Below are 144,179 nucleotides of genomic sequence, written 5' to 3' on the forward strand. Positions count from 1 at the left end.
ATTTTTCATGTGCCCAGTTCAGCCAAAATGTCCCCAAATTTTTGCCATTTGACTGTTGGTCGCAGCTGAATCAGCCGTAGCTTCACAATTGTGTGCAGGAGTGCAGAATTTCTTGTTTTTAACTAAATGCGGTTACTGCAGATGGCTAATTTTATAAAAAATTTTAACCAGGTTGTAGAATAAACACATTTTGATTAAATAATTTAATTCTTAGATTTTATTCATTTTTGCAACGTCACAGATTAGTTGTTCAAAGCCTGTCAGAAAGTTGAAAATCTGATGATTCTTTCTGTATTTATAGTTTCTGGCTCTGATAAATGGTGTCATTTGGGGTTTTTTTGAAGACAATAAGCCTTTCCCGGGATTTAGAGGGTCCAAAACTCACTTCAATGAAGTTATGAAAAACTGCAACAGCCATCATAGGGTTAGTGTTAACTATGGTTTTTACAGCTTGCACTCACTCTTTCAGAGTTAATAGTGGACCATTTAAACCATTTCCATGTCCATACCTCACACTGGTTGGTGAGTTTCGTGGAGGCGATGTCCAGCTGCTGAAACTCCTTTTTGAGCTTGGAAAAGTCTGCTTCCAGCCAGGTGTGCTCCAGCTTGGCCTCATTCAGCTGACTCTTAAGCTGTTTGTGATCCGCTGTCAGCACCTCATTATCATTAAGAACCTGACGGTATGTCTGGTTGAGCCTTTTGAAAGGAGAACAGTGAAATTTTGCTTTCATCTAAGCCTGCATTGATGCATGTTCTGGTTGTGTACTAAGATAAGATAAGAATTATAATATGTACAAGGATGAAAAATGAAAATGAATAAATGCAGTATTGACACACTAGACAACAGCAATATAAAGTGGCTTGAAAACAAATGTAAAAGTAATACTAGAGCATGTATCTCCTGCTTTGCTTTCTCACCAGTCCTTCTCATCACGGAGCCGGCAACATTCAGCTGCAGTTGTCCTGTGTTGTTCCTTTTCCAGAGCCATTCTCATCTGCTCTTCTGTCAGGGCTTTCTCCAGGTCTTCTAGCTTTGTTCGCTTCTGCAACAGGCTGTTATATCTAAATACACCCCAAACGCACACGAATACAAACAAAAACAGATTTTGCATCACATTAGTTGATAGTGCCTGGATATGGGGATTTGAATGGTTCTTAAAATGTCTATTAGTTCAAAGCAGACTTAAATCAGTGGATTTACAAAATGCTTCCACCATCTACAGCCTCCCTGCCTCTTCTCTCGCCCACCTGTCCTGCAGTGTGCGATGCTCCAGTTCCAGTGTGCGGTGGGCGTTCTTCAAACAGCCATGCTTGCCCATCAGGGCCTCATACTCCATGGCCTGTCGCTCATGCAGAACTGCCAGCCGCTCATGATCTCGTAGCAGCTGCTCGTGAACGCCACGCAGCTCTTCACGCTCACGCATGGCGCTGTCCCGCTCACACTCTGTCCCAGACTGCTGCTGCTGCAGCTGAGCGTTCTGGGCCACCAGGGAGGCACTCTGTGAATTCAGCGTTGACTTCTCCACCTGGTGCAAGAGCCACGAAGTTAATGTAACGCAAGTAGCCTGTGTGTGTTCTTGGCAAGAGCAGAGGTTTATTAGACAATTATGTAGAAGCTGCTATGCAAAGCGTCTTATGGGGACAAGTGTGTACTGTAATGACACCTGGAGGTTAGCGTTGTGTGTCTGCAGGGCTGTGTTGTTCTCCTGCAGAGAGGCGGCCTGCCTCTGCAGGGCGAGAATCTGAGCCTGCTGGCTGACTGACTGACTTTCCAGATGCTTTAGTTGGGCCTGCATAGCCTGGCGCTCTGCCTCTAGTGTCGCATTCTGCAGAGGAGAGATAACAAGTTGAGTTGGTAGTGCTTTAGAACAATTTGTGTTATACTATCAAGATTAAGTCGTATCAAAAGGAAATCTGCTATGTTAAGAAGCCAATAATATATGCTGGTTGTAACTGAATACTATTGTGGCTATCCTATTGCCCAGCAGAAGCCTGACATTAGGCTCAATCCAGATGAGAGATTGAATAGAGATGGCAGACTGCTTGTATAGCATTTTCAAAGGCTGCCTGTTGAAATTTTAACTATTGAGACTGTGTACAAACTCATATGTGTCAGAGACCATTTAAATAAAATGATGCCTTTCTGTAAGTTCCTGTATAAAATGTCCAATTTGTGTGTGAAATTTCAACTCCCCTTGTTCTGCCAGTTGTTGTAGTCCGCTTTCCAGGCGAGTTCACCTTGAATAAGCCTACTTACATTTCTCTCAACCTCAATGAGCCGGTCTTTGAGCTTCAGCAGCTCCTTGGTAGCCTCCTGACTTTCACGCAGCCACTCGCTCACAGCCTTGCCGCTCTCTCTTGGAGGGCTGGAGCTGGATGTCGTCCACTCCTCCTCCTGCCTCTGCTGCAAGGCCTCACAGCTCAGCTTCACCTGTGTGGTGGAAAGAGGTCAAACGCTGGGATCGGGACAAACTAGCAGTTCTTTAAAACTGAACTTTATGACGCGACTTACAGTCTTCAGCTCCTGGCGCAACTGCTGGTTAAGCGAGGAGGATTCCTGCAGACGGGCCTCCAGAGCAGCTATCTTGTCGTCTTTAATCTGCAGAGACCTTTTAAGAGACGACTCCAACTCTGACTCCAGCATTTTGAACCTGCTGGATATTGAAAAGAAGGAATTTTAAGTTACAAACTTGCCATGCGTTGTTATGTTCTCTTCAGTGGTTACAGGATGGAAAGATGTAGCTCCAAGTTGTTTGTATGCACCTGTTGTCTGGTGTCTCTTGTTCAGCCTGCTGTGGACTCTCCTGGTTCAGGACCTTCATCTCCAACTCATGGGCCAACTTTTCCAATTCATTGTCTCTCTGCTGGGTCTTCAGCTTCTCACTCACCAGCTCCTGAGGCAGAGTAAGTTTTTAAGCAAACTACCAACATCGCTCCAGGGATAGTAATACTAATTGATTGATTGTCTTTGGCCCAGCGGAAATACCTTGAAATAATTTAGCAGATACATCTGTATCCCTCACAGGGTGAAATATAATTACTTTGTTGATCCAGTAACTTTAAATACCTGCAAAAGTAATGCTATTCCTATCAGCCTCAGCTATATTTTGTGCTTAGTGCTAATCAGCACACGAACACACTAAATAAGAAGATGAATGTGGTAAACGTTAGACATGCTTAGCAGCGTTTCCATTAGTGTGCTGATGTCTGCATTCATCTCAAAGCATCACTGTGCATACGAACAGTCTCACAGAGCTGCTTAGTGACATTTTTTAGTTGCTGGATAAATGCAGTTTTGTGAAGGTTTAGGCAGAATGGCAGGAAGGAAACTGTGACTAAATTTTGACTTGGGATAAACCTGTGCCTTTAAGGTTTACACACAATTCCAAAAGCACAGGCTCAAATGCTAACTCTCCATGTAATTTAATCTACAGGCCAACCTAAGCAACTGATTTACTATAGAATCAGCAAGCCATTGTTCTAGTGACACTCTCAGGCCAACTCGAGTCAGTATTGTTTATATGGCACATTTAAAACAATAAATGCTGTCTGAACAAGGAGTAAGATTGCAAATTCACCAAGTTAACACATTAAAAAATTGAGATTAGGACCCTACAATATTGTTTATTATACAAACGTACATGAATCACTTAAAAATTAGGGTTAAGAACCTATAATATTATATACTGTTACTTGAGTAATTAAAAAAATAAGGTATAGATATTGCAAAGTTATACAGAGAAATCCTGTGCATCCAAAAATTCCTTTGAGCAAGCACTTGGTGACAATGTTCTGAAATATAACGACCTAAAACCGAATGACATTAAAAGAAGAAAATTTTCAACCATCTGGCAAATTTATTTGCGCTGATGCAAAAAGAAAAAACAAAGCCAAAACCCTTCATCAGACTATTTGTTCTGATTTCTTTTTTCTTCAAACAAATAGAGTCAGCTTGTGTTCAGTTATTTGTTTGGAATCACAGTACACATGGGACGTTTTGGCATGTGCACACATACAGAATGCAGTCAGTGCAACGCAGGATCGCTGCTGCTGTAAAAAGATATCTATAAAAGCAACGTGTTATCTGTTAAATACCAGGGTAAGGGCAGATTCTTTATTCAGTTCACCTCTCTGAGGGTTGCCAGGGTCCTCTGGTCGATAGCAGCTTGCTTGGTCAGTTCTCTGTTGTCTCTCTCCAGGCCTTTGACCCTCTCAGCAGTTTCTCTTAACCCCTCCACCTCCTTCACCAGAAAGCGCATCTCCCGTTCCAAGCTAGCCATGCAGACATTACTGCTGTCTAAGTTGGCTTCCTGGATCTCAGCCTGAAACAGAGGAAAGCAGAACAGCAGTCATTCTATTCAGTCTTCCAAACATTCGATAAGCAACTGAAACCTTTTACCCAGAAAACAAGGCTACCTACCTGCTGCCGGAGTCGTCGATTCTCTTTCTCCAGCTGCCTCTTGTCTCTCTCCAGGGCGGTAGTTTCATGCTCCAGGTTCTGTTTCTCTGTTTCTAGTTGCTCCAGGCGTCTTGCAGAGATCCGAAGTTCTTCTAAGGTGGCCTGTAGACTCTGGTTCTCTGCTTCCAGCTCCTGAACCTCTGCCTCCAGACGCTGAACTTTTCGATCTTAGGAGGTGGAGAAGGGTAAAATAATTAAACTTGTTTATAATTATTCGATTATATGACTACATATCTGTTTATCTGATCTGCGGAAGTCACCAGTGTTGTCGAGGGAAATCTGTAGGTGCTGATTAACTGTGTCCAGGGCCCTGCACTTGGCCTCCAGCCGCTGTGTGTGCTTGCTGGCGTAGGAGGAGCGTGTTGGCAGACCTGTGAAGATGCTGTCATGGCAGGGACTGCTGCTGTTCGAGCCAGGGGAGTGATCACATGATCCAACAAAACAATGGAGCCTATTGTGATTGTTTTCTAAGACTTCCAGGTCAGACATCACTTCTTTGAAGCGCTCTCCGCTGCCTCCTTCCTCTAGCTGTCCTTTCTCCTGAATATGAAAGTCTGGAGTATCTGTGAGGAAGATCTCGCTCTGGACTCCCTCCAGCTCTTCTGTATGAAGCTGCTGGTGGCAGTTTGAATCTCCATTCAGCAACTGTTGTGTCACTGTACTGAGCGGGTGAGTGTGGTTTCCTGCATTTGAGCAGGAGGTTTGCAACACCGAGGATTCATCTATTGATGAGGTACAGTTCTTTGTGCTACACATCACCTGCTGATTATGTTTGGCTTGAGTGCTGTTATTAATAGTAGCGGCTCTGAGCTCCTCAATGGTTCTCAGGAGACTTTGGTTCTCCTTCTCCAGCTTCAGCATCCGACTACGTGTCCTCTCACTGACCTCTTCGCTCAGAGTCTGTTGGCCTTTAGACAAACACAAATGTTAAGCTCTTTACACCTACTATGAACCTAATTTAGCTTTGTTAGTCTAAAAGAATTAGCAATGTCTCAGTAGCAGCTCCCCTCAAAAGTACAGAAATAGTCTCTCCTTTTGTTGAGGATAAAACCTGAGAGCCAAAACTGCATATTATACTTTTTTGCACTGACCCTAATAGGTCCATTATTTTTGGAAAAGTTGGATTCTACCAGAGTGGCTTTGAATGCACGTAAACAGTTACTATTACTTACTACTTAATATACAGAATTCTTAATTTTCTGATAATCCTGAATAAATTAATAGTTAAAATTAGTACATTTTGGCCAGCTATGTGTGGGTGAGGATTTAAAGAGTATGATTTAAGATATGCCACACAAAACAATATCACTATGTCCAAACTGCTTACAAGGACATTAAAAGGCACCTTTCTGATCTGTCTTTCAGGAAGATTAAAAATCTAATAGATAGAAGCAACCATGCATGCACCTATCTACATAATTGACAAACCCATCGCTTCATCTATCCTCACTGTAACCTCCTTTAAAACAGACTTGTTTTACTTCATCTTAACACCAGCTCTCACCCTGGGAGTTCTCTGTGGTCTTGGAGAGCTGCTCTAACTCCCAGCCCAGGTGCTGAGACTCCTCCATGCTTCTCCTCTGAGCCAAACACAAAGCCAGGTTCTCCTCCTGCAGCTCCTCGATGCGCCTCCGATCTGCCTCCTTCTCCTGATGTAAAAAAACAAAGTATCAGCAGACTTTTGAGAACAGAGTCTATCCAGGCACTGAGTGGACTAGATGAGCATTAAATCTAAAAGAGGACTGAGGGATCTAATGCAGAATTAAAGATGTTTTTAAAATTATAGTACTATCAATGCAAGACTAACACAGAAGCCTCCTCCTTTTGTGAGATGACTGACCTGCTCCATGTCGTGGACCCGGGCCTTCAGCAGCAGACTGTGCTTCTCCAGCTGGTGTATTTTATCTGAACGTGCCCTCCAGCCTTCCAACTGATCCTCCAATACCTCTTTGGTCTCCTGGAGCACCCTGTTATCCTCCTTCAGCTCCTGAGACACAAAAACAAATTTATATAGTTTATTTTATGCGATAAAAGGTATTGCATTGCCTATTTCCTTTCATTTCCATCTTTGGCTTCAGATATTTAATGAAAATATCTAAGCAGTGACCTTACATGTTCTGTCCTTACATTTTACAATCTTGTCACTCATTTATCATTTAAATATTCTGCAATATTGCAAGCGATTAGTTTCATCCTCTCCAAGCATTTGCTGTCAAAACTCAGGTCTCAAAAAACTGGCGAAACATTTATCTTTCATCAACCTCCACTTTGGCCTTGTAGAACTCCATCTTGTGCAGTTGCTCCCTGTAGCGTCCCACTTCACTCTCCAGCTTGTCCGCCTTGATGGCTCTTTCTCGCAGGGCGTCCAGTTCGTCCCGGTAGGTACGAGCTGCACGTGCATCCACAAGCAACTGGGAGTTCTGGTGATGTTTCAGACAACACAGCAGGTTAGAGCAAAACCCTGAAAGAAAATGCAGCTCTGCATTCTTTATGGTGGCCAGGATAGGGCTCATCCAGTGTCTCTCATAATACAGCATGTCAATCCAGTATATTTAAGCTGCACTAATTAGTGTTTGTATATTAGCAATAGATCAAATTACTACATGTATGTGAAAAAGATTTGCACATAGTGATAAACCCACAGAGACTCTACTGCTCCCCTCAGCTCTACTGTGCATGTTTGTGTCTTGGAGGTCATTGGTTTGGTTTTTGAAGCTGTTTTGGTTCAGTCTCAAAGCACTCGTCTTCTTTTAAGGTGCAGCAAAACATTTTACAGCAAAAAAGCCTTAGTGGGGCTAGCTAGCACCCAATGGCCAACAGACTAAGTTAGTAACAAGCTGTTGAGGCATTAAGTTGCTAAAGATATTGTTCTGAGTAGCTGCTAGAGACCAAACATTGAGCTAAAAGGAGAAAGAATACTGGCTTGCTTTTGTCAGGTAGCCAAAAAACAAAAATAATACATAAATAAATCTTAATGTTGCTTTGTTTTGGACAGTATGGCCTCTGTTGTCACATGTTTATCCTGGTAAACAATAATACACAATCAAATTTTAGGTGATAATAAAAAGTTTTGACGATAATTTTTCCGTTGCCCCCGTGTGGGAAACATTTGGTTGTTGGAAATGTATGATGCATGCAAACTAGCACGGCCATCTGAGCCACAAAGCTTAAACAGTCCGTGTTTAGAGGTTTAAATGTGCTGTTACTAAGCGCCTCCCTGCAGCAAAGTATGATGTTCATTAATCTGCATAAGCTGCAGAGAGGTCAGGAGTTTACTCTGTGTCACCATCACAAGGAGCTGCGATTTATTTTATTCTCTGTGTTCTCTGAATTCAGACCTCCTGCTGGATCCTCTTCAGTTCGGCCTCCATGTTCTCCAGCTCGTGTCTGCAGTCCAGCATCTGCTCGCTTTTCTCCTCGCTGGGGTCAGAAATGCATAAAGAGAGACAATCAGGTTAGTATGTAGTAATACGTGTCAAATTGATAAATAGTTCCTTATTACTGTTGCTGTGAAAGACTCGTAAAGAACAAACAAACACATAATTAATTATGACTTCGGGGTTCTCACATAAAGCTCATTTAACAGCATTTAATTTTTTTTCACGTGTTTATGAGAAAAAAGATGTGTGTCATTACAGAGATATTGCATATTCAAGATGGATTATATGTACAAAAGAACAGTCCAAGGCCAGGGCAAGTCAAAAGTGCAATATCAAGTCAGGCCTAATGGTTTTATGTGATATTATGTTTGCTCAGAGGCAACAGCATGTGAATCTGAGCAACTCAACAAAAGAGGACAATACAGCAGAGAAGATGGGTGGACAGTAAAGACAGAACTTGATCAGATCAGGTTTAGCATGCATGTGTGTATGTGTGTGTGTGTATATGTGTGTGCATTGTCTGCAGAAATACAGCAGAAATGTGGGTCAGTGATAGTGCACAGCCATGGAACCTGCCAAGCAGGCATTAATGTGGGACAAACTCCGCAGGGCATCTCTTATCCTGTAGTAGGTCTCTGCCTCTCATTCATTCTCTATTGGCAGCTCCAGAGAGGAAAGGCCAAATCTTTACCAATAACCACCCTGCAGAGAAACTTCACAACATCTAATCCAACAATGTTTTACTGTGAGAGTAAAGCTGCTCACATCACCAATCTGTTGCTTTACTCTATAAACCTTTCTGTAAATCACAATATATTACAGTTTTGATAAAGTGTTTATAATTTCTGGGAATTTTACTTTAGATAATCCCAAATGATACCAACATAAAGGCACATTTCAAAAAGCATTGGTCACTTGATTGAAACAGATGTTGGTACTCCTTTATATTATATATTGATTTACTATATGGTCATCTGAATGACTGGCAAAGTTCTAAAACACAGCAAATAATGTGTGTGCATGTGTTTAGCAGTGATTTTATAAAACTGTATTTTCCAGCAACTATTATATGGTAAAAGATGGTCTGTATTGCATATCAGTGCTTCATAAAGTGAAGTGCTTCTGTTCTCTTGTTAGTGTAAGATATAGCTTCACTTTTAAAGTCCTTTTTGTCAATGATCAAACAAAATGAGTCCTTTACAGGTCTGTCTACCAGGTACAGCACTTACAGTTCTTGTCTCAGTCGTCTGATCTTTGCCTTGGAGTCGGCTAACTCCACGGCCAGGTGCTGCTGGGTCCCCACCTGCTGCTGCTGCTGCATGCTGGGAGAGTAGCTGGCAGACTGTGGGCTGGAAGGGCTACTGAGCGAACTAACTACACCTTCCTTTTCCTGCATTAACTCTGCTATAGTCTGCAGAAAGGAAGGGAGGAGAATGCGGCAGGTTAAGGATTATAGTCGGAGAGAACAAATAAGACGTGCTAAGTTTCTTCTTAAAACCTGTGCCATCAGTGTAAACAGAGATTTTTCGTGTTTTTTATCAGTACATTTTCTAAACAAAGTGCAACTTTGTGTACAAAATCTGTTTGGATTCTGATTGCCATATTCACAGACAATATGCATTTAATACTGTTTGTATACATGAGCTTTAGGTACCTCCAGGTGAGTGTCCCTCTGTTCCAGCAGATGTCGGAGGTGAGTTGCCATGTTCCTCGCGACCGTCTCCATTTCATCTAGGTGAACCTCACTGGACTCCAACCAGTGCAGATCCAGCACATTCTCCTGACTGTGGGTCAACTGGTAAACATGGGAAAGGACACTCAGAGTAGTAGGAAAATATTGATGCAGCATAAACACAAACACAGCTACACATTAGCTGATTTACAATATAATTTAGAGCACATGTCATAAAAAGTCAGATACCTCCTGGATATGTGCAGCTATTGCAGCTTTTGTGTCAAAATCAAGCGTCTGGATCCTCTCGATGTACTCCTCTTTCTTCTCACACTTTAAATAGTCAAAAATGTACACAAATGTGATACCCAACAATCATCAGACGCATGTGACGCATGTGCTCATGTACTTATCTTTAACAGTCAGTTAGCATTTACCTGAACTGCACATCCCAAGAGTAACAGCAATAGTTTCTTCATTTCATCCAGACTTTGTTCTGTATGGAGGAAATAAAACCGAATGACTTTAAATTAAACCTACTGGACTGGAGTATGGAGGACTGCTGGCATGGATTTAAACTAAATCGAGTGCTGGCTAGTGAATTTGGGTCACTACTTGCCAAAGCCTTGCCATCACATAGCCAGTGTGGTTATCGGACTGATAGTGTGCAATTGAATTAAAACTGTATTGGTAAGCGCTAAAACTGTCTATCAGAGATGAAATACTAAAACTATTACAGTCTAAAGAGCCTTTTTCAAGGATACAGACTGTCATAGTTAACTATTCAGTAACAATAATCAGTGTGCAAATGCAATTAAAAAGATCAAATACTGTCTCTAACATCTTATTTTTAAACAAGCACATGACAGTATGTCTGCATTACATTAGATCTTTATGAGTAAACAAGCAGCATGTATTGAGAATCAGCAAACAGACTAATCAGAATTTCTGCCAGATAGAAACTTAGCAGCTCCCATAGAGGGAAGAGATGAGGAATAGTCATCAAGTAGTTTTAAAAGAGCATACCACAGTAAGGAGTCTTGCCAAGCAGCAACACATTTGGCAAAGGAATCATGATTAATTGTCTCAGATTATCCTGCAAAAAAGAAAAGAGAAACAGGAAGGGACAGGGGAGATGGGCAGAGAGAGAAAAACAAGATGAGGATAGAATAAAACACTTCTTGCAGCAGAGCCAAAGTGCTTGAATGGACGGAGACGTATGTATGTACAGCACATAGCAGCTGCTTAAACACATGTATAGAAACACAGCCAACTAATGGGTGAGTGGTCTGAATGGGTCGATGACAGAGCCAGTTTCCCCGGTGTTGTGGTGAAATCCTCAAAGACTGTGGTGCCGCCTTGTTTCAGGCTATAAGTGGCTTTCATACAGCATGTGCAAGTGCTGGTGTTTGCGCGCTGTGTATGAGGGATTGCTGATGGCTCGACATGAGGAACAATGAACAAAAATCAATTAACTGTGACTAACTCACGTACAAGAAAAGCTACAGCCGACTAGGACTTTTTATCCTTTGATTCAGTCTAGCTAGCAGATGCAATTTCTGGTGACTATCACTGTGACATTTGAAAGGAAAGTTCATCTGACTAGCCAAAACTGTCTTTAAATCTTATGTACGATTATGGAGTGTAGAACTAAGCGATACAATGACTGCTCAAGCTTTGTTGCATTTTATAGCTGGTCGAGTGCATTTTGAAGGACATTTTACACTTTGGAGTTTTCAGTTTTATCTGAAATTAGAGTTGTGAAACCTCCCCGAGACTGTGGTTGAAACTGCCAAACCCACCAGGAGGTGTTTTTGGTCTGGTTAGTTTCTTGTTTGAGAAAGATTGTTGAACAGTTACAGAAAATTATGAAAGTTACTATCAGAACCGGGAAAAGGAAAAATGAAGCACATGAGAGATGATGAGGCCAAGTTTTTAACTGAAATATGGATCGACAGCATTATAAAGCTGGAAAAAAATTATTAAAATGTCGACATTTGTCATGTATTTTTGAAAGTCACCTGAAGATATAGAAGCTGCCTACTGGCATTTGTGATCAAGTTAAATCACCATTTTTTAATATTTTGTTCATAGCTCATTTAAAACAAGGGCTTTCAAGTGCTTTCAAGTAAAAATAGATTATGTTGGTTTGGCAAATTAACCTAACAGAGTAAAATATTGTGGTTAAGACCCTATAGTGTTCTTTATGGTGTGATTTTACCCTACTAAAAGTATATAAAATGCTAATTTACTTGACTATAATACATAAGAAAGAGAGCCTATGAGACTCTACAGTGTTATTAAATATGAAGAATAACTAACCAGTGCAGTAATAGAGTGAAGACCTTTTGGTATTATTAAATATGGAGTCCACCACAAAATGTACAGATGCAGATTTGGGTGAAACATCTCAAACAATTGTTGGGTGGATGGCCAGAAAAACTGCTGGTCCTCAAAGGATGAATCCTGATGACCTTTTTGATTTCTAAAAAAAAAATGAAGCTCCTGCACTCAATCAAAATTTGAAAGTGGTTGGAACTTTTTGTTTCTGATCAAATACCCTCAGAAATAGTTAGGTTCCACCCTTTTAGCCTCGCTACATTTTGCTATCTAGCAGATCTATCTCCAATCTAGCACCAGCCACAACAAAATGGTCTGCACTTAGAGCACGTTATATACTTTATATAGTGCATATCTTCTTCAACATTCTTTCTCACTCACTCATTCACTCACCAAGGACAGCTAATCACGTGGTTAGTGTACAACAAAACATACCACTTGAGATACAGCTTCAGCGTGACAACATGCTAAATTAATGTGCTAATTTTGGTCAATAATACTAAACATCAGAATGTTAACCTTGCCACTGCTTATGCACTAACATTAAGTTGTAGCTCAAAGTTCCACCTGTTTTTTCAGCTAGTGCTGCAGTCAAGTTCTTCAACTTTAACCAGCTTAGTGCTGGTTCGAGAATAAAAATGAGCTCAGAGAATAAAAATAACCAAAAAAGACTGCTGCATTCCAAACTGCCCTAGCTGCATAGTACTTCATTAAGATTCATTACAATATGGCAAAATATTAAAAAATGCAGTTTGTCTTAAAGATAGGCCTGAAACAAATAAATACATCTGATTTACTTCCTATCATGTCATTGAGAGTCATTTTAGGTAAGATTATAGTAAAGTGTTACCAAAATGACAGCAGACAGTTAATTTTAAAATACAGTGTAAGCACTGACTGAATGTGCTGTTTTTATGATGTCACTTAATATATGCTAAAAAAATAATAATAGGAACCCACTACTTCTTGTCTGAACTTCATTGTCTTGTATTTTGTGAAATTACTTTCCCTAAGAGGTCTGAAAGCTTAGCTTAAATTTTCCTTAATTAATCAGCCACAGGAAGAAAATCCAAGATTTCCACATCACTGGTATCTGCCAGTGAATCTCGTGACCTTATGCGTCACTCCAAACTAAGCTGTGTCTGTCTGGCTCTCTGCTGCGCTCTAAAATTGCTGCTGTGCTGATTGTACAGATGTTGACCGTGCTGATATTTAGGCCATGTTTCTGAACAACAACTAGTTGATCTGCGGGGCCACAAGTGCTACCAAGAGACTTGGTGTATGCGTGCAAGATGCAAAGTTGAACTAGAATCCAAAATATATCTAAATCCAATGTAGCGAGAGATTGAAAGCTTAGCAGCCTGTAGCATGCATTATATAACATATAATATGGCTGAATAAACAAGGAAAAGAAACATGGAATACTCACCAAATAATAGGTCTTGATTTGCTGGACAAGACAGTTCAGATTCTGGACCCTCTGACTGGGATCTCTGCTCACTTTGCTTGCACCCTGAGGTGCCTCTGAGGGATTTCTGAAAACGAGAAACAAGATGAATTCATTTTACTTGATGTTTCTGTTATTCTCATACAAACAAACGGCTGTCAGTGGAATGGGGTGAGAGGAAGCTGCAAGCTGGTAGAAGTCTTGGCTCAGGGAACATCATGAAAACATGCATGAGGTCGCTATTCATTCCTAACTTTAGCCTGAGTGACGTCAGTCCTTTCAGCCACAGAACTGGAGTGTTTTGGAGCCAAATGGGGTGGCATTAGACTTTCCACCCCAAAGAAATGCTTTAGCTGGATTCCTCGACGGTTGGCTAGAGCCTACTGTAGTGTTATCACTCATATCACGCTTTAGTATAGGCCAGACTTCACCTTCAAGACAGGACATCTGATGTTGCTGGCTAACTGACTGAGAAAGCGATAGCCTTTTTTTGTGTGTATTTCTGTTTCATCTCAGTGTTTATTTACTCCATTCCTGCACAAAATAGGGAGACATACTAAATGGGAGAGTTATGTTAGCATGTGCATCACTATTTTAGTCCGCCTGCCTCTTTCTCTGCTCTGTTTGTCCTATTTCTGCAATATTCCTCCCTCCCATCTGTGTCCCAGTGGCACTAAACACCAGGCTGTAATCCCAGAGGGTCTCCCAATCCAGGAGATTATCCCGCCTCCTCCCCTCCCATCGGTGCAGCATTGTTTTGCATTTAGAGCTGGTTATTGTGACCCTGGGGGATAAGTGGGATGAATGGACACTGTAGACTCGGGGTGGCTAGACAGCATTATCCACAAGTGCACTGGCTCATCAGTTTTTTTCCCACTTCCTTCCTCACTTTGCAGTTTCTTCAGGTTCAATTAGGACTGTTGATGTTTAAAGTGTCATTTAATAAACAAGAAGCCTAAATGCACACCCACCACTAGTTAGTGTTTGTTAAGAATGAGGGTAATTCCTCTCAGAACATAAGGCAACCAAATCATAATCTCTTAAGTAGCATCTTGACAGTATCGATGATGTCCTTCATGTTTCGGCAGATCTGGTCCATTTCTTGCCCTTCAGGACATCTGTTTATAGCTTTTATGGTTAATTCTAACATTTTTTGAGAAACTAACCTGTAAGTAATGAGGATGTTACATTTAAAGTCTGCTGCAGACTACAAAGATCCTCTTTATTACTGCACAGTGACAAAGCCGGTACTGTTGGTGTCTGGATAAGAATGCAAGCAGATGATTCAGACTGTATCTGCTGCAGATGGCATGAAACAAGAAGTCAACTACTTGTCAAACTCACATGGATGGCTTTGATGGACAATACTGAATATTTCATGCAGACATGACCAGGTGCCATATTGAGTCTAGTACAGCTTCAAAACACAGTCTACTAATCCAAACATCCATCTGGACACTGTTTGCAATCTGGACTGGAAATATGACAAATGGCTGCAAAAAGCCAAGTGACTTACATTTGAGTCATTATGTCATTCAAGAAGACTCCATCCAGCAGTTCAGAGAAATCCAAGTGCACGCCTCCATCATTTGGCACAAATGTCTTCACCTAAGTAACACAGAGAACACGGGATTTAGGCTCACAGTTTCTAGGGCAGCAGATCTGCTCCTGCTGCATTACTTACCCAAGTGACAAGTGGGCTCAGCATGAACTGATCCAGACAGGGCAGAAAAACTCCACTCTCCATCGTTACCAAGCTGATAGATCTCAACAGAACATCCAGGCTGGTTCAATCAAGACAAGACTGACAGCGTCCGAAGACATGCATTTCCTCCTCAGAAGTGATCCAGGCATGCAGAAGTGCAGCACACATCCGTCCCAAATCAGACTCCTGACACTGCGTTGCGGATTGTCGGCGTTTTCGCTCAGAAACTCACGAGATGTGGCAGTTTTTCCACCAAAATCAAACGTATCCGCATTTTGTCCCGCAGCAGCGCATACTCACTCATCCTCCTTGGTCCTCTGCTGCAAAGGCATCTGCCGTCAGTCGCCCCAACCCTTCCTCCTCCTCCTCTTCCTCTTTCTCCTCCTCCTCCTCCCTGCTCGTCACACAGAGTTAGTTATTCTCAAACGAGTAAATAATTTAAAAAGTGGCCCTTCAGCCAAATATATAAATACGTTTCCAGATGAAACCTGATCGAGACGTATTTAGAGGAAGTGATCCCTGCTTTTGGGTTCGTATGCTGCAGCAGAAGTGCTAATAGAGCGATCTGACATATCTCTGCCTTTAATCTGTTACCATGGCGACGGCGCCCCCACCCCTCCCCATCAGCAGCAGCCTCTTTTTCACACGACAACAAAAGCATCAGTTAACACACACACACACGTTAGCCACTTAGATAAACCTCAGTGCCAGTGACTGCATTTAGTGAAGTTCTGAACGTGTTTTAAAATCTTTTTTACTAATATTTTTTGCTTTATTTGCATAGAATATGCGAACAAAGTTAAATTCCCTCAACACTATGCAGCAGTCTAATGATTTTAAACAGAAAGAAGTAAAAATATTCATTTGAGTAATAAATCATGTACTTTTTTAAAATCCAGACAAATATCCATAAATGTGATAAGGTTCTTCTCTGTGAATACAAAGTCTCCAAAATGTGCCAAACTTTGGTTACCAAAAAGTAGCTTGTCATATGGAACAGCACCACCTTGTGTTCAAAAGTGGAACCAAATCTGTCACAGATGTTACAAATACGGTATTAAAAAAAAAAAAGTAACAAAACAAACAAAAAACCATGTGACCGGCTGATTAGTCATCATGCCATACAGCTGTGGGGGAACTAATGATTGGTTTGGCCGTTGTAGCAGGGGGTCCAAATTGATTGACGGACGTAGCTCCAGTATACTCCTGAACACTCCTGGACAGGTACGCGCTGTGCAGCACGCGAAACACTGGTAAGCTTTAGATTTTGTATTAATGTTGTTTCTTCTTTGGCTGCAGTGCAGAGTCCGAGGACGGTGTCTGCTTATGGGCGGCGTCATGCGCGTGTAGGGTCGGGCAGCAGAGGTAAACAAAATGTTTGTTTATGTTTATTGTTATCGTTCTGTTGCTTGATTGTGGTTAAACATTTCTTTGTTTCATTACAGTTTTGCCACTATTGCCTTGTCTTTTTGCTTGTTTATTTTGTTGTTTCTTTCTTTTAGTTTGTAGTTGTTTTGCCTAGTTTTGTATCAGTTTGCTTGGTTCGAGTTTAGTTTAGTTTCTCCCCGTGTGTGTTTATCCTCAGGTTGTCGTGGCTGTGTTCTCTGGCTCAGTAATCAGGTTTCTCCCCTCCTTAGCTGCGTAGGGCCTGTGTGACCTCCAGTTTTAGTAACTGCGTTTATATTAACATTAGTGTGTGTTTTGTGCTGAACATATTTTTGTACCAGAATAAAAATTGTTTATATTTTTCTATACACGCCTCTGTATTCATTTGTGCACGTACCTGTGTTTAGTAGGGGAAACCCTCTGTTGAGAGGCTGGATTGTTACCATTCTTAGGGTGAAAGTCCCTAGGTGGTGTTGTCGGTTCTGTGTTAAAAGAAACCAGAAGACCCTCACCAGTCCTAACTTGGTTACAGGAGCTTGCTGCAGGGTTTGTCTACCCCTGAGTGGCCAAAATGATCCATGCAGCCTTGAGAGTTTTAACGGTTGTAACTTTTAAGTGCACAGACTGCACTTCAAATCAGAAGGAGTTCATGTTGTGACGACCCTTCCCCCCATCTTGCCTCTAGGTGTGTGTGTGTGTGTGTGTGTGTGTGTGTGTGTGTGTGTGTGTGTGTGTGTGTGTGTGTGTGTGTGTGTGTGTGTGTGTGTGTGTGTGTGTGTGTGTGTGTGTGTGTGTGTGTGTGTGTGTGTGTGTGTGTGTGTATGTGTATGTGTGTATGTATGTGTGTGTATGTATGTGTGTGTGTGGTGGGGAGGGGGGTCAGATGATGCTGACCAGTGCACATAAATTTCTCCCAGAGCCCCTTCACCAGCTCAACCTGAAGGGACTTTACTCTGTGTGTATTGTGTTTCTTTTTTCAATTATGTAAAATTTGTATGGCATTTCGGCAGGTTTACATAAAAGTGTGTGTGTGTGTGTGTGTGTGTGTGTGTGTGCGTGCGTGCGTGTGTGTGTCCGTCCCTGTAGGTGGTGGAGTAATTGTGCCTGATAATCAGCCATTGGCCACACCTGGGCCTGGTGTGTGCCAGGGCCTTTCTAAAGCCTTCCTGGTGATCATTCTCCTTCTCCTGAGATGGCCACTTGTTTTGCATTGGTATGATTTGCTTTCTTGCACCGTTCAACACTGCATACACCGTCCTTTCACACATGCACTCACCTACACTACTGAATTTACTGATGACCCACCACATTGTTAGTTTAAGTTAATCATTTGTTACTTAATAAAAGTTTGGCTACAATGGTTTTGTGTGCATCTCCCCTTTGTTTGTCATGGCCGTGCAGCCGGTTTATGACAATGTTTTGATCTATTTGTAGTGTAAGACAATTACAATCCATTTCTTGGACACATTAGAGATGTTCTGCCCTGCCAGTTGGTGAGTAGTTTTGTGATGATGTGGCAGATGTAATTTCGGACAATCACGCAGCACACACTGACCTCATTAAATATACTTGTGCACATCAGTTCCAAAAGTCTGGATCCACCAGTGATGATGCTTCTATTATGCAAGTGGTTTAATAGAATATTTAACAGAATATTTTTCATCAGAAATTATGTCGGTTCAGCATCTTTGGATAAAGATGTAAATCTTGACAGACAGCACGAATATGAGCTGTAAGGACTCCGCAGGTTTGTCCAAAAGCTGATAACCTGTGTTATACCAGCACGATCTGACAGTGTTCCACAGAGCTTTTTGTGTCGTCAGGAATGTCTTGCAGTGTCCAATATGTAGGTTTAAGGTCAGGTGACTGCACAGGAAAGTGCACGACAGTCATCAATCCTTGGTCTCCTTACAAGCGTCCTTCTGTTACTGCCACAAAATCTCAGCAGTGGCTTTATCTGTAAATAGTAAATAAATCACTTTGTTTTTGCTGGTTAGAGTCTAGTGATGTTTGTTTAGCAATTTCTGTGTCTCAGTGAACTTAGCTCAATGTGCTAATCTTCTAACAGGGTGCTGTGGTCTTGCCTTATCGTGCTTTGGACATAACTGATCCACTTTTCACGAAACATTTTAGTCCACAACACACTGTCCCCTCCCTCCATCCATCCATTCATCCATCCATCCATCCATCCATCATCTATACACCGCTTAATCCTCATTAGTGTTGGAGGGGGGCTGGAGTCTATCCCAGCTGACTTAGGGTGAACTGGTCACCAGTCTATTGCAGGGCCACACATAGAGAAACAAACAAGCACACTTACATTCACACCTACGGGCAATTTAGAATCACCAGTTAACCTCAGCATGTTTTTGGACTGTGGGAGGAAGCTGGAGTATCTGGAGAAAACCCACGCATGCAAAGGGAGAACATGCAAACTCCATGCAGAAAGATCCCAGGCCGGGACGTGAACCAGCCTGGGGATTTTCTAGCTGCAAGATGACGGTGCTAGCCACCGAGCTACTGTGCAGCCCATGCTCCCTTCAGTTTAGTTATAATTTCCTGCTGAGAAAAATCCTCTTTGTTCAGAATAACAATCTTACTTCTGGCAGTATTATTTAGTTGTGATGCCACTATCACACTGCTAAAGTAAAGTATACAAAGTAAACAAAGTTCTGCTGGAAACTTAAGTACTTCTAACATGTGGCTGCAGGTGGACTTATTTGAACAAACCTCAGATGAATGTGTGGAGTGTTACCTGAAAGCTGCTTCAATGGAAGGATACAAGGAGGGAAATCTGACATTTGGTACAAAGGAGTTTGCTGACTTACAAACAGTGCAGAATCTGAAATCTTTCTTCTATATTTTACATACTATGTGTTGTAGAATGTTTGGAAATCCTCAAGGTTTATAATTATTTCCAGGTTTACATGAAAATAGATGTGATTTCAGACTTTTAGACTTCAACATATAATTTTTGATTATCATGTGAAAACTTGCAACCCTTTATTTAAATCGTACAGTTCGAACAAATTCTGCGAGTCAAGACTTCGGTGCTTCAAATTACACTTTTTTGATTTTCTTGTCCATTCAAATAACCTTAAAACAGGCATTCTGAGCGAGTAACTCACAGCTCATTAGTGACTGAGATAAAAAGAAAATATGAATGCTGGTCGCACCTCATTGGTCAGCACTACTTGTTTCTGTAAAAGCAGAAAGCAAATTAAGGATAAAGCAAAACACAGCCATGAAAGTCTTACTATCATAGCTGTTGAGAAGCACCCGGCCTTGTTTTGTGGAATTTGTGTATTCATGTTGGCCACTCTGTTTCCCAGCATGTTGTAGTAAAAACGCAACAATAAATTAGGAAAAAGACACATTTTATAAAGACAGATGAAAAATTTCAATGAGATGGCAAACAGATGTTAAAACTACTGCAAAAGAATGTACGTTTCATGCCAGGAATGGATTTAAATAAAGTTGCAGGCAATGCATTGTACCATTAAACCTCCTAAATGCAATGAAAATAAATAAAAAAAGTTTATAAAATACAAATTAAAACTGTAAACAAAAATCATTTTTAAATACTAAATGTAAACCGTTTTAGTGAATTTGATGGGATGTTTACAGATTTCACATACAGAGCATATTGTTTTTGTAATCATCATATTACTTGTCCCAGTATATAGTTTGTATCTGAATATTGCTTTCAATATTCATGCAGCAGTTCATGCTCATATAACAGTCAACAGTTAATTAATTAGTTAAATGCTATTATTTGGCTTAAACGTGGTCTTTGTTGACTAAAACTGAATCTATTACGATAAGGTCACAAGGTCAAGTCTAATAGTGTAGGTTTACATTCATATTTGTGTACATGTTTGCACATCCAGAGTATTCAGGCTTACAAGGCTTTAGGATATAGAAGGACATTCTGTGCTTATAAAGATAAAGGGTAACTCCTCTCGTTTTTCTCCTTGGTTTCCATAGGATTTTTCAGCTGCTGCATGTGTCTGTATTTTCCCTGCTGATCTTTGCTTCCTTGTAGGTTCTTAGCGTAACGTGATCTCCAGTCTCTTTCAAAAGCAGCTTTGAGCTGCTCTAGAACCGTCACTCCTCTGTCTTTGAGACTTCCTTTCATCTTAACCACCAGGCCGACTCCTGCATTAATAGCAAAGTCGCTCCCGACCCAGTCGTGGTTCCCTGGTGGGCAGAAAGAAATTAAATCTCAGATGTTGTGCCTGTAACAGTTACTGTTTCGAGAAAATTAGGTTTGAGTTCCAGCGCTGTTGTTGTCCTCTTGATGTGAGTGTGCAAACTGATATAGAAATTGGTTCGTCTATGTCTGTGTAGGAGTGGGAAAAAGTTCTTAACAAAAACTGTGAAAATGATTATGAGCTTTCTGACTGATAGCTACATAAGAAGATCAATGCCTGTCATGTCTGTCCCTTGAATTTATTCACTCAGTCAGACTTTATTCAAACTCAGTCGCAATAAAAATAAGAAACTCGCATATCAATAATAATAAAAACAATAAAAGGCAGAAAATACAAAGCTACAGCCAAGAGATTTGTTAACTTTGCCAACCAGGTTGTGTCCATAACTAAAAACTCACTTTTAATGCATGCTGCTTGATAGATGAACTTTATGATTTAATTTAACCTTTGAAACCTAAATGTGGGAATTTGTCTTTGACTTGTAAAAAATATGCACATAACAGCAATCCAGATAAAAACACAGGACAAAAACTGCACTAAAGATTCACAGCTTTTTTAGCAAATGGGATAAATAATTATTTTCTCTTTGCACTGGGAACTTTATGCCTCCATCCAAAAGGCAAGAGCTGAATTTGGTAATTCAAGGGATGAGATTGGTAATGAGCCGCCTTTAACCTATTTGCATTGATAATAAGATACATGATGTTGTTTGTGGCCTGAAATTGCAAGTGTAACAACTCTGAAGTGTTTTGAGCAGTCTAGTGGTCGAATCAGGACACAATATTAAAAGTGTCTGTTGCTGTGAGAGACTCAACACGGAAACAAGTCACAATTTTCTGACCTTCTTCTATTTTGCTTGTTTAATCCTTGGAAAAAAAAAAATCAGTTTCCCAAAGAGTTCTATGCTGGTTGCAAATGATGAAATGATGTGCTGACTATATATCTGTGTGTTTGTGTTTAGTTTTCTGCTTCATTGTCAAGTTTGTGAAGTGAGCCAGAAAAAAGCCCTAAAAATTTTTTTGTTAATGCTGAAACATTTTTGAGAAACATAAGTCTGCAGCAGATGAGGCTGCAGCTTCAAAACTTCATTTCTAGGACCCTTGTTTTTCTCAGTAGCACCACCTATTGAACTAGGGACTGCATTTCATGACAAGATGGGCAATAATTAGAATAAACTTTTCCTTCTTCGTGGGCAAGATGAGGGGTGGTATATGTGTCCATGAGTAGTCCTTGTATCTTACCTCTCTCCTTTCAAATATCTGTTTGAGATCTATTTAGTACAAAGGCTATATATAACATATGATTCGAGCCTTATTTTACCTCATTGCGACCTGACCGTACTAATAAGACAAGTTGCCCAACATGCAACTCGTAGCAAGAAAGTTAAATTGCAGGACAGAAAGTAACAGTTGAGTGGAATAAACCTGCCAAACTATAGGATATAAGAATACAATGTAGTAATCTGGTTGGGAGAAACCTTAAATAAAACAACTCGTCGCAGATTCAAGCGATCGTCCAATTTGGTACGTTGCACTTTTGTGAAAAACAATGGCAATCCTGAAACTGCAGCCTTCTTTACATTTTGCCCACTGAAACACATTAAGTCTCCCCTGGCTGTCTAGCAATCTTATAGTGACTTCAGTATATTACTGATCCCGGTCAAGAACAGGCCATAAAATTATGATCTGCTGTTTTCCCAACACAATAAAACGGGTGCACTTAACTTTATTTAATATTTTTCCTTTTGACAAAGTCAGACTGGTTGAATCTAACTTCGTTCTTTGTGCCAAGCTACACTAAAGTGGCTGTAATTTCAAAGTTAACCAACAAGTAAATATTAACAAAGTCCTTGTAGGCAAGTCTACTCTTTTAGTAAAGCCCCTTGATAGTTATTTTTGGGCTAACAAGACCAGGCTCCTTTGTAAATTAATGGAGACAAAGCCATAATTGCAATTCCAACAGTCACCAGGACATAATGTCTAGAATCACCAGTCAAATGTGGTAAAAACTGCTTCAAAAGTTTTGTGATTTTCCCCAAAATAAGGTTTAAAAGGCATGTTTTTTCCCCTGCAGATCATACTTTCAGTATGTACATGCTGGTGCAACAACATGACCAACAACAACTTCATGTTTTCTACTTCGACTGTCTAAAATCAGACCAGTAGCTTTTTTTTTCAAGCAGGTATAGGACATGTGTCATACACCCGTCATCTCTATATATTTTTCTTTAAGTAGTGAGTATCTTCCTTTTAACTTCTCAGTTAACAATCTTCTCATGTGACACTTGGCAAGAAAATGAATAAATGTATTTCCCAAGGCTGCACTATCCTTTTAAAATAGCACCCGAGACATACTAATAAGTGCACTGAAAATAAAATTTGAAAAAAGTAGATTCTACATTGCCTACCAATGTAAACAGCATTGTCGGTCACCATATACTTGTTGTTGTTGAGTCCGTGTTGACTGTCGTCCTTTTGCTCCTTGTGACTAAAAAACCTCTGCCAAAAAGCAATACAGATATTATATAGCACCTGCAGTACAATTTGAAAAGAATGTCCATGAGTTCACTGTAGATACTAAAGTACAGCTGTCAATTATTCACTTACCACCTCCAGGGAGCAGTTGTGAAGCTGCATGCACAGCGACTTGAGGGAGGCCACAAAGTTAAAGGTGAGGGGGTGAGTCTTCTTCCAGAAGCTTATAAGCAGACGAACTCTGACTCCTCTCAGTACCACAGCCTCTCTGATCACCTCATCAATAAGCGACCAATACCTATTGACGCAACCTTTGTGATTAGATAAATGCTTTATAGGCTAAAGGCACTGTTAGCCATACAGTCCATCAATTTCGATGTAAGGCTAGTAAGACATTATCAGTTTTTCCCCCCTCGAGAAACAATGAATATGCAGTTTATCATAGATTGTGTCACCCTATGGTACAGAAACATACATGATCCTGAATTGACCTCATAAATGCTGCCACAAAATAACAGATTTGATGTCAAACGCACCTTGTGACAGAGGTTCCTCTGAATCTCCTGCTCACCAGAGGGAGGTAGTCGGTCACAGATATGAAGATAAATGTCTTCGCACTCTGGATGACTTGATAGATGGCATCTACATCTCTGGTGCGATCTTTGGCACAGAAAATTTCAGGAGAGGTCTGCGGAAATAATAGACAAATTTGCACCCAAAATCGCATAAAAATTGCAAAAAAGACTAATAAATTTGGTTTATGTATCATTTAGATGACTTTTACTGTTCAGTTTGTGTCAGTTCATTAAAGAAATGTTGACAGAATCTTGAAGCTGTAGTTTACAAAAGTGTACAACAGTGTAAAGGCCAAAGACACAACAAGGCATATTTCCAAAGCCACATATCATTACTAGAGGAAGTGATGCACAAGAGCAGGTTGGGGCTGCCTGCGGCTCTTGACAGCATGGCTCCATTAGTTCCTATAGGATGATAAATGTCCTAAACGCAACTGATAAGCGTCTTGTCGCTTTGAGGGTAACAAGATTCATTACTGTCAAATTAGTCCCAGGTACTGAGATATTGAGGCTCAAGATGCTCCACAGCGTGATATTAACATGATTAATCACCCCCTGTGTGTGTCTGTTATTAGTTTCTAATGAAACTTTTATAAAGACACTGGCCATCCGGACCAGAAGCAGGAAATTGGTGCCTCAAGAGGATTATAAAACTTTATTACAGACAGATATACTCTTGTTTGTGCATTTTGTGTAGAATTAATTTGCACTCAATCCTGTAGCATAACGAAGCTGTTCCTCACAGACACGTAAGCAGTAGCCGCGGTGGCGTTGAGCTCCAGCTCCAGGGCGTCGTGCCTCCCGTAGAGAGCTGTAACTCTCTTCGACCAGATGGAGGGGATGTAGTCCTTTTCGTGGAGCTGCCAGTAGAATGAAAAGACTCGGTGGAGGTCCAGAGCCAGACAGCTGCAGTTATACACCAACACCCCCAGTTCTTTCCTCTGTTGGGTGGAAGAAAAAAAGCACACAGGAAGAGGCGATGCAGCAGGAAAGTTCCAGGCTTGGGTGTTGTTGTATTCATTGCTTGGGTGTGCTTTGTGCAAGTTGTAGATGATTTAAGAAGGTTGAAAAGGGAGTGATTTTAGAAGGAGAATGGTTATGTTCAATGAGGATTCATGCTCTAGTATTAGTTTTGAGGCTGAATCGGGTAGAGCTTTTTGTGAGGGAAGAGCGAAGAGTCAATAAGAGTCTCAAATACATAGTTACAAGATAATAATTCAAATATATTGAATTTGATACAACTTTTAAGTTTCTAGCTTTTTCTTGATGATTTGGGTTGACATATTAATCTTAATTTTATCAAGTTAATAGTATGCGTAATTTAAACCCAATTTTATGTTTTGTTTGTAATTTGATTTAAATGTGTTTGAATACACAACTGCAGTCTGAAATAAACAAAAAAAATTCTTTTATTTCTTAAAAGCTGCAACATAAAGTCAAACACTACATCAAAATTTGAAAAATTTTGAAACAGTTTTTTTGTATGTCAACTTAAAAACGTGTGTTCACACATATGGAAACTAAATACATGACTTTTAAATAAATCCTTTTGATTAACATGGAAACACTGGTTGGAACAACTTACATTTTTCTTAGTTATCATCCTAAAAACTCATCTATGCTACACTAATCATTCCTAAGTTAAAAATATAACTGATTGAAAAGAAAACACTAATTCTGGTGACTTAATTTAGTTTGTGGGTTGAACATAATTTCATTAGAAATTGTCCTGACTTTAAAAAAAAAAAATGATGCAAACAGTTGAGCTAATTTTTCTGTCGAGCCCAGACAATATTTTTTATATTGTACAGCAATGCTAGCATGCTGATGTTTAGCAGGCGTAATGTGAACCATGTCTTTCATCCCATTTGATTACGCTAGCATGCTTCCATTAACTTTAAAAAGAGCAGCTGAGGTAGACAGGAATGATATCATTTTGATTAAAAATGCCACAGGAAAAAAAAAGTCAGGAGATCAACAAATTCAACCAGCCTTATCCTCTCGACAGCATAGGTATTTGTACCCAATTGCATATGAATTTACTCAGTAGTTATTATATATTAGTTACTAAACCAGTTAAACAATGGAGTAACTGGCCGTCTGACAGACTAACACTACCCTCCACTGAGATAGTACAGAGAATTGAAAAGAGAACAAGGGGCATCTGCTCTAAATGTGTTCTTGCCTGGTCATTAACTGCACAGTAGAAATTTGTGTTGTGTCTATTTTAGTGTGCACCCCAGAAGGAAGAAGACGGAGGTTTCAGGCCATTGTGTTATAATGAAGGGAGGATTTCAGCCTTGCCCTTCTCCTTCTTTCCTGCCTATCTATCATTCCCTCTGCACAGTATGCATATGTATGGGAACATTCATACATGTGTCCATTCCTTCCTTCCCTCTAGCTCCTTAGTTAATTATACTCAACAGTAGTTCTACCTCCAGTCGGCACTGAAGCATTAAAAGTGCCAGGTAATCACTTCAGGTTACAGTATGCTAATGCTCTCTGGGTCCTCCTTTATTGTGAATTACATACTAAATGAAAAGTGAAATGCTACTTGTCTTTCCAGGCTGCCTCCGACAGCATCTTAAATCATCCCCGATGCACATTAGGTGTTGCTGGAGTACCTGCATAAATAGGTACAGGTGGAATAAAATTACAACTGTAGGGTGTAAAGATGGTAATTTAATTAATTTTGTGGACGCTCAGCTTGTATTAGCTCAGACCTGAACCACACCTGAGCAGTGAGTCAGATTTTACTCGGTGCAGTCATGCTGCTGATGCCCGTTGGTACCTTGGAGAGTGACCTCCAGTCCATATCAGCGCTCCCGATGTAAATGTGCTTCCGATCCACTACCCAGAATGAGGAATGTAGTCCTCCTCTGGTAAGAGCTGTCATATTAACAAAATGAACCTCTGCACCTAGACAGAATGAGACATGTTAAAGTAGTGAGAGTATGAAAAGTTTGAAACAATGACATGGAGAGAATTGTGGAAATGTGCCAGTTGGCCTTGGGCTGTCTGGCGAACATGTGGGAAATATGGGCAGTCAGCCTGAAAGGCAAAGCCTTTGACAGGGAACTAGTGAGGTACATTTGCACATTCATGATTTTTGACCTTGATTTTGAAATTAGGCAGATATGAAGCCTGACACATGGTGTGGAGCTGCTGGATGGTGCTGCATACTGGAAATGCACTTGTTTTTTCCTCGGGATGCTGCATGCAATATGTACAGTGCATATATATTGTAAATAATATATATAAATCTTCCCTGCTGTTTGCTACAGTGACATAACAAACTGCTTTTGTGAAATAAAAATGTGACAGCCACTTACTGTGTGCTGCCAAGGTTTTCAGCTCAGTAGAGTTTGTCAGGCTGCTGGCAATCTTCAGCTTAACCCCGTGAGATTTCAGGCTGAGCAATCTCTGGAACAAAAGCTGACCCTGAGGAGGACAGTAATGGTCTGTATTACTGTAGCGGAGCATCTGAGCAGTGCTTCCGAATGTTTCTTACAAGAGCGACACTGACATCTCTGCAGGACTAACCTCATTAAAAGATGACGTGCAGATTTACTGGAAAATAATTGCATTTGCTCTCACAGCTCACATGGGAAATTGCAGTTGGTTTAGTGTTCTGCAGGACTGGCTGCGTGCCGTGACTTCGTACCTGTTTGGCAGTGCTTGGTTTTGGTTCCAGGTCCCAGGAGTTTAAGTCCCAGACAGGTGACACCACCTCAACTGAGTACTTCGCCTGGTCCAACAGTGTGTGAAAGCCAGCAGAGAGAGGAAGGTGAGGTCTGCCGTCCACGGGGAGAGAGAGGTCATCTGGGATGTTCTCCATGAGCACGATACTGAAAGGAACATGTTTGTTGACTTTCTGGAGCTTTGCAGGAGAACTATTTAAGACATGAAAAACTAATTTTACAAGTGTTGGTGGAACTATCGTCTTTAACATTGTACAATAAGGTACTTGAAAGACATCAAGAATTACCTGAATGAATCACTTAATCAAGAATCGAGTCTGAATTGAGGACTATGTAGCGGATAATGGCAAGTTTTGGAGAGCATACTTGGAGATGTTATATTCATGCGTCATTATTATAAACACACTGACACATGGGTGCAAACTTAAACTTTGCTGCCTTTTAATGATGTCTATGTCACATTTGCAGAGCATCTTACTGGCAGTTCCTGCTGCAGTTTTCCTCCGTGATTCCATCCTCATCGTCTCCCCAAATGTCCACTGAAGAGAAGATCAGTGCCATGAGCACAGCAAAGCAGCACAGAAGTGCAAAGATGGCGATGCACTTCTGCTGGGTCTGGAAGATGAGTTAAGAGACACACTAACAATGTCAGACATAAGATTTCAATATTGGAGATTTTAGAAGATCAAAACTCTTCTTGGATGGTGCATAAAAGGGAAATTATCTGCCTTTAAATGCTAATGTCCTCCATCAATAACATTGATTAGGGGTTAGGATTCTTGATCAATACAACAACTACTGTACATCTTCATTCGACAGAAGAAACCTTCAGTTTGACAACCATTCTGCAGTAGAATACAATGCTCTGGAGCAAAAATACCCCAGCTTCAACATTCCTTTTCCTAAAGAGAATCGAACAAGTAAAGTGAGTGCTCTCCGGCAGAAGGCAAATTGATACAACTATGGGAAACATTGGAAAGCTCTGGTTTATGCTTCTCGGTATGCTTTGTTGTTCCAGCAATTCCCAGCCGAAAGGGCTTTTATGAGCTCTGTGCCAGGATGGATGTTGCATTCATGGTAAGCAATATTAAAGGCTATATATGGCTGCGCAGTATGTGGTATAAAGCATGCAGTATAGGTGACAGCCAGCGTGGTCAGAGGTTATAATGCTGCAGCCCTGATCCAGCCCGAGGTGTCTTGATTCTCACAGTTCTGAAAGTGCAGTCAGGCACTTCTGTTTTGCTTACGACTGCACATTTTCACCATCTCATTCGCTGCCCTGTTTGGCGTTGTCGGTTTGTGAGCTGTCAACATCACATTACATATTCTCCTTTGTTGTGTTCGCTCAGTCAAGTGAATTGCATCCTGCTGACGAGTTTGTTAGCGGCAGTTTTTTTCCTTAGGTGACTCCCAGCCCCAACTTTTAATAATCTGAATGTTAAATAACGATTCAGCACTAAGTCACGGAGAAATGTGGGCTGGAGGATTGTTTGTTGAACCCCCCACCACCACCCTTCTCTTCACGCTGTCTGTCTCAGGCAATGAGGCTGAAATCCTGCCAGCCAGATGCACCTAACACTCCTCTGCCGTCCGCTGAGACCACTGAGTTCTTCATTACATTTAGCAGAGTCAAGGAGCGTGCTTGACTTGTCGATATGTACATGGTTGCAAGGAAATAAAGCTCCATGGCACAGAACAAGACTTGCAGTGTGTCACAGGTCACTTGCTTTTAGTACATGGGCTGATGCAGTAAGATGCAACATTTCCTTCACGTCAAAAGTACAATAACATATTCAGCCCCTGAGCTAATTAAGCAGACAACTTGGCCTTCGAATAAATTCATTTAGGGACAATTAGTCAGCAGCAAAATTGCTATTTTTCGATCAATGTAATTGTTGTTTATCAGGCAAAACATTTCATTAATTGGATCTGGCTTCTGTTTCCGATCTGGAAAGTTGTTAGTGTAACCTTTTTATTAATAATAATAATAATAAATTTTATTTATAAAGCGCTTTTCCAAAAGCTCAAAGACGCTGTACATAAAATACAATAAGATAGAACAAAACAGATAATTAAAATCAGTAGATAGTAAACAAGTTCAAGATAAAATACAGAATCACTTAAGGAAAGCAGATCTAAAAAGGTGAGTCTTTAAAAGGGATTTAAATGTGGTGAGGTTGGTGCAGTCACGGAGGGCATGGGGGAGTGAGTTCCAGAGTGTGGGGGCGGCAATGGCGAAGGCTCTGTCCCCCCAATGTCGCCGGCTGGTCCTGTGCGGGATGGAAAGGAGGTTTGTGTGGGAGGAACGGAGATTCCTGGGGGGGGTGTAGGGGAGGAGCAAATCGGTAAGGTAAGAGGGGGCTAGATTATGGATGGACTTGAAGGTGAGGAGAAGCAGTTTGTACTGGATGCGGTGTGAAATGGGGAGCCAATGGAGGTTCCGCAGGACGGGTGTGATATGGTCGTGAGAACAGGTTCGGGTGAGGAGTCGGGCAGCAGAGTTTTGAATGAGTTGAAGTTTATTGAGAACTTTGGAGGTGGAGCCGAGGAGAACGCTATTGCAGTAGTCAAGGCGGGAAGTGACGAAGGCATGAATGAGGGTTTCAGCGGCTGAGAAGGAGAGGAAGGGGCGGAGACGGGCGACGTTGCGGAGATGGAAATAGGCAGTTTTGGTGATCTGATTAATGTGGGGTTCAAAAGTGAGGTTGCTGTCAAATATCACACCGAGGTTGCGGATGTGAGCAGAAGGAGATAGGGTGGTGTTATCAATGGTAATGGGGGGGTGGGGAAATGGTGTGAGTGATTTAGGTCCGATAAGGATGAGATCAGTCTTGTCACAGTTTAGCAGGAGAAAATTTTTCCTCATCCAGGATTTAATGTCGGCCAGGCAGCTGGAGAGAGAGGGGAGGGTGGTGGTGGCGGTGGTGTTGGTGGAGATGTAGAGTTGGATATCGTCGGCGTAGCAATGGAAGTGTAGGTTGTGGCGGCGGATGATGTTGCCGAGGGGGAGGAGGTACAGGATAAAGAGGAGGGGGCCAAGTACTGATCCTTGAGGGACACCATGGGACAGGGGGGCGGTGGGTGATGTGCAGTTGTTGACCTTGATGAATTGTTGTCGATTAGTGAGATATGATGTGAACCAGGTGAGGGCGGTGCCGGTGATGTTAATGGAGGATTGAAGGCGGGACAGGAGGATGGAGTGATTGATTGTGTCAAATGCTGCAGAGAGGTCGAGAAGAATGAGGATGGTGACTTGTCCAGAGTCTGAGGAGAGGAGGAGATCATTGGTGACCTTGAGGAGAGCAGTTTCAGTGCTGTGATGAGAGCGGAATCCGGATTGAAAGGTTTCATACAGGTTGTTGGAGGTGAGGTGAGTTTTCAACTGGGCAGCGACGACACGTTCTAATGTTTTGGATATGAAGGGGAGATTGGAGATGGGCCGGAAGTTGTGAGGGGAGGTTGGATCCAAACCAGGTTTTTTGAGGATGGGGGAGACAGAGGCGAGCTTGAGGGGTGAGGGGACACAGCCAGTACTGAGGGAAGTGTTGATGATGTTAGAGATGAGGGGGGCGATAACAGGGAGGCAGTTTTTGAGGAGGGCAGTGGGGATGGGGTCCAGGCAGGATGTGGAGTTTTTAGTTCCAGTGATGAATTTGGGCAGGTCCAGGGGGGAAACGGGCGAGAAGTGGGCCAGGGGGGGAAAGTTCAGAGGGTTTGGTGGAGGAGAGGGGGGATCAAGTGAAGTGGGAGAGGTGACAAGGCTGCTGTGGATGGAGATGATTTTGTTATGAAAAAAAGAGAGGAATAGGTTGCATTTGTCAGTGGTGAACGAGTTTGAGACTGTGTCCGGGGGGGCAAGGAGTTTATTGACAGTTGAGAAGAGGGATTTGGGGTTGTTGGAGCTGGTATTGATCAGGTCAGAGTAGAAAGTGGACCGTGCAGATTTCAGGGCGTCTTTGTATTGTTGGAGGAAGTCGGAGTAGGCTTGGCGGTGAACTGTCAGGTTTGTTTTCTTGACAAGACGTTCTAGCTGTCGTTTATGGGCTTTCATGAGGTGGAGTTCAGGGGTGTACCATGGAGCAGAGTGGGAGAAAGTAACTAATTTGGATTTGAGGGGAGCAAGCTGATCAAGACAGGAAGAGAGAGTATGATTGTAGTGGTTGATGAGGTCAGTGGGGTTATTGATTGACGGGGGAGGGGAGACGGACAATGCAGTGGTCAGTGAGGCGGAGAATACAGAGGGGGAGAGTGATCTGGTGTTTCTAAAAAAGATTGTCCGTTTTTCCTTGGGCAGGGGGGGTGGGGAGGCTGATGTCCATAGTTATTGCTAGGTGGTCAGAGATGGAGAGATGACAGCTGGAGATATTTAGGACTGTAAGACCAGAGGAGCAAACCAGATCGAGGATGTGTCCATGGTTGTGGGTGGGGAAATTGACATGCTGGGTGAGGTTGAGTGATTGTAGGAGATCTAGGAAGTCAGAGGCAGATTTACTGTGAAGGTTGTCCATGTGAAAGTTGAAGTCACCAAGGATGAGGACTGACGGAGATGTAGCTAATAGCTGGGTGGCAAAGTGGGAAAAGTCAGGGAGAAATGAGGGGTTTGGTTTAGGTGGGCGGTAAATGATAGCAGTGACCATTGGGGTGGGACCGGGTGATTTAAAAACAAGGTGTTCAAAGGAGGGGGAGGCAGGGATGGAAAGTGGGATGGTTGTGAAGACCTGTTTGTGGATGACTGCGATGCCGCCTCCTCGACCTTCTGGGCGGGGTGAGTTGAGGTACGTGTATCCGGAGGGGGTGGCTTGGTTGAGTGGGTAGAAGTCCAGTGGTTTGTGCCATGTTTCGGTTAGACAGAGGAAGTCCAGTTTATTGTCCAGGATGAATAATTGTAGAATGGGGCCTTTGCTGGTGACGGAGCGGGTGTTGAAGAGGGCAAAGTTCAGGTGAAGTGTGGATGTGTGATTAGGGGAGGGCTTCTGGGGACAAGGCTGTGAGGTCCGTGGAAGTGGGCGAAGGTTAGCAAAATGGCAGTTTCTGAGGGAGGGCTGCCGAGGTTGTCTGAAGCTGATGATGGTGGGGATTTGGCAGCTTGTTGAATTCTGGTACTGCGGGGGTGACGGGCAAGGGGAGCCAGAGGGGGGAGGCAGTGGGTGTGCTGGAGGGGAAAATGGGGGGGAGTTCCAGGTGGGGACAGAGGGGGGGCGCTGTAGCTGGGAGGCGGTTCAGTGGAGCGTGAAGAAGAGATGGATGTAAACACTGGCACTAGTCAGTCTGAAGTGTGGACGGTGTATTGGATATTTGAGATTAAAAGTGATCTGCCGGACCTGTTTGGATGGATGCCATCACTGTTAAAATATTCTGGCCTGTTCCAGAAACAGTTAAAATTGTCAATAAAGTTAATTCTGCTGGCACGGCAGAACGAGCTAATCCAGGTGTTCAGGCTGAGCAGTCTGCTGAAGCGCTCAGAGTTGTTGTTTACCGTTGGTAGGGGCCCGCTAATAAAAATAGACTTTCCGCAGTCTTTCAGTAAGTCCGTCAGATTTAGAAAATCACGTTTTGTCTGCTCAGACTGGGGGCGCGCTGTGTCGTTGCAGCCGACGTGAAGGATAATGCGGTGTACAGAGGAGGGGAGTGAGCGGAGAACGGAAGGAATTTTAACAGCGATGTCTGCAGCTGTAGCACCGGGGAATGACAGTGTGATAGCGTTAAAGAACCTGATGCCTCTCATGATACTGTCGCCAATGATGAGCGTAGAGGGGGCGAAGAGTGGGGCAAGTGGTGGACGGGAGGTTGTGAACTTACGGGAGAGGTGGCGTGGAGGGCTTCCGGCTGAGGTTGCGTCGGGGCTGGTGTGCAGAGGAGCCGCCGCGGGTGCTAGCTGTCCCTGTGGCTCGGTGTCGGTAAGGGTGGAGGTGATGGTGGAGCGATGGAAACGCGGCGATGAGGAGTCTACAAACTCGGGTTGTAGACAGCTGCCATGATGGTCCAAGTCTTTGCCGACGGACCCGGCGGAGTGGCGGCGAACCGCGTCCCGCAGCAGACGTCGTCGGGAGGTTGCGGAGGATATCCGGGTTTGGGACCGCTGGATTTGTTGCTCTCCGGAGGAGGACCGAGTGCTGCCGGTCGCCCGCGGAGGGGAGACCCTGCCGGTGGAGCCAGGCTGAGCCCGGGGGCCACCGCACGTTTGCGCGGAGGTGGTCTTTGCGCCGGCGTCCAGCGGCGACCGGGAAGTAGCCGCCCCCGATGAGGAGGCCGGCCGATCCGCAGCGTTGGACGTCGGGGGGTCCAGAGCCTTTGGCGGTCCGTCGTCTGTTCGGATGGGAGCCGCAGAGGCTCCGGCAGCTGGCAGGTTGGAGGAAGAGGAGGCGTCGCCGCCGATCAGCGTCGCCGCCGGGTTGGCGGGCCGGGGCTTGGCCGGTAGGGACAGAGCCGCAAAGCTGATGAGATTTGGTCGGGCCGGGGAGACGGTGTGGTCGTTGCGGCTGCTTTTGCCACGAATGACGACCTCGGACCAGGATGGATGTCGGTTCGGGGTTGAACAGGACGAGGGCCGGGGGCTGACGGGGACCCACGGGAGGGTGTCATGGAGGGAGGACTGGACTGAAGCGAGGTAGCGGGATTGCTTGCAGGCGACGTTCATGTAAGAGGTGAGTATATCTGATTTGATTTTTAGCTCCTCAGTTAGACGACGGATGTCAGCCTTCAGGCGGATGATGGTTGTGTTGGCTGCATCTAGTTCAGAGGTGTGGGGGGGGGCAGACAAGGAAGTGGTGTCCGGTGAAGAGTCCCTGGCTGTGTCCGCCATGTCCCTGGCTTCCGAAAACTAAACAGTGAACTAGGATTGTTACTGTGGTGCTATAAAGCCCTTATCTGCTGCTGTTTGCATCCAAACACTGTAACACTGTAACACACCGACGTGTTGAGCCACCGCAGCTAGTTAGCCGCTGCTGATAGCACTGTCCGTTAGCAGTTAGCTGCGGTTAGCCTCTGACCGGCGAAGTCTGAAAGTTCTTTACAAGGTGGTTTACGCTCAAAGTCTTTTCATCAGAAGGTGTAGCTTTGTATAAAAATAAAAATCTGTCAAAAGTCTGTCACGGCAGGACAAGGAGTTTGTCTCGCTGCGACTAATAATAATGTGGGAGCGGGAGCCCGACAAAACACGTCCTTCAGTCAGCCGTCATCACGTGACATTGACGATGTCCTTATTATGTTTTCCATTTTCAAGACTAAAGGATGAATTGAAACTCTACATTAACCATTTTAACTATGAATACACTTTTCTAAAGCATGTATGAATCAGAAACCCCTTTTCATTATATTCCAGTATTTTCTAGAATAAGATATGAAGTAAAATTTTACATTAATGACTACTTTAATCATAAATAGACTTCTTTGAGGCATTATGAATAAAAAACACATTAAATGATTCAAAAATCTTGAATAGGATTTTTTATTTTTTTTTAATCATCATTGCAAATTGGATATCTTTAAGTTCTGTGCTGCTTCTTAGACAAAACAGGCAATTTAGAAACACCAGCTTGGATAAATTATGGCATTTTGTCACTGTTTTTTGATATTTTATAGCCGAAAAGATTGACTGAACATTTAAAAAAATATTGGATAAATTCTTAGATATTGAAAATAATGGATAATATTCTTATCCACACCCGTGTTTTTAGTTTAAACACAGTTTGGATACATTTGTGGAGGGAATTTAATGATTTGGTTAAATTGATCTGCCGGTGAAATATTAGTAAGAGAAGCCAGCAAGACAAACATGCAGTGAAATCCACTTACAGGCAGAATGAGAATAATATTGCATATTAAATAGATGCAGAGTGAAGAAAGTGCTGAGGACCGTCACCTTCAAAGGCTCCGCTGGGGTCGGTCCTGCCATGAGAGCAGCACTCCTTTAAACTTCTCTGACAGGTTGGAAACAGCAGATCAGTCGCTCATCGTTGTTGCTCTGTCTTAATTATCCAGCCCTCAGCCTGCTCTGATGTCTGATGTCTTCACACTTTGTTTCGGTCTGCATCTTGCTGGTTCCTTTAAGGTTTGTCAGTGCGCCTCAGCTCCTGATGTGGTTTCTTCCAGCCTCGGACTGGTGTGTGTTTGTGTGTTAACTGTGCTCACTCTCTGCTTGTGAGGGTGAGAGAGACGGACCAGCCCCTCTCGTTCAGACGGCCAATACAGAGCTGTAGCCCCAGCAGCTCTCCCTCCTCCCTCCTCTTCTTTTTCTGTCTGCATCTCCCTTGTTTTATCTGCCTTGTGAACAAAACTCATCTGGCAGAAAGCAGCCGGTGTCGGCTTTGAGGAGAGGGATGTTGGATTGTGGCGTTAGTGTGTGACAGCTGCAAACCTCCCAAACTGCACTGGACTCAGTAGGTCGGACATGTCTGGCTTCTGTAGGTGCACACTTCTGCCCTACAGCTCCCATTAATAACTCCCACTGATGACATATGTATAGGTCAGCAGTATTGTCTGCTTTAATCCCCACTGTGTCCTAATCACTGAAACAAATGTGCTTTTCAGTAATGCACAATACACCAATTCAGGTTTCACTTCTACTGTATATAGCTTCAGTCTTCTGCTCTGTTTCGTCTTATTACGTAGAGGTGCGTTAAAGGGGTTCAGTGGGGAAAAATGAAATATGGAACCACTTTTTTTCCACCTTTTTATTTGTCCCAATCCTTCCCTCACTGATCGCATCGCCTTGCGGCAGAAAACAACATATGCTGCTGACTGCAGGCAAGCTGCTGCTGTGTTTATGAGTCCAGTAATGTACACGGAGTAAAGAAAAGACCTGTGATGGTGAAAAGGAAATAGGGAACCCATTTATCTGTCTAGAGCTTCTAAAATAGTAACAGTCATAGTTTATCTTATTTATATCTTTATATACAGTAAATAGCAAGATTCAGCAGACTAAGTTGGTGGGCAGCAGTCTGGATTGTTGTGCAGAAAGTAAAGTTTAAAGTCATAATTTTTGGCCAAGCTGTCAGTATCGATACTGTGTGGATTTAAGATAATGTCTCAGCAATAACTAGAAACATTAGGATTAAATTTGGTACACAGATTCATGTTTCCTTTAAGAAGAATTGTAAAATTTTTGGACAAAGAGCTGTTACCTGGGGAGATTTTTAATTTCTGCTAGATCAGTTTGCAAAACTATTGACATTCAAATCACCATCAGCTGTAACGCACCTGTGTGAACTAACAGATATTAGCAAGCAAACACACCAAAAGCGTTAGCAGGCTAAAAAGCAATATAAATGTAGAACATCAGCCTGTTAGTCACTGTGACCATGTTGTCACAATATCCTTAGTATTTAATTAAAATACAACTTATCCTAATACAGAGTCTTCTTCAGTACATCAATAAACTGCAACAAAAAAAAATTCCAGGCATGAGGCCATATTTTAATGTACTGAAATGAAATACTCATGAACAACCCTAAAAAATGATCAACTTATGATTGGCTATGCCAATTCTCAAAGAACATGCAGAAAGAGTGGTAAATACTGACTGAGTTGTTTGTGAGTGTCCATGTTGTTGCATTGGAACAAAGTTAGAGCAGAATCCTGCTGTGTCTGTCTGGGACAGGTGCCCTCTGCACGTCACACACTGTCTGCTACTGAAAAAAAAACCCAAAAAACAAGAGAGCCACAGCTGACAAGTGTTTTAGTCACTTCCCAGGAGACGTCTATGTTCCTAAAGCTGCACATATGGGATCAGACAAGCACACTTTCAAACAGAGGGAGAAACAAAGTGACACATGGAACTGGATTTTCACTGTTTCTCTGACCATCATGAGCAGAGACTCTCAGCATAGATAGAAGCACAGAACATTTTGTTTAGCTGAGCAACGACACGAACGAGATCCTCAGCTCCACGGTCAGTGACGGTCACGCCAGAAAAGTGTTGACATAAACAATCTACCAGCTGCACAGTCACTGCAATGATGCAACTTTGAATACTAATGTAAGAAATGCCGATCAGTCGGTTTTCTTTTCCTGTTTCCTTTTTAAGTAATGATGCCTGCAGGAGGGTTCAGAGGTCAAAACAGACTTTACAGTTCATTCTCAACTCCCTCCGGACTGTCAGTACAGGACATCATTATCTGAGAACGTACAGAACGCTTCTCCAACACATAGGGTCAATTAACAGTCCTCATCTTTTAAGAACCACACTGCAAAGTACATTTAGACTTTAAATACAAGTAAGCAAATCAAAATGCAGCAGGTCTACACTGAAATGGTTTTTATGCACAAAGTACGTGTGTGCATATGACTAATTATGATAATGTAAGATCCTGGGAAGTTCTGCAAAGTTTTACTAATGTTTTTAGCAGAACATTTTCTTTTAGTTAATAGGATGTTCTTCCAAAATATAGGATAACAAATTGCTCCAGTAATAATACAGTGCAAAAGGCAGAGAATACTGTTCTTAGAGCAAAAATAATGTACATATACATTGGTATATTGTACAGGTGTGGAGGATTAGCTCAGCTGTTTATTAAGGTGATGGCAGTGGGGGAGAAGCTGTTCTTGAGTCTAGTGGTTTTAGTGTACATGGTTCTGTAGCACCTGGTGGAGGTGAGGGGGGAGAACAGTTTATGTCCAGGGTGAGTGGGGTCTCTGATGATGTTCCCTGCCCTCTTCCTGGTTCTAGTGGAGAACAGTCGGAGGGCAGGGGGGGCTCCAATGATTTTTTCTGCAGCCTGCAGTGTGCGCTGTGGTCTAGTCTGAGAATGTTCCTTCTTTGTTACCATCAAGCACTACGGAACATTGTGAGAAGGTTTTTTGGATTCTTCAATGTGTTCCCTCAACAACACCCCTAAAACATTGTCAGAATATTACAGTGTTCCACCTTTGTTAATATATGACATTATAGGAACATCTTAGAAAGGATATTCTGTCATCTTGGGTCTCAATAACGTCTTTAAAATGTTTTCCTAAATGTTGTATTGAGAACATCTGGCCTTTATTATTGTTGAAACGTTTTATAGAAGAATGTTCTCCCTCAGCAAAAAGGCAGAAATTTCCTCCTTTAATATATAAGACTACAGGAATGCTTTAAAACGTTCTGTAGAAAAAACATTCTGTCATCTGAGGCCTTGATAACATTTAGAAAACGGTTTCTGAATGTTGGTCTCAGAGCGTTCTTCCTTTGCTATCAAGGGACATTTTGAGAATGATTCGTAGAAGAAGGTTCTATGACATGTTTCCTTACCAAAAGGCAAAATATTCTACATTTAATATATCACTTTACAGGAACGTTAGAAAATGTTCTCTATAAAAAAACACCCTGCATGTAGAAAAAATATTTTCCAGATGTTGCATTGAGAACAACCTTCCTTTGTTATTGTTGTGGAAGCATTTTGTAGAAGGAAGTTCTCCACTGTGTTCCCTCAGCAAAAAAAAATGTTCCAAAATACAGGAACATCACGAAACATTCTGTATAAAAATGTTCTGTGATCTGATGCCCTAATAACATCTGGAAAGCATTTTTTGAGTGTTGACTTGAGAACGTTCTTCTTTTGCCATGATGTAATCCTGACAACATCCTCTGAATGTTGATGTTAAAAAAATGACAGTAACTTTGCAGGAACGTTATTGGAAGTGAAAATATTTCTAAATGGTTCATTACACTTTTAATTAAAACACTGTCTTCATACTATTATTAGAACTTGGAGTTAATGTTGGGGGAACGTTCCCTGCTGGCTGGGATGCTTCATGACACAGGGGGTCAACTAAACTGTCCGTATATTTATAATTACTCAACATTTAGTTCCGCTTGAGTTACACCGACTTCCCCTCCCATCCAGAATCACCCCTGCGAGTGCCCATGAAGAACGCTCCAATGTGGGCGTTTTAACCTTCACGCCAAAAGCTCAACAGCAGGTTTCCATGCGTGTGCAGGACGTGGTGTTTTTAAAACGTCATAGTCGGTGCGATATGTGCTGAGTGAAAGCTGACTGGGCTCAGAGCCACGGGAGGCAGCTAGGCCAACGTGCAGATAGAGATCCAGCAGTGAAAAATGATCTTGTTAGGTCATCTGGTTCCATCAGTTAAGTGTCAGTCCAGAGCAGAACACAGGGTCTGCTGGTTCTCTACAGTCACATGGCTTAAAGAGACAAGGGTGAATAAACCATATTTAACACACATATATATATATTGTTTCAAAACTGAGCATTTCCTGGATATTCAATAAAAATAAATTTAAAAAAATAAAGAAAAATGATCCAAAAGAACACTCAGTAGGGGAAGTCATTGACAATATTTCTCCTTGTATTCTTGCAGAAGAGGACAGTGAATGTATAACCTAAGTCTCTCAGCAGTCATCAAGCTGTCAAATTTGTTGAAGTAATTATCATTTTAAGATAAATAACTTCAGATTGTACACACCTTATTGCACATATTCAATTACAGGAAAACAATATGACATATCATACCAAAATCAATTTTAAAAAAATGTTAGGCTCGTTGATTTATTTTATATGGCCAATTAGTGGATTTTCACAGTTTCCCTGACCATCATGAGCACAAATATTCCACTTATACAGTCCCATTGGCAATTTTTAGTGAAGCAACAAAATGATCCAGATCCCCAAACTCACAATCAGTGGCATTTGTGCCAGGGAACTGTTAACATAAACGATATACCAGTTGCAGTCACCGCAATGATCCACCTTAGAATACTAATGGACAGCCAATTTACTTCTTTGAGGGAAGCTTCTTGAGCTGTACCCTTTTCAAGAAATGGCGTCTGCAGGAAGGTTCAGAGGTCAGAGCAGCTTTTACAGTTCATCTCCACTCCCTCCTGAGTTTCTGTGCAGGGCATCATTATCTGATACAGCACAGTTCTCCTGCACCACAGACCAATTAATAGTCCTCCTATTTAGGAGTCATGCTGCAAGAAGCATGCAGAGTTTACCCACAAATGAGCACATCATGATAAAATGGGCCTGTACTGGTAAATACACAGATTCTAGATATGTGTCTGTGGTGAAATGTGATGGTATAAGAACCTTGTGGTTTATGCTCCAACTAGTTCTATTCAGTTATATTAGGAACTGAATTCCTGCATTTTCCTCCATAATGTTGTTGCTATTCCTGTACGGTTTGATTAGGTTGTTTTTACAGCATTTCAGTCACAGTATCATGATATGTAGCTAGATTCTGTCTCATGCCTAAATGCAAATATGTGATGTTATAGCATCACATCTACATAACTTTAACTTTTCAACACAGTTTAATGTGTTTTATGACTTGCAGATCACCTAAACTGTCCTTACAGGCTTAGAGGTATAATTACTCAACATGACATATTATGGAAATTGAGAATTGGATCGCTTGGTTTTTCTACATTTTGTCTTTTGTCCATTTCTGTTTAATTTGGTTGTTCGAATGTCATTTCAGTGACAGTTTCCTAGTATGTACTTAGGTCATGCTTCATGCTGAAACATAGTTCCTGAAATGCCATTTACATAACAGTTGTAATAGTCTGCTGTGGACATTATTGCAACAGAAAAAGAGAAATAAGAGGAAATGGATACCCCAGGCTGCTGCCTATTTAGTGTGATAGAGAACAGCATGTGTGCTTGTTTGAATGGTTAAAAAATATGTCTTCACCAGTACAACAAAGTTTTCTAAATGACTGCATAAGATCTAATTAGAGAAAACCTAAATCCTGCCCGTGAAGATTGGATTTTGATTAAAAATTCTGTATATCAGACTTTGTACGACGGTGAATAGTGAAAAGCTTAAAAAAGAGATGATTCATTAATTGGTTCTTCCTTTGTCTGCTGCCTAACGTTAGACAACATTCTACTCTAATTTGTTGACTAGTTTTGAAAGATATGTGCTAACCGGCAAAACAACCAGAGATACACACTGGACTGAAAAAGTTCTGGTAGACGGAGAAGTCAAAGTCTTGTTTCAAGTGGATCCACTTCACACAATTGGAGTTCCTTGCCATTATTTATTTATTTGCTTCTTAAAAATAATCAGCCTATTGATTCAAGTGCAGGTAATCAGCCCAGTGGCATTGCTTACATTTGCGTTTTTGGTCAAACCCTACTTTGCACCTCATCCATCGTCATCATACACACACAACTGCACTAAGCATAAATCAAGCTTCAGCCTCACTTGTGGCAGGTAATGCTAGGGCCACTGATTCACTGATAACAAAACTAAGTGTATACATATGTAAATATATGTACGGGAAAGTGTCTGAACTCAAAGAACCACAGAAGGACCTAAATATACTGTAAATCTCTGATTTAGGGCTGCAACTATTGAAAATGAATTGTATTTACAGTTTATTTTTGTCTGGCCGGAGGTCCAAAGCCCAACAATGTTAAGCTTATAATCACTTACCACGAAGGAAAGCAGCAAATGCTTGATCATGCAAATGTGCCAACTGTGATTAAGTCATTCTATTTTTCAAGCAAAAAAATCATTACTTACACTTGACTATCAAGACTGTTGCTGATTAATCTTTGGATGATTGACTAATCGATTAGATGGTTCATCGTTCTGACCCTGTGACGCTTTAGCCTCTGTATGTGGAGACTTCAATCCTGATACATTTCAAGCAAAAATTATATCCTGTAGCTAATGCAAATTATTGATCTTTACTGAAGATACTTAGGCACGTACAACACTTCTGCTAAAATCACTGTGTTTCTACAGAAATTCTCTAAGTGCACAAAACCTAAAACACACTCCAACTCTGAAATTTGTGCGTGTTTGCCGTGTGTGTGGCAGCAGTGAAGAAAAAGTGGTAATCAATTCTCATTGGAGACGACAGAACTGAGCTGCATACTTCTCCAGCAGCAATTCTCCAGTGTTGAGTCTGATGCACCACAGGTCCACAGAGGCAATGGATTTCCAATGGATGAAACTAATGCCTCCTCAGGAATCACAGCATGCCATGCTGCACACTGAGCTGGTGGCTGATGCTTCATTTCTTTTGGCTGGTTTTACACACGTCCAACACTACTGCATGTACTTTTAGATAATTAAAATATTGAACTCTGAATCCTGATCATGATTTACTGTCCCTTTTTTGTTTCTGAAATTAAGGTTTAGATCAGTCACTGAGGTTTAACTTCATTCTTTCACTTTCCAGAAAGTGCATAAACATCTATGGTGATGTTTGAGTGGTACCTGGCAGTTGGCTCACCCGTTCCAGCTTGTCTTCGCGTCGTAGGAAGATGGATGCAGAGTAGCCCTGCTGCTGGACAGCGCTGTGGCTGCTGTTTCTCGGTCGGGGCACACAAGGCAGCGGTGTTGAGGGAGCCTCGTCCTGCCCCCTCGACCTTGGATCATCTGACAGCTCCATTAATGACCTGTGGGCTGCTGAAGAGTCACACACAGTCAGTCACACACGGAGATGCTGTCATTCTTCCCTCTTTCCTTTTCAATCGTTTTTCCACAAGCTGAATCAGCCACGGTTGGTCTCGGTATGTATCCTGACTGTTTGCGGCCAAAGCACCAGCACCTCCTCACACCTCTAACACAAACTCGCTGGGGATTGAGTGTGTGTGTGTGTGTGTGTGTGTGTGTGTGTGTCTGTGTGTGTGTGTGTGTGTCTCCCAGGCCAGACGGGAGGGGCAGGCAACTGGCTTCTGTCGGCTTCAGGTCGGGGTGGAGGTGCAACAGGACCCACTGCATGGATCTACTGGACAAGACAGAGAGCAGCGCACACTGAAGGGGAGTAATCTGATTGAGAACAGTGTGAGGAGACTATCAGATGTGAAGACATGTACACACACTAACACACACAATTGTGGGAAATCTAATTTCTCCCGTTTGCACCTCACATACAGAATACTGATACTGGCAGAGACAGAATGTCCTGGAGTACTGCAGCTTCACCTTAAGGAACCTTTTGTGCAGGTTGTTAAAGGCACCATATGCCAACTCTGAAACAGTAACACACACACAAACAAGATGAGTGAATATTTTTATAGCCTGCGCAGTGTACATTGAGGATATAAAAAAAAAGCTGGTGTAAGAAAAACGGACTTTGCACAGATGTACTTGAAAGGACAAATTGTTTTATGACCACAGTGTCAATAGCTTCGATCAGAGTAGTTTTTTCAATTAATTAATTTTGTCCTCTTGGGTTATTTTAAGACTGTGGCAGTTGCTGTCATTTTTTAAGTAATAGCAGTTTTAGAAATGTCTTGATTTGCTTTCTAACCAAGAGTTAGGCTTAGTGCAAAGGTAATTAATTCCACCTGGAACCTCAAGGTGATGACGAAACTTTAAAAAGTTACTGCTCTTGATTCGGACACTCCAGTCTTAACTCCCTTAAACAATTTGTTTTTCCACTTTGTTTTTGGTTCAGATGGCACATTAAAGATATGATGTGTTAATCAGTAAGTGTTATATTTGCTGATAAGTGGAGTTTTCTTTCCCTTCGACAGAGGCAAACGAGTCGTTTCCACTTATTTAGTCTTAACTTTTCCCTTTTTAGGTTTAGTCCTAATGTTCTGTTTTTAGGCTATAATACAGACCTAGAAATGACATAAATCTTCTGGTCTGTGGGCAAGAAAGCAAACAAGTACATTAATCAACTCACTTAGCTAATATATTTTTTTCCAAATATTGAGGTGATTATCATGTTTCATGTAAAAATATGCTGCCAGACACTCCTTTTAAAAGACTGTATCTACCCACAACTGTCTTTGAACACTATTTCTGCTATCTGCAACGCCCGCAAGTGGATTTGAGCACTCAAATTGCTGACACAGCTTTTTCTTTTCCTGTTGTTCTCCTCTCCAGTGCCCATAAGAAATGATAGTCCATCAATGAGGAGGTGCAGAATATGCAAATACCCTCACTATCCGGCAAACATGCAGTGTAGCATCGTACATCTTATTCACTCCAAGGCCGCAGGGGTGCTAAATCATCAATGGCAGCTCGAATTACACTGAATACTGCAAAAGACACATGCTGTGCCTCACCTGACAAAACTTTACATTCCTTTTAATTTTTAATATGTCTACATGAGCCAAAAAATATGATTTCTATATTTTGCAGGGATGCATGGACACCTCAGAGCCAAAAAAAAAAGCTGCAGTGACATGAATATTTTATTTATATGCAATAAATGCAAGCAGTGTGAGTGTGGTAACTAAGTCCACAGGGAGCCTGAACTTAATAAAACTAAGTGGGAACAATTCAGTCAAACCGTTCCCACTTAGGTGAACACCTACATAAGCGCTGATGTGCACCAGCAGCCACGGTGAAAGTTGTTCGCAAGGGAGAAAAACCCTGACACAGCTTTAAAGGATTAAGGAAGTGGAGCAGAATATCTGGAGACACACAATTAGCGGTGCAGTAACTCTGGCAGCGTGGCCTCTAAAACCTAATTTGTCGTGTGGACTTGCCTCTGCAAAGAGCGAGAGAAGAAGCCAGATGAGGAGGGGGGCAGATTGAGCTGCTGGTGGAAGGGTGGCAGCCCAGAGGAGGATCTGGGGTGATGAAGGGGAAGAAATGGGAAGTCAGATGGAGTAATTAGCTTTTCAGTGGAGCTAGACAAATAAGTTTTGACCTCATTTCTCATCTAATAATATTAATTATTATACAGTGCCTATAAAAAAGTATTTACTCCCCTTGGAAGTTAAATTTCCGTCATTTTAATATGGCTTTCACATACAATTTATTTGAAAGTGAAAACAGATTTCTACAAAATAATGTCAATTCATTAAAAAGAAAAAGCATAACATAAATGATTATAATACACAAGCAGTGAAATGGAGATCATCTTAGGGCAGTCAATGTGTTTCAAGTGACTGCAGTAAATGTATGTGGAAGATCCAGTCACTGGTGACCCACTACTCCATAAAGACAAAAGAACAGTGCAAGCAACACTGTCATTATTAAAAATCAGAAGTTAAATAAATACATGACTATATCTAGCCTCTGAATACTCCTTGGAGTACAGTTAAATCCATCATTAAGAAATGGAAGGGATATGGCACATGTGTAAATCTGCCTAGAGCAGGCTGTCCTCAAGAACCAAGACTATTGAGTGGGGAAATCAAGACAACCATGACTCCTTTGAAGGAGTTACAAGCTTCAGTGACTGAGGTGGGAGAAACTGTGTATAAAGCAACTGTTTCCTGTTCTTCACCAGTCAAAGCTTTTTGGGAGAGTGGCAAAGAGAAAGCTACTGTTGAAAACAGTTCAGAATAAATCTTGACTAGAGTATACCAGAAGGAAAGTGGGAGAATCTGACGACAACTGGAAGAAGGTTCTTTTTTTTTTTGATGAGATGAAATTTTATTATTTTTGGCATACACCAAACACTTTTTAGGCACTGCATTATGAGACGTCAGTGATGGAATTTAAAAACTTTTTATTTATGTATACTACAATACCGAAATGTAAAAATACTCAATTCAAGCAACTCCTCAACTACAGAAGAAGATAGTAGAACGATGTAAGGACAGCACTGACTGGTTATCAACTTTTAAGCTGATATCCTATGGTGAAGTAAACGCAAGGCAATTTTTTTTTTCACAGATTTGTGGATAGCTATTGACTTGTGATTCTTTTCATTCAGAGTCAATAAACTCTCAGTCTGGGTGGCTGTGGAGGGCGGAGGTTCACGCCTTTACTTTGTACTTAGGTCCTTTACTGTTCGGTCTCCCGGTGTGGTTGGATTGTGGAGGCAGGTGGAGATGTGGCGACCACAGACTGCATATAAAGATATCTTTGGTGGCGACGTGGTGACGTCACGGGTCACGACACTGGAGGTGGACGACTCAGGTGAGGATACCGGAAACGCGGGAGGCTTGAAGTTTGTCCTGGCCGGAGTGGATGCCGAATACAGCTGGAACAACGGTCTTTTGTTGTCGGAGCGGCTGAAGGGAATATGTTTCATTCTCTGCGCATTCTGCAGTCTCTTTTTGGGCTTTCGGGACTCGGAGAGGACTGATACTGCGGAGACGTGCGGCAGGTGCGCCGTGGAGAGCTGCCTGAAGTTGGAAGTGACGGAGGAGCCACCTGTTGCAGTGTTAAACGGTGATCGTCTGCCAAAAACTGATTGTGCACGTTGTTTCCACAAATTTCACAACATAATAGTGGCCAAAAAAACTTGCAGTTTGCACCTCAATCAAACATGACATTTAGGATGATTCAAGAGTTTATGTGTTTGGCATGTCAAATAACTATGTTTCGACAGTTATTAATGTAATTTTTGGATGGGTTCAACCCTTAAAATAAATCAGTCACAATGTAGTTGTTGCAGTCCCTTTTGGCAGGTAAAAAAGTGCATTATATAAATTGAATGGTCCTTGAACAACAGGACTGGTTAGAGTCTAGGTTACAGGGCAGGTAAAATAATGCAGAAACAAGGATATTGCTCCCATAAAAAGCAATTTATGGCAGACGATCACTTTTTAGCACAACACCTGTTTAGAGTTGGAGAAATCTCATTTGGAGGTCGGGAAATCTGCACCACAGAGCTCAGGCAGCTTTGGAGAGAGGCTTGGCTGTATTCAGACTGCTGGGGGAATATTATGGATGGAGGAGAATTGGTGACTAGACCATCACCTGAGCCTGGTCGATTGATCAGTAGTTGGGGATCTATGGTGAGTAGGCTCTTACTTCCTACATTAATATTTATCTGTTGTAGAATTCATGCTTTCGTTCAGCAGTTCAGGATGGATTAGCCAAGTAAAAGTAGATCTGCCAGGTAATTAGAGGTGTGGTTGAGTCGTCGTTCTGCTCCCAAACCTAATCTTAACAAGTTTCCTTCATTAGTTAGACATCCGTCCTCACAGAGGATGCAGGGGGTATACGTTTGATGGAAGGAGCAAAGTGAATATATGAGCTTGTTTGAAGATTTTTCTGATGGGAAATTAAGTTTTTAGACTTTGACTTGAAAATGAAGATGTGATTCTAAATGTGCTGCAGATATGTTGTCCTACTGTGGTCTTGTTTTGGCTTCAGTATCAGAAGAGTTGGTGACTGGACTTTTCAGATACAGGTGTCTTTTTATTACAGTCATTTGAGACGCGTTCAGTGCACTCAGATGATCTCCATTTCACTAATTGTGTGATTTTCTAGTACCAATTTTCTACTACTGTGTCGAATTTGGTAAATCACTTTAAAGGGGGTTAATACTTATACTTTTTTACATTTTATTTTTACTTCACTTTCTACATTACTTTGTAGAAAACTGTTTCCATCTTGATATCAGTTCCACCCCCCTAAATTCTGGTCAAAAAAGCCTAATTAAATTGACCATGATTCAATGTTGAAAAGCAATGAAAGAAGAGATCTTCCAAGGGGAATGAATACTTTCTATATGCACTGTAACTACCAAAAATAGACTATAATTCTTCACTCACAAATGTTGTGTAATAGAAGTTTAAATGATCTAAAATGGAAAAAGTACAGTAATTGTGTAAGTGAAATTTAAACGTAATTTATACCCATTAAAAAAAACAACAAACCTGTGTACTACATTTGCATTTATCTTAAAAAAAACAAAGTATTTGCTCATGATTACCATGCATTTTATTGGAAATGAGACAAACAGTACATAGATATTGCAAGGTCAACATTTAACCTAACATCAATACAAAGAAGAGGAAAAAAAACTTCATACAAAACATCCAAACAAAAAAACTCCAAATGCTCAAACAGAATTAAAGACAAAGTATGAGCACAAAATGCAATTATTTATTAAAGTCGTTTTGGCTAAAGTTTTATCCAACAGTTCTGATCAGGTTACATTCATGTGTAAACATTGGTATGAGGCGAGACACTGGAAAACCTACAGTCATTACACAGTCGACCGTTCTGTTGCACTGACAATGATAAAATGCAGCTGCAGGACTCAGAGGTAGTCCCCGACTATGCTGGTTCAAACACAACATCTTGTTTGCGATCAGAAAGCCGTTTAAGAAACCATTCATCTCCAGACAGCTGGCTTTAAACCCTGCTTTTTGTCAAAGACATGAACATAATAAAAGATTGGGCCCCGTCATGTCCTGGTCCCTCAGAGATTAATAATAGCATGTGTTAGTGTTGAAATGTGCAAAGAAACTCGCTTCTTCTCCTACATAATGTACTGTCTGTTATCTCCAGCTGTAATGATTGTTTGATCCAGGGCACTTGTGACAAAATACATTTGGAAGAGGAAAAACCTTTTCTGGGAGCTACATTTGATTTCTATCAACACACAGGGTCAATCTTCGATACAATGGTTTCAAATGACATCGGCACGAGAAAATAGGCATGGATGGAAGTTTTAGATTTGACTATAATAAACATTTACACCGGTACATACTGTACACACCCAGTTCTTTTCCCAGCAAATAAGCACCACTGCTGCTTCTGGTGGAAAATCATTACTGAGACAGGCTTGGACTTTGCAGCTGCAAATCAGCCCAAAAAATAGATTTATTTTGATAAATAGTTCTATGGCAGGATAGAAGAACATTTCACACTTACACCCCCCTCGCAACTTTTTTGGGACAACACTGCACCTTTCTAGTTTGGGTTTCATTGGCATTAAGACAAGCTTTTGCATCCATCACAAAGATTTTAAGGTTAAAGGTCAGTTCTGTCTGTTCTGGGACAAAAACAGGAACATGATTAAAAAGAGGACTTAGCTTAACATTACATATGTCCTTTTGTGAAATGCTTTTGAGGATAAAGGATAGTAAGAATGAGCTGCAACACAAAAACACAGATGGAGTAAGTTTATATGATGTCAAAGCTTCTTTAAAAGCCCAGCAATTAATACTGTAATGTTTTCATATAGTATGTCTGCCATCCCAAGAGCTTCCTCTTGACAGTGTCAGACTTTCACAGTCCCATCATGATTCAGCTTCACTGACAGAGAAGCCATGATTTCCTGTTAGAAAAGGCATCACTCACCTTCTTTCATCTCAAACCACATACTAAAAAAATCTCCTAAGCTCGCACCAAGGTCTGCTTCGAGGGCTTCAGGATATGTCCGATGTAAAGGATGAACTCTGAATTATTCCCTTGGTTTGTCAGTTGTAGGATCTCTGCTGGGGGCCTGGGTCTCGCTCTGCCGTTTGGTCTGAGGCTCCACAGGGTTCAGTGGAAAGTCCTTCAGGCCTGGTGGCTGAAAGGGCAGCTTCAGCTCCGGGATGCAACACTGATGCCTCCTGCTGGGTCCCAGGACTGAGCTTTGGGTCAGTCAGAGGACTGGTCAGGCCCAGGTGGGACAGAGCATCCAGGGTTCCATCTGGGTCCACCATCATGTCGATTACTGTCAGTTTGGAGCAGAACAAACATGTGAGATGAGTCCCACTAAATTCAACACAAAATTGCATTCTAGAATAACACCACAAAATACAGGAAGTTGTGCTTTCATATGCTCTATTGCACATATTTTTGTTCTAAAAACTAAAGACAAGCATCAGACACATACCTGTCAGTTGTCTTTCCACTCTCTTCAAGTCTTGAATGATGGTTGAAATCTCCTGTTATGAAATACAAATAACAAATGAGGGCTTCTTGAGTATGTGATTAAGTAATTTAAAGTTCTCACACTGAATAAATCAAGTCGATTAGTCTGTTCGCTTCTGCAGTCCTTTACGCTCGTTGATGCTTTATGAGCCCTGTGACTGGTGCGGTAGTCAGACATATCGCTTCAGGAGTTCACATGAGGCCAGGCTGGGTTAACAGCAGAATTTATGACCGTGCCTCTGAGGGAGGCAGAAGGTTTTGGAGGTAAGCTTGAAAGTGCTTTTTCTCCATTAAAACAACCATATTTGGTATGCTTTCCTCTCAAAGATACGCTTTTGGACCGTAATCTAAAGGGCATGCGAAAGACTGAAGTATCTTTGATTTGAGCCCCCAAACAGCTGTAACACTGTCACCAATCACTGTGGTCGCTTGCACCGAGGAATCAGATAGTGTGTGGTTTGTAGGAAAGTACTGGATTTGATACAGGATTGCATTATTCCCATCCAGTGGAAGGCTAAATGATTACAGACATAAATAAATTCTTAGGCAAAATATTTCATTCCTGTAGACAGATCGCACTGCCTTTCAGTCTGTCATTTGTATTAACCTATGCCAAAATGATGCTAAAAAGAAAACATTACGTTGATTAGACTTCCCTCAGATTCCAGTATCTGTATCCAGCAATGAAACACTTTGCAATTAACAACCACACTGCATTTCTTTGTGCTTACAGCTATAAAATATGTCTCAAGGCTGAGCAGTCAACACTTTGCATCTTCCAGCTGCTTTAGAAATTTATAGTCTGATATGTGGTTTATGTACACTAAAGACGGAATCAGGTCACACATTTGTAAGCATGTGCATCCATAGGTAACGATGCATCTTATACTACTGAAATCATGATTATTTCTCACAATTATTCATTCATTTTAGGGACAAAATATTTGTATTGCTCTCTGACGTAAACAGATCACTGCTGCCCTGTCCATGTTGTGCTACATTCCTGCTACTTCCTATATAAATATTAGTTTCAAAATAGGACTGGTCAAGATACACAGCAAATATACCCCTAAGAAGCAATATGTAAGTAAAATTTCAAAATTTTTACCCACACACAGTATAGTGTTGCTGTTCTGAGTTAACAAGGAAAAGGATTCTGTGAGGTAATGTTAGTGACGTTATTGTTCTTGGCCTTACAATCATCCTGTGACATTTTTCAGGTGGCTGACCAAGTTAGTTATGTTGCTTTGTGGCACAGACACAAACCTCATGCACTCTTTGTGTATAATTTGTCCCTACTTAACATCACTTGCCCTTAATCGAAAATACCTATAAACAACGGATCCATTTTGAAGGACAAGGTCTTTACCTTTTCCTCCAGACATCTGATTTTCATTCTGCCTCTCTACTCTCTGATGTACAGTTTATTACTCTCATTTCTACTCTGGACTGCAGCTGCAACATCCAGATTTTTTTTTTCTCAAGGCTGCTGCTGCAGGGGTGCATGCATGTTGTCATGACAGCTTCACAAAAGTGAAACATGTCAGTTGTTCTCTGGTGGCTGTGGCGATCCGATATGCAATTTTCAGTGAGCAGAGGGCTTATTTTTAACTTCAGTATAGCAGTCAATTATGTTCATTTAATTACAAGAAGCTAAAATTGTTAGAAGTTGTGCAGCCCTACATACATACACTGTATTGACAAAAGCATTGGGACACCTCTCCAAATGACTGAATTCAGGTGTTCCAATCACTTCCATGGCCACAGGTGTATAAAATCAAGCACCTAGACATGCAGACTGCTTTTACAAACATTTATGGAAGAGTGGGTCGCTCCCAGGACCTCTGTGAATTCAAGTGTGGCACCATGATAGGTTGCCACCTGTGCAATAAGTCCATTCGTGAATTTTCTTTGATAATAAATATTCCACGGTCAACTGTTAGCGGTATTATAACAAAGTGGAAGCAATTGGGAACCACAACAATTCAGCCACAAAGTGGAAGGCCACGTAAAATCACAGAGCTGGGTCAGCGGAGGCACACAGTGCACAGAAATGACTAACTTTCTGCAGACCTCCAAACTTTGTGTGACTTTCAGATTAGCTCATGAACAGTGCGTAGAGAGCTTCATGGAATGGGTTTCCATGGCCGAGCAGCTGCATCCAAGGTGTACATCACTAAGTGCAATGCAAAGCGTGGGATGCAGTGGTGTAAAGCAGTCGCCACTGGACTCTAGAGCAATGGAGACGCCTTCTCTGGAGTGATGAATCACGCTTCTCTGTCTGGCAATCCGATGGATGAGTCTGGGTTTGGCGGTTGCCAGGAAAACAGTACTTGCCTGGCTGCATTGTGCCAAGTGCAAAGTTTGATGGAGGGGGGATTATAGTGTGGGCTTGCTTTTCAGGGGTTGGGCTTGGCCCCTTAGTTCCAGTGGAAGGAACTCTGAATGCTTCAGCATATCAAGACATTTTGGACAATTTCATGCACAGTTTGGGGATGACCCCTTCCTATTCCAACATGACTGCACACCAGTGCACAAAGGTCAGTAAAGAATGGATGAGCGAATTTGGTGTGGATGAACTTGACTGGATTACACAGACTCCTGACCTCACCTTGATAGAACACCTTTAGGATGAATTAGTAGAGACTGAGAGCTAGATATTCTTGTGCAACATCAGTGTGTGACCTCACAAATGCGCTTCTGGAAGAATGGTCAAAACTTCCCATAAACACACTCCTAAACCTTGTGGAAAGCCTTCCCAGAAGTCATTAAATGTCATTAAAGTTCATGTGCATGTAAAGATAGATGTCCCAATACCTTGGCAATATAGTGTACATACACAGGTACAGATTTTCCTTTTTGCATCCATTTGAAATATTTTAGTCTGGATCAGAGATGGACTGATTGATCAACCAAATTACATACTAACTTTAAAATAACAAAAAATATGACGAGTGAATAGGTACATCACCTTGTTGGAGCTCTTGAGTAGTAAGGAGTCATGCTCTGCTTGCAGTTTGGCCTCAATCTCTTCCCATTTCCGCTCCTTATCCTTGAAGAGGATCCTGGAGGCCAGGTTGTTATGAAAATAGATAAAAGTTAAATACATAAAAGCATGCTTAATATAGCTCTTGATAGAAGTATTAGCTGCCTCCTAGAGTGATTTCATTCAATACTTGTATGCAAATTGTAAGAGTGAAAAAAGCTCTTTGAGTTGTCATGTTAATGGGAAAAATATGTACCTGGTTGGCAGAGTATGCCGTTGTAATGTGCTATTCAAATTGCGCTAGTTGGCCTAGTTTCAATATAAAATTCAGGCGGAAACATTAACACACCTTATAATATGTTCCAATTTTGACAGTTCTGCCCTGCATTTGTTCTTTTCTGAGTACATAATGTATTAGATAAACACAAAAGTACAATAACAGCACAAGACCTACTTTGGTGTACAGATGTCGTACGATGCTCACCTGATTTTGCAAGTTGTTTTGTCAACAGACTGGCGTATCCTGGTTGAGAGTTGAGTCACAGAAGCTAATAGCAAACTGTCTAGGACCGCCTATAAGATGACAATAAAAAAGCACATCAATGTAACATTAATTTAAATCTCTGAACCGCAAAACTTAATGGCTAGTTGGAAAGGAATTGTTAAATTACACCATTAATCAAAACCAGAAACTGTAAAAATGAGAAAGAATCATCAGAGTTCCAACTTTTTAACGATCATTGAACTAGTCGTGTGAAATGCTGTTCCGTTTCAATAGCAACCAAATCTAAGCTTAAAATCATATTTCATCATAACCACTTTATTCTACAGGTCACTTTTAAAAAATTGCCAGAAGTACCTGTTTGCAATAAGGAAATTCAGTGCAAAACAAAACAAGAAAAATCTGCCCAACTTGGTTAAACTAAGAAGTAAGGAGTGGCTCAGACAGCTGCAACCGACAGTCCCATGACAAACATTGAGGCATTACTCGGCTGAAAAGAAAGCTGTGTTCACACAGTGCAGACAGGAGAGAGTTATGGAAACAAATTAAAATTTAATAAAAATGTAAGTAGTTAAATACCTCTGGTTTATTGAGTCACCCTTTTTTTTTACAGTACTAGTAACAAATGTGGACACTTGTAAATATGCTGTACATGTTGATTACAGCTCCCCCCCCCCAATTTGTGTAAAATATTGAAGTGCTGAAGAAATGCAACTTTTTAAATGATTTATGCAATCATACCTGTGTTATACAGCACAAAATTCATTGCTAAGTTTTCTGTATATTTTGCCATTGTTGTGCTGTTTCCATACAGGTGCAGGACTTTATGTTGCAGTGAAAAATGAGCCACAGTGAATAAAACTGTGACAGGAGCAAAAGAACGCCCTAAAACTGCATGGAGTGCAGAGGGTTAAGAGTGGCAAACAATAATAGGCTAATTTTATAGACATGACAAATGATGAAAATATTCTTCCTTATTAGCTCATCCCCTCACTATAGAGACAACCTCCCTGCACTGGACCCCCTTGCTCGTCCTGCTTGTGATCCCACCCCTTTGAGACATTGCATATGCCATACATCATGGACATGCACCTGCACCAGCACCTTAAATTATTTATTTGTTGATCCAGTTGCTCTATGTTTCTTACATTTCCCCAAGGGGACGAAAAACATTTTTTAATTGAATTGAATTGAATCAGAAGCCTGGTTTGTCAACTGAAGGGTGACTACTGGCTACCGTTGGCATGTGTGGAGCCCCCTCTAGTGGCACAGGCTGACATGCTCCTCTTTTGTGATACAGCAACCTACAGTGGGCTGTGTTCCAACTCTAAACTACTGCCACAGTTAACCACAGTGAGGATACAAAATTTGCACATAAGACATTGTTTTTGCTAAAATTGTGTATCTCATTTTTGGAGGTTTTGCCTAAACCAGAAATAAAAAGAGGAAAACCTCAAATTCAAACTCTGGAGTAGGGTGCCTATGTATTTTGAGGATAATGGATTGTTTAATATTGTAGCACAGACTCACATCATCTCTGTTCCACGTCTGCCGGCGGATGGAGCGGGAGCTCTGTCCGTTAGAGCCACGAGGTCGAAGCTCCACAGACCGCCCATTGGTTCCCAGCTCTGTGGAGGCACCGCCCAGGTCCAGGTTGTCATCAAATACATGCTCCTCCAACTAAAACAGAGTTAAAATGTAATTAAAATAAATATTTCTTCAGAAGATCCCATTTGTTGTCAGGTCTACATAGTTTATTTAGAATCTGTATTTTGTTAAGAATGGGGTCGATAATGGGTAGCAGCAAATAAATAAAATTCTTATATTCTGTAGTTATAGCTGTCAAATAGAAACACCTAAATTATGCAGTGGTTATTTTATAGTGTGATGAACGTACCAGAGCTCCAGGGTCAGTGGCAGCAGGGCTGACTGAGTCGATCTCTCCTGCTACATCATGAATCTCTCTGGCGAGCATGGCTAGGTCTTTGGCTAGATCTTGGCTAATCCTGAAGAACAAACACAAGAATAATATTACCATCTGAAACATGTAAAATCCATTTTTGATCTTGTTTTATTCAGTGATACTGTATTTACAGACTTCACATGTGCTCATAATCATCAAATTAAAATCAATGCATAACTCAAAACCAAAAGGAAAAAACAGCAGAAGTATGTTTAAATAATGCTCTCATATTCCACTAGAGTACCTGCCACCTACGTACCTGGCTATTTCCTCACTGTGTGCTGTCCAGTCTCTCATATAATCATCCTGTTCCCTGGAGTGCTGTTTCAGTGCAGCCAGGCCTGCAGGATTAGGGGTTGCTGGGGCAGAACCTCCTAGTTGAGCTACTCGAGTAGAAGGGAACGGCCGAGTGTGACCCTGCTTGGAGATGTGGCGATTTGAGCCATACTCATCCTCCGATGTGGAGGCGTACTCCACGGGAACACGACGCCACCGCGTGCCGGCTGAGGAAAGATCAGTAGCAGAGTTTAGATGGTGCTTAAAATACAGGATGATGTTTTCTACTGAAATTAATGTTCCCCTTCAAGGATAAGTTGGTTCTACAAGCAGATAACTACAGCGAAAGCATCAGTTTGAATGTACAAAGATTTCCATGCAAGACACCAAGAAAATCTTACATGCAGGTGTGACATGCCCATATGAGGAGGTCCCTTTGCTCTTGTCAGGCAGCTTGGAGGCGCTGTTAGCTCTGGCTCTGGGTCCAGACACTGAGTTCACATTGGACCCTCTCAGTCCTTGTCTGATGCCATATTCACCTGCAGCACTACGAGCCCCCAGACCTCTATTTCTAGTCACAGTGGCCTCTGAGTCACTCTGTGCCGATGGGGAGCCTACCCTTGGCCTCCTCGGCTGTGCCAGAGCTTCTATCCTGGACATTCCTCGTTTTGCCATCCCTGTCCTGGAGGTGGAACTAGTGGTTGAGGCCTCAGAGGCCACTGACATCCGGTCAAGATCAGCAGGTTCGGTGTCTGATGAATCTCCCAGCCGTGCTCGCCTCAACAAGGATGCCCTGGTGGGCCGGGGCTTGGGGACATTGGTGGCTTTACTGGGTGCAGAGGAGGCTGGGGCTTGTGTGATCTTAGCCCGACTAGATTTGGTGCTGGCCCCCACTGTTGTGCTTCCAGTCGGGGCTCTGGCATGTGAGCTTCTGGATTCCTGCGTGGAAGTGGGCTGTGAGTCTGAAAGGAGTGAGTTGGAGTTGACGTCATCGTCCGTGAGATCCAGAGAAGTCCAGGGGCGACTGGGCTGTGAAGGACCAGATGTTCTGTTCTTGACCCTCCTGTCCTGGGTCTCTCTGCCCACAGCGGGACCCTTGCTTGATGAGCAGACTATTGTCCTCTCCTTCTGCTGTCCTGCAAGAGTCCGGCGTTTCTGTATGACTTTCCTCGCCCCGTCTGCCTGGCTTACTGTGCTTGTTGTGTCCACATCAGACTCTGGCGACATGGAGCCCTCTATTGACTGACTTGGAGGATCACCTTGGTCTGACACAGTGGTCTCTAGAAAGGCTGCGACAGCCTCTGAGTCCTTCTGCAGCGTGGCGCTATCGATGCCTGCCTCCCTGCACTGAGTTCTGGTGCCACTGAGCCCATCAATGCGTGGTATGAGCTCAATGGGCACGTTGGCGCTCGGTTTCTCCACAGTAAAACTCTCCTGCCTCAACAATGGTTTCCCACTACTTTCCCTCACTTTCTCGTCTTCCTTTTTCCTCCTCCTTGCCTCCTCCATTCTCTTCTCCCCACTGGTCATTGGACGAGGCGGTAGTTTGGTCAGCACGCCTGACTGACCTGATCTCCCACCACCGCTGTCCTGTGATTTGGCTGGTGAGGTGCGACTGGGGCTGCCACTGTGACTCCCAACACCTCCGGTGCAGTGACTGGGCCGATTCTTCCCCCTGGACACCTTCTCCTCCTGGTTCTCTTTCTCTTGTAGCTCTGTGTCCTGTTTCTCCCCCATATCTGTACGCAGACCTGCGCCTGGAGTCCTCCTCCCCAGACTGAGCTCCTCACCAGGCAGCTGGGGAAGGGTCCTCCTTTTACGCTCTATGTAGCCAGAGGTGGGAAAGGAGGCTGAATGGCTGGATTCACTTATTTCAGCTGAAAGGAGAGAATATGGATTTATATTACATGTCAGTGGTAGCAGTGATCTGGACTGTGGTTTTGATTCTGCAATGCTCTTCCTACTTTAATGAAATGTCAAGGAGTGTGCCATTTTTTCATAGTAATGATCCTTTACAGAAAGACCCTATGTGGATGTGGTCAATTATTCTTGAAGCTTGAGGCAGCAGAAACTTAATAGATGTACCTCAGGTAATCTGAGTGAGGGGAAAAAGAGCAAAGATAACATAACTTCATTAAAAGCAAATAAATATAATTTTGTTTTAATAAATTATTAAAAGCAGGTGTCTAGTATGTATATTGTTTGGTTATCTAACTCGGAGTTGCCTCAAGTGTAGAAACATATTTGCATGTTCCACACATAAAATGTTACCCTATTCTGCTGCAAAATCTATCATTACAGTGTAACTTTTGCTGAACAGCAGCCTTTGTGGTCACAAGCCATAAAATCAGCACAGAGACAGTCGTGATCATGCCACACTATGTAACTTTAGAGAGAAATAACAGAACCCTCACACTTACAATGAAATACTGAATTCATAATCTCTATCATAGTTCAGTACTCTTGGAGGTTTTGCTGTGGCACTCTAGTTGGTCTAGTATGAATAGTAGGTTAGTAACTAAGACAGTTGTTGTGTGAATGACTAGAGTCCGGTTGTGACTCCAATCTACTTTTGCTTTGATTACACTGTGCTATATTATTTATGCTTCTCATGCATTTGTTTCTTGTTACCACAGTAGCTTCTAAAAAGTTACTTATTAAAGTTTTATATGAACAAAATCCTGTAAACTCTGCAAGGATTACCTGAATTCTCAGAAATGGATTCTTTTATAGTATGGCACTGCACTGGGATCATATCAGCCAGGCTCATCATCAGATCCAATAATTATAATTTTCTAAATTGTCAGTATTATTTTTGAACAGTTTCTCTATGAAAAATACATTTATTTACAAATGTGCTCTGATTTAGCTGCCTCTCTTTACCAGTAGTCACAAATCTGCCATCTTGATTGATTTCTGATTGGTTACACATCATGAGTAAATTCCTAAATGTTGAAAATATAGATATTCAATGCCAGGTTTTTAACATTTATTGCAAATGTACGTCAGTTCCATATATTGGTGATCAGTCTCCATGATAACTCCTAATTGGCATCAGTCGACCCGTATGGTGTACCACATGATTCCAATACTTAGGAGTCTCATGAGTTTCGAGAAACGTGAAGTACCTAAATTACCTCTGTCCTCGGTGACCATGGTGTGGCTGTCACCTCCTGACCCCTCAGGGTCTGTCCTGATGTGGCTGGCGGCTAGAGTAGCCCATTGCGACACCCAGCGAGGACCACCCACCACAAGTTCCTCAGACAACACCTGAACCAAGAAAACACAACACAGTTTAACAAAGTAATCTCACAAAGGTCACTTATACTAATATACTAATGCCCTGCTAAAAACACGTTTAAGGTCAAGGTAAACTTAATTTTCCCAAAGGAGCAATTTTACACAAAGACACATCAAACTACATCTTGTTATTTCAAGGTCAAAAGCATCAGGGTTAAACAGTTAATGAATTCAGCCAGTCGTCAGACAGTTTATATACTTGAAAGTAGAAGAATGCTTGAGCACCTCTGTCTCCATACGTCCAGGCTTTCCTCTGTCTCCAGGACCGGACCTCTGGGAGGTTAGTCTCTCTCTTTGGTCAGCGCTTCCCAACCTGGACACACAACCAGACTGCTCATCCACACCGAACACCTGGAACACACACACAGGTAAACATACAGACATGAATTAAAATTACGGTTTTATAACTGTTATCAGAAGGTGATAGCATAAAAGAGGTACATTGTGACCTTTGTCTTCCTGACCTTGTCGATCAGCTTCCTTGCCTCTTCTTCTTCATGATCTCCATTCTCCAGCTCAATAGTGTAAGTCCCTCTGTCACTGTAATCATCTCCGTGATGATAGCACTCTTCACGTCCACTTTGCTGATGTGGTGCCGAGCCACGCCGCCTCTCCGGAAATCCACCCGCCACTTTGGATGTAGAAGACTTGCGACGCCGAGCAGGACTGTCCTCCTCTGCAAAGAGACCTTCCGGTACATTGGCACGGCCTTCTCTGATCTTCATCTCTGCACCTCCCCAAAGCCCCCACGAACGTTCCTCCAGTGCTGCAGCCCGACGCTGTTCTCCCAGTGCGTTTTCTGAATCGCTCTGAGTGCCGTCCTCATGTTTACTGCCTGGCATGTGTGGGACAGAGAGGAAGGTAATCGAGACTCAGAGACTAATGGAAAATCAAACTGTTAATCATATACACACCTTTAAGACTCCTCAGTTGTACAGGCACATCGCTCTTCACACTTTCACCATCATCCTCTGCAGCCGTCTCTTTTAGAGCCAATGGCAGCTCATTCTGGGCCAGCCAGTCAGCAACTTTGACCTCGGCTGCCACCATGGCTGTCTGAAGAGGACTCAGCTCCTCCCCAGCAGGCCTTCTGGGACGTGGTTTGGTCTCTGGTCCTACCTTTGCTACACGATCTTTGACGGTCACTTTACCTGACGCCCCAGGGTCAAACTCAATGGTGAAGGAGGCGTGGCCATGGATAGGCTCTGTAGTAGCTGGAGCACCGGCCTCTTGCTCTCGTGAAGGAGGCTCACCTCCGCCTTTACCTGCTGAGGAAGTATCCTTGGTTGGGATCTCAAAGTAGCTAGGCTCCTGATTGGAGGTTGCTTGCTGTGCAGACTTTGGGATCTCTGCACTTTTCTTGGTGTCTGTCAGAATTAATACAAAGATGTCTATTTGGAAACACAACGTCTACTAAATTTAGGTAACATATATATATATATATATATATATATATATATATATATATATATATATATATATATATATATATATATATATATATATATATAAATATAAAAAGAGGGAACCTATTCAAAATGCTAATTGGCAATTACCAGCTTAATTACTGCATCAACGACATCATAAGGTCACATACAGTTGCATCTTTCTTGCAGTTTTTACACAGCACTGTTAATACCTGTTTCAGCTTTTTCTCGCTTGCGGTCTGAGATCTTTTCCTCAGGCCTCAGTGGCTGCTGGTCATCAGCGTCTCCATCTCCCCACCAGGCAGGTTGACCATAAAGAGGGGTACCTCTGTGCAACACTGCTACGTCCCCTGGAAAAAATAATGCGTTAGTTAGCCTTACCAGACAGGAATATACGCCTGCATTTACCTCAGCCAGAAGGTTTAAACAGCTCAGTGGACCCTGGTGGCCTATAGGAGTTGAGGTGCAGATCATGAAACTCAGTGTCCCCAGTATTGTTGTGTGCTGTGTTGTTCTTGCATGTTATTTCTCATTTTTATCTCATCTCATTTTCTTTATTGCTCTATTGTCCGCAGAGTGATAAAGTCATAAAATGACAGCAGAAGCAATAAATATAGTTTAACCCTCTGAACCCCGAGTCCCACTGGTGGGCTTGAAAGGCATGCTATCTTTTGAAAAAAATCACCAAAAGACACCAAAGTCAGAGCGACAAACTCTAAAAACAGAAAGAATCATTGGACTTTAGCCTTCAGATGGTCCTTGAACTACTCAGTGATGTGCTGTTTTATAGGGAAAAGGATCAAAATATTGCATCAAAGCCACATTCTTTATTGTACTATTTTAAATTGTTGCCAAAAAAAAACCATATACTCTAGATTCTGACAAAAATTCAAGGCCCCTTCGGCTAAACTGGGTTGAACTGCAGGCTTTGTTAACACAGAGCAAGTAGGAGATACGTATGGAAACAAATTGGTAGTAGTGAAATATCTATAGTATGTGAAGTCAACATTTTTTCTTACTGTTGGCGATACCTGTGGGCACTTGGAAAAATGTTGCATGAGTTGACTCCCCCCCCCCCCCCCCAACACACACACACACACACACAGACACAGACACACACACACAACTTTTAATCATTGTAAAAAAAAAAAAAAAAAAAATACACTGTATCAAAGAAAACTTTCATTTTCACTTGTTTTATGATTTATGGCATTGTAACTGTGTCATACAGGACAGAGGACATTTTTAAGTTTTCTCCATTTCTAGCCATTATTGAGGAGTTTCCATAGAGATGATGATGTCTTTATATTGCAATGAAAAATGAGTCCACAGTAAATAAAAATGTGACAGGTGCCGAAAACGCCTAGAAACATGCATGCATAATGTTCAGAATACTACCATTAGATAGTGTTGGTCAACTCGGGTATAGTGGTTATGGTTGATAACTTTACTACCTACTTCAAGACTGCAACTAGCAATTTTGTTAGTATTTTTTTCCATTATTATTTGATTACTCAATCATTTTTAATTCTTTCTTGCAAATTAAGATGAGTTCTTAATCAACCAATATGTAATTCAAAGATACCAGCAACATTATGAAGGTGAGAGCCAAAAATTTACATCTAAAGCACATGTTGTTGTGGCTGGCACATGGTATGAAAATGCATTTATATAACCTGTACACTATATCTCTTAATCTTGCAAGTCACCTGTTGGCTTCTCCTCCGTCCTGCTGGCCTCGGAGGGCTTGGTGGTGGCCCCGTCACACACTGGTGCCGCTGCTGCCTCAGACGGTTTCACTTCAGGTTTGGATGATTCTGCTGCTGGAGGTTTCTTCTGGTTCAGCTGAAGTTGGCTGCTGAACTTCTCATGCTGTTAAATGTAAGCAACAGCAAGAGAAATGAGATTATAGAATGACAATACTGTTAGAAAAATTATTATATAGAAGCTAATAAAGATTTTTTTCATTTACAGAGATTTAAATATGCACTTTTTAGTTTCTTTTTTTTATCTCAGTGATGGCATATAATTGAAGAGACACTGAATATTAATGCAGACTTCATCTAGCTGATTAAGATGAAATCTTGTCTCTTCTGCAGCTACCTGGTCAGGTCTGCTCTGATGAAACAGCAGATTCATTAATCTGGAAAAGTATTTTTTGCCCAGTTCAGCAGAAATCTTTCATCTCTTCGACTGAACTCCATCTCTCTAAGGTATTTCTACACACTGCTGAAAAAACCCCCACAACAGCTCTCAGGCTGTCCTGTTTTGAGCAGCCGTGTTTACCCCGTCTGCAAACATATGAACTTTAGCTATTAGTTTTCACCACACAGCATGCTATCTAACCTTGAGGGCCTCCTCGGGAATATGCAGCTCTCCTCGAACCACAGTGAACAGGTTGGTATGTGAGGCAGGTTAAGGTAAAAGACGACGAGCTCTTTGCAGGGGTGAGAAACATGCACAGATAGCCTCATCTATAATGCAGCAGGCAGAGTACAATGAGCATTCACAGCTATTCAAGAATGGATTAAGTTACGCTGTGGTCCATGTTCACTGACCTTGTGCTGTGTGTCACTGGGTGTGACAGAAAAAACAAGAATATATTCAAAGGATATCGTATCCAAACCTCAATTTGTCATCAGTTTTCAGCGTGACATAGATTTGCTCTTGTATTCTGACATCGTTGACAAATGTCTGTGAACAAATGCAAAGGGGTGTAGTTAAGAACAACATATCAGGCATTTGGTTCAAGAATGAAATGATCTATTTTAAAGAAATTCTCCTTCAACCTTAATACTGTTTGTGCATAAATATTGCTGCAAGCCAAGTGCCAAAAATAATATGAAATGCTTAGTCAGGAACAGAATAAATAATGCCCAATTTAAAATCAAAAATGACTTATTTCATGCTGTGTTTATGCAAAACCTTTACAGATTTTTTTTTAAAATGTAAGGAAATTTAACATTTGTACAACCACAAATGTATTTATATGAAGTGTTTAAAAAATATTTCTGCATCAGAACCCATAGACTGGATTAGCACTTCTTTATTAAGGCTCATTGAGATCCTGGCCAGGACAGGGAGCAGCAAAAGATAGCAGGTTGAAAATGCACATACAGAGAGAACAGTGGAAATTGGGTTTTCATAGAGATTGACAGAATTACAGTATTCTAAAATTACAAAAGTATATCACAAGTCAGCAATGCCAATAATCATACAGGGCCAGTGTGAGTCAAGCATAACATATACATCCAAATATTACTGCCTTCAAGTCACTTAAAGTTGCTCTAAATTGAGATCAGCTCTTTATTCCCCAAGTCAGCACAATCCCCAGCAACAGATAAAAGTACAGAAAATGATACTAGTTGTCTTCATTTAGTTCTTGAAAAACGATTTAGTCATGCAGACTGCTTTGCAAGCAATAAACTGGTAAAAACAATGAAAGAGCACTTCAGCAATTTACCTTTTAATCTAGTGCACTTTCACAAAGTTCGTAGGATTGAGAGAAACAAATACAAATAGTTTTGTCTTGGCTCGTACTTCCTCGACTGAGCCACAACCACAAAGCTCTATAGCCTACATTTCCCATGATGCAACTTCATGGTGTCATATTACACTGTTTTTGCCTGATAAATGACCCCATGTTTAAAACTCCACACAATTTGTAACACGAGGTATTTGTTGCATATAACCCTGATGACCTCGTAAGGGTTTTATTCACAAACACGACAAAGCTTCTCCACAAGCACAGAAGACAATACATAACTGTCTGGCACAATAGGCTTGTTGGTAGAGGATCACTTTAAGAAAAAAACTAGAGAACAGTCTGACTCACCGGATGTAGACTGAGACTAGTAAATAAACACCATACTCACCCCATTTAAGCTGCCCAGGTCTTTAACTTTATGTTCGTCTGTATTTGGCTCATAATTGATGACGGCATGCTGTTTGTCAACACTGCGGGACTAAATCACACAAAATCCAGTCAATGACGGTAATCCATGCTAAGCGCTTCAGATAATAATCCGACAGCTGAGAGATCATGTCCGATGGAGATACAGTTACCGTACCTGTAGCATTAGCTCACAATCATCCCTGCCCACAAAGATCATCTCTCGGGGGAGACGATGGCGAGTCCCCCCACAGCTCACCAGGAACCAGGATGTCAGACTCATCTCTGCCTCTCGAGCTCACCTTTGGCCCTTAATGCATCCTGCTGAAAACAAGGGCCGTGTTGATGTATTCACACTTTGATCAGTGAAAAGATGAGTTCCTACAGTGCTAAGAGGTGCGAATGATGCTTCATACAGTTACAGCAGGCAAATTACGTCAACATCTGTGCGTGGGCTGGTGTGTCATATGCACAGTAGCTATTTCAGTTATCACCCGAGGACACTGACATGCTTATTGCTCCGTGTAATGCAGCTACCAACATGAAAGGAAAAGTTTAAGTGTGAAAATCAAGTAACAGCTTACAGCTTTCCAGGCATCCTTTTAAAGTCCCAAAGTGAATTTCTTGCCCTGTCACCAAATCCTCGAGCCACACCACTGAAAACAGAAGAGGAGTTAGATATAGAAACAGATATACAAAAGCACAGTAACAATGATGGGTGCATTAAGATGCTTAATTCAATCGGATGCAGTGCAGAAAGTCAGGCAGAGCCACAGTAAATGGCACACACAGGCCAGAAAGAGGCAGGAAGTCAGAGAAGATACAGAGAACAGTAATATATTTACTCGTAAACCACATCTCTCATATGATTCCCAGGCAGCTGTCAGGATTCCCATGCAGTCCAAACAGCACAAGAGCTCTTTTCAGTGGAACAAACACTCCCTCCCTCTGCAGCAGGAGCATCAGCAGCAGCACACAGGCCTTGCTGACTCACGCTCTGGGGGAGCTATAGGTGAATTCGTGGGATTTAATTACGCACACTTTGTCATATTTTAGGCATAGCTCCTGTTTGTGCATCAACTCAATCCCAACTGGGCCTGACATCTCCCCTCCTCACTGCCCTGTGGAGGACCGGCTCAGTCCGTCACTGCCCTGGCTCCTAGTGGCCCACATTTGCTCTTTAGACGCTTGACCACACACGGATTCATGCACTCCGCAGATATGAATCTCCTTTTTACAAATGACAACACATCAACTGTGCTCGGAAGCGGCCGCAGCTGATGATCTGTAATCGGCCAATGACAGAGCCAGAAAATTCGCCCAGTTAGGCCATGTCTCAGTCCAGTCATGGAGCCATTTAATCCCGCTACCAGAACCTGGCGAGGAACACAGCCAGATTAATCTAATGTAATATAAACTCATGCACACTGTGGTTATAAAACAGACTACATGTACAGCTACAGGGAGTCTGCCGTTAATTACCGACTTGTCATCTGAAGCGTACATTGATCCTTCACGTCCCCTTTACGCACGCCCTTAGAAGAAGAAAAAGCCAAATACAGGCTAATTTAGACAGATTTACGATAACAGCATCACGTGTTTTAACCAAATCAATGCTATGGAGGCTGTAAAGGATCACGATCGCTATGGACGACGTATGGGGCTGCCGCACAAACAGCGATGCTCATTTCACCGTCTCCATCCTTAGAGCTGAGGAAGCGGCCAAAAAAGAAAAAAAAGCACTATAGCGGACCTGCAGTAGAAATAAACTGAGGAACAGAAAGGTGTCTCACCCGCTGCTCTAAGGAGAATCAGCATCCGATATGTGGAGGATTATGAACAGAGCTGCTGCCGCTGCTGCTCCTGTAAACCCGCTGCCCAGCCCTGCTCCTCCAACAGTACTGTATCTTGGCCTCACGGTGGCGCCGTGAGCGCAATTGGGAGGAGAACTGAAGGGTTATGTAATACTGTACTGACAGCAAACCGTGAGTGGCCCAAATTCGATGGATGATTTTGGATTTTGGACAGTGACTCCATATAAAACCAATATACGCACGATTACGCATGGAAACGCCGCGTATGACAGTAAAAGAATTGAAAATGATTTTAAAACAAAAACTTAATTGTGCAAAAATGTTGTTGGTTTTGATTAAATTTGTTTCTGCGCCTTTAAAAAAATGATGTAACAGTATTTGAGTATTACCATTTTATAAATAAACTGCGGTTTTCGCACAAGGACAAAAAAATCTGCGCAATTCTGAAGCTTTTTGAGAAAATTCACCTCAGTTATCTGCATATAGTTATATTTCAGTACATGTTTGGATTATGATTTTGTATCCAAAGCCAAGTCTCGAATCGAAACACTAGATGGCGTCAAAGTACTGGGCTTGGAAGAAGGTGTTGGCTTCAGTAGAGTAGTTGATGAGCCTGATTAATGATCCGGCACCAGGAAAATGATGAAACTCACACTAACTGAAATTATAGTAAGTCTGTTCCGAATTGAAGCACTCGGGCAAAGCATTAGCTATATATGTGTAACCATTATGAGTGAGTTCAGTGTTATTTATGGCCCCTCATCTGTGTTAAGTTACAGAGGCGACTTTTATAGCTTATATGTGACTAACCTGGCTCAGACTCAATCTGTTCTAACTTTATTTATTATGATCGTGACAGAGCCAGATATTAAATAGAAAACAGGCCCACGGTTTAGTGTATTTTCAACATTTATGCAATAATATGGGACTACGAGGCTCAGGTGAGACATACCTGTACGTTAGGACACCTTCAAGCAGTAATTGTCATTCATTGTTTTTGATGGATTCGCTTTTGGAGGTTCCATTACGCACGAAATAATCAGCCTAAGGCCACGTTTTATGATGCGTTAATCCTCTGGTGTGATGGAGAAACTTGGCTATCATTTAATTTAATGCTGTCACATAACATAATTTGTAGATTCGACAGTGAAATCTAACAGTGAAGAAGTAATACAACTGTATCAGAACTGTTCAAATGATGTTTAATTTCAAGTCTTTCTTTCTTTCTTTCTTTCTTTCTTTCCCGGTTGTAAGACAGTATAAAATCCCAATAAAATAAACAAAAAATCCACATATAAATCATGATGCCATATATGTGGAAAATATTCCAATAAATCATCATTTAGACACTGAAAATTACACTGTAGACCAAGCAAGGTTTTCAGTTTTGTTTTTATTAACGCCACATATGAATTCGAGCGAAAATTTTACCATTTTCTGTTAATATGTGTTACTACTCCTATAGAGACCTGTCTGTTCTTGTGTAACATAGATTTGACCAAATCACCATTTCCTTTCCTATTTTTTGAATACAGATTCAGGTGCATTGCTCACATTGATCATGCAATTGATTTAACACCTTTAACATGTTCAGTAACATAAAATCAAACAAATTTGTAGATTACATTTCTTTCCTCGATTCTAAATTAAGGTTTTGCTTATTTTTCTTTGCCATAACTTCACTCTTTTTCCTATTTTCCTATCTATATATTACAACAATGATATCTATATTGTCATTCCTGTTCAGTTTCTTGTATTATGTCCAGGTGAGTTAACATGGTGATACCCAATATATATATATATAATATATATATATATATATATATATATATATATATATATATATATATATAATATATATATATATAATAAATTAATTATATATAAACAACACAAATAAAATATTTTTAAAAAGGGGGTAGGTCCGTATCTCGCGTGTCCTGTCATACTAGTACAGTTACGTTAAATTTAAGTGGTGATAAAATAAATAAAATATAAACACTGAATTGCATTTTTATGTATTCTAATAATGGGATCTTCAGTCTGTGCGGTAAATTTGCATAAGAACATCAGAATATTCATATGAATCTGAATATAAACTCTGGGTTTTCTCTTCACTACATCCTCACTACATTTGGTTCATGAGCTTTTGCCTGCCAGTTGGACAACTCCTCTCTCTCTCTCTCTCTCTCTCTCTCTTTCTCTCTCTCTCTCTCTCTCTCTCTCTCTCTCTCTTTCTCTCTCTCTCTCTCTCTCTCTCTCTCTCTCTCTTTCTCTCTCTCTCTCTCTCTCTCTCTCTCTCTCTCTCTCTCTCTCTCTGTCAGTGTCTCTCCCTCTCTTAGCCCAGCCCCCTTGATCCCCTTCGTCCATTGGTGTCTTCGGGGTCTCTCTCTCTCTCTCTCTCTCTCTCTCTCTCTCTCTCTCTCTCTCTCTCTCTCTCTCTCTCTCTCTCTCTCTCTCTCTCTCTCTCTCTCTCTCTCTCTCTTTCTCTCTCTCTCTCTCTCTTTCTCTCTCTCTCTCTCTCTCTCTCTCTCTCTCTCTCTCTCTTCTGTCAGTGGTCTCTCCCTCTCTTAGCCCAGCCCCCTTGATCCCCTTCGTCCATTGGTGTCTTCGGGGTCTCTCTCTCTCTCTCTCTCTCTCTCTTTCTCTCTCTCTCTCTCTCTCTCTCTCTCTCTCTCTTTCTCTCTCTTTCTCTCTCTCTCTCTCTCTCTCTCTTTCTCTCTCTTTCTCTCTCTTTCTCTCTCTTTCTCTCTCTCTCTCTCTCTCTCTCTCTCTCTCTCTCTCTCTCTCTGTCAGTGTCTCTCCCTCTCTTAGCCCAGCCCCCTTGATCCCCTTCGTCCATTGGTGTCTTCGGGGTCTCTCTCTCTCTCTCTTTCTCTCTCTCTTCCATAGGTAGTCCATAATGAGTGTCCATTGGTTTTTATTATGGCTTGTCCCCCTCCCACTGGCCGGCTTCGCCCTGCCCATGTTTTGTATGTCTCAGTCCGTCCACCGCCTGACGTTCAAGTTCGCAGGAACGTCACGTCCGCGCTTGAACTTGCAGCTCCGGGGGGCTCCTCTGTACCCCCATCACTCTCTCTTTGCGAAAAAGTCATGAAGAGCTCCGCGCAGCCCGTAGCGCGCAACGCCTCACTCAGTGTATGATCCGCAGCTCCTCTTTTTTAATTATTTTTTTATTACCATTACTGTTTTTCCTTTCCCATTTGGATGTCAGACGCATCAATGAAGATATTTCATTTGGAGTCTACCTTGTAGGAACGGATTTCCCAATGTGAACTCAGCTGAAAAGCCACCACTGTACCAACATGTCTCGCCGCAAGCAAGGCAAACCCCAGCACTTGAGCAAACGGGAGTTTTCGCGTAAGTGGAGATAAATGTTCACTTAATTTTGCTCTCTTTACTCTCAGCGACCCACCTCTTGTTTTGTTTTTTTAAAGCAACTTCCTTGCGGGAATGTTTAATAGGTAGGATACGGCCACGTAAGGAGCCACCGCTGTCCTGAGTGAAATTTACTAAACGTATCCAAGACTGCAGGATAGCTTTTAAAGAATTGTTTCTGGGATCGCCAGGTGGAAGTTTGGAAAGAGTGTTAACAACAGAAGGGGGTTTCAACTTGTGTTGGTTAACGCGTTGTATAACGCAGCCTTCAAGGTTTCTTTCGCCATTAAAGGGCATGCATGAGCTTAATGGCCAGAGACCTTTGCCTATATGAAGGCAGCGCAGGCTCACAACTGCTGCCATTCAAGTTTTCCAGCGTGTGAAGCCGTATCACTTCAATACTCCAGCTTCTCCTTCCTTTTTTCTTTTATTGTAAGAACGTATTTACAGAGGCTTTGGCTGGTTTGGACACAGGGAAGTGGTGTTTACATACCCACTTGGCCACAGCGCAGAGACCTCGTGTGCGTTACCTAGAAGGAATGCAGTTTCTTTGCAACAAATTCCTCACGACCTGGTGTTTAAACACAATATGTGGTGCGTTATCGTGAGCAGATAATCCGTATGTTGCATAAATAAGCAGGAATCTCCGTGCGCGATGCTGTTTAATAGACAAAAGCAGGAAAGTCATTTTTAGAAGCGTGTGGTCAAAACGCAGGGGTTTGATTTGCAGATGTGCAGCTTTCTTATCGAGATACATTAACATGTGCAGAATTATTCCCCACCTTTGGTTACATGACAGCGAGAACTGCTTTATCAGTGCACTCTTATGCGCGTCAGTGAATATGGAAACGTCTCCAAATGCGCAGATTCTACAGTCTAAGTTTCAGATGGATGCTGAGAGATCATGCATTTATCTTTGCCCTTTTCTTATTCTTGCTGTAAAAACGTGTCTCTGCATGCTGTTTCCATTTCGCTCGAAACCAATTATGCTCTCGCAACATGTATTTCTTCATTTGTGAGGATAATTATCTGCAGGGTTGCCAGTGGGGGGCGCAATGTGATTATGCTCCTATAGGACACTTCTGAACTTGAACTTGATCCACTTCATCCCTGTGCTGCTTGACCAAGCGCACGGACAGGATCGTTTTAGCAGAAATAAGTGATTGTATATTTAATGTTCCCTGTCAGGCTCATGTATTTTTATAAAGAGGATGAAAGTAAAATATTCAACGTGACTCAGAAAGGATTCAGGAATCATATTTTGTAAAGATACGCAGTAATAGATTTTATTGAATGGGGGGAGAAATACGAAAACTGCACATTTTCAACAAGATCTTTCACTTAGCCCATTTAAATCCTATTTTTAGCTGTGACCTACATCAGCTTCCTTTACTTTTACATATTTCTTCTGTTTTTATACATTCATATCATCATTTGGAAGAACAAACCACTTGAAACTGCAAAACAACACTTTGCATAATTTTGTTTTTGTGCTGTCATGTAGCAAATGACCACTAGTACCTATTTATATGGACAGCGAGAATGCTTGATACAATGATGTATTTTTTTTTTCTAATTCATTTGAAAATTTTTTTAAAAAATGAAAAAACATGTCCCCTTGGCCATTTTCAGGGAGTGAGTGGAATGAAATTATTGATCCGCTGTTATTACAGTGAGTCATAATGGTCTAAAATGGCAAACGAAGAGGCCCTTAATGATTTTCCTGATAGTGAAACAGAAGCTTTTTGCTGGAAGCCCCAGCGGGAAACACTGGTCTAAACTACTTTAAATTCTGGTGCAGCGAGATGTCTGAAAAAAGGATTATATTTTAGTTTTCAAAGTTATTCACATCACTCTTGCTTGGCATCAAAATGAGATTATTTGGTTTGAAGGAAATCTTTCCACCTAACCCAACCTCACACACCTCGCCTGTGTCCATGGCATAAGCGGGTTAAGATAAGCTTCAGTAAAATAGGGGCGAATTCCCTCATCTTTAATGCAGTCAAACATACAGGTAACACGGCCTATCTTGCACAGTCCCTCACAGCCTTCTCATCTGACCCGATATAGAATTAAAGGTTGAACCGGCGGCAAAAATTCATCACATCTTATCTCAACATCCCAGTCGGGGCACCCAGTGTCGTTTACCATGTGGTTAGATTACTTCTTTTAAAATGCTCTCTCTCTCTCTCTCTCGGTACTTCAGGGACCTACTCCACATCCAACCCCTCAATGTCTAACCTTGGTTCACGAGATCCCAGCACTTTTAACGAAATGGGGTCCAATCATCTTGAACTCAAATTAGAATCTATTTTTTGATTCTCAGAGGTGTTAGGTTCATTAAAAAAGCGAGATTGGCAGCACAATAAAGAGGGTCAAGCAACTTAATCGTTTGACTGCTGCCTGCAAGCTGAACATGTCAGTCCTTATCGAAGCAGTGTGTGCTCTTTCTTTCTCCTTTCTTTTCCTAAAAATGTTACATATACATTTTACAGCCTGACCTTATTCTTTAAGATGTCTTGAAGAATCCATTATATCAGTGTGAGATTCAGTAATGTGCTTTTCCGACACGTTTGTTTACAACCTTCCCACCGCTGCTATGTCTCACAGTCCTTTTCCTTGTCTTCTCATCCAGCTGAGCCGCTCGCAGGTGTTTTACCAGAAGAAGACTCTCAGGACTCCCCCAGACTGGGAGTGGCTCAGGGCGAGCCCCTAAAAGGGGACCAGGACCTGCTGACCTGCGGCCAGTGCCACTCCCGCTTCCCCCTCGCCGACATCCTGCTGTTCATTGAACACAAACGGAGGCAGTGCCACGGCAGCCTCTGTGCGGACAAACCCCTGGACAGGCCACCGTCCTCCCCGCTCGCCTCGCCCCTCTCCACGTCCTCCTCACACTCGCGAACCCAACATCAGCACCCGCGGAGGGTGCGTCAACCTGTGGAGGTGGCTGTTCAGGTGTCGCCGCAGGATGAGGATTGTTTATCTGCACCCTTGCAAGGAATAATCCCCAAGCAGGAGAATATCACAGGTAAACACACGGGCAGCTTAAGATGGCTGCCATACACAAGTAAACAGATGAGCGAGGGGAAGAGAGAAAAAAAATGTGTGAGTCTTTCAGGTCTAAAGCTGTGTGGAGTGGGTCACACGTTCTCAGGTTCATAGAGAGTTTGTTTGAGAGGAGAACAAATGGTCTCTCAGATTTCTTTGGTTTTGCTCCTGGTGGAGGGGATGTATCCAATCTGCATAACCAGGGTGTGAAATATCTGCCGCCACATTTAGGAGCTGTGAATTTCCCTCAGCTGAGTCATGAACCCACATGAAGACCAGCCATCCTGAAAACGATTGTGAGAAAAGGAAACATTTGCAGACAATGAAAAAAGACGCACACAGAGACGGACAAAGAAACAGATTATAAGAGAGAGAGAGAAAGACGAGATGAGTTTCTTTTAGGATTTTTTCTCTCCTGCATTACAGATGTGCTCAGATCCTGTGAACTCCAAATACTCTCTCATGTGGTGATGAGAGATGTATCTCTATCCCTCCCCTGGCTTATTATACTGCCGTATCTCTTGTACCCTCAAATATGCGCCTGCAAAGGCTCGCTCTGATGCTAAAATTAAAAAGAGATTGAAAAGAACATAATTATGCTGATCTGTCAAGGAAGAAGTGTTTATTTGAGGAATGCTACAGCCACTAATTGTCAGTGTTTCTCTTGATTTGAGTAATTAAGGACTTCTTAAGGCATCCAGTTGGTTTGTTGCTTGTCCATGGGGGCTAAATGAGACTGTAGTGAAAACATGGGTTGCTGTGCGACAGACAAGTGCGAGTCTCTTATGACTGGTTTTATATAGTGGGGGGTTGATATTTGACCGGCCTGTTTGAATGTTTATTCATTTCCTTTAACCGATCAAATAGAGTGTGCCAGATTGTGCTGATTGTTCAGGCAGTTGTGATTTAATTTGAAGCCAATTCAGGCTAAATGCGTAGAGAGCAGCAGTCAATAATGTGCACTACTGTACCGAATTAGTCAGCGCTACGGCTTTGCAGATGGCATTGTAAAAGAGCTACTGTTATTTGTTGTCAGTTAGTTAGCCCCCGTCACACAGAATGACCACTGTTCATTAGTGTGCAGTTTGTTAAACATCTGTGCACACATGAACATGTACACTCACATCCTCACACGCACACATCTGACATGCCTCTTGGCCTTGTCAGCTGTTTGAACACGCTTTTCTTTGCTCATTTAGATTATCATGCAGTGGAGTTCACATGATATCATAAGGTCACTGGCATTGTGAGCAGAGTTTTATTTATAGGAGTTATGGTTCTGGACATTGTGTAACAGTCAAGATTTGCTCGGGTTAACAGTGAATAGATCCACTCGGCAGTTTGTGCAGTAAGATTGTGTCACGTTGACACACCTCATCAGATTTTGTTATATCAATCGAGATCAAATTTGCAGGTACGGAAAACCTATGAGTGTTTTGGGTCAAACAGAAGATGCAGCTTCTGTGCAGGAGAGACTAAACATCAGTCACGTATGCATATAAGCCAGCCTCCCCCCTCGATCCCCCCACCTCTGTTTTCTCCATCCAAGATTGATGGATCCAGACTGGCAGTGCCAGTGCGCCACCCCATACTCCATATGCTAGCTGCCACGTTCTCTCACCCAGCTCAGTTCGAGCTGACACTGAGCTGAGGCATCTCAATACATACTGTCCCCATGTCCAGTTCATTCCAGACGAGTGTGTTATATGTTACACCCTTACAGATTTACACTCAACCCTCAAATGAAAGTGACCCCCACCCTCCCCCTATGGACTATCATTTGACACAGATGGATTTCCGTATGGACAGCAGTTTATAAAGGCTATAGAGGCTCGGACGAAGTTAAGGGAAGGAGCTGCTGGACTAGAGGGAGCCGACACCCAGGATGGTTGAACTTGAAGGTTGGGGGAGATGGCCAAGGGGTGAGGAGGGGGGGTTGTCTGTAATAGAACCGGAGCTTGGAGATGAAGCTGTGCCTCTCGGTCTTCTGTCTGTGGGACAGCTGAGGCCGTCTGGGAGTCTCATGACTGCAGCTGGGGTTGGGGTCTGCAGTCTGGACTCCATGGGCCGTTAGAAGAGGGCAGAGCAGCCTGCGTGCCGTCATTTGCATGATAAACAATTTAAGATATGCACAGGGACGTCGAAGCTTGTCTACAGATTATGGATGGCCCAGAAACAGAGCAGATGATGGTTTCTCAAACACAGCGGCGTAGTGTAAAACTGCATCTATTTCACTGAATGTAATTACTGTTAAAGAGGCATAGTGGTTATTTACATTCATTATTTCATGCACTAAATGTGATTTTAATCAGTGCAATAAATGCTTGTTGGGTTTTCCTACTCTGTGGAGTTGGAACAGGATGCTTTTCAATATGATTTAGGATCCACACACTTTATGTCCTATATACCATAATTAGTATTTTTACAAATCTTTTGTCTTCGCTAGATTATGGTACCACATTTTTTACTGCTACATTATTCTGCCCCTGTATTTATCCATGCCAGCATTAGCACCTCTTGCATTCTCACCAGTGTAGCCATGTGTGTTAATGAGGCTATTGTAGCCGTGCAAATCGACCACCATCTCACAATTCTGCTTCTTTCCAGCGCACTGCCTTCATTGTAACCTGGACTCTGAATCAATACTGAGTCAATTATGGCAGCCACCTTTCCCCCCTTTTTCTCCATGAGGAGGAAAACATTCTAACGGTGGAGCAGTATTTCTTGTAACACCTCTCTGTGGCTGCAGTATGTCTTCCTGTAGCAGCTTGCCTGTCCTGTTTCTCTGTGTGTTGTGGAGACAAAGGTATTTAGCAGGCTCTGTATTGGCAACGTGCCACCTTTCTCCAAACCCCCCCAACACACACACACACACATACATATACACATTTGGTATCTGTCAGGCAGAACTGGGGGGCTGGGCAGTGCATGGCGAGTGGTGGGGGGATGAGAGGCTCCTTGGTAGTGATATCTCTTCCTGTGTCCAGTGTGCATGTGCAGGCATATGGGTCACTGTGCGAGTTTACATGTGGCGCCTTTGTTTTCGGTGATCACTTTAATTGATACTGAAAAGGCACAGATGCATGCTGCTGCAATTATTGGACGCCAGCTAATATTTTAACATGAGCACTCCATTGTCTGTGAAAATGGACACTAATTTGATCCTACATTCGCTTTGGGCTCTGATAAAAATCGGTCCTATTTTTGGCAGCAGGCTCCACTAAGTTTTAATGAAGGTGAACAGGAATGGCTTTAAAGATGAATTTTTCATAGAGGACATTTTTGTATTCTGAAGCCAAGCTCTAAACACCCACAAAATGTTGTCGGTGGAGATTCGTCAGCCTTTGTTGTTCACGTCAGTGGCTCCGGCTGCACTCAAGTGCAGCTCACATTTTGAGCGTGGATGTTATACTAACGTATGCGTGCATATGTCTACATTTAAGTGTGTATGAGTGCGGTTTTGACCACTTAAACTGTTTATAGCTCTCTGGGTGTGTGTGTGAGACAAAGAGTGTGTGTGTCTCGCTGTTTGTTAAAGCTTTACTACCCTTGGTGTGCAGGCTGAACATGAAAGAGTCTTTGACTTGGCAAGCCTCGCCTGAGGACACCCCTCTGTGGACCATGCCAGGCCAGACTTGGCACACAGCGGTGGGCCTGAGGGACGGGCCGGGCCTAAATGTGTGTGTGTGTTAGTGGAGGTGTATCTGTTTTGTTGGTTCAGGCGGCAAAACGTATGGTGAGGTGGCAGCTATGTGTGTAACTGACAGCGGGAGAGGGTGTGTGTGTACTTAAGGGTAGGTATGCAGTAGAGTAAGTGTGTGTGTGTGTGTGTGTGTGTGTGTGTGTTTGTATGTGTGTGTTGCTGTCCTCAGGGGCTCCTGGCTTGGGCTTCCTGTGTCTCTGTTTGTCTTCTAACAACCCCAGCACCACAGCCTCGGGCCATTCAGGTGGAGGCTAGTTGAAGTATGCACACACACAGAGAGACTCATGCACATGAACGCACAAAAAGCGGCTCGCACAAATGCGTGCACCCACCCACAAATGGACGCACACCTGTTTTATGAACACAACGATGCACCCCCCTGCGATGCACACGCACATACAGCATAAACCCCCTCTTGCGAACCTGTGTTTTGTCTGTAATAAATGTGTTGTGGCAGAGGCCCCATGATGTGTTGCGAGTTGATGAGATCTGTCAGAAACATATGATCCTTATTTTAGCCCCCTCCCCTCCGTCCCGCTCTCTCGCCCCTCTGCTCTTCCCTCCCTCTCTCGCTCATGCTCTCTCTCCACGCATCGCTACAGTAGTTTGTCTCGAGGGACTGGAAACTGAAAGTTTTGGCTACATTAGCGTGTCTGCACCTCTTAAAGGCTTCCAACATCCACTCTAGAGCTCATTCTCACTCTCACAGATTTGGCTGCAGAGCGAGCCAGACACACACACACACACACAGACACTCACACACACGCGCACACACACACACACACATAGTACAGACACAGACACACACTGCCTCTTTTTATCCCCTTTACCTACTGTCAAACGAAGCTATACAACAGAAACAACCTTGTTTGTCCACATCCACGTCACGCTGGATGAAAAAGTATCCTCAGAAATAAGCATGTCCTGCCGCTGTCCTGTCAATAGCGTGGCAGGCAGTCACATCACAGGGTTAGGGGTCATCTGACAGCGTCAGGGCCTGTCATGCCAGCCGCCGGCTTCACCACCTGCAGGTTAATGACTTTATTTTTAGACAGAACAGAAACAGAGAAGAAAAAGTGTCTTTGATACAGCTGTAGCTCAGGAAGTGGTGGATCAGAGCAGAAAGGACAGAAGTAGTATTTTAGGAAGCAGGTGGGTGAGTTTGGGGTGAGAATGGGAACAGAATTTGATGAGATATTTTTTGCTTTGACATTTTCTTATAAAATCCCATTTTTTTTTTTGTCATAATCCTGTAACTCTTCATTTAGGTCATGTGAACTGATTTGATTATTTTGTGCCTCATAATGACATCCTGTATCACCATCCAGAATGTCATCTCAACCTCTGCCATTCCTATTGTGACTGTAGCGTTTAAAGCTGTGGTGTTGCCGGACTGTTGCTTTGTCTTTCTTATACTCTGGGTGATAATGTTGAGGTCATGGGAGAGCCACAGTGACAAGGGCAACATGTTAGTCTGCACCCACTCATCCTGGTCACTATCTGTCTCTCCAATGTTTCTTCCTCTACTCTCTGGCCCAGTGGTGGCTAATCAGAATGGTGTCTCTTTTTGTGCGTGAGTCTTTTCAATGTGGGTGGGTGGTCGTCTGCAGCTGTGTCTCACTCGCCTTATCTCAGCCAGAGCGATACAGGACAGACAGGGCCCCTGTGTCTGGTTACACTTGTGAAAACTCATAGCACTTCTGTTTGTGCATGTGTTTAAGTCTAACAGTGCGTTACCATGAGCATGCAAAGCATGTCTGCTGCTGCAGTTTTTTCATAAATTTACTAATAGGTTGCTTTATTCCTCAGAGGGGAGTTGTGTTTAAAAGCTCATTGCCTCTTAATAGCTCAACTTAACTATACATTTGATCTCGGATTCAAATCCCACATCTTTTAAACGATGATCAGAAGATGGCGACTTCATTCATTTTTGAGAGTGTTAATTTATTTAGTTATTAGAATCACTTTAGGCTATAAGATGGTGTTGGATGCTTTGCACAAAAGCATGCAGGCACAGGTTGGCACACAAATGAAACTGACACACACAGTGATCACTTATGCACAGATGCATGCATGAACACACATACTTACACCTCCTCTCCATCCCCCCACACCAAACTGACCCCCAGCCCTCATTCCACACAGTCACACACATGCGTGCACACACACACACACACACACACACACACACACACACACACACACACAAATGCACACTCCTGTCCCAGGCACCCTTTACTTTTGCAGGCTGAATCTCACTGATAACATGCTGGCGCCCTCATTTAAATTTGAAGCGCTTCTTTAATCTTCAAAGGCCTGATTGCTTTATGAATATGCATGGACTGAGCTGACTCTCAGTTCATTACCTTGTTGTAAATTCTAATGACCATTAGGGCCCCGCGCGGTAATTGCCAATTGTTTTGCATTTTTGATTAGCCCATTACCGGAGCGCATTCTGAACATGTCTGCCCTGCCTGCCTGCCAGGCCACGGCAAGAAGCAGAGGATGGGAGAGAGAGATGAGGAAATAAAAAGGAGAGTGTTCAAGGGGAAGCTAGTGTGAGGAGTAGTGAGATGCAGCTTAGGCAGCGTAAATTTGAGGCTTGGCTCAGAATGTTGTTTGGGGAGGAAAGCGGGGTGAGCTGGAAGTGGGGTAAAAGACACAACGCGTGAAATGTAGAACTGGATGTTCCCTAAACAAGCTCTGTCCGTCTTGTTTCTGCAGAGTTTAAGTGCAAGAACATGTACCTGGCTGCGTTTATGTCAGCATGTGTATTTGTTGATTGTGCGTGTGCATGTCCGCCTGACTGTGAGCACATATTCCACAGTTTGCGTGCAGTTTGGTGAGTTGGATGCTGTACGCTGGGAGTGGGGAGAATCTGGTAGAGCATCCCAGTACATGCTGTGTCTGGGACTTATGAAAGATTGATGGTTCCTAGCAGAATGGCATCGCCCTGCTAAAACTTGATAACATCTAATGGATAATTTAGCGCTCTAAAACCTGCAGGCCGGTCCCCCTCTCTCTGGCAGCCTGGAGAGGACTGCAGCTGCTGGGCTTTTGGGGCCACACTGCTGTGGCTGTTTGCTGGAGAGATACATGAGGACAAGCAGAAAAAAACAGGAGGAAAAGAGGAAGTGGAAGACACACAGAGAATGCATAAGTGTTTATGTGACCATGACGTGAGTGCCTGGAGTGAGCTTGCGATGTCAAGAGTTGATTAACTAGCTCTTGTCACAGTAGTTAGCCAGGAAAAAGTCTCTCTTGATTTGGCTCCTTAACTGCTTGTAAAAAGTCCTGTGATGGTTCTCTTCAGCTTTATGTGGAACTATGAGATGAAGTTGGTTTTTCATGTAAAATATCCTGGAAATTTTGCTTCTTAGAAGCTTGTTTCTAGAAAGCGTCAAGCATAGGAGCATACAATTAAATTTCGCCGGCTGTCTCAACATGGCTGCCACAAATGATAAGCAAAAATAGTACATGTAATATAAGATAATTCTGCAGAATAGTTCTCTGTAACAGGCTTGTGCATGACTGCCAATAAACAGATAACTGCACCCATAAATGTTACAGTGTGAACAGGGATTCTCTCTTTCTGCTCTCTCTCTCTCTCGTGTACCATTCATAATCTCCACAGTGTTTACACACAGCTTGGAGCCCTACTGTCATTCTCTTATTCCCAGACTATTAAGCTGTTGACAGTTTGGTTAATCGTCCCACAGTTTGACTTGAGGGGAATCAGAGAGGGGTCAGTGGACTCCGTCTCCAAGGTGTGGAGAGAAAGTGGTTCACATGTGCATGCTGCCGTTCACTCTGTGGCATGCCGAGAGTTTGTCTCCATTTAAGAAGGAGGGGGTTTCAATCTAACCTCGTTGCGGTCTTGGAGCGGCCGGAGACACAATGGGGAAATTGTCAAGCAGTCTGGGATCAACTAATGCGAGTGGCTAGTTGGAGTTAGGAGGCTTGCTGCCTGGTGTATGTCCAGCATGTGGGTGTTCACACAGCTACATACTGGCTGAGAGAAAGACGCAGCAGCAGCAACAGCATCACAGCCCGCTATGGCCAAAGGAGTCTCAGGCAGACAGCATGATAGATGGCTTTGTTAAAGGGTCCCAGGGTGTCCCCTGAACTTGAAGCACTCTGTTTATCTTGAATAGGAGCAGCACAGAGTGTTGGGGGGCAGTCAGGAGGAGGAGGAGAGGGAGAAAGGGAATGATATAGCTTTCAGGGGAAGGGAGAGAAAAGGGAGGAAGAAGGGCCTGTATCTGAGCGGGCCTGGATGGGGGTTGGGGGAGGTTAAGGGGGGGTCGCGAGCAGCCACGGCTGCTGGAGAGACAGCGTGGAGGGAAACAGGGGGGATGGGGCAGCTCTCCTAGTAGCTGTCCATTAACAGATGAACTTGGCAGTGATCCAGGCCTCAAAGGTCTTGGGAGACCAGCTCTGGCACACACACACATCTATACATGCACATACAGTCACACACACACACACACACACACACATGGATGCACACTTTTCCTGGTACCTGCTGACCGTGGATGGAATGCCACCACGGTTTCTTTTTTGTCCAGAGGCGAAAGAGGACACGTCTCTGATTCACCTATGTCAGAACCAGTTCAGGCCGGTTAGCCAGCAAGGCCGAAGGAAGGCAGACGGACAGGCCTCGCTGCCCGGCCCTCCTCTCTCTGCTCTCTCTGCTCTCTCTGCTCTCTCCAGCCTGCCTCCTCTCCTCCTCTGTTCTCCAGGCTTTAGTGGAAAGAAACAGAGAGAACCTCTAACCTGAGGGCACAGGACAATGCAGAGGAGGAAGAAAAGAAGCGAGGGAGCGTGGGAACAAAGTGAGAGACGAATGGATCCGGTCGTAAACAGGGTGGGAAGAGGAGGGAAAAGTGTTTGGTTGTTGTTGGTGCTCTCTTCTTGATGGGGCAACATGAGCTTAACACGGCCGCTGCTATTGTGTACTGAAAACATTACAGCAAACATGAGAGTGGTGAAAACTGGGGAGAAGAATTTGATATGGAAGATGCACATAATGGACTGTTGTGCCGTGTGGGCGAGAAACCTTCTATTTGTGTCGACAGTACATGAAACCGTATCTCATGTACTGTATGTACATATGTGGACTATTTGTGTCTATGAACACTGCAAAATACGGACGCCGCTTCTCTCCTAATTACGACTCGGATGTGTCCCTTGAGTTTTGAGAGCAGGCTGTTCGCTATTCCACTTCAAATGTTTGCAGCTCACATACAAACCCTGCCTCGAGATGGCAGATCAGAAAGCTGTGTCACATCACCAGCATCTAAGGAACTCATGGAACCAACAGTTTATCGCTGTAGGATTGTACAATTTCTTAGTTGAAATCCTTTGTTAGACGACAGCGTTCATTTTTTGTCAAACGTAATTAGATAGTTTTTGTGATTAACTTGATGTTTACAGTTTTGGACATGCACTTAGTTCAAATACTAAGTGAAAAATATAAGATTCAGTAATTTGAGGACAAAAATGCAGTCGTGACTAAAACAGAAGTGAGCTCCTGAGCTAAGAAAAGTCATTTCTGAAAAAGTGTGAAACTTGTGTGAAAGGTTGTGTGTGAAGCGATGAGGAGGTTTATATAAGAATATTAGAGGAATAGGTGTCACCTTTCCTGCCTGCCTTGCAGGTGTCTGTCTCTGTCTTTCTGTCAGAGCCTTGTGGTCTCTCATTATAAAAAAAAATGGACAACAGACAAAAGGCTTAAAGTACAACACAACTCGATTCATCTTGTATCATATATCTTAATTTCATTTGGAGTTTGGTGTCAGTTTAGAAATATAAATGCATGCTGAAGGTAAAAATTTGTGCACTGGGACTGGGGCGAAGGTGTCAATAGGGTGTCTGATATAAAAAGTTGTGTAATATTTCATCTGAGAGCAGCAGACAGACGTGATGACATCTTGTGTCAATTACTGGAGCAAGTCTTTATGTTTAGATTCATACCAGGCATGCTGCACGGGATAATGTATGTTCGGTGCGTGCATGTGCTTATGCGTGTCTCCATGTAAATGCATGCAATCCCATTTGCATGTATTTCACACTTGCTCACATTAGTTTGTTATTTATAAAAAGAAAGCTCTTCTTTTTATCTTCTGCCCTCCCCTTTTTTTTCATGCAGCCTTCCAGCTCTTGCTCTATTTCTCAGGAACATGTTTTCTTTACCAAAACTCTTGTGTGGCTACTTTGGTGAAGAGGCCAACTAAATATCTCGTGTGTGTGTGTGTGTGTGTGTGTGTGTGTGTGTGTGTGTGTGTGTGTGTGTGTGTGTGTGTGTGTGTGTGTGTGTGTGTGTGTGCGTGTCTGTGTGTGCGTGTCTGTGTGTGTGATGGTGGCTGTTTTTATAATGCCCCCCTGCAAATTTGCATATGTATATGTGCAGATTGTATGAGAAGAGCTCTCACACTTAGAGCAGTTGGATGGGGAGGGCGATGGGGGCTGTTGCAAGGGCTGTGTGTATGGTTTATGTCTGAGTGTGTGTATGTGTGTGTGAGTGTATGAAGGGGGGGGTCCTGCTTGCTGGCGCTTTCACTCCCCCCCACCCCCCCCAGACAAAGCCGGCCACTACTCCCAGATGGTAGTCTGCTCTCTTCGGCCATGTGTCTGGTGTATATATGTGTGTGTGTGTGTGTGTGTGTGTGTGTGTGTGTGTGTGTGTGTGTGTGTGTGTGTGTGTGTGTGTGTGTGTGTGTGTGTGTGTGTGTGTGTGTGTTTATGGACCGAGACAGATACAAAAGATGTAGAGTAATGGAGAAATTTGCAAGCGAGAGTTTGTGTGCAGATGCAGATGATGCTGATAGATGGGTAGGTATGCACACATGTGAAGACTTCATGGACTTTCATGTATCATCCTTTGGGATGCATGACGTGACTAAAAGCAACCCAGTGTGGTCTGCCACTTTGTGCCTTGTTCTAAATGCATTAGAATACATAATTCAAGACAGATGGACAGAGAGAGAGAGAGAGAGAGAGAGAGAGAGAGATGGAAAAAGAGAATCTGTGGATCAAGGACTGACAAAGGGGACAAAGGGAAATGATGGAAGAAGAGAGATACAGGCCGGTTATTCTTTGTCTTAGTGGTGATGACCTAGAGATGTCCATGGACGTCTGGCTAATGGGGTCAGCGTTAAAGACCAGGCATCAGGATTATGTTTACTTCAACTGTCTGCCGGACAGCGAGACAAATGAATGTGCAAAGTGCAGGGGACATGACAAGAAACTATTCAAGGAAATTTTAGATTAGATTTGGAGGTTTTACTATGACATCTTTCTGCTTGCTCACAAGTGTCTTTCAGATGTTAGGTGAAAAAAAATTCAACTTGGGAAATAGCTTTAACAGTGTTAAAAGTCCAGATATTCAATATGAAATCCCGCCTAAGGGTTCTGTCTAAATCCTGGTGTCCCCTCGGGGGCGTATGTTAAAATAGGCCTGCAGCCCTGTTAAGAAGGGGCTATCTATCGCTTGGACAGACTCCAGCTTCTCTGACCTTGATGCTTGTTTTCCTTGTATCCCCAGACATAAACATGGCTCTCGCATCCAGACACACAGAGAGTCAGGAAGTGATCCTCTCTGATGTTTTTTCTCTTGCATCTGGCTCCACTGTGAACGGTGGGCAGATGTATTTGGGGTTTGAAAATGTACACGAGTACAAAGTCAGGTGAACTCAAATGGTGTGTGAATTTTTTGGTTTCTTCAGCCCTCCACGCCTCCCTCTCCGGCCCTGCTCTCCTCTCTCATACCTGTCAGACTGGTTCTCTCCCTCTTTCATTAAAGCAAAACCCTTCTCCTTTTTCTTGACCAGGTAGTATTTTGTTATCAGACCAGAAACCAGACTCCCTTATGACAACCCTTTACCCCATAGTTCAAAGTGCCAAGATAACCATTCTCTATTTATACCTTTATTGAGGCAAGCCCTTCTTTGCCAGTGAGCGGTCTGGCAGGGAGTGTTTTCCATGCTGGACATGCCCTGTTCTCCCCAGGCTCTGGTACTGCATCGGCCTGCCAAGTTGCAGGGCCAGATTGCCTGTAATAGGCCTGCCATTTCCCTCTCATCATCTGTCAGCACTCTGGATCCAACTGCAGGGTCCAAAGAGGGCTACCACTCTCCAATTAAAAAGGTTAATTTGCCCTCGCCGATCCCCCCACCCCACCCCCCCTTTACAGCTTGCTATGTCTTCATTAGCACTCATTTGTGTCTGTGTTGCTTTCCCTATAATTTTTTTCTTTCCTCTTTCTTTCTTATGTAAGTTGGCTTTTGTAAACACTAGTTTACATGGAAAAAAATAAGGGTGAATGCCCATTAGCATATTTCTTTTTGGAGCCAGCATGTTAGTTAAATTGTTCTCAATGATTTCAAAGTGCTATTTTTTTCTAACCTTTGCCTGGCCATTTATGTAAAAATCAGCAATCAATTTTTGTGCACTCTACTCCCTATTTAATGTCACTTTGATTAAACTGCAGTCTCAGTGGAGGAAGCAGAAGATTAAAGGAGTAGTTTGTTAGTTTGGGAAATACATTTTTCGGCTTGCTTGCAGAGAGCCAGGTGAGAAGCTTGATAGCGCTGCACTTTGCTTGGCTCTGCTTAGACTTACAGGACGGGAAACAGCGAGATGCAAGTCCTCTCATCACTGTCAGACTCCAAGGAGCAAATGCAATGAAACAATCTTGCATATAACCTCTGTAAAGCCACTATTTTTATGGATTAAACAAGATATAATGTTTTAATCTGACAGTTTATTAGGTGGTAGAGAGTGAGTTTTTCTTTTGGACAGATGCAAACTGTTTCCCATATTTCCAGTCTTTATGCTACAGAAAACTAAAGGCATATCTACTATGAGAATGCTATTTATCTTTTCATACAAGGAAGCAAAATAATAATAATAATACAAAAATTGATTTTAAAAAAAGTATTTCCTTAGTTTGTTTCCTAGTAAACTTCAAATTTCCCATTACCTCTCAGAGGCTTTTTGCATTGTAAAAATGCTACTCACTTAGCAAGCTCAGCAAACCAATTGTCTGTGCTGTTTTTATTGGTGTTGTTGGTCCTCTTTGTCTGCTTTCGCTGAAAAGCCCAACCAGGGATGGGAGCTGAAAAATAGCTTAATGCTATACACTCTATATGCAATAGAACAGATGTTTTCTATGTTACTTGCACAGTCCCTGATCAAATAAAAAAACAAAAAACAAATAAAAAAAACAAACAAGTAGAACATGTTCGCATTGCAATAATTCCAAGAGTTTTACGAATTTGACCGTGAGGAAAAAAGTATCTGCCTGTCTTGCAAGACAAGGAGAAAGTCTTTTCATTAATGTGGTGGCCCTGCCTCATTGTCATTATCCTCACACAGAGCAGTGTCAGTTTCTTAAGCCTAAGCCAAACCTGAGTGGATGAGCAGTGTGCGAGTGAGACCTTCTCATGTGGGATATAAAGTCACCAGCTTTTCTTTTTCCTCATCTGTGATCCGCCCCATTCAAACAGACGGAGAGGAGATGTTGACCAGACGGGCTGTTAGTGCCTCCCTCTGTTTTCTATCTCTGCTTGGTGGTTTGGTCTTTTCCTGTATCCTCTCACATCCCTCTTTCTCTCCCTTGTCTCCCTAGTTCTCCTCACCCTTGTGTCTTTTTATCATAGAGGTTGACGAATACAGGACCCTTGCACCTCCTCCTCCTTTTCTTTTTGCCTTAAGCCTCAGCAGTGGTATCACATGGCAAAATAGCCCCCACCCAACCTCTTCCTTCAGTTTATCTGAATGAAATGTATGTGGACGTATGTGGACATGTCACTTTGCGAACGCAAAGACCAGGAAGGAAGCTGCCCCTAACCACTGCCTGCACTGCTGCTTTCTGTCAGTTACCACTGCTGTCAAAGCTCCATCCGTGTGTCAGGCCAACAAGGCTAACAAAACGCTGTGTGTTGTTGTACTTCTGTGCATCTGAGTGTTTAGCAGCAGTATATTGATAGAATTAGATTTTACCTCTCTGAACCCCTAGCCATATCTGCGTGTTTTTTACTCAATGTGAGCTCATTTTTCACTGTAATATAAAGTCCTGTACCTCTTTAGAAACAGCACAACCATGACTAGATAGAAAGAAAATTCATAACACTCAAACATTGAAAAGATGTGGAATCACCATGTATGAGATGTAAGTGCCCACGTGTTACCAACACAAGTAAAACTGTGACTACATACTGTAGATATTTTACAACTTACGTTTTTATTTTGTATTCATACTTGTCTCCTATCTGCTCTGTGGCAGCACTGCCTGCAGTTCATCCCAGTTTATGTGAAGAGTGCAGTGCAGGAGTGCTGGAATTTTCTCATGCAGTTGTCGGCTGCTGCTGTGGCAGTCATGGCACTTTGAAGAGCTCCGAATTTTTTGCTGAAAATGTTCTTTTCACATTTTAGCTGTGAGAAGTGGTGTAATTTATGTGATTTTTAAAACAGTAACATGCCTTTCAAATCTGCTGGTGGGTCTTGGGGTTCAAAAGGTTTAAGTATAATGCTGAGATTATTTTATTAGTACTGACTTTTGCTAGACTTGTTGCCAGTTTATAGACTTGGGTTTTTGGCAGAAATCATTAGGCAGCCTTTGTTCAGAGTTTGTAGGGTAAATAACTGCTCTTTCATGTTCACACTGAACATGATGCAGCTCTACAAGAACCAAAACACATGAATGTGACTGTTAATTCTATAATAGTTGATTTTTATATGTTTTAGTACATATTTATTTACTTTTATAGTAAAAGAAATGCTGAGTGAGGGATGGAGTTTATCTCATCACACACTACGCATTAAAGTCTGTCAAGAAGTTAATACAAATTAGTACAAAATACAGGCTCGGCCATACAATTATGTTACCTTAATAAATCAGTTGTAGCAGCTGCGTCGTCATCTGCTGTTAAATATACTGGCATACTAAATGAAATTGGGGGTCACTCTTGGTAGTTTAAGTGATTAACATAAGCTAATGACTTGCGAGGATGAACAGGAGGTGAAGATAAAAGGGGGAGAGATGGAGGGAAGAAGGAGGACGTTGTCTGGCTTCCTCACCCACCATTAAAGGCCTGCCCCTGGACTGGGCCAGTTTCCCATGCACCAGCGGCACAGGCGAGCCCTCTTTGGTTACACAAAATGTCTGCCTGTATGGCTACGGAGAGAGATATTATTAGCATTATTTTGCCTCAGATATATGAGAGCATGGTGCTTTTAGGCCCCTTGTTTGAGTGGCTGATAGACACTTGAGTTTCTGCAGCAGATTAAATGAAATTTTAGCAGCTTTTTCTTGGGGCTAGGCCATAAAACCACACAAAGGAAGCAGCTGCCACTAATGTAATCTAGAATGGGGTGCTGCAGTGTAAAGCTGTCCACCACTTTTTTGTTCTCCTCTTCACAGCTTTTTACGCCATTCTTGACACCCTTCAACTACACCCTTTCCTCTTCAGATAATATCCTTGTTCTCTCACTGCCCTTAATTCCTCTTTTCACCAGCTACTCCCTCTGTGTACTGTAAAGGTGAAGAAACCGGACGAGAGCAATAAAGGCCATGTCTTTTAAGAGCAAACATATCTTTTTATGTCTTTATATGTCTATGCAGCAGTGTCAAAGGTGCACCAGATAGCTGCTGGGTCATCTCTAAAGCACTCTGACACTTTGGCCTTTCTGTAAGCCTGCAACCATATCAGCTGGTCATGTATGGAATGAGCATATAGGAGCTTTACAGTGTGACCATGACCAAACAAAGTTCATTTCTGGGAATGCAACACAAGCAGTCCGCTGAGGTCGATGCCCCCGCGACCCCAGTTTCAGCCGGGGGTTGTCAGCCATTCTCAAAATGACAGGGTGGATCTTGAGAACCTGAGTTCACGTTGGCAGGGAGTGGAGTTACATTCCTGTCAGGGCTGCGATTGTGTAAGTGACAAGAGAGAAACAGGAAAAAAAGGAGCTATAGAAGAAAAAGATGCTCTTAAACGATTTGGAGTTGCACTGGTGTAGTGAAATTTTTGCATTTTGTAGATGCTTTACTCCACTGTTGCCTTCTGTAAATGAAGTTTTATAGTCTGTTAGAGAAGCAATGGCACAAACATCTGGCCCATAAATCTCAGGTGGTGCTGCAGAGTGCAGCCTGAGAGAACCAGCTCTACCCATCCCGGATCAGCCATTAATCCAAATATCTGCACTTCCACACACACTTCTACACTGGCTTATTTATACATCGTCCATTGCTCATAATCTTTCCACTGTAGTTGAAAAGCACAGAGAGCATTTAATGCTTTTGAAAATAGTCTAAAGTCTCATTGCTTCTGCAGTGACTGTAGATGCATGTATTTGCATTATTTCTGCCTATTGGCTATATGTGTATATGTGTAAATGTGTCTTGTCACTGCTTGCTGTGGAATGTCTGAGTTCACGGACCCTTTCTGTGCAGAAACGATGGCTCAGAGGTGGACTCACCCAGCCAGCCAACCAGCCAGTCAGTCAGTCTGTGCATGTGTGTGTCCTGTCCTGCAGCTGTCTGTGAATAAATCCTTCTGTCACCAAAGGCACACAGACTTTCTTCACATGTTCTGCTCATCAACTCTTTTTGAGGCTTAAAAGCTCATTTTGGCAATCTTCCAGTGCATGTGTTAAGTATGTCCTAATGGAGAGTCTGTTGCTAATTTGCTGATGATTCTTGCTCGAGTTTACACCTATTACTGCCATCCTCCTCATCTGTGTTTTTTTTTTTAGCCACGTCTGTCTTATACTGCTTTTTCTTGTTTTTTTTTGTTTTTTTTTCAGGAATCATCATAGAAACTGAGATGTAGCACACAAGCATGCAACGTACATGCACACTTGCACACAGCAACATGCCACATATTTACTTAAACCCAGTGACCCAATAGAAATAGCTCTTGTCCCCCTTTTGCCACCCTCCTTTTCTGCTCCTCTGCTTCGCCCTGCCTCCTTCCCTCCCCAGGGTAGGTCGCTATAGCCCTCCATATAAACATGGTGATCTATAGGAGCCCTAGACCCAGACAGATTTTTGGCATGGCTGTGCAGGTAGCATTCCAGCATGGTTTGAGATCTTAGGGCCCTAGCCTCGTTAAAAGCCTGATTTATGCTCTACAGCTGGGCACAAAGGAACCTACAGGTTGGCTACCTTAATTAATATCACGCTCACTACTGCTTGGACCTATGCATGTTCCTGACACACCTCCTGGGAGAATAAGCAGAAGGATCCACATGCCGCGGTTTTAACAGGCCACTGACGGTGTGGGTATGTATGGGATGGAACTGAAAAGACACAGGAAGCCGTGTTGAACACGATTTCAAATGATTTTAACAAGCACAGCAAAGTTAAACGTATTGTTAGTATAAATGCGAATTCTACCTTCTGTTGAATGACAGAGCAGTTAGGTTCTGGGTTGTTGCCTCTCTCGGCTACACTAGGTCCTACTGTCCGCCATTGTACCCATCTTTCCTTCGTCGCTACAGTGACTGATCAGACCACATGTCTTCAATTAGTAGGCAGGAATCTGGTACAGCGAGTCTCAAAGATGAAGAATAGTGTGGAGCGTGGCCTGCCATTGCCCAGCATATGGTCCATCCATCTCGCAGGCTGTTATTGATGGTAAACGTTACATGTACATTTACTGGCTGCCTTCACCCCGCTCTAACCCTACAGTCTTTTCTCTGGCATGTACAGTACAGTCTTGTGTCATTGGGAGAGAATATGCTGCTTTTTAATGCGCAGTCTAACCTTGACTCGTGTGATTTGGCAACCACTTTTTTGAGGCGTTGGTTCAAAGTAACACGTCATGAAGGTGCAGCCCTGGTTGGCATCAAGCCTCTGGAATAGTTACAGTAAGATTATTGCATTTAAAGGAATATATGTAGGTCACTTTAGATGTCTGACCACTTCCTCGTTTTGCCACGTCTCCTCTTGCTTCTGTCAGAATGTCTTGAAGGAGCTGAATTAGGGCTGAACAGGAGGCCATTTTGCAATTTTAATCAAGATTTGGAAAGCGTCTGGGCTGAGCAACGACCCAACACAGTTTTTCTCCTCGATGAATTAATAATGGCGGTTTGGATGAAGGGATGTGGTGGTTTGGGGCACTGAGGTCTCCTGTTTGTGTCCATGTGCTTATTACAGGATCAGGGAACTTCGTGTCTTATGCTTTTTTAGTTATGTCACCGCGGTGAATTCGACTTGAAAATAAGCAAGTGTGATGCAATTTTTTTTTAAAAATACACTGAACTTGTGATCGACTTTGACCTTTTCTGTTTCTAAGAATAATGAATTTGTTCGTTGACCCCGAGACACAGTTCGATCTGAAGAGTCTGGCTATTGATGCTTCCTTAACCACTTGACCACCGTGTGCACAGTCACACACAGCAGATGGGATGCGTGTTAAACCCTCAGCCTTCACAGCTCCCGGCCACGGGACACTCCAACACACTGGCCCTCTTGTTTTAAAGTGCCATGTCCCTTCACAATGCCTCGAGGCTCCCTATGCATAACGAGCTGCTATGGTTGGCCCAAGCTCACATGCCCTGGTCCTCTCACCCCGAGGTGGTAGGACAGGGTGAAAAATAACTGCATGTTTAAAACAGCCCTTGTTCCCTGGTATCTAAGTGATGCCCCAAGCTTGAGTGCTTTCTGGGGCTACTGTGAGCAGGAACAAACTCAGATCAGCACTAGTCATAACTTTGTGTTTTCTAACCCACTCCAGCACTAGGGCTAGAAGAAGCGCAGTATTTTACCAGTGATTTGCCCAGTGAACCCGCCGTACAGCCCCCAAATTGCTGCACCCTCAGTGCCGTCCCAAAGCGATTTAGATAATGATGAGTATATTTCTCTGCCTCGCCCCTTACTTTTCCTTGTGTCTCATTTTCTCTGGAAGTGTTATTTACAGTGACAGAGCATCTCAGCTAAAGGTAAGAAGCAAAAAAAAAGAGGCTCGTTTGCACTGGCCTGATGGATGGATTTTGAGACCTAAATGAGTGGCTGGAAAAGATGAGGAGTGTATTGTGACACAGGTGTTTACAGCCAAGTGAAGTGTCCCTTTGGGCTGTAGAGAAGAAGAACTATTTGTGGTACAGTGCTTGTGAGTGTTATAGGGGTGTAAGAGAAAAAGGCGAGGGAGAAACTGTGGGTCATAGTGCGTGTAAGAAATAGACACACTTTAACCTCTCTGGGTACTGCCATCAGAGCATGTTAAGGAAATTGCCTGATGGAAGGAGGAGTAACGAAGGCAGACTGAGGGACAGAGAACAAGGAGGAATGACTCTATTCTCCAGACAATCTGAAGTGTTTACTCAGTCCACATAGACTCACCCTGTGTGTGTGTGTGTGTGTGTGTGTGTGTGTAACAGTGTGTGTGTAACAGTGTGTGGGTTTGTGAGCATATGTCCGGACCTCCATGAGCTCGGAGATACCCTAACTACAGGTCTGTGCCTGCAGATCAGGGGAAGTCTCACAGCCCACTCCTCCTCTTAAACTTTCCTTCTCACTCTTTCGCTTTCTCCCTCCCCTCCTTTAACACTGCCTCAATCAGGGCTCAATAAGGCCTACATACTTCTGCTTTTTGTTTCACCCCTACTTTTTAATGTATAATTTATGTAACTTTGACTGTGCAGGTCCATCTACAGTGCACACTGTGTGTGAATTCAGATTTTGCTTTGTGCTGTAGTTTTTTGTGCTTAATATGGCATTACAAGCACAGAAGGTGGATGAAATACCAGAAACAGAAGCATTATACGGACTATAACAAATGAAACCTTTACTTTCAGAAAAACTTAAGTTTTAATTGTATTTCTGGTGAAGAAAGCCTCATTTTTTAAGCATAAGAGGAATAAGAGGATGTTGAAATGTGTGCCAAGTACACAAGTACAAAGGTGTTGAAACTATTAAACAAACGAAGTACATAAGAAATGAACTTGCACTTTGGTATTGTATAATAAAAATTTACAGTAAGACAAAAATGATGAAAGAACAATAAGTATGAAACAAGACAATCGTTCACATTTTTGCTCCTTATTGCAAGTCTTTGTGTGTTGAAGCTGATTGCAGGTGATATAAACATGACTGTCCTGACATTTATCAGGCATGTGAAGCAGTGTTTGATTGCTCATTTTAAATCACTAACATGTTGTCTTCTTATAATTTCTGCTATTGACTTGCTGATTGCTCAGAATATTCAGCAGTAAAGCTGCTGTTTAACCTAGCTTCTTTTTCTTTTGTTTCTTTTGCAAGCTTTTGTTGTAATGCAACATGCCTGCTTCAGATCTTCATAGTCCTTTTCCATGTGGTGTTTGTGATGCTCTGTCCATCTTATGCATGTCTGTGAAGACTCAAGGAAGGGAAAAGAGGAAGAGGTCAGATGCAGGGCCCTGTATGCTCCGGTGAAGCCGAATCGCGTCCTGGCAAATGGTATGCAGGCTCATAACGCGCTCCACTCGTCCAATAGCCAGAGACGAAACAGTTTTGACAGTGTCGAATGCCCTGCCCCGGGGGCCTTATCATCCTTCGCTGCTTGCCTGGCCCCCTCCCCTGTTTCTCTTCTCCTGATGCTATCTATCTGGAGATTTATGCAGAAATGTGCAGCTCGTCGACCTCCCTGGTCCCCCTCCATCCTTTCTGCAGGGACGCCAGCCTGTCATAAGCTGAGCTATGCAGAGATAGTGAGGCGCAGGCTGCTGGCTTCGTGTCATACAGAGGCTATCTTGTCATTGCACTTCAAACAGGAATGATGCTTGTAAGGAAAGACACAGATGCACTCATCTGAATGTCTATATGTTGATATTTAAGAAGCCAAATATGTTCATGTATTTTATTCTATTCTAATGTATTTAGATGATTTCTACGTCTTATATTGTGTTATATTCTTCATTAGCCTGTTTTACTCTATTCTCCTCTCCCTAAGCTGCAGTTTATTGAGACATATCTTCTTGACAGAACACTTTTCACATTTCCCCTCTGAAGTGCTCAGAGACTTCTTGCCCATCTGGGATATTGCCCGAGTCCAAAAATACTCCTGCTTGATTAAGTCTTCTTATGTACCTGGATATGTGTGCTTAAACTGACACTTGGCAGTTTGCAGTTTCTTTGATTCCACTCCTTTATTTAATACCTTCTCCACTGAGCATTGGCTTTTGTTGACGGTGGTTTGATCCTGTGAAGCGGATCCCAACTCAATAAATAATCTCTGTGGATGCTTACATAAGCGATGGTCCATTTAATTAGACTGGTTAAGCTTAGAAGCCCAGAGGTCCTTTCACTGTACCATTAAAGCTAGGATGAGAAACAATAGTGTGCGGCCTCCCACCGTCGCTGGTAAGCAGAGAGCAAATAATGATCTGCATCAGAGACACGGCTGGCCCAACCTATTATAAGGTCTGCCGGACCCAAGCCGCACCCAGGCACGAAACCATCCAGCTGGGCTTAGTCGAGATGGATGAATGGATAGATGGATGGATGGAGGGAAAGAAAGACGGATAGACAGATAGATGGGTGGGTGGATGGTCAGTTCAAACACAGTTCAACTGAGAAAAGATCAAAGGGAGTAAGGTTACACAGGGAAACGGACTGCAATGCTAATTTTAAAATGATTGTGCCAAATGTATTAAATATAAATGACCACATATACACACATACACATGAATGAATGCAGGCATGGAAATGTCCATTAAAGAAACCACTCACACACATGCAAAAGCACATCCATATGAAAAACATGCTGACTTGCCCACCACACACACACACATGCGCGCACACATTTGTCTATTGTGTATGGTGCATGCATTCATTGGACCCTGTGTGGATGCCATCTGTCCATAATGGTTTCTTAGAGGCTCAGAGAAACTCCTCAGTTCCACTGTTGCTCTTATCAACTTTCAGTAGAAGGAGAAGGGGAGAGGAAAGGTAAGAAGTGTGAAAGTCTGATTGGAGACAAAGCCACAGCCAGCAGATTACTTTATACTGGGCACAGGCCCTCAAAGACCACCATGCGTCTTTATCTGGAGATCTGCCTCCCCCTCCTTTGCTTGTTCATGCCAGCTAGGCTTTTCTTCTCCTCATCTACCTCTGTCTTTCCCTCACTGTCCCTTTCTATGCCTCCTTCTTTCCCCCCTTTTTCTCCATTTGTGATTAATGTGGTGGCTAGTGGTCAGTTTGTCCCAGTTGTGTAATGTGTGACTCCCAACACCAGCCAGACTTGGCCTGACTTTCTGTTTTGCAAACTGTATTTCCTGCATCCGGCTTTGTCTCAGGAACAAGTGTTGGTCAAACAAGCCTTTTGTCTGTGGCCAGTGGCTCAGCGCACCACGGCGAAGCCTGGCCCCGGACAAAGAAGTGAGTGTATGAGCCTGGGTGTGTGTGTGTGGCTGTGTGCACACAAACAGATAGAGGCATGGAAGTAAGCGGAGACAGATATTGCAACTTTAGGTGATAACATGTAGGAAGTCATCCCACACAGCAACCCAATATGACAGATGCTTCTCTTACTCTCTAAATCTATTGTGTTCTTTTGATAAAAATATTTATTTCTATTATAATTCACCTGAAATTCATGCAAAAGAATACATGTAGAAAATACAGGATACTCTCTAATGTGAGCCTCTGCTACTCCCCCATCTTTTTCCTCAACCTCTCCTCTCCTGCTTCACCCTTCACCCCTGTCCAATCCCTGACTGTGAATACCCTAATGACATAAACAGAGTAGTAATCACATTAACAGCAGTTACGGCTGAGGCACTCTTAAGAGGCACTGTATTGACAACCCTCCATCTTCCCAAGGCACTCACTCCAACACCTATAAACACTTATGAATATTGGCAAAGACCTGCTATTAGCATAATCACTTTTCAGGTGTGTGTTGAGTGCTCTCTCGAGCTGCAGCGACTGATAACTTTGGGAAAATGGCGGTGACGTGTCGCGTCCCTGCTGCGTCTTCTGTCTCTGTGCCTTCCTCCTCATCCTCCTTTTGGAAGGCCTGCGAGCTAATCCTGTTAGCTCGTTCCTCCATTAGCTAAATGACCAATAACAGTGAAAGCTGTGTGGTCACACCAGGATGGCCTGAGCCTACTCTCAGGGTTGGTCAAGGACGAAACAAAAAAAAAAAAAAAAAAAAACATGAGTTGAGGTCAAGTCAAGTCTTTTAACTTTTCAATGTATGTTTGGAAAGTTTGAAGGAGTGTGTTGATGGGTTTTACTGAGAGATAAAAGGAGAAGGAGACAGCTGATGACAGTTTTTTTTCTTAAGGCATCATTAACCTGCCAACGCTGGGTCGACATCATGGCTGTCTTGGCATCTGTTGCTTTGTTTGATTGTGCCTGTATTTGGGATAAAGGAAAATGGGATGGGATGGTTTTTCCCTGTGCATCTGTGTGTGGTGGTTAAGACTACCTCGATGTGTGTGGAACTAGGTTTGGGGGTTGGGTCACTAACAATAGAGCAATCTGCATGTGCAAAGTGTGTGCCTCAGTCGACTAGACTTTCTAGACTATATATTGCTTAGTCAACACTGTGTTGTCTGGGATGGTGGTGTGAGTCTGGTGTAAGGTGACTTTATCTGCTGTTTAAGGCGTCATAATTTTGCTCCTATCCTTGCATCAGTTACACTTTTTGCATGTGCCCTGGATCATATTCTCTGCAAGATAGCAGTGCAGTGTCCATTACCAGGACCATAATAGTCTCCTCCTGCTCTGTGTTGCAATGCACTGAAATGGCTGTGAAAGACTTGTTAACCCCCCTGTTCTCTTCCTTTGACTGTTCTATGTCTCTCCTCTGGGCTCTGCCTCTTTAGTTCTTTATATTCTTCTTTTTCTGATTATCGTTATTCACTTTTTTTTTTTTTTGCGCTTGATCCTCCTGCCCCTATCTCACTTCTGCTATATACTTTCTGTCTTTTCTCCTCCAAAGTCCCCTCTTTCAGCTCCTGCCATGAAATGGCAGCTAAGGGCTTGTCAGTGTGGTTTCTCGTCTCTGCAGATCCTATTTCAAAGGGACCTGGAGATCCAGCATTAGCCCCAGCTCTTCTGCTCTCTAGCCCCAGCTCGCCACAGACTTAAAGTTACTAGAAAGAGAGACAGATTGGGAGAGTGAGAGGGAGCTCTCCTTTATTCCATTAGAGGACAGACGCGTTTATAAGATCATCCTTCTTCCCTCACACAGTTCTGTACTAGCAAGAGAGAGAGAAAAAATCCTTCAAGGCCTTCAAACGCCTTGTCAGAATGTCTTTTATCCTTTTGAATAACAGTCTCTCCATCCCTTTGAGGACAGCTATTAAGGACAATAGGGGGCTTATTTAGATATCTTCTCTGCCATTGTTGTGAATCTAGGCATGCATTGGTCTGGTTTGTTGATGCCCATCAATGTGTCCACTGCCGGGATGGGAATAACAATTATCGTCACTGCTTGTAGCATGGGCACAGTTTGTCAAATGTCCATAGATAGAAAATGAATGGACTGGCAGCTTTGAAGTGCTATGTTGTGGCTCTTGTGTCCTTCAGAAATGTAGTGGGTTATCATTAGGAATGTTCTCTTCACGCCACACTTCTCTCCCTCCTTTCCTTTTTCCCTGCCTCCTTCCTTCACTTCCACGATCCCCCTGTGTTTTCTTTTCCTCTGACAGACGTGCCTGAGTTTCGTCGGAGAAGACAACATTCAAGCCAAACCCCACCCGTCTTTCTCTCTTGTCCTTCACAATAACGGAAAAAAATCATCTATTTTCCTCCTTGTGCATAAACACTCTCTGCTCACACATTACGGCAGGAATGAGGAAGTGTGTAGAGGCTGCAAATCAAAGCAAAGGAGAACAGGAGAGGCCAGGTTATTGCAACCGTTTTACGAGTGATATGGGCCTTTCTAGTTAAAGCCATAAAAACACACACATAATCAGGAAACGTACATATAGCCAAAGCTAATGTAATAGGCACATTTTATTTGTGCTTATGAGAGAGCGAGCAAAAAATGTGTATGGGCAAATGGCTTTTTTATGATGGAAAAATTCCATAGTGGGTCAAAGCCCCTTGCAGGTGGCAGCAATTAACTGTAATTTTTGCAGATTGTAATGATCCATAATTTACCAGTATACCCCCTTCCAACTCTTTTCAGTCAAGAGAAAAAGGTTTGCGTGGAGGTTTGATTGGGTGCACATTTTATGCCGTGTTCTGGTCTTTAAGTGAGATTGTTCGAAAGGGGCCACGGTGGACGTAGACACTTGTGATAGAAAGGCCAACCATAAAAACACCAGTCAGTTCCCTCAATTGCTCATCCTCAGCATCCTTCTTTTTTCTCAGCTGCTGTCTTCTTTTTCTGCTCCTTCTTCACCCTTTGTCTCTCTGCCGCAGCAGGCTTAAAACATGCAAGACTGTCCATCCACCATCTTAGAGATCGCTCATAGTCTCAATCATGCACACACGACCTATCTTCCTCTCTCCCATTCCCTTGTTCTCCCTTTCTAACACAGTATGGCAATGGTTTTGGGTTCAGTGTCTGCAAATGACTTCAGAAAAATGCCCTCCAGTGGAAAAAAAAAAAAAGAGAAGAAAGGATAAGAAACCCAAAAGATGAAAGAGGGAGCACATTTGCAAGTGGCGGATGCTTCTTATTTTGCATATCTCTCACTTCTGCTTTCCCCTTCTTCTCCTTTTCTATTCACCTGAGAGGATTTAAATAAATCCATAAAGCATGAAATATCAGAAATAGAAAAGTAATGCATGAAATGCATTTTCATAGGAGCCTCCCCACCCACACACAAACACGCATACACAATTTTCCCCTTTGCTTCTTTTTGCTGTGAATGTGTGTTTTTTGTGATAAACACTGGTACAATTTATTAACATGTGACCTCCTATTTGTATTCAGTGTTAATATGCAGCATCAGATACATGTCCCACTTTAGCCTTGCTAATTCTGTAAACAAGGCATTGGAGGAGAGATGAGTGTGTTTAACGAGATTAGGCGTGCATTGTCAGGCAAATCTCAGGTCAGTGTGCAAGTGCTATTGAAAGTCAATTATTGTTTGAAATATTCCTATTCCTTCTCAACTGAGTAAATTGTGTATTTTCTGCATGAGATATTCTGTTTTATAGATTAATTTCAAAGTATAAAAAATAAAATGCAGATTTTTTTTACATATGTTCTAGTTCTTAGATTGTCTAAGTATTATTTTCATATTGAAATGGGGAATTATTTCATTAAATTAAATTTTTCAGTTCCATTTTTTAATCCTTCTAATCGTAGTCATTTTGGCCAAAAGTAATAGTCAGTGTAACACGCATTAGGACTTTGCAAGTGAAAAAATAGCAATTGGTTTGCTGCTGCATTCTGTTTCCAAACGTCACTTTTATCATGAAGTGTCATGTATCATTCTGAAATTACAGTATGATTTCAGTTAATTGGTTAATCAGCTCGAGTCCTTTTAAATGTAAATTAATTTCTCTCTGTGTGTCCTTTTTTTTGTCAGATAAAGATGAGCCCAGCAGTTACACCTGCACCACATGCAAACAGCCCTTCACCAGTGCCTGGTTCCTGCTCCAGCATGCCCAGAACACCCACGGCTTCCGCATCTATTTGGAGAGCGAGCCTGGCAGCCCCCTCACCCCCCGCGTGGCTGCAGCTCCTGGAATGGGGGGTGACTGTGCCTCCTCCCAACCTCCCCTCCATGCTGTCCACTTGGCTGACGGCAGTCCTTACAGCCTCCTGAGGATGCCGGGCTCTGGTTCCGGCCGGGATTCAGCGTCTACACCTCGTGAGGGCCGTTACCCCCGAACACCACCGCTGTTCAGCCCACCACCACGCCACCACCTCAGCCCGGATGACCTGGCCTTGGCAACGCATCATCCCAGCGCCTTTGACAGGGTGATGAGGCTGAACTCGGTACCATTAGATCCTCCTCAGAGCATGGACTTCTCTAGACGTCTGCGTGAGCTGGCCGGCAATGCCACTGGAGGTTCCCCACCTCTCTCCCCGAACAGGCCCAACCCTATGCAACGGCTGCTGCAGCCATTCCAGCCAGGTTCTAAGCCTCCATTTTCAGCTACACCTCCCCTTTCCACGTCTCAGTCACCCTCTGGCTCACGTTCCACACCTAATCCTGTATCAAATGCAGTCCAACCAGGCACCCCTCTCAAGGCAAAATCTTGTGAATTCTGCGGGAAGACCTTCAAGTTCCAGAGCAACCTTATCGTTCACCGACGTAGCCACACCGGCGAAAAGCCATTCAAATGTCATCTCTGTAACCACGCCTGCACGCAGGCCAGCAAACTAAAACGCCACATGAAAACTCACTGTCAGAGCAAATCTACGGTGCTAAATACCAAGTCAGACGATGGCCTCTCGACTGCGAGCTCCCCTGAACCTGGTACCAGTGAGCTAATGGGCAGTGCTACAGATGCTCTCAAGTCAGTGGTGGCTAAGTTCAAGAGTGAAAACAATGGGCTTATGCCTGAAAATGGAGAAGAAGAGGAAGAAGATGAGGAGGAAGAGGAAGAGGAGGAAGAAGAGGAAGAAGAGGAGGAGGAAGAGGAGGAGGAGGAGGAGGGAGAGGCAGAGGAGGAGGAAATTGAGAGTAAGCCTGGAGTCGACGAGGAGGGAAGGAATGACTATCGTTTCAGCCTGCGGCTAGAAGGGGCCCGACACCACCAGAACAGCGAGGCCCTTTACCCACACCGCCGGAGTTTGTCCCGTGAGCCTGGTGATGAGGACTCAGCCATGGAGTCGGACCGGGTAGATGATGGATCCACCACTACCATAAACGGCCTGGGATCGCTACCCAATGACAACCTGTCCAGGAAGCTGTTGGGTGGAGGGGTCAGTCCTGGTTCCCTCAGTCCCCTGTCCAAGCGCATCAAGGTGGAGAAAGACATCGACCCCCCCACGCCAACCATCCCGAACACAGAGAACGTCTACTCTCAGTGGCTAGCCGGCTACGCTGCCTCTCGGCAACTCAAGGACCCCTTCATCAGCTTCACAGGTGGGGACTCCAGACAATCGCCCTTCGCCTCCTCATCTGAGCACTCGTCAGAAAATGGCAGCTTGCGCTTCTCCACTCCACCTGGCGAGCTGGATGGTGAGCGGGCTGCTTCGGGCCGCAGCGGCACCGGCAGTGGAGCCAGCACTCCCCACGGCGGCAGTGGGAATGGCAGGCCGAGCTCCAAGGATGGCCGCCGCAGTGACACTTGTGAGTTTTGTGGCAAGGTATTCAAGAACTGCAGCAATTTGACAGTGCACCGGCGCAGTCACACTGGAGAGCGGCCCTACAAATGTGAGCTGTGCAGCTATGCGTGCGCCCAGAGCTCAAAGCTCACCCGCCACATGAAGACCCACGGACAGATGGGCAAGGACGTGTACAAATGTGAAATCTGCCACATGCCTTTCAGTGTATACAGCACTCTGGAGAAACACATGAAGAAGTGGCACAGTGACCGCCCTCTGGCTAATGACATTAAGACTGAGTAGGCAAAGAGCAGCATGCTGGCAGCTCTCTCTCAGCTCCCCTGGCTAAAACGCAACCCTGGCTAACTAGCCGATAAGTGAGGGGAAAGGACAACAGGGTTAGACACCAGTGTGCAGTGCAGCCCTGTTCTCACCCCTGACTGGAAAAAGCTGGATGCATGATCCATCAATGGGGCAATACTATTGCATCAAACGCAAAACTTTTTGAGCCTTTCTATTGTGCAATAATTTACACGTTTTGTATTTTTTGTAACTGGACAGCATGCTCAGTGTGTTTTGGCTACTTAGAGAGAAAATTGTCCTCGGCTGGTGGGTTTGGTTGTACATGTGTTGCTGTTGATTTGTTTGATTTCTTCAACATAAAAAAACTAGTTATGAAAACCCATGCTGCATACAGTACATACTGTTTTACATATCATGTAAAGTTTTGTGTTCAAACATAGTGGACAGTGTCATATTATCAAAACATCAAGACAAGCAAACTGATCTTTGTGAAAGATTTTCCATGCAACATTGAGATAAGAGATATATATATATAAGAAATTGGGCTGCCTATGAAATGCTAGGCACTAGCGCCATGAAATATTTCTTTTACAAGCAGCAATGAAATTAACAATATGGTGTGAAATGACAACAAAGAGTGCCTTGGATATTTTACCTGCATTAGTTAATCCTCCTTTTTGCTATAAGCTCGGAGTTTCAGCTATAAAAGATTACAGGACATTTTTGTGCACATATGGAATAAGCAGGTCCTTGCATCAAGCACCTGACCCTGTCGGTTTTTTTTTTTTTTTTGGACTAAGCAGAGCGTAGGGAACCAGCTGAAACAAAAATGAAAAAAAAACAAAAAAAAACAATTATGCGTATCTCTGGTAAATCATTTATCTGCCTGACACTTGTATATTGTTATTTTCAAGATTACAATTCTGTTTACTGGCATGGTACATGCTACAAAAAGGAGTAGGAGTTTAGTGTGTAAAGTTTCCATTTAGGTGTTTTTCGGTACATGTGTACCATACTGAGAGGGTACTCTGATGAGTTGTTTTAACCAACGTAAAGCTCTTAATTTTCCAGAGTGTTTAGTTTCTTTGAAAATTAAAAGTTTGCTTGTTTTTTCTTTTTGTAAGTAGCACAGAATTATGTTTCTTCGGTGTCAGCCGGACAGGCAGTGTAGCCAGCGGTCACTTGAAGACCACAGAGTGGGATTTAGTCATTGTAAGCCAGACAGATTTTGGGTGAGGGTTGGGTGGGTGTAGGAGCATAAGGGTGGGTGAGGGTCGGGGTAGTGAGCGGGGAGTGGGTTTACCAGGTGTCTCTACAATTCAAAAATTTATGTAATTATAGCGTTAATTCTCTTTACCCACATTAGACATTAGAAACCCTTAAGTAATCTGAAACCTATTTTTATTAACTCACATTGGAAACTGTCTTAAATGGAAGTCTAAATCAAACAAAATCAAGAGTCTAAATTCAGTAGAAATACTTTTTTTTTTTCAGCAAACTACCCCTTCTGGACAAGTTTTTAAGAGTAAAATGTTCCCGTTTTTTAAGTTAACCTGCTTTAGACCTCATTGTGGTAGCTGTATTTTTGTTTTTATCTCCACCCCCTGTCATTGTTGATGATATAGCACTTGTCACTCTGCCTTGGATTCTGTATCTGTCTCTCTAATCGGAGGTACAGTCGGTTGAGTATAAAATGAGGACCAGATTTCAGATCTGGGACTACCTACGTGCACTGTTCAATTTTCCCAGTTTACAGTCGGACACTCAAGGGAAAACTTGCTCTTATGCTGACAGATTAGTGTGGTGTCATTGCTTTGCATTAAAAACAAAAAAAAGAACAAAAACATGTTAAGAAAGAGATGAACTAGAAACTGTTGCCAGCCATGTCTCCTTCTGAGAACTAAACATCAGTTTGGCTCTTGGAACTATCAATGCAGGAACCGCCATAGAAATATCCTGCTTCATACCAACTATAGAAATATACTGCTCAGTACAGAAAAATAAACATTCTACAAATTTCATTTAAAAAGATAAGTAAAATGTGTTGTTGATTTTTTTTAAGGTAACACTTCAATATCTTTAGGGGAGAACCTTATTTAAATTCAGTTTTAATTTTTTGTTGTTCTACTGTTGTTTCTCTTTTCCGTCCTGGTGACATCCAGGACTCGATCACTATGTAATGAACATGTCTCTCATCTTTTTGCCTTCACTATACACAAGTCTTCAGGTTGAACAAAAATTTGAATCGGGGAGAGATTTATGATATATAAATATATAGAGAGAACTTAAAACACATAGGAAAATGCACACTCATGTAAGTTCCTATGTTCAAAACACATTTATGGTCTACTTTTTTCCTGTATTTAGAATGGTATTTGAAATTAATGTTCACTTAGTGTAGGCACTTATAGTATTTATGTTGGAGCCTGTATTTTTAACTGTTTTGCCTGTACTCTTTAAAGGTTTCAATGTACCCTTTTTTCTGTAGTGAAAAAAATCCCAACAAGCTGCCACCGTATATTTTCTTATTTTGGCAGGATAATATAGTGTGAATAATTTGTATGCTTGAAAATAAGTATGTTTTTGAAAAATAAAATCTTGTGGTGTTCCCCAAGGGTGAGAGGTCATATGATGGCCTTTTCAGGCAGTCCCGCTGGAGTGACCACAATGAGGTAAAAACAGGTGGTTGTACATATCTTTTTAGTTTGTTTTATATATTTTTCTCTCCTGCCATTTTATATGCAGTAATACAAGCTATTGTTGGGTTTTCTTGGTAGCCAACTTTTTACTGTCCTTGATCATGTACCACCTGATAACATTCCAGCTGTTTTTTGAAAAAGACATTTTGTCATATGCAATCAATCCAACATCAATCTGAAAAGCCTTTTTTTTGCTACAGTTTTCTTTTAGTTATTTTGATTTTTTTTTTCATTGCCAAAAGGACCATGGTGCTTTATAATTTAAATATGGTACATCTCATATGCAAGGCATATCCTAAATAGAACTGAAATCATGAAAAGAAAAGTTTGGTACATGTTATCATTGTTGATGGTATTGAGGTACGTTTAAGTTTTCAGCCTGATTTCATCCTGTGTTCTGTATTTACTCTCAAGCTATTTGTTCTGAACTGAACTTGAAGTTGACCTGTGGCATTGGCCAACATTATTTATTATGACTATACACACACACACATGCTCTGTTCAGAACAGAGTTACTGCAAAACAAACCAGTTCAGTTTTCTCCCTCCTGATGAATTGCGATGGCTTAATTTCTCTGTTCGATGACCAAAGGTCATTGACCGACATTTATGAGTTCTTTCTCAACCTACAGATTTTTGTTGTTGTTATATTTCAGTTATGGAGATGCCACTCTATTTTCAGCTGTTGTCTGCATTATTCTCTTCACTCAGCCATTTTGTCTTGAAAAAAAATAAAAAGTATTACATACATATCTGAAACTGGTGCTTTTTCCTTTTATTGTGGTTTGCATACTCGCTCTCTGATTAAAATGTAAATGTATGAAAGCATTCAGAGCAGAAACAAACACCAAAGCACATGCATAAACAACTAATTTTTCTACATTATGCTTAAGTGCACTGTATGTTTTTCTGTTTTTTTTGTAGTCACGTTTTCATGGCTAAAGTTACAAGTCACGGAGGTAGATGTTCACCATCATGTTTGTGTCTCTGGCCTTGTCAGGTCATAAGCATCTGTGTTATATCTCCAGCAAACATTCATCTACTGTCTTTCCCCTACCTTTTCCTCTCCTGGTGTCTCTGTTCAGACTTTGTGTGTTTCTGCTCTTTTTTCAAGATACTTTATCTGCTTCTATGTGTGTCTTCCTAGGTCCCAATCTCTCTTTTTCTTTTCTTCCGACCGCTCCCTTCCCTCTTTCCTTCCATTCCCGCTGAAGCACTGGAGGGCAACGTGACAGACTAATCACTCTCCTTGTCCGAGCCCGGCACTATTTGCCTAGCAGGGCCAGATTAAAGTTCACAGATAGAGAGAGGTTCCTGCTTAGGCCAGGTGTTGACAGTTGAGATAAAGCAGAGTTGCAAGGAAGTGGGCTTGGTTGGGTGGGTGTTGGGAGAGGGGAATTGTTAGGCAGTGTGTCTGTGTGTTCTTGCACATATACACACTTGTAATCTTTAGGAGGGGGTTACCCCTGCTCACTTGTCTAAGATCACCCAAGTTCAATGTCAGGAGAACAACAATGCTCTGGCCCACAAATCCTGCCACCAATCAACCCGTGCATAGCAGACATAGTTTTCCCATAGCAGACTCTCAGCTCTTGCCTACCATCCCCTGCCTCCCCCTCCTGTGTAGACATATGTCCTTAAATCGTAAAAGCAACAGTCGCAGCTCTATGACTCGAGAGAATAGTTTTTAGAAGGTTTGTCATGCAGAAAATAATATTTATGGTCTTCTTGGAATTGTTTTCTTCATGAAGTCATGTTTCATTTGCAAAACAAGATGTTGGAGAAAATGAAAAGTGTTATTTGTGTTACGGTAATTTCTGGCTCGTCTTGGGGGAATATGCTGCCTCTCTGTTGGAGGGCAAGAATTTATTAGTTCATTATGCTAATTATAACTAGTTTAGAAACATTCTTGAAAAGATAAAGATTACCACCTCCCTCTTTTGCTTTTTTCCCCTGCTTCACCTCTCGCTTTCTGTGTCCTGACGTGTGTTTAAAGCAGTGGAGGCCTCCCAGGCATAACTGGGGAAATCCTTTCCAGGAGAGAGTCAGTGCATTGAATCGACTCTCTAATCCCCCTAATATGCCACTTCTCCCCGTCCGCTGCCTTCCCTATATTCCTCTGCCTTTGCTCCTTCTCTCTATTGCTTTTGTCGCCTTCTTACGTCAACTGTCTGTGGATCATCCCTCTTTATCTCTCCTATCCCTCCTTTTCTTCATTCCACATGCTATACGCACTCTGTCACGGTCCGCTTTTTTGTCCATTTTTCTTCCTCTAGTTCTTGCCTCTGTTTCAGGATCATTTTTTCTTGGGTTCGAGCCCGGCTCACGAGTGTCAGTGAGTAGAAGAAGGCTGAAAAAACAGCGATGGAGAGGCTCACTGCAGCTGTGCTCTGGTGCAGTGAAGAGGGGGCCTCGTCCGGGCTCCTTGGAACAATATAAAAGCACTAATCACCCAGGACAGCTGACACCCAGTGCCTCACACATGCACACACTGTGTTTTACAGACACACTCCCACATACACAAAGATCTGAGGATTGCCATTATAGGGTGGAAGGAGAGGAGCTCTGCCCAGACAAGACTTGCAGGTCTGGCCCGGCTAAAAAACAAAGTCTGTGTTTTGTCTATCGGCAGTGACGCTCCAGGGCTGAAAGTGCTTTCTCACAAACATGCACATACATTGTGCCTATGCACGCAGACACTCACAGCTACTGTACAGCAGACACACGCAAACCACATACATGAAAACTTAACAGGCAGGTAAGCACACAGGAGAGCACAGGAAAATTTCCCTTTATGCATGTTTGTATGCAGACGCAGAATCAAACACACATGCTCACGCTGGAACACAAACCGCATAATGGATTGGGTGCATGCACGCTCACACACACATACGCACATGGACACACACACACGTGCGTACACAAAAGTGTCTTCGGGAATGTGACCTTTTCCCAAAAGCCTCCCTTTCCTGCCTGGGTTCCCCTCCCCCTCTGGCTGTGTGAAGACTGAAGGGGTCATGGGTCAGGTTTTGGGGGGCTGGAGATTAGGTTTCACATGACTGAGCACCTTTGTTGGGGCAGGCCGGCAGAAAGGAAACGTCCAGGAGGGTAGCTGTGTCTGTCTGAGGAGAGAGAGAGAGAGAGAGAGAGAGAGAGAGAGACAAGGGGGAAGGGAGAAAAGAGGGACAGACAGATGGATAAGAGGGACGAGGCTACAAGTTTGGTCAGGCTGAAGTTGAAGTGCAAGATCGAGGAGGAAGCATTCGAGGAGCACGAGGGAGAGGAAGAAGAGACGGGGGTGGTGGGGATGGACAGTGAGAAAATGTGAGAACATAAAAGAGAAAACCAAAATAACCTCACCCGCATTCCTCACCCCATTTTCTCCTTACACTTCTCCCCCTCTTGACTCGCTCTGACCATGTGGCTTCTGTGTCGGGCTGTGGCCAGCCAGTGTCCTCAGTGCCTGCTGGCAGTGCCGATCTCCCCCATGACCACACAGCGAGAAGAAAGCCCCAGCCAAAATAGTAAACTGGATCACAGCAGAATCAACCCCCTCCTTCTCCTCCTCTTTCTCCTTCACAACATCTGAGTCGTGGTCTGCCCGCTAGACAATATGTGCTGTAACTGGCAGGGAAAATCTTGGCAGAGACCTGGATTACCTCGTTTGTGAAGTATTGCTTTAAATGTCTCTATGTGTGATTTTTTTTTTCCTCTTTTTTTTCCTACTTCTCCGACCCAGAGAGAAGGATTTTAACGACGTGCAACAGTTTCAGCTAAATGACTCACAGAGGTGGGACTGGTACTGCTGATGGCTTCCAGATAAGGTGAAAACTTTGACCTCGGAGTGAAAAAGAAGGACAGGGGGCGAGGGGTGAGGGGGAAGGAATGTGTTGGATACAGCGCAGGCTCATAATTGAGTGGACTCTTTCATGGTGCGCAATCATATATGCAGTGCCTTTATTATTGACCTTTAGGACATCAGCGATCCTAAAAACGTTACTGCACATTACTTCCAGGGTGTTTGTGCTGCTTTGTGCGTGTGTGCGCTAAGACGTAATTACCAGCCTTGTGCAGGTCAGCACAATTTCAATGAAAGCTGCACTGTATGATATCAGTATGTGGTTGGTCCACTGCTGTAGGGGTTTCCTTTGGCACACTGCAGGGGTGGCTCATTCCAGAGCATGGGAGGCTGGAAAGGAGAGGGGAGGGTCAAGGGGTGAGGGTGGGTGGAGCGAGGAAGGCCAGTGGATTCCAGAGACCGACTCATCTGACCTTGAACCTCGGGGAGTGGAGCTCAGTGTCACAATGTTTTAACTGTTAAACCCTCAGCATTCATGTGGGTTGCTTGCGATCATATTTGCTTGTAGGTGTGCGTGTGTTCTCCAGGTGCAACACTGCTGGCAGAATTTATATGGCCAGTAAAACAGGGTCATATTATCAGTACCCTCTGACTTATGTGTGCTTTTCATTGCACCTGCATGTGTGTCTATGTCTGTGTGTGTGTGTGTGTGTGTGTGTGTGTGACAGAGACCTGTATGCAGTGTGTGCAGTAGGAGACAGCAGGGCGCCTGTTTACTGTCCTGTGAATAAAGAGGCAAAGTTCATCCTCTGCCCTCTTTAAGCCATTATATTTCAGTGTCAGTTCGGCTGGACAGTAACTCAGCAAATACATAATTTATAGCTTGTAAACTATGTCACCCATGACAGGGATTCTCAGAGTTATTGATTCTGGCTGGTGTTTCACTGAAAATACTTGGTAGTTGTTTTGGTTTTTTTTCATCAGTATTGCGATTATTTTTACATGCTTTTGACTGTAGCCATTGAAGACACCAAGGTGATCTGTGCACTGTATTTTTTGCCTTCTTCTTCAGAATTAGAATAAACTGTTACCACTATCGTATCTGTCCAGTTAATACAAGGCTACAGCAAGCTACAAATAACCACATAACTGTATTGTTAAAAAATGTTGAACTACTCCTTTGAATTCATGCAACAAAATAATGGAATAGAATTCAGTTGTCCACCAAAATGATATTCATAGCCGCGTGAATGTGGAGTTAAAATAGTTGTTAGTTGGACATAAAGCTTTAAACATAATCGCAAAATTTCATGATGAAAGAAAATGTGACAAGAATGAAAACAAGAAGATGTTTACACATTTTTTGGTGGCTTATAAATATGTCTTAAATGGTGTGGAGCAGAGTCGGGCAGGAGGAATTTGAACCCATGACCCCAGCAGCCCAGTGTTACTAAGAATTGCATCCCCATTGAACAAATCCACATCTCATGACTTCCATCCACTGCCAAAGGTGAGTGCCAATGCAGGAGGCAGTGCAGCATTTATGCAGTTGGGCTGTTTGTAAAGGTGCACGTCCATGGTGGTGGATGGATGTGGAGCAACAAAGCGATACTTCAGCTGATTGATTTTGCACACAATGTTCAGTTTACTCATCTGTGTAATGTCTTTGGTCGTACTGCATTGAGGTTTCCAAAGTCCTGAAAGTTTGAGAGAATAACTCTGATGATATCGTCAGACTTTGCCAGCCGTTGAGTATCTAATTAAAGACACTGAATTATAGGAAATACAGACTCCAATGTTTTCAGGGCTGAGATTAAATGTGAAATTACTTCTTGAATTTTACCAATCCTTTGTCAAACATATTTCACATAAGCCCTTTATAGAACTGTAATACCAAACCACTAAATCAAATCATAATCACTGACATTTAACATGTCCATATACTAGTATCTATAATTTGATACAAGAGATATCATCAGCAAAAGAAGCAGGCAACGCCATGACTTTGTGTTTCCACTTTAAATCTGTAGTGTACAGATGACAATCCCCCAAAAAACAATGAGAAATTCAGACTTCTGGGGTTTTAAGCATTCCTAATATAAGGAATCAATTTTGTCAACTTACAGGGTGGTGCTTTCAGTATCATTAGTCTGCTTAAGAATCAAAGACGTATAGCTAAATTACTCCAATCTTACAACTTGTCACTGTTTAGAGCAGATCAGTTTTGCAGTGTTTGAGCAGAGCTATAGGTGAGCTGGTATGCTGAGCTGCAGCAAGCAGTAGAGGGATGGTTGGAAAGAGAGGCAGGGACTTCACAGATCTGCACACTCGCAATGTCGTACAGTTGCATATAAGCTACTTTAAGGCATAATGGGATTGTTTTCATGTGCAAAACTTCCTAATCTATGACTCTGATACACAGAAAGGAGTTTTTAGGGGATTAATAAATGACTAGCGAGGGACTTGCCATTCAGTTATCTAATACTGAAATAACTGTTCGGCAGTAAGGCCAGACCATAGAATTTTTCAACCTGTATCCTATTTACATGTATAGTTCTTTTGTGCTTACTTATGTTTACTTTCCTTATCCTCTCTTATCAGTGTTTACCCCACATATATTCTTATGTATGTGCCTCTGAGCTGCTCCAGCTGCTGCAGGGGTGACTGAGGCTAAGACCATCGAGGTTGAGGGGTGAAGGGTTCTGGAAGTTTCTGGAAGTTTCTGGAAGTTTCTGAGAAATGCCGCGCCACTCAAGGTTCACTCCTGGTTCATTCCTGCGGCCCAGGGGTTAAAGAGAGTGGGACTGGGGGGTGGTGGGGACTAGCGGCAGACCTCGACCTTACTACACCCTGTACATACTTTCCTCTGCCTGCAGTATGTATTGGTTTTCTGTATTAACTTCTATGTTTTGGATGTTTTTTGTAGCTTTTCTCTGTGTAATATTGGGAACAAAGTGGTTATAGTCTCTTTGTTACTGTCATTTTTCCTGATTTTTTTAGATCTTACAGATAGATCTGTCAGTCTTCAGTTTTTCCAGTTTGGACTTTACATACACACTTTAGAACATATGCTTGCTGTCCGGCATGATGCAGCTTGTCCAAACTACACCAGTGGGGGGGTCGCATTAACGCAGTTGACACTCTCGGACCAGGCTGCCTCTAATATTCTGGTCTTTATGGGGCCAACCGGTAGTCTTTAGTGGGGACACATTCATTGTGGGCCTCCTTTCCTACAAAGCGCTTGTCAGTCATTGTGCCGAACTTGTGTTGTTTCTATGCGGCGCTCGGCAGCACAGCTGTCGTCAAAAGACCCAAGGCTACTCTGCCCCTCGGCTGAAAGAAACAAACAAACAAAGCCGTAAAACAAGAAAATGAAAGACAAAAAAGGGTCACAAATAATGAGTGTACAAAAACCATCTTGTCGAATTGCACCTTGGGAGTCTGTCTTCAGGAGGAGCGAGGGGTAAGAAGCCTCTGAGCGGACCAGGGGCACAAAGGGACTCGGCCCCTCCTGTGTTACTGTTCGCCAGGCCCTTTAGATGAACTTGTCTCCTTTCAGCTGACGCTCTTATGCCCAGGTGTGTCCTTGTGTGTGTGCGTTTGTGTGTGTGTATCCACACCACTGACATCTCTTTGGCCCCAAGTGCTCCATTGAAAATAAGACGGAGAGCGAAGCGAATGAAAAGAGATAAAGTGCAAAACAAGGATGAGAGAAAGAATAAAAGAAGAGTGGCTTCCTTGCTTTTCAGGGCAAGGACAATGTTCAGGCCTTTCTCCCACGCTCTGTACAACACTCTTTCTGCCCCCGTGGTATACTCAGTATCAAAGACAATTGATTTATATATTAATTTATTGAAAGGGCTTTAGTAATTTCATATTCAAAGTGTGGCTTTCTAGTAAATACTTCAAGGAGAGATTTGCACTTTCAAACATGTGTGAAGGAAAACTTTTAACTATTATTTTCGACGTTTAAAACTTCAAAATAAAATGATATTTTACATGAAACCCTTTTGATTGCTAAATTATAAAATGCTTACTTTATACTGGATAATATTGCTTTATGCTGCATAATACAGATCTAAACCTTTGTAAATGGATGAATATCACAGTTTTTTCAATATTCATAACTAATATTCTGTCCATACTTTCCCAATATTGCAATCACCTTGCAGATCTCTTGGGCCGGGTAGCCTGCCAGCCGGCCAAGCCGCCATCCAGACAGGCCAGTGAATGGCTTGATGCCAAGGCCAATTGAGAGGTGCTACTGTGGTGGAGAGCCAGAGGGGAGATGGTCATCCATTATTCATCACTAAGCCAAATAATCCCCAACAGAAGTGGTCTGGTCTTGTCTGGCCCAACGGTTGGGGAATGGATGGGATGGTCCGGGGGGCAAGAGGGGGGGTTTCTGGGGCTGGGGGGATGGCAGGTTTGAAGGTTTTTTTTTTCAGAGGAGGTTTAGTAGGATCTTTTCGGGGGGCCGAAAGGGGGTAGCGAGTTCTCTGTAAGGGGTGGGAGGGGGTTCTTTGAGGATTAGATGCAAATATGTCTTTGATAGCTTTCACAGTCTGGGAGTCCCATTCTGTTTATGGATATTCATATTAAGTGTAATCTTTGGAAACAATCCCTGGCATGGAGGAGTAAGAGGCTGCTGAGATGGGATGGAGCGCAGAAGCAGCAGGGGGTTCTGGGGGGATGGAATGGACCTGAATGGGGTGTCCCTTGACCCAAATCAGGGGCAAGACCAGCAGACACCCTCATGGTGTGTGGGACCAAGTGAGCGATGACCCCCCCCACCCCCACCCCAACCCCACCCCCCATCCTTTCCACGGAAAGCGTTGATGTGTAAAAATGTAAACACAAACATATTTAAACACACACTCACAAGTATACAAAGTCTCCCAGACACACAAACTCACACACACACACACACACACACACACACACACACACACACACACACACACACACACACACACACACACACACACACACACACACACACACATGCATAAAGCAATAGCACTCCATCAGTGTCATGGACAAACACTATATTCAGACACAATATAGCCTTGACCTTCTGTTTCTCGCTCTTGTTTTCCGTCTTTGTGACTTATCTGTGTATTTGTCCTCGCCACGGGTCCCTGTCACTGTTTAGTCTGTACATTTCTCTGCGCAGGCAGCTGCTCTCAGAGAGAAGATCACAATGAAGAAGGAGCTTCTCAAGCTGAAGTCAACGACCTTCAGATTTTGCTCATCGAGCATCCATGAACCTCTGCAACGATTTATTCACCTAAGAAAGACGTCTTGTTCACAAATGCTGTTTTTCATCAACAGCCAAGACAGTTCTTTTTACCTTAAAGAATATTCTGCTGTTTGAGTTCAAGCAGAACAGGTGAGGATGATCTGTCATAGTCAAGGGCAAATGTCCTCGTTTCTTATGATTCAGTTAAAAAAAAAAGCCTCATTATGTGTTAATAACAGCAAACAGCCTACCACTACTTACTGTGAAGAAAGTAAAACATGTAATCAGATTAACCAATGTCTGAAGTGAAATGTGACTGTCCAAGTAAAGAAGCTACCAAATTAACAATAATAAAAACCAAAAACACCTGTAGCACTGTGTTTGCAAATCTGAGCAAAATATCAGTTGGAAAATAGTCACAATGATGCTCCAGAAAATCATAGCTTCATTAAGGTAGAATAGAAAAGTGAACAAAATCAGGACTAATAGAAAAGGTTTTCTGTAAAGCGCGACATGCTGTGAGATTCATGCACATCCATGCAGTGGACCAGATATGTCCAGAGCTCTGCCTCGCAGCAGGTCAAAGAGCACAGGGTGAGGTGAGGGAAGAAAGGGGAGGTTTCATGCTCCTCCTCCACCACAGCTGAGACTTCAGTCTCTCCTCTCTTTGCAATGTTCCTTCCCCCCCATTTCCCCAGTCTCCCCCTATACAGCCTAACCCTGGTCCTGGTAGGCTGCATAGGGCTTCAGGTCAGGAGGTTCATAGGATATGGAGGGTTTCCCTCTCTATCTGTGTGTGTGTGTGTGTGTGTGTGTGTGTGTGTGTGTGTGTGTGTGTGTGTGTGTGTGTGTGTGTGCGTGTGTGTGTCTCAGGGGCATCAGGGAAAGGAAGAGAACCAGACAGCAGATCATTTCACTCCACACCCAGACATACACCGGAACATGCATGCATTTACTCATTTATTCTATGCTAAAGCCCAATTATTATATTGTAGAGATTATATACAGACTCGACACTTCGCCAGAAATGCATAATGCATATACAGACAAATACATACATTTTGCTGAGAACCAATGTTGCACAAGTGTAAAGGTCTAAAATACCATAAGTCATATGACAGTTGATATAATGACATCACTGACAGGGGCTGCGTTGTTATCTACCAGTGCTACAACTGCACATTTCTGAATGCTGGCCAGTGTAGCTATTAACATCGCGAGGAGACAAAACATTGGTCACAATGGACTATGTTTTCCATTTGAATGTGTTCACTCTCTTCTTTCACTGAGGTCGGTGGGGACGGAGTGGGCTGGTGTAATAGGGGGTGCACTGTGTACGTATGTGTGTGTGTGTGGTGGGGAGGGGGGTCAGATGATGCTGACCAGTGCACATAAATTTCTCCCAGAGCCCCTTCACCAGCTCAACCTGAAGGGACTTTACTCTGTGTGTATTAGGTTTCTTTTTTCAATTATTTAAAATTTGTACGGCATTTCGGCAGGTTTACATAAAAGTGTGTGTGTGTGTGTGTGTGTGTGTGTGTGTGTGTGTGTGTGTTTGTATGTGTGTGTGTGTGTGTAAAAGAGGGGTTTGGGGATTCTGGGACCCCCTTTCCCAGACATGCACTGACCTTTCCAACCAGACAGGGATAAAGGGACAAGGAGGGAGGGCTGGGGGCATGAGGGCACTGGAGTGTGTGTGCATGTGTGCTTATTTGCCTGTGTGTGCATGGCTGCCTGTATGTGTGTGTGTGTGTGTGTGTGTAAAGTGTGTGTGTGTGTGTGTGTTAGATGATATCGTGGACCTCTGAACCAGCCAGTTCGCCCCAGTCCCGCTGAGTTTGGCCTGGTGTAAACCAACCCCCACCCGCGAACACCCACCGACCATGTCTCCCCCCTGTTCCCTCTCCCTCCATCTCTCTCCTTTCTCCTCATCCCTCTGTCCTCTCATCTTTTGTTGGGTTCAGTCATTGTGCTGTCCTCTCAGCGCTCTGTATGCAAAAAAGGTGGTGCTCTAAGGGCTCGCCAGCTCCGGACCCTTGCAAATCAATTTGTCTGTGGAAGAGGTGAGAGCAAGAGGTGGGATGGGAGATTGTGCAACGCCGAGGACGACTCGGTGAAAAGCCTGAGGTATGCATCTTTCCCTCCCAAAACAATATCATAGTCTGTCTCCTTTGCATTATTTGTTTCAATCGAAGAGGCTCTCGATCATCTCAGTTTTAGCATCATGAAAGTCAAAATAAGAAGTGTCAGTTTGAAGCTGTTTTGCAGAGTTTACTGCATTTTGTCACCTTCCTTTATTTATTTATTTTTTTTGACCAAAGACAAGAAGACAAAACATGAATATTGACATTCTGATGTTTTTGCTATTTGGCCATTTGTTTACTGACATATCTTATTTTACCGCTGTCAGTCAGGGGCAGAAAAGAGAGGCAAATCCAGACTGACCCTACCGCTCTGAGAGGTGGCTCAGCCATTGATTGCAGTCGTCCCTCTCCCTCTCTCCCTGGATGCAGACATGACTCTCCCAAAGCACACAGGCATGAGAGGGTCTTTGCTTGACTGCAACAGCGATGATCAATACCTGTCACTTCTGTCTCGTCTGGCCAGAGCCCTGCTCCCCCCCCCCCCAACATGCACACTGAGGTGGTTATGTGCACGCATGAAGACACGAGCAAATAGCATGCATGCAAAATAATGAAATATAGATAGTTGCCCCACATACATGCCCAAAAAAGGCGCATACATACAACGATAAATACATATATTTCTATATATGTATATATAAATGCACAAATATGCAGAACTAATGCACACATAGACACACATACAGCGTGCTGTCAGATGGACAATCACACACACACAACTGTGACAAGGAGGTCAGACAGGGCATTCAGACCCAGACACCAGTCTCTTCTCTGGGGTCAGACCACAAGGCCAAGGTCTCCTCCCTAACCCCAGTGGCCCTTCAGACGAGCACACACACGCACGCACACATTCACACACACAAACCCACTGACCGGCCGAGACAACAGAGACGGGACACACTGAGGAGGGGATAGTGGGGGAGTCATGATGGGGGATGGTTAAAGAGGAAAATAATGGGTTTGAATGCAAGCTGAAGAAAAAAATGGGAGTTTATATTTGCAAATTTGTATTAACTCGGCATATTAGTTAATAAGGAGAAGTTTTTAAAATCATTTTCACAATGTTTAGTAGATGAGAGTTAATCCATATAATCCAGCTATTTGCTTTATCAGTTTGACAGTGTTGAAGGGTGGAAATAAAACGAAAATGTATCGGGCTGGCTGTTACTGAAAAGAAGGGAGGGTAGGAAGTCATAACTAAAACCTGCTTCCTCTCAGCAACTTGCCCATTCATTTACTTGAGGTCTCTTTTTTTTGTTCCATTCTTCTTATTCTCAACTCTCTCTCCTTTTCTCTCTCTCTCTTCCTCCTCCTTCTGTCCTCCCCGTCTTCTTACTCAAGAGACCCTTGGTCTGCCCAGCCAGAAAGATAAGGAAGTGGAGGGGCCAAGTTTACCACTGCAGATAAGCTGTAATTGCAGGGTAATAAAATGACTAGAAGAAAAAAAGAAAGGAAGAAAATGAAGGAAGAGAGGAAGAAAGAACAGACACAAAGGGGTAAATTGAGCAGTCAGGAGAAATGATTGATGTAAGCCATGACTTGGAGTTATCAGCCAGGGCAACCTTTTGCCTGTTACAGTCGTCTCTTTGCAGCCCAGGACCAGTGCATGCACTCGAGCAATAACCGGCAAGCCTTGACCTCTTCTGATAAACAACAAATGCAAACTAAACTAGCTGAACAATCACTTCTCTGTTATGTCACATCACTCAGTCAGGGCTTCTGTAAACGGCAGTTATTAACAGGGACATTGTGTTCACACACATAAAACCAGCTGTTCCAGTTTTGTTCATTTTTTTTTAGTTGCCGTCATAAAACGAGGAGGCCATTCAAATGGATGTTGTTAGCCATCATTCAGCAGAGTCAATAATCACACTGACCATATTTCAACCTGCTGCACCGTGTAAAAATTCCAGCTTGAGCTTGTCACAGCCAGGTATGTGGTGCTGCAGAATGCACTAAAAGCTTAAAATGACAAGTGAGGATTGCAGTTGTGTGGCTGCATGTTCTTGAATAACAACACAATGAACTGTTCAGTTTTTCAAGAACATTGTACACTGTATCAATTACATGCACATTCATCAGACAGCTAGCTCTAAAATAAAAACAATATTTTTATAGTCATTACAGCAGGAGAACTCATTTGAAATTATGACATTTTACTGAAAGGTAGCCCTTACATCCCACTGCAATAAAATAAACAATAGACGATAAATAAACAACAAACAATGAAGCATTAAATTAACATTGTATTTAATCTTATCTAAACCCTTTTACAATCAAAGCCTTTTCTCTTTAAGGAGACCACTAAACCTGCCTGTTTTTGTAGCTAATGTAAACATATGTGCAGGTAACTCTACGCACATATTTAATGTTTTGTTTATTCTGCTTTGCATCTAAATTGTGGTTGTGTTTTATTAGACAGTATCTTCATTCAGTTTGTCTGTGAAATACCAAAAACCACATCTGCGATTGTTAATTCTCAAAAATTAGCCCAAAATTTTAATGTGATTTTAATGTCAATTCATACATCGTTCTTGGCCAGTGTATCCCCACTGAACACTTCACATTTAACATTTTGGATTACTTTTAATGGAACTAAACATTTGCAGTGATGATATTAAGGGTGTTTTAAGGTGGTTCAATGCTTAAGAATCTGAAAACCACAAAGAATACCAGCTTTTCAGGAAACTCTAAATGGAATTTGCAGAAACCTTGTTAACTTTAAAATTTCTAAGAAGTTTTTTTTTTCCATCCACATTCAGAAATCGACCTACAAAAACACCCAAGGAACTGAATAGCTGTCAAATAATGTCTTTTGGACAGAGAGTTGAAGTTTCCCCATCAAGAGTCAAAGCGTCAGAGCTCAACTGCGATGTTGATGTGAATGTTTTATGATGTCAGCGACTAGAAGTAGTTTATGTTCGACTTTAAAAGGAATAAAGAATAACTCCATCAATTTCAGTTCAACGTTTATTTCGGAGGTCGTACTGGTGAGAGCAGACGGCGAACTTGAAGAGTGTGACAGGCAGGTTTACCGTTGGTGTGCTGTGTGACCACCAGCCCTTACTTCCTTCCTCTCTGCTGGCCCGGGGAAGAGTGTGTGTCCTGTTACTCTGTTCCTCTGGGGGTTCATGCATACGTGCGTGCATGTGTGTATATACATGCGTATACGTGTGTGTATATACATGCGTATACGTGCATGCTGATCGGTCACACTCCACAGCTCACAGGAGGTCAGGTGAGATTGGGTCTGGTTCCTGATTCCTGGAAGAGTGGACAGCTGCAACATCTCACACGACTGCCGTGACATGAGACACACACACACCCACTAAAACACACAAACGCAGCTCACACGCATTAATTAATTTAATCTCCGACTGTCTTTCCTTTGCGTCTTTCTTTTTCTTTTTCCATAAGTTTATCTCATAACTAAAGTAGTGTAACACATCTAAATTCGGTTTTCTTAACTTTTTTTTGTCTGTCACAAAGTTTCACATTTAGACCTAATTCTGCCAATTACAATTTTATTTCGACTAGTTACTGTATAGGTGCTGAAATTTCTAAAAGTACAACAGCAGACAAACTATTGTATCATACTGCCAATTTAAAATTATAGTCAAATTCCAAAAACATATGCTTGTTTTCATTTTGAAGTGTAGTTGTGTATTTGAACACATGCTATATTGGAGTGGGAAATGTCATCTTGAAAAAGCCTTTGTATTGTGTTTGTTTTACCTACAAGTCTTCAAACGCTCCATCTTAACTGTCTGAATTTGTTCAGGAATTTTAAGTGTGTAAGGAAGGGGAACTTGAAATCTTGAACTGATGGTTAAGAAAAGTCAGGTTATCACGCCAATTTCATTAAGTTAGTGCAACTTGACTGGTTTCAAATCAAATAACGTACAAATTTGAGTTTAAATTACACAATATTAAGTTGATGCAATTACCAACATTATTATGTCAACTTAACACCATCAAAGTAATACTTGCAACTTAAATTTGATTTATTTTTTGATTTTGCAGTCCTGCATTAAATTAAGTGGTAGGAATTGGTCCCTTTAATCACTTTTCAGAGTCCAGAGTGAGTTTCATATGTTTCTGCTGACTAGCCATGATGTAAAACACATTATATTCAAGTGTCGACCACCTTTTTAAAAAATCTAATCATATGTTATCTGCACACCTCTTTCTACTGTACACAGACTTATCTGAGGGGCCAATATATCAGCTTCTCCGTATGCTCCTATCTTCATCGACAGTGATAAGACACAATAAGGGAGGCAGACCAGAGAAGGGTCGGACCAGGGTATCTGTCTCTGTGGCTCTTACTCACACACAGACACACATAGCAGGCCATAAACAGGTTGTCTGCATAGTATCAGAGACATGGCTTTGCTGCGATGCACCGGAGGAGCCACAGTCTCCTGCTCTCTTAGCTCTGTGTAAATACAGCGCTCATTGTTTATATAGCGTGGTGTGGCTTCAGGTTCCAGGGACCATCACTCTGGGTCTGGGTCAGATCGCCAGAAACACACACACACACACACACACACACACACACACACACACACACACACACACACACACACACACACACACACTAAAACGTGTAGAAGTATGAGCGCACATGTGGCTCCACACACACATCCATCCTAATGCAAACCAGGCTCCCTCTCTCCCTCTTTTCTTAGAGAGAGAGAGAGAGAGAGAGAGGGAGCGGTAGTAGGGAGACCGCACAGCGTTGGAGCTCGGCCAAATGGACCAGCGGAGCTTGTTTGGAAAGCTTTCAGTCAGAAAGCCACTTTTTGGCAGGGGCCCTGTGAGTGCTGCTGAGCCCTCTGAAGCGGGCTGGAGCTGCTAAAATAAATAATGGTTAGAGCTGAGGGGGTAAGAGTGGCGTTGGAGGGTAGGGATGGGGGGTTGTGGGGTGGGGTACAGGGGTAGCAAGCGGAAAAAGGAGGGGTGGGGGGGTGAGGTGGGGTAGAGGAAGGAGGGAGAGACGAGGGAGGTGGGGGGAGGAGGAGGAGGAGGAGGAGGAGGAAGGGTGAGTTTTAGAGACCGCTCCTGTAATTATATCTGTCAGTCGACACCAAGGCACTTGGACCGCCAACGCTCACGTTTCCCCTCACTCTCTTGCTGTCACCAGATAGAGAGAGAGAGAAGGGGGGGTGGGGGGTGGGGGGGGGGTGGGGGGGTTGTGCGTCTGAATTTGTCCGGCTGCATACACATTTTTATGTGAGCATCAGCATGTGTCTGTGAACAGTCCGACTAGCTCCCTGGGTGGTGTGTGAACGTACGTGCAGTGATGTGTGTGTTGGTGGACCTGCAGGGAAACCAACCTGGTCATTCTGGGAGAGCGAGATAAGGAGGCGTTTCACACAAGAGTATGTTGGTCTTTCAGCAGGGAGCAAAGTAGTGGCCCCCTCTGTACATTGGCTTGCAACAAAACAGCCAAGAACAGCTTTTCGCACATTAGCAGAGTGGGGCATGTGCAAGTATGTGGAAGTGCACTAAAATGGACTTACTATTGTTTATTTTACATGTTATGATCAAAGGCAGCTAATCTGGCGATTTTGTGAGGCCTTGTATGCTGCATCCCCTGTGTGCTCTAATCTAATCTATCTGGTTAACTCATTTTCAGCTATGCAAAACCCACTTTTACTGTGACAGCATAAATTATTCACCCTTTTGTTTTAGTTCTGTCCATCATTTCACCAGTGTAACAGGGTGGAAACATGACAGCATCAAGAATAAAGTTTCATGAGGCGAGCAATGCACCCTGATGACCAGGAAAAGCACTTGTTCATTTGGACATCTTTCGACAAGAAAAGGTTATTTTGACCATCGTGTTAGGTTAAACTGTGCAATAATTTCGTTTTAGTGCGATTTTCTAAACTGCTTTATTTGGAGGTGAAAGTGAGAATAACAGTTGCACAGAAAGACTGTCTGCTGCAGTCACATACTGTTGACAGCATGGGAAGAACAGGAAAACCTCCCATTATTCCAGTTTGGGAGCGTTCACCCAATGCTCAAAGCTTCCCAACATATAGTCACACCCTTTAAATGAATCAGAAACTTTTGCAGTGTTATGTGTTCGGAGAGGATAGTTAACAAGTGAGGCCTGACAGAAAGATACTGCGTCTATAGCTGAATTGCATTAGTGCTGATATCAGATTCCCAATGACAGCAGCCATTTTGCCAACAGTTTATTGACATCTATAGTTGTAGTCAGTGAGCAGATGATGTTGTCACACTTTGAAATTCTTGATATCTCTTGTGTAGAATCATAACTAGAAAGTTCACATGAATTATTTTTTTGGTTTGGTTCCATGTAAGTACAGTTTAAGTTACATGACATAAATACTGAAGTGCAAAGTCAAATCTGAACCAGGAAGGTGACCTATAAACCATGATGAATGCTGATAACAGACATCTTCACATCAGTGTGAATTGTAGATAAAGATAAATGAGCACTCCATGACGTCACCCAAAGGTTTCCTGAAGAGCAGTTTTAAAGCTCTTCTAGCCATTGCCAGACAAAGTCTGACACTTCCAAACTCCCAACTAATCCAAAATTTTGAAAAGAGTTGGAGTATGAGTGGAGCAGAGGCAGATTGTCCAGTGAAGGCACCTGTCACGCAAAACAGCCACGGTATTAATTAGGCAAAAATGTTAAGCCTTAATACAATTTAAATGGGTGACTTGTATAAACTTTCAACACATGTATAGTTGTCATGAATGAATGGGAAAATTAACTGTAAAGACCATTTTAAAAAAGATTTATTTTATTTTATTTCTGCTTTAAATATGGACACAACATGGAGCTAAATGGAGACTGACTTGCTTTGGGAGCCAGCCTCTAGTGGCCATTTGAGGAACTGCCGTTTTTTGGACTTTCAAATTGGCTTAATTTTTCAGTCTTGGAGGTTGCTTCTTGGGTAAAACTGCTCTCCTTTGTTTCCTTTTCTAAATACGTTTGACAAACTAATAACCAGTACTTTTTCCAACCATTTACATGGGAGTTTTAACTCATCTGATCTCTTTCTAGGATTATTGGCACGTTCACAGATCTTAGCAATTAATTTCGTAAGTCCACTGTTGTCATGAATGAAGACCAAAACTACAAAACTAAGCCCCAAGTTTTAACCGGACGTCTCATTTAAGGTCACAGGTTTCTAAAACACCTCTTTTGTTCACAGGAAACACTATGACTTGTAATAGTAGAGAAAGCAGAGATGTTACAAAACACATTCTTGGAGATTTAGTTTGAACTGAAGAAGCCTCTTGGATGAGAGGTGAAATTTCTTCAGGATTTAAAAAAAAGGAGTCCAGTGGATTTCTGCTGAAGTTTCCCAGATTAACATGATGTTAATGACTAAATATCAACACACAGATAACAATTATTGCTCTGGTCTATTGAAGCCTCCCACTGGGCAAGGCAATGTGAGATTGACTTTGCATAAAGAATCCAAGGATCCTGAATCTGAAGCAGCTAAATATAACTCAGCAATCAATATATTTTAGTGTGTGGGCTGCTTTCTATCCAGCTTATGTATCTAAACTGGCTTATTAATATTCTTTATTACTGCTGAAACAGACTCCTTGCTCAAAGAAAATTGTTGGGTTTTAACTAATGTGCAAATTTGAGAGGTTCAGAAAGTCTTTCATTCCAGCTGCTGTCAGATTTTACAATGCACAAAAATGACTTTGCATTTTTTATTTTGTTTTAATAGTTCTTAGTATTTTTTCATTGTTCTTTTTAACTTATTATGTATGGAAGTGTGCTGTGTTATGACTTATGAAACTGCTGTGGCACTGTATTTTCCTGCAAAGGATTATTAAAGGACCTATCTATCTATCTATCTGTCTGTCTGTCTGTCTGTCTGTCTGTCTGTCTGTCTGTCTGTCTGTCTATCTATCTATCTATCTATCTATCTATCTATCTATCTAATATGTGAAATGCCTCGAGATTACATATGTTGTGAATTGGCGCTATATAAATACAACAGAAATTAACTGAATGCATACAATATTTCACTCTGCATATGTGTACTTGCGCATGGATTTTTTCTTGGTCTCGCTTTCTATCTAATTTTCCCTCTTTCTTCCTCTGCTTTGCAGTGATCATCTGCCTCGCTCTCTGATCTTAGCCAGGATCAGGTCCAAGGATCTCACCCCAGAGACACAATTACCACACCGGGCTAAACATGCCGCCCACAAGCTACAGTACCCATCAAAGGCCTTCCATTCTCTCCACAACCCTCTTTTCCTCTGATGCCTTTGGTCTTTCTCTCTCCATTATTACTATATCTCATTCACACACTCTGTCTCGCTGCCTCTTCCATTCCTCACTCGTCTCTCTTGTCTGCATCATGGTGCTTCAGATGATGTGATGTAAGAGCCTCCATTTCAAGATACGGTAAAGACAACTAAATGGATGCATCACTGTCTGTCAGGAACGACATCTCAAAGTTGTGATGACAGCTGCCTATAACCTGCTCCTATGTGGGTATAGTGGAAGAGTTATAGTGTTTTCCTGTGTGTGTTGAAGGTGCCAGAGGAACACACTTGTGACAGTCAGCCAGATGTGGAGCACCTGGGCCAAACGTGCCAATAGGATAGAAGCCTGGCTCAGCTTTGCTCTTACTTGGATTCATCTCTGCTAGGATTTGCACACTTTCTTTCTCTTTTTTTAATTTAGCATTTTTTTATGAGGGCAATTTAAAAGGTTTCTGCATCACCAGAAAACGTCACAGGACAAAGGCTGTTCTTGTATTATTTTTCAACATAGTCTCCACCAATGTTCAAGCTTCGCTACTGCTTTGTAGTGGATGGTTACATCTCGAGTCTTCAGAAACTCCTCAACAGCATGCATGACCTCATCATCACTCTGAAAACTGCAAAAACTCAAGTGGGATTTCAGTTTTGGGTGGGGATAGAAGTCAGTCTGTGCCAGTCAGGTGAATAAGACGCATGGAGCAACAGTTCAAAGCCACATTTGGCTGCTTCTGCCACTTGTGCTGTGTGGACGGCCACATTGTGATGCAGCAACAGCTTGAAGCTTTTCTCTCTTTGCAAAGAAATCGACCACAAGCATTTGATTTTTTGTGGACAGTGATATAGTGATAAAATGCTTTATAGTATAGGGTTATGCCCCAAAATATGACTTGTACCCATAGTTTCTGGGTAAGGCCAACACTCTTGCACAACACCTCCCCACTCATTGTGCTCACACATTTACCTTTACATCACTGATGCTGCTGACTGACTGACACTCCATTTTTGTTGTTAATTCTTTAATTGTTTGCTTCATTGTAACTGTCTCAATTTACGGTCATGTATTTGTAACGGCCTAGGAGCTGGGTCTTGACAAATATATTCATCCAGGCACGACTGTTTTCCAACACCAGAACAGATAATTGAATAAAAATGGTCAAAGAAGCTGTTGACAACTGAAATCTAAACAAGACAGACTTCAGCCAGAGCAGCAGACAGTCGGCAGCGGTGGTCCGAACCAGCTCAGAGTGTGTGAGAGGTGTTGATTTAGCTGTAGGAAGGAGGATTAAATGGCTCATTGGTGGGGCTAGGAGGGGAGAAGGTGCGAAGCGATCAGCCCTCCCTCTCTCCTGGTTTCTCTTTCTCTCCCTCCCTCTCCCTCTCTCCCTCCCTCGGCCAGGAGAAAAGGCCATTGGGGCTGAACAAACAAATCACATGGCCATCAAACACTACTCTCCACTGCTGCACTGGGACTTCATTCAGACAGCATTTTACTGGTCTCTGCAGTGTGCTCATACACGCATCCAAAAAAACGTGCACACACACACACACACACACACACACACACACACACACACACACCCATCCGAGTCTCCACATCAACATGACAGTGATTTTACAAGTCCCCATAGTGTGAGGTCTCTTATTCCCCAAGTAGCACTAGAACAACATCAGCAGTACGAGCAGAGGGGAAAAAAGGGGGGAAAGGCAGACAATTCAACTATTGAACCGCTGTTGCTCAGCCTTGCAGGAAGAGTTGTCAATAAAGCTCATAAAAAAGCTTGTGAAAGTTGTAGCTGTGTTTTGTAATGGGAAGTCGGTGTCAACCCCCTTTAAAGTTATGGCCCATTTAAAGAGAAGTGTGCTTAAAATGCGACAAGGATGCACCTTGCAGGACATTTAAGATTGATGGGGAAAATGGTCGTTACTTTTGGAGTGTGTGTGTGTGTGTAGAGTGTGCGGTTTGGAAGGGTGTGTGTGGTACGACAACCTGCCTGCAACAGAAACCTTAGACTGGCATTTTCTTTTTAAAAATGAAACTTTCACTTTCATGTTCACTCCCTCGCCCCTTGGTTAGCCACTAAATGTCACTCTCCCCTGTTAAAAACAAACAAAGCCAGTTGAGTCTAGCATTAGACGTTATTTGAAATGGCTCAGAGCCTTCATGAAGAGCCCCTGCAATCCTTTAAAGAGTGTATTATACACAAAAACACGCACCAACACCCCATTAGTTTTAAAAATCAGATGGAAAATATCTGAGAGAATCTCTGACTTGACTGGATAATCACAGCCGTTGGATATTAAAGGGCTGCCATGGTATTATGGAGGGATGTGGGAGAGGCAGAGGGAGACACACACAGTGGTAGAACGAAATCGAGACACAGTGGGGGAGAGAGACGGAGAGCAAAGGGCACAGACTTTGGTTTGGGAGCTATGCTAAAGACTGGCTACCTCCAAACCGCTCATGACATGGATCCATCGCCAAAGATAAGTATTCAGTGTCTTAACTGTCATAACATAATCACAAGGAGCTTAAACCAGCTCTGCACCGCTGGTTTATGAAAACATATCTTAGTAACTACTGTGTTTCATCAGCTGTTTTCAAATGTCCGTACAGCTCAAAATATTTATTATTTTGTTCTTAAGTTTGAGGGATTTTGCTGTTGGTTCTTTACATCGAGGTTTGAAATTTGTCTTGGGGCTCTCTGGAATCTCTGGAGATTCCTACTGACCCAGTTAACTGGACAGAAGCAACAAATAAGCAGCTAAGGAGGTAACTTTGATGTGATTGCAGTTTTTAGCTTATTTGAGGTTTAATTCTGCACTTTTAATTTTTTTCTTTTATCCAAGTTAAATATTTGTAGCTAACTAACACAAATAGAACATATTTAAGGAACACACCGTCAGTTTTACTCATCACAATCTACCACTCTGCTTGTGAGCACAGCTGTGCAGTGTCCTCTGTAGCTCTCAGGCTGTTTGTCAAATCTGAGAAAATAACCCTGATGAAGTCATGGTGATGTCATCAGGCTTATCTCACATATAAGACATGGGACCTTCAGTTTTTAAGCCATTACAAACGGTTGTGAGGACTCTGAAAGACATGGGTGCTCACCAGTCAAGGAGGATCTAATGAGAGTTGCATTATGGAGATGCAGGCTTTCTTTCTGAGGTGTGACTCATACTTAAAGTCTTTATAGGAAAATCTCACCACTAAGCAGCGATCTTAGTGATGCCCCCAGGCAGGTATTTTGGGGCTAATAAGACCAGGTCCCTATCTATAAATGAATGCGGGGACAGTCATAACAGCAATCTCAATGGTTACCAGAGCATAAAACTATGTGTATTGAATACAATTCTGTTATTGTTTTTGACCTGTCCACAAAAAATTAAGCAGAATCACCTGCAGAATCTGATAAAAACTACAACAACACGGTTGGCTGGAAGGTGTCATACAACCACCATCTTTGGCGTTATGGCACTCTCCCACAGATTTCAAGATTCTTTAAGTGGTGACTCTCTCTTTTCTTACACTCGTGCTCACACTAAGGAGTAAAAGTAGGGCTAGCTCAGCCTCTGTTGCTTTGGTTTTCACTATTTTTTCCTTTTACACAAGCCCAACCAATATTCTGCAGTTTGTCAGAAGAACACATAATATTGCATTCCATGTTTTTTATGCTCCTGAGCTGACAAGGGCCAAGGGTTTCAGGTTTCCCATCTGCCCATTTATTGGTTCTTTTGAATAGTATATTTAGGAAATACTTTGGGGGAATTTCTTCTAATTTGGCACAAATTTTACTTAGGCTCAAGGATGAACGGATTAGATTTTGGTCAAAGATCAAAGGTTAATGACAACTTAGAAAACCTATTTTTTGGCTATAACTCAAAAATCATTCTCTAATTATGACAGCAAGAATAAAATGATGAGCCAGAAGGTCAAAGGTCAGCCTCACTTCGACATCTTAATCTTCAGCACAAACACTTTTCTGGCTGTTATTTAACACCATATCTCAGGAACAAAAGGGGATGTTGTGATCACATTTAGTCATATTCAGAATTATTGATCTTTGGTGGCCAGTTTGAAGCAGCAGTGACTGTATAGATCTTCTGTGTTTCCTGGTCCAATACTTGTGTGAATCAAATGATTTCAGAATGTGTAACTTCTATGCAGCAACATCCACACTGGAAGCATTGCTACTGACATGACTACAAGTCCACGATCTATCAGAATCAGCTTTTATCTGGCCAAACATAAATGCACTTTATGAAATTCCTTCACAGTCCTCACGGCATCGGTAATGAGTCTGGACAGACATGGATCTAAGCTGCCTGGTTTGAAGAGGTATACAACAGCAAGGTGTTAATTTAAAGTTATATTTCTTGTTTTGTTTTTACATTACCAAGCTTTCTATTGACGAAGGTATACTTCTTATGCATAAAACATAAAATAACAACAGAGAGATTATGATTAATTACCCTGTGCATGGCTAATGTGCAAAACATCAGGGGCAGAACTCATATTGTGGTGACAGGGAGATCTACCTTAATGCTACAAAAATGAATTTGCACCGCTGTTCTCTCAGGGTTCAAGGTGTTTGTCAAATCTCTGTCTCTATTGGGACACAGTCTGACATCCGTAATGCATTTTTCTGTTCTTTTTGCATGATTAAGCAAACTTGGCATGCAGGTGCTACCCAATGGACTGCACCAGTACAACAATATTCCCAGAACAAATTAAAGTAGCTGTCGTATGGATCAGTCTCTCTCTCTCTTTCTGCCTCTTTTCCTCCCTCTCCATGTTTCACTCTCTCTCCTGCGCGCGCACACACACACACACAAACACACACACACACACACACACACACACACACACACAAACACACACACACACACACACACACACACACACACACACACACACACACACAGAAGAAAACTAAACCAACTCCAAAACAAACTAATGACACAGCCAATCTCAAATCGCAGGAGAGTGGCAGAAATCAAACAAACAGATTCATGGAACAACAAATCTCTCAAACTTGAACGGATGGGTCTGGAGAGAGCTTTACTTCCACTGAATAATGTCTGCTCTGATGTCGGTACATCAGTGCCGCGGGCCCACTTACTACAGCAACGGCAAAAAGTGAGGTGGCGCAGCAATCCTCTAACCCAAATCCGCTGCCTCCTGCTCTAAGAGTAACGATGAAGGGGCCTCGAGTGACATCACTAATGCGCTAACTAGTTTCAGTCCTCGGCAGTCTCATCACTTATTCAGATGGACCCAGAGAGAGAAAGAGACAGATATAGAGAGAAGGAGAGAGAGAGGTGACAAGCACTTCACACTCTCAATTACGCTGTGGAGCTCATCACTTGGCAATCTGTCCCAGTCGCTTTAATTGGCTTGTAATATTGCCTCTGATCTTGTCGCCCAATTAACAGGCCTGTCTGGCAGTAAGACTGGGAAGCGGCGAGCATGTGATGTCTCCCGATCTGTGCCATATGGAACAGAACCACTGATTGGCCGCCGATAAGGCAACGCTTTGCCCCTCTAACACCAAGCCTCTGCATGACAGGGGCGGGTGTACGTCCCTGCATGCGTGCGTGCGTGCGTGCGTGTGTGTGTGTGTGTGTGTGTGTGTGTGTGTGTGTGTGTGTGTGTGTGCGTGTGTGTGCGTGTGTGTGTGTGGGTGTGTGTGTGTGTGTGTGTGGTGAGGGCAAATTATGGCAGTAATTTAATGTGGATGATTCAGTTTTGCAACAAGAGGATTGCCAGCAGCATTATGGGTAAGTTGATCTAAAGGGACAGCTTATGATTATCAACTTTGTACAGTCACACACATTATACGACACTCACTCAGCCTGATGGTCTCATGACACCCAATAAAATGAAAGAACAAAACTGACTGACTTTTCACAATGCAGTGTCTTTAGCTAGTAAAAGATTTAATGTTGTTCTGAGTTACATAATAGCACAGTCAAGGATACACATTATGTTTACCTACATTACTTGCAGCAACAACAACAACAAAAAGCTTTTAAACCTAATTGCAAGTTTTTTTCTTAGGAAACTTCTTTAGAGAATTATGCGACTGGATTTGTGAAGGCAGATTATATAAAAAAAATTTATATTGTAAAAAAAAAATCACTAATTTAATGGCATGTTTGCTTTTATTTTATAAAAAAATAATAATTGCATCCTACATATACATAAAAGACATTGTGTACTCACATGTCTAATTATAATAACAATTAAAATGGTCACTGTGAAATTACCACAAAACTTCTATTAATTTTTTTTTACTTAAAAAGACTAATTCCATAAATGTTTGTTTTATTTAACATATCTAACCAAACTGTTAAATTTAGATTTAGTGCCATAAGCATACTTGTGCAGTTTGTGGGAATTAACAGTGAAAGATAGATTGGTTCTGTAATTTTTTAAATAGATTTGTTACATGACAGCTATCTTGTATAATTACAGACATTTTTGCAACAAAAATATTGAATAAATGTGTTTTCCTCAGTGTATAGTATCTATAAGAAGTTGTAATCTGCCAAAATACAGTTATTATCATTATATATCATTCAGTAAACATTAAAAGGGAACAAACATACACATTTTCTTGTGTATTAGTTCTAGAAATTGTATTTTTATTATGAGAAATTACTGTTTTCATATGAGATGGATATTTTACAGTGTTGTTGGCATCCCAGCTGACAAAAACATTGCTTTTTTTTGGAGTAGTTTTCAGCAGATCACCAGTAAATTGTTTCTATATCAGTATTAATACACATGTGCCCTGAAAAAAAAAAATACTTAAATACTTGTTGAGAATCCACTGTGTCTAATTTGCTGTTGAGAAAAAAAAAAGTGAATGTAAGAACTAATAAATATAAATATACTAGAAATAAAATTTAACGGATAATATACAAGCTTTTTAACTTATCAGCGAGATGCTTCACTTTACTCAGTGGGACACCTAAATAGCAGATGATGGTGAGGTAAGCATGAAGCATTGAAGGAGTACAGAGTAACTACTCAGTATGATATATTATTATATGAAGATGCACATACAGACTGTAGAAACAGACAGAAATAATGAGAAATTCCAGTGCTGCTCAAAGTTTGAATCACAGTTAATCAAGAGTGACTCGATTTACAGATTATCCTAGATCCTAATGATGAACTAGTTTCTCTGAGTGGGTTCTCTAGTATCGATAGTTGATTTGACCTCACTGGTGCCGAGGCAATATGGGCACATAACAAGAATCTGGATGAGAAATCACAATATATTCTACCGCAAATTCCAAAAAGAGAGCACAATTAAGAACATTTAATTTCCATGACATACGTGTCCTATTATAATGGACACATCTTCTTCTGTTTGAGCTGCGAGGTGTCTTAAATCTCACCAAAATAAGTCTCCAAACTAAAAATCTATGTATCAGCATCACACAACCAAATCAAAAAAGGGTTTTTCAATCAAATCTTATGAGACAAGCGATGTCTCAAGTCACTGCACAAAGGGCAATTCATCCTCAACAAGATCACAGAAAACACACTAATGTTTCTATTTTGGAACGTCTTTATATCTGTTTACATCAGCTACGAGTGATTAAGAGCCAGCAACTAAATATTACCTAATTTAAAGTCTTGCAGTTACTAGATAAGTGCTTATCAGCCAACAGGTGATTTCTAATTTGGTAATTCGTCAATTGCTCTTTAGTAACTATATATATAGCATATGTAGAGAGGTGATAATAATTGACTTCAGAAATAAAGTAGGAAGTAAAATGAAGTGTTCAAACTGATGAAGTGAAAACAGGCACCCCTATTGTTATTTTTTTTGTGTGTGTTTGCATCGTTTCTATTGATTTGATCACTCCTGTGGTTTCAGTGCAGTTTCACTTACTGGAGCGCTATTCCACATCCAGCCGGTAGAGGGCGCTTACCGCGCTGGTAAAGAGTAGTATTTTAGCACGCAGAGGAAGAATAAACCTTCCTGTTGTGAAGCTAATGTCAGCTCAACGTGTGTGCCTCCTCTATTCTTTATCACAGGTCAGTAAACATGCTTAAAATGAGTATACATTGCAGACTTTAAGAGTACAAAATGTAGCTTATTAAAGAGTTTGCACATGGTGGTAAAGGAAACGGGTTGTTAAGAGAATTGTGTGTAAGAAGGGATTTATTGGTCGTTCGCTAATCACTCTAATGCTAACGGACTTGACTAGTGTGGAAGCATGTGTGGGAAAAGCTAATCCAGTACAGTAAATTGTGTAGCTAAATGCACATTTATGAGGTTTAATGGCAACACCAGAAGTGATATGTTGTAAAGTTACATGCTGAAGCATTGCCAGTTGTTTATGTGCTTAGTTAGTGTCATTGCAAATGTCATTAAAGGAGCATTGTACTCTTTATTTAATTGGTTGTGAGATAAATATGTTGTTTTATAGAAAAGATGTAATTGTTTTGTAACGAATGAAACAAGAGTAACAGAGGGTATATTGCTGGTATGTTAAAAATACATTTCATATTGTTAGAATAACACTGTAAAAAACTGTTATGTTTAAAAAAATGGTTAAAACTAATTTATCTACTAGTTTTCATGGACAATGTTAAAAATCAATGAATTTAAGAACAAGAGAGCACATGGTTGTTTCATATTTCAAGAAAATGAGTTGAATTAAACTACTGTCATTGTATTATTGGTTATTCTAAGAAGAATAAACCTTCCTGTTGTGAAGCTAATGTCAGCTCAACGTGTGTGCCTCCTCTATATCACAGCATCACACATCGAGAGGACAGGTCCTAGTATCGTTGGCTGGATTTTAGATTTTTTAACAAACAGATCACAGTGTGAGAATCAATAGTGCTCTGTCGGCCGTCCTCCTCTCCTCCACTGGTTCTGCACAGGGCTGTGTCCTCTCACCCATCTTATACATCCTGTACACTGATGACTGTAGAAGTTTTCATTCAGAAAGACATATCCTGAAGTTTGCTGATGACACAGTCATAGTGAGCTTGTTACAAGGAGAGGACACAGCCCCGGGGCCAGTGGTGGATGATTTTATTCACTGGTGCGACGACTCATTTTTAAACTTAAATGTGACAAAAACCAAGGACATGTGCATAGATTTTAGAAGGAAACCAAAACCACTATTTTTAACTGTGATCAAGGGGGAGACAGTGGAGCGCGTCACCAGCATTAAGTACCTTGGTGTCATCGTAAACAGTAAGCTATCTTTTAATGAAAACACAGTTGTGTACAAAAAAATCACAGCAGCGACTGCACTTTCTCCGGACGCTCAACAGGTTCGGGGTGTGCACCAAACTGTGCAAACTCCATGGTTGAATCTGTCCTGACCTTTGCCATCATAACATGGTTTGGCAGTCTTTCATTAGAGAACAGAAAAAGGTTAGAACACATCGTCAAAATTGCAAGTAAAATCATAGGTGTCACATTACCAGACCTGTCAACAACATATCTCAAGAGAGTGAACTCTAAGGCTCAGGACATCACACAGTGTCCTGAACATCCTCTCCACACTGAGTTTGAGCTCCTAGCCTCTGGCAGGAGATTTAGAGTGCCAAAGGCCAAATCAAACAGGATCAGGGACTCTTTTGTAGCCCAAGCCATCACACAATTAAATTTGAATCTTAGAAAGAGGTGAATGGTAGTGATGTGGAATGATGGTCCTGCCTTCAGTTGTCCCTCGTGGTGTATGGTCACTTGTCCTTGCCAGCATTTTCCTTGAATCTTTGTGATAGTGATTGTGTTTGGAGTTGTGTTGCTATGTTTTGTGTTGTTGTTTTACTCACCTGCAAAGCAAATTTCCCTCAGGGGACAATAAAGATAATTGAATTGAATTGAATTGAATTGAATTGAATTGAATTGAATTGAATTGAATTGAATTGAATTGAATTGAATTGAATTGAACTGAACTGAATTGAATTGAAAACCAGCTGCCCCCTGTCTGCAAAGTCAGGGAGGCAACACATACAAGTGCTGGATAGACTGTAACATTAATGCCTCAAACACAATCTGCATTTTCTCCCTGCAATTTGTCTTGCTACTGAACAGCTGTCACGCATACTGATAATAATACTGTGTATCTGCAATAAGCTAAAATCTAGCTTTGCCCATGTCCTGTGGGGTCCCACAACATCCTATACACGACTCCTTTTCTCAATCCAGATGCTCACGTTATATCACCTTACACAACATAAGGAAGGAAATGCCTTTGACACATTTACAAGGCTTCAAAAATACACATGGTGCTTTTGAACGAGAAACGTTGGATGTAAACATAACTATTTTGGGGGTGCTTTTACCAACATATTACAGCATAGGCTAGTGCTCATTATTTTGTATGGATTTTGAATGCAGCTCTGTAACCCAGCAATCTGTAGTTGTACAGCCCTCTCTGCGGTAGCTGATCCTTCCACGGTGAGACTTCTCAGACTGAGAAAAAGAAAGAGAGGAATCCAGTGCCGTCTGTCATTAGGCATGGTGATGGCTGAGGGCCCTTAAATGGGAAGCAGATTCCTTTAAACTCTAACCCACTTCTGGCTCAAAGCCCAAAAGAGGCAGATAGACGGAGATGCAGCGGGACAGAGGTTAAGAAGATGAGAAAATGAGAGATCAGTATCGACAGAAATAGTGACATTTGGTGTTGCATAAGCACTAACATAAAAGCTAACTAACCAGCTAAAAGTAAACCGGCAAGTTGCCAAGATATTGTGTCATGAGTCACTTCTCACAGTCTACTCTCGTACTATCCAGCGAATAAAACCTTCTCTCATTCAAAACTGTACAGCAGAAATAGCAGGATACCAGACCTCGTGTCGTAATCTCCATCCATTTCATCCATCTTCCCCTAAGAACACGGTGACATAATATTCTGCAAAGATCGCACAAGTCAAATCACTCCAATGCCTTTGATTTCACAGTCCAAGGTGTTTAACTTTCAACTGCACTGCCAGCTGACCAGAGCTTCAGAGGCTTTGGCCTGTGCCAGGCGAGTATCCCTGGACACTGAGCGCTTGGCAAAGAAACCACTCAACAGTACATGGCATGAAACCCAGCCTGGTTTCGCTAAGCTCCACCTAAGAAAAAAGACACAGAGGGAGAGGAAAGAGGAGAGTGGAAGTAGGGAAGGAAGAAAGAAAAGTGAGAACAGGAAAGAATAAAGAGAGACAGCAAAGGAGATGAGCTTGTCTGGCCTTGTCTTTCTGTCCACTCCAGCTATTTCCCCATTAACAGCGCCCCACATCTGTTTCTCTCATTCCAGCCGCACTTTAAGGTCCCTGAAGGTGCAGTTAAATTAGAGCCAGCACAGGTTTATAAATGTAAAATCCTCCAATAATCTGGGGCTGACATGACCCCTAATCTTCTTGCTCTAGTCAGCTGGGGTGAAGAGCACTAACTAAGGCTCTGGCAGCACCAACATGTGTTTTGGCCACCAGACTTTTAAGAGGTAGGTGCAGACACGCAGGGTTTTATAGGGGAACAAGTTCTTATTTGTGCGCCTTCAGCACAGTTGAGACATGTAGGTGGGTAGGTCAGGTATTCGTTTGTGGTGTTTTATTGCTGTTTTGATTTTTTTTTTTTTTAAAGAAAAACCCCAATATGATATATTTCCAGGAAACAACTAATGTCCAGGATGTTGAAAAAAACTTAGACATTCCATTGCATGGAAACAAGTATTTTCTCAAAATAACTTTTCTCGTTCCCCCTTTTCAAGCAATATATGAATCAACAGTAGATTGCGAAATCTTTCAATATCACGACGAAACCCTGTGGGGATAGAAACAGCGTATTAAGGACAGATAGAAGAATAGAAGACAGAAAACCCACGTCTCTCAGCTCCAGAGGAGGGGGTTTCACTAAACTAGCCTGTCTAATGCAATTAATCTAATTGGAGCCAGCGTAAAGTGACAAATTACTACCTTTCACACTGGGGACTAAAGGGAACCTCAAGAGATGGATGTAGGAAAGGATACCTAGGTAGTTAATGCTATATCTTTTAATTCTTTCTTAAACCCTTTTGTAAATGGCAGAAAAAAACAGCCCATTAGATGAAAATCATTTGCTATTATCCATTTGATTTGTTCACAACATGTGTTCAATCATTGGTTAATTATAATGATATGTTCCTAGTTTAAGGTGTGCCTGAATGATTTTGAGCTACAAATAGAGTCAAGCACATCTATTGCATCAGATTTATGTCTTGAAAAGGAATGATTAGCTGATTCTTGGTAGAGGAGAAATATAAAGCATTAGTCATTCCTTGCTTTCACTGACTGATCATTAAATACGTTCATATCGCCTCAGTGAGCCTTCCAGTTGTAGTGTCAATATCAGCAGCTCTGCCCTATTTGCTCGGATCTGCATCCATTTACACTTGACATTTGAGTTTTAGATTTAATCTCAGAACATATGCACATGAACTCTGCATATTTCAGGGAAATTGTGTTAATGCGTGCCCTTTTCTATAACCTTGATTACTTGCTGTGGTATCACAAAACCTTTTTGTGGACATTGATTTCTGCCTGGGGCCACACTACTGAACCTGGAGCAGCATATCTTAGCGGATATAATGAACTTAAAGAAAGCTAGCTATTACCGGCACCTCTGACATTTTGACATTATCAAATGCCTTGGTTAAAACGCACATATGGAACAAAAATACAGGGCGATATACATATGATTTGCATGTCATTTCCATCAGTGATGGAGGGTTGCACCACATCCCTTTTTGGTTTGAGGTGTTGATCTCAATCATCAAGTAAAAAGCTTTAATTGGATTTATAGCTGCTAGAGTCAAGTAATGATGAAGGATTTATGTAAACTGGAAACCATTCACTCGAAAAGTTTTTTTTTTTCTTGGAAACATTTGCTGTGGGCTGTGAAATTCCACATTTGTGTGATTCCACTTACCCATGATAACCATGAACTATGACCCCAATAATTGTTCTAAATTGTGACCTGTGATGCTTTGAGCTTGTGAAAAAACAGAGAAAGACGCATCCAGAAGTGGAATGCTGTGCCGCTTTTTTCGCCCTGGGCAGGTACTAACGTGCCCCCAGTGAGAACCTCAATGACCCAAAAATGTGTCTTATGTGGTCCACCTGACTCCCCCCTCCCCTCCGCTGTTAATTTTCCCCTTCCCAGACCTTCTTGTTTTGGGTTTTTTTTTTTTTTGGTTTTCTCTCTTTCTTTGCCGCTTTCACTTTTTCTCTTTACCTCTCTTCATCCTTCTCCTCTTTCTCTCTCAGAGTCCATCCCCCCTCTGTCACCTTCACTCCAACCTCCGTCCCCCCTCCTCCCCCTTCTTTCTCTCGCTCTGTCTGGAGAGGAAACGGTGGCCATTAAACGTGTCTGCTGGGGTCTGGGGGTCTGGAGAACAACCGTCACATTGTGTGACCCCGCCTTGGACCCCAGACGGACTAATGAATAAGGGTAAACCCCCCCCCCCCCCCCCACCTCACCCCCACCTCTTTCTCCATCCTCACCCTCCGCCCTCCCCTCCACCTCCTCCCTTCATGCCAGACCCCTGGTAGGTAATTCCCCCACTTCTTTCACAGGGTCCCAGACATCTCCCGCGGCCTTTGACTGAGGGCTTATCTTTTCAGAGGGAAATGTGTGTCATTTGGGGTTTAAGGAAAAAGCAAAACAAAAACATTGTCACTACCATACAGTTCGGCCTCCCCCCCAACATCTCCCCAAACCCAAACCCAAAGCCCCCGGTCCCTCACTTCTTTTCCCCTTCTCTTCCCAAAACTTGCAAGGTCTGGATGCAGGCTTAAGGAAATACTGTGAGACATCCACAGTGTCTCCAATTATCTTAAGGAATATGTAAATAGGTGAAGAGACAGTGCTGGGATTATATGCAACTGGCAACGGCTGATGACATGAGGTGGACAAAAGGCTCAGTGGAAAACAGGATTATTCCAACACTGAGGGACCAGTATATTACTGAGATGAACCTAATTATACTGTATAAACTAAGTAAAGCACATTAGAAATAAGCAACATATGTCAGAAACATGCACCACACACTTCCAGAACTATTTTCAAGAGACATAACAATGTATTGTGCCATTTCTGATGCTCCATAGTCTGATCATTTGCGCACCGACAAACAAAATCCACAATCATGAAAAACAGAAAATGGATCGTGTTTTTGTTCCGAGACACCCACGCTAGCAGTGGTCTCTTCAATAATCACACGAATAACACAAAGCACTGGTGCTCCTCTGAAAGGCAACCATGTATCCCTAGGAGATTTAACAATGGTGACATGTGTAGGCTCAATGCATACAAAATATCTCTGCTGCTGCTCCGTCGTCTCTTCCTCTGTTCTCCTTTCGCCCTTTTCTTCTTCCTCTGTCATGTTTGTCTTACACTGCGCCAGCCTGCAGCACGTCTGAACATCATTTCACAACACTCAGCAATTCAGAGTGGTCTCATTATTAGTATTTCTTCAGTGGCTTTGTAGCCAAAGTACTTGCACTTACGGCTAATGTATTCTGCACACACCAAGACTGACTGCCGCTATCAAAGGACTTGCCTGAACGGTAGTAATAACTGGAAAATTATTTCTGATAGCCTGAAACAATCTTCCAAATCATCACAGAACTTTATTAAAATAATATCAAATCAAATTAGCCAGCGTCCCCCTGTAATGAATTAAGTAAAGGGTTATGCCAGCATTAATCCCATCATGCTCGGAGGCATGGGGGCGTTGGGAGCGTTTAATAAACCAGTCAGTCCCTTCAAGTAGCGGAGCCAGCTTTGGATCCTCCATCCACCCTGATGCCTGCTCTGAAGGGGGAAGCACATCAAAAGACTTCCTCACTTTCTCTCCATCAACTCCCTCACCCGCCTCCATCCCACATCTCTCTCTCTCTCTCTCTCTCTCCTGTCTCCCACTTTTTCCTTTCTCTCTCTGTTTTTTTCTCTTTCTCACCCCCCACCCCCAAACTATCCCTAACCTTCCCTGTGTCTTTCTAAATAATCAGTCGCTTTTTTCCCCTTTCTTTTGCTCCATTGTGCCTGTGGGTAAGATTATTCATAAGGGGGTGAATCTTGGTGGAATCTCAGAAGGCTGGAGATAAGTGGTGGAGTCCATTGGGACGCCTTGGCCTGTCCTCTCAGTGCAGTCTTTTCATACTGAGCCGGCTCACGGAGGAGTGAGACCGAATCAAATAGGTCACTCTTTAGGCTTGCGAAGACAGAAGGTATTTTGGATGTAACCGTTGCCAAATATCACTAAATATGTCCCTTTTTTCAAGTTACTGTTTGAATGTGGGGGGAAAAATCAAAGCTCTAATCGTCTATTTGAATTAAATTCTTAGTATATAAACACCAAACAATGTGTCTTATACTCCAGCAGGTGGTGTTTGTAAATTGTCGGTCTGAACTGAACAAGTGCATGCCTAACATCTCTGAGACAAGGCTGCTGTTGTTATCATTGCTAAGGCAAAAGGAAATAAACTAGACCCAGGCAATAATCACGGTACCTAAACATCCAAGAACTAGATGAAAATGCTTTATTAAGATGGTAAAAATGAAATTCTGAAGGTTTTCCTTGATAGAAAATGCAACTGTGTTGTGCTGTTTAAAATACTTGAAGTTTTGTGAGATGACATACGCTATGAATTGGCAAAATTTAAATGAAATTCAACTGAAATGAACTGCCCTACAGTAGTTAGTCACTCAAGTGGGGCACCATGGCTGAGCAGAACAACCTTGATTCTACAGCATAGATCAGGCTTTTTTTCAGGCCATTCTCAAAAAAATTCAGGCAAATTAAGCAGTTATGCAAACATTTGTATTTTTGTTGAAGGATTCCGATTTGTTGACCTTCTTTTCATTTGTGGTAATTAGATTGGTCTTAAGTTGCTAAACTCTGTGCATGACAGAGCTGAAAAGATTTTAGATATCTAAACACAGCTCCAAGTTAGCCAGATGCATTTGGAAGACAAAGCAAAAGTTAACATTGTTACCCAAACTGTCCTGTCTTTAGCTGTCTACAAATCCCTCCCTTACATATGGGTTCAGGTTTGACCTGTAATACTTACTGTAACCCAGTTTTCAAAAGATTTTTCAGTCCTGCATTCTCTCTTTTGTTTTCAACTGTACATATATCCAAATGTATATTCATCATGCCACATCTGTACACGTGAAAGGTGTGCATAGTCTTTAACATATTTTTATTTTTAGCTTTCATGTACTTTTGTATTTCTTTGCATGCCTCATTTGTATCCAGCTGCTGTTACACTTACATTTTCGCAGTGGGGGATCAAAAAGGTTTATCCATTCTTGAAAGAAAGATGCTCTGTAATAAATGTATTTTTGCACCTGTGATGTAGGTGTAGTAGGAGGGGTTTCTAGCATGAAAGAGCCACACAGTCCATGTAAGGAGGCAGGGGGGAACATAGGTGACATGGTGTCACCCCAGAGACTGGACAGTTTACACTTAGTATTTGGTAAGATTTAGGAAAATATCATGCTTTGGTTGCACTTTCACAATGATAACTACATTTTAGAAGCCTGATTAAATTCAGGCACCAAAACTACATGGCAGGATTTAGGAAAATATCAGTTCTGTGTTTAAATATGAGTTTTTCCACAACATGCTTGAAGCTTCTCCCCAATTCTCTCGGTCCTGCCCCAGCTAGTAAATGATTGGTTGGTTGAAAAACCAGGGTAAAGCCATAAAAACAATGGCAAAAATATGTTGGTTATAAGAATACTTGAGGTCTGTCACAAAGAAATGTCATCTGGCAGAGTAGCTGTTTAAGAATGCCAATTTGCTTTTACTTTTATTGGATGTCATCGTCAGTATTTTATCACTGATGAAAGAAATCATGGCCACATATCTGAACACAAGCCACTGGTTGTAAAAGAAAACTGAATCATGCTTTAAGGATCTCTTGCACTGTAGCAAATTACAATAACTGTTTCGCAGCCAACACATATATGACATGTGCCATGGTGGTGCTTTGATTAATATGGCCACTACCAGCAACAACAATATGCCTCGGCTCTTGTAATTTCACCCACATTCATTCCTGAACTTCCTATCTTCTCTATCTCCTTCTGTCTCTGTATCTCTGAACCACTCACCCATAACCACCGCCTCTCTTTATGAAAGTTTTTGGACAGGATTCACGGGTCCTGTCGGTGCACGGCAGCGGAGGTCTGGAGAGGGGGAGGCTGGTCACCGTGCACCATGCAGGCGGAGGTGAGATAGCATCTTCAGGTAGCGGGGGCACGGATGGCATAGCAAGGCGAAGGCAGCTAATGTTTGATGTAGGGCACTGTGCTTGAGGCGATGCACCAGGCCCATGGGCTAGCCACAATTTCTTGAAGGGCTATTCAAATTCTTTGCCTGCCTCAGGAATATGTCAAGACATGCCTCCATATCTGCTGCATCTCGGCAGTTAGTCAGCGCATAGCTCGTGTGCGTACGCTTTGATGGGCAGCATCGATAACCTCAACCTCCTCCTCCCTCCTCCAATCTCTGTTTCCATGTGTCTTCAATGTGTGAGAAAGCATGGGTGAGAGAGGGAGGGGTGGCCACGCTGTTTCCCCTCAGGAGCGTTTGTCCTGTGCCATCTGGCACCTCATAAGCATGGGCACAGAGCAGGAGGGGGCCTGTGTGAGGGTGTTTGTGTGGTTTGGTATCTTGATATTACAATATTATGTGTTCATGTGACCCAACCTCGCTCCTTCATACGACCCGCTTCAGCACCTCAGCATCTCTTGCTTGTGTTTTCTTTCATTTCTTTGTCTTTCCCTCTGCATTCTATAAACCGTGAAGGAAAAGTGCATTTTTCTGTGAATGGATGACCCCTCCTTCCCTTTCCTGCTTTTTATTCTTTCCAATCAGTTTCTCACATCCTCAGCTTCTTTACTCTGCTCACTCTCTTTTTTCCTCACTGTTGTTGTTGTTGCTCCTTTATCCTCTCCTCATTCCCCACTTCTTGCTTTCCACCATCTTACCCCCTTTTCTGCCACGTTACAGATTTTTTCTCCTCTGCATGTGATGCATGGCAACAGCTCGGCCAGCTGATGAGGGCCAGTTAGAGATAGCACCCAACCTTGACACCCGCAGCTGCACACACACACACACACACACACACACACACACACACACACAGATAGAGGAGGGGGGAAAGGATTGGGGGCATTGCGCTATGTAAAATAATCACAATGCATTTACATTCATTGTGATGTGGATTTGTTGCTATAATAAGGCTGCAGAAATCATGAATATTCACACACACTTTAAGCAATTATGATAATCGGCATTATTCCTAGCCTCACCGCTATCTGTCAGAGGAGGCGGCAGCAGCAGAGGCGAGAAAAGTAGGTTGGGATAGTCTGCAGTTTTACACACTTGAAATTATATTACATTTTTCTTTCTTCTCCTTTTCTGCTCATCCGTTTTCCCTCTCGCTGTCTTTGTCCGCCTCGCACTGCTCTTTTGTATCTTTGTTTCTCTGTTCTTCCTCCGTCTGCTGCTTCTTCTGCTCGTATTTTTACTCTCTGCTTCTTCCAGGCTTGTTCTGTGCAAAAGTCCATTGTGTTGTATGAAGAAGGAGGTGTAGGATCCTGGAGTGAGGATGGCCCCTGGGTGCTACAGAGCTGGCAGCAGTGTTGGTCTAATCTTCCGGGTCAGGCCTGGCGCTTTCATCTTCTCTCACTTGGAGCCCCTTGTGTTTGATGTGAACTTAGCCCAGGAATAACTGTGCCTTTCTTCTCTGCTAACCTGGCCCTGGAGTAGGGGAAAGCACTTTGTTGTTATCCTAGGAGCCAAACAATGCTGGAAGGAGTGCAGAAAACCCTAATGAAAGGCTTTTGATCCACACTGATATTAAAGTGAGAACCTTGAGAGAGAGAGAGGGAGAGAATGAGAAGAAGCAAATATAAGGAAAGTGCAGAAATCGCAAAAATCTAAATGCAAATTGCATCAGAATGGTTAGATGGATTTTTAAAAAAAAAAAAATTCACATCCTTTGAAATTAATTATTTTAGATTTGCCTGCATTAGTTTCAAGTTTTCAGGGAAAAAGAATAAAGGACCAAGCTAATTTATTGCAGAAGTGGAATTTAAATTAGCACACAAAGCCTTGCAGGGGTTTAATGATTAATTTTCTCAGGTCTGCAGCATGCAAAACAATTTCTCTGCTTCCCACAATTAAAGCCAAGTCTACATTATATTGGTGCCACGTGAGTCAAGACCAAAAGTATTGTTCAGTTTGTCAATTCACAGTCCTGGCCAGTTGTTGTGGCCTTCTGAACTCAGCATGATGACCTCAGGGCCATGTGTGATTGCATAGATTATTAAATGTGCTGCAGGAAGAACTAGTGAATCTTTTGGGAGTAATTTTGTATAATATGTTAATTATAATAATAGTACATTTTATTTATGAAGCACTTCTCATTTAGAAGAAATCTTAAAGTGCTGTTGAGCTACATGGACAAGGTTTCCCTAAAACTGGTTCAACAGCCGCTTCACATTTACTCAAACATCATCTTTTCAACCTAATCTTACTTGAAAGAGTCAAAGCCGAACCTTTTCAACCTGCAATTTGAAAATGAAGTTGAACCCAAAGGCCAAAAAAACAAGTCACAAACAAACCTCTTTTTTTTTTTTTCGGAGGAAGGAAACACACCTTGGTATGCCACATGCTTGCTGCCATGGTGATAGCCCAAACCTCTGTGCAACAGCAGCACATTAACCCCTCTTGACCCTCTATTCTCACCTGTGATAAAAGAGGAGGAAGAGAAGGAGGAGGTGCCCCCCTTTCCACTGCGCCGCACTTTTGAGTACCCGGGCACCAGCAGGCCCTTGAGAGCCCACAGTCATTAGGAGCGCTTTATTCTTGGAGAGGAAGGGAAAAAGACAGGAAAAAGGAGAGGAGGAAGAGGAGCATTGAGTATGAAAAATAATTTATGGTCAAGGCTGGGGACTTGTGGGCACTGGGTGAAAAGAGGGTCGAGAGAGAAGCAATGCTTTCATACAGGAGCACCAAGCAAGCCAGCTGCTTTTGGGTTTTTGTGTGTCTTTCATTCTAAGTAAAGAAAGGTAGGGGAAAGAGCTATGGATAATTGGTCCAGGGCACTGACTTACACACAGGGCTGTGGACACAGGATATAGTTTCAAACTCTTTGTTCCTCATCTTACCTACTGGCTCGCTTGTGTTTTTGTCTGCTGAAATCGGGGGGAAAAAAAGAAACTTTTTCATCGCTTGCCTGGCGTGCATGGAGTTTGAATGAATGTGAAGGAAAAATGAGACCATTAGGAACGCATGTATGATTTGAACATTATTTCTCCTATCTTTGCGCAAACACAAAGCGTCTAACCCGCACATGAGAGGGTAGTGTGCAGTGACATTCTCTCGACAAAAAGGACTGGCTGCCGTCCATTGACTAACGGCATTGGGGGGCTAACCTTAACTTTCACTGGGAGCTAATCCCTCTGATAATCAATAATAAAGACTAGCTTTCATCTCAGCTGGGGTTTTGATAAAGTTGAGAGGCCATGAATGATTGAATAGTGTGAATGTCTTCCGTGAGACCCTGAGAAGTAATGGATTAAAAAAAAAAAAATGCTGCTCCCCAAAAATAACTGGGTAAAGCTTATGCACATCTGATGATATGATGAAAATAAATGAATAATGCATTGGCTATCAATGAGGGAGCAGAAGACGCATTGCTTCAGGCCATGGTTAAGCCTCTATTCATAAAGAGGAGACAGACACAAAGGCCCAAGGACTGTGGGAGTCCACCATCGGGGAGGGAGGAATGAGGACACACATTTCAAGTGGAAAGGTGGTTTTGTTTTTTTCTCTCCCTTGCATGTTGTGTCTCTGTTCTGTCATATTTCTAATAATTAGATGTGTCGCTATGATTGTTTGTTTACATTTGGATTAGCTTTAAGAGACCAGAATGTGGGAGTGAAGCACCAGGATTACGGAGGCAAACACGTTTAGGGCGACCTTCTATTGTTATTCTCATCCCTTATCTGCAATTTCCAAATGTTCCTCTCACCTCAGCTGGTTATTTTAATCTGTTTGTCCCATTCCTTACGGAAACAGCCATTTTTTTTTTTTTTTTTGACACTACATCTTTAGTCTACATGAGTATATGTTACTTTATTTGTGCATTTTAAAGCACAAATGAAATGCTGAAACCTTTAATCCATGAGGTATCTTGGTCCCTGTTTTTGATGCAGCATATGTTCCTAAAAATACATACAGACATAGACAAAATGCTGCACGTAAAGCAGTTGAATGCAGATTAAGGAGGGGATTCAGGAATATTTGTGTGCCTAGAAACATGCAAAGAATATACAATAGGGCTCTGTTCTATTTCCTCCTTTTGCTGCAAATAAAGACGTCTGAGCCTGTCGGTTATC

The 144,179-nt window shown here is 42.4% G+C and overlaps 4 protein-coding genes across 15 annotated transcripts in view; 1 reads left to right on the forward strand and 3 right to left on the reverse strand.

Moving 5' to 3' along the window:
* The window catches only part of LOC111570438 (girdin-like), a 21,073-nt gene extending 5,544 nt beyond the window's left edge, over window positions 1–15,529 (reverse strand). For 2 of the 7 annotated variants that reach the window (XM_035949523.2, XM_023273207.3), the window contains exons 1-22: window positions 14,983–15,526; window positions 14,815–14,906; window positions 13,281–13,386; window positions 10,538–10,607; window positions 9,949–10,007; window positions 9,761–9,844; window positions 9,494–9,634; window positions 9,069–9,250; window positions 7,798–7,879; window positions 6,721–6,879; window positions 6,300–6,446; window positions 5,964–6,108; window positions 4,720–5,367; window positions 4,421–4,626; window positions 4,128–4,322; window positions 2,764–2,894; window positions 2,513–2,654; window positions 2,258–2,431; window positions 1,665–1,826; window positions 1,249–1,526; window positions 919–1,062; window positions 510–696 (exon numbers count right to left, since the gene is read on the reverse strand). In XM_035949523.2, coding sequence (XP_035805416.2) covers window positions 510–696; window positions 919–1,062; window positions 1,249–1,526; window positions 1,665–1,826; window positions 2,258–2,431; window positions 2,513–2,654; window positions 2,764–2,894; window positions 4,128–4,322; window positions 4,421–4,626; window positions 4,720–5,367; window positions 5,964–6,108; window positions 6,300–6,446; window positions 6,721–6,879; window positions 7,798–7,879; window positions 9,069–9,250; window positions 9,494–9,634; window positions 9,761–9,844; window positions 9,949–10,007; window positions 10,538–10,607; window positions 13,281–13,386; window positions 14,815–14,906; window positions 14,983–15,045 — 3,597 coding nt within the window. In that variant the 5' untranslated portion in view covers window positions 15,046–15,526. Of the gene's footprint in view, window positions 1–509; window positions 697–918; window positions 1,063–1,248; window positions 1,527–1,664; window positions 1,827–2,257; window positions 2,432–2,512; window positions 2,655–2,763; window positions 2,895–4,127; window positions 4,323–4,420; window positions 4,627–4,719; window positions 5,368–5,963; window positions 6,109–6,299; window positions 6,447–6,720; window positions 6,880–7,797; window positions 7,880–9,068; window positions 9,251–9,493; window positions 9,635–9,760; window positions 9,845–9,948; window positions 10,008–10,537; window positions 10,608–13,280; window positions 13,387–14,814; window positions 14,907–14,982 lie in introns of all 7 variants that reach the window. The other 5 variants (XM_035949519.2, XM_035949521.2, XM_035949518.2 and 2 more) reach the window with 5 other exon arrangements.
* Window positions 15,530–19,749: 4,220 nt separating this feature from the next.
* On the reverse strand, window positions 19,750–35,496 carry pld5 (phospholipase D family, member 5). The gene is made up of 10 exons (XM_023273242.3): window positions 35,215–35,496; window positions 27,832–27,968; window positions 27,317–27,500; window positions 26,985–27,093; window positions 26,444–26,571; window positions 24,396–24,593; window positions 23,614–23,765; window positions 23,210–23,375; window positions 23,011–23,101; window positions 19,750–20,589 (listed from the first exon to the last, which is right to left on the reverse strand). The coding sequence occupies exons 1-10, from the start codon at window positions 35,245–35,247 to the stop codon at window positions 20,327–20,329; spliced, it is 1,461 nt and encodes a 486-aa protein (XP_023129010.2). The 5' UTR covers window positions 35,248–35,496; the 3' UTR covers window positions 19,750–20,326.
* A 12,372-nt stretch (window positions 35,497–47,868) lies between these two features.
* On the reverse strand, window positions 47,869–66,073 carry cep170ab (centrosomal protein 170Ab). 6 transcript variants are annotated; one of them, XM_055010218.1, is made up of 20 exons: window positions 65,960–66,073; window positions 64,751–64,822; window positions 64,345–64,487; window positions 64,150–64,239; window positions 62,887–62,968; window positions 62,621–62,676; window positions 61,984–62,146; window positions 60,487–60,624; window positions 59,762–60,115; window positions 59,297–59,682; window positions 59,073–59,198; window positions 58,676–58,817; window positions 55,949–57,424; window positions 55,531–55,774; window positions 55,206–55,314; window positions 54,839–54,988; window positions 53,291–53,379; window positions 52,792–52,885; window positions 49,783–49,834; window positions 47,869–49,620 (listed from the first exon to the last, which is right to left on the reverse strand). In XM_055010218.1, the coding sequence occupies exons 3-20, from the start codon at window positions 64,447–64,449 to the stop codon at window positions 49,379–49,381; spliced, it is 4,098 nt and encodes a 1,365-aa protein (XP_054866193.1). In that variant the 5' UTR covers window positions 64,450–64,487; window positions 64,751–64,822; window positions 65,960–66,073; the 3' UTR covers window positions 47,869–49,378. The 6 variants fall into 6 exon arrangements, with proteins under 6 accessions (XP_054866193.1, XP_054866192.1, XP_054866191.1 ...); XM_055010217.1 differs by having other exon boundaries at window positions 58,685–58,817; window positions 59,312–59,682; window positions 59,762–60,214; XM_055010216.1 differs by having other exon boundaries at window positions 59,312–59,682; window positions 59,762–60,214.
* A 2,793-nt stretch (window positions 66,074–68,866) lies between these two features.
* bcl11ab (BCL11 transcription factor A b) lies at window positions 68,867–104,042 on the forward strand. The gene is made up of 3 exons (XM_035949517.2): window positions 68,867–69,340; window positions 71,994–72,386; window positions 98,592–104,042. Exons 1-3 carry the CDS (start codon window positions 69,286–69,288, stop codon window positions 100,583–100,585), a joined length of 2,442 nt encoding a protein of 813 aa, XP_035805410.2. The 5' UTR covers window positions 68,867–69,285; the 3' UTR covers window positions 100,586–104,042.
* Window positions 104,043–144,179: the final 40,137 nt, after the last annotated feature.

The sequence above is a fragment of the Amphiprion ocellaris genome, chromosome 4, assembly GCF_022539595.1.
Source record: "Amphiprion ocellaris isolate individual 3 ecotype Okinawa chromosome 4, ASM2253959v1, whole genome shotgun sequence".
Classification (NCBI taxonomy): Eukaryota; Metazoa; Chordata; class Actinopteri; family Pomacentridae; genus Amphiprion; species Amphiprion ocellaris.

Bases quoted from the DNA above. Each gene is read 5' to 3' on its own strand.
- pld5 (XM_023273242.3), bottom strand. From the start codon at position 35,247: ATGGCAGGACCGACCCCAGCGGAGCCTTTGAAG. The intron at 27,501-27,831 runs GTAAGATGCTCT...TGTTCCTTTCAG, and splicing joins AACTGCAGCAGGAACTGCCA to TATCGTGCTCATGGAGAACA. The intron at 23,766-24,395 runs GTGAGGAACAGC...TTATTTCCGCAG, and splicing joins CGGCTACTGCTTACGTGTCT to ACCTCTCCTGAAATTTTCTG.
- cep170ab (XM_055010213.1), bottom strand. From the start codon at position 64,449: ATGAGTCTGACATCCTGGTTCCTGGTGAGCTGTGGGGGGACTCGCCAT. The intron at 64,240-64,344 runs GTACGGTAACTG...TGTGTGATTTAG, and splicing joins ATTGTGAGCTAATGCTACAG to TCCCGCAGTGTTGACAAACA. The intron at 55,315-55,530 runs GTACGTAGGTGG...TTTGTTCTTCAG, and splicing joins CACAGTGAGGAAATAGCCAG to GATTAGCCAAGATCTAGCCA.
- bcl11ab (XM_035949517.2), top strand. From the start codon at position 69,286: ATGTCTCGCCGCAAGCAAGGCAAACCCCAGCACTTGAGCAAACGGGAG. The intron at 69,341-71,993 runs GTAAGTGGAGAT...CTTCTCATCCAG, and splicing joins GAGCAAACGGGAGTTTTCGC to CTGAGCCGCTCGCAGGTGTT. The intron at 72,387-98,591 runs GTAAACACACGG...TTTTTTTGTCAG, and splicing joins CAAGCAGGAGAATATCACAG to ATAAAGATGAGCCCAGCAGT.